General features: G+C 33.8%; 9 protein-coding genes, 2 long non-coding RNA genes, 1 other non-coding gene and 1 pseudogene across 24 annotated transcripts in view; 7 read left to right on the top strand and 6 right to left on the bottom strand.

Annotated features, from left to right (window-relative positions):
- The first annotated feature begins 5,655 nt into the window (after window positions 1–5,655).
- Window positions 5,656–14,031, top strand: LOC105165309 (sulfate transporter 3.1). The gene is made up of 12 exons (XM_011084281.3): window positions 5,656–6,133; window positions 6,240–6,447; window positions 6,709–6,880; window positions 8,510–8,575; window positions 9,498–9,611; window positions 10,658–10,774; window positions 12,087–12,213; window positions 12,505–12,791; window positions 12,914–13,104; window positions 13,224–13,309; window positions 13,395–13,471; window positions 13,592–14,031. Exons 1-12 carry the CDS (start codon window positions 5,782–5,784, stop codon window positions 13,784–13,786), a joined length of 1,992 nt encoding a protein of 663 aa, XP_011082583.2. The 5' UTR covers window positions 5,656–5,781; the 3' UTR covers window positions 13,787–14,031.
- Window positions 14,032–21,153: 7,122 nt separating this feature from the next.
- On the top strand, window positions 21,154–23,293 carry LOC105165310 (heat stress transcription factor A-7a). The gene is made up of 2 exons (XM_011084282.3): window positions 21,154–21,799; window positions 22,149–23,293. The coding sequence occupies exons 1-2, from the start codon at window positions 21,464–21,466 to the stop codon at window positions 22,917–22,919; spliced, it is 1,107 nt and encodes a 368-aa protein (XP_011082584.2). The 5' UTR covers window positions 21,154–21,463; the 3' UTR covers window positions 22,920–23,293.
- Window positions 23,294–24,744: 1,451 nt separating this feature from the next.
- Window positions 24,745–27,379, bottom strand: LOC148787632 (uncharacterized). Its single transcript, XR_016065808.1, has 2 exons — window positions 27,036–27,379; window positions 24,745–25,475 (listed from the first exon to the last, which is right to left on the bottom strand). It is a non-coding gene; the product is annotated as an uncharacterized LOC148787632 (long non-coding RNA).
- A 9,248-nt stretch (window positions 27,380–36,627) lies between these two features.
- Window positions 36,628–40,246, top strand: LOC105165311 (protein indeterminate-domain 12). 2 transcript variants are annotated; one of them, XM_011084284.3, is made up of 4 exons: window positions 36,628–37,104; window positions 37,259–37,477; window positions 37,582–37,978; window positions 39,296–40,246. In XM_011084284.3, the coding sequence occupies exons 2-4, from the start codon at window positions 37,300–37,302 to the stop codon at window positions 39,984–39,986; spliced, it is 1,266 nt and encodes a 421-aa protein (XP_011082586.1). In that variant the 5' UTR covers window positions 36,628–37,104; window positions 37,259–37,299; the 3' UTR covers window positions 39,987–40,246. The 2 variants fall into 2 exon arrangements, with proteins under 2 accessions (XP_011082586.1, XP_088737256.1); XM_088881130.1 differs by having other exon boundaries at window positions 36,629–37,477.
- Window positions 40,247–41,337: 1,091 nt separating this feature from the next.
- On the bottom strand, window positions 41,338–49,087 carry LOC105165313 (uncharacterized). Of its 6 annotated transcripts, none has more exons than XR_016065720.1 (5): window positions 48,951–49,087; window positions 45,077–45,191; window positions 43,353–44,966; window positions 42,503–42,965; window positions 41,339–42,096 (listed from the first exon to the last, which is right to left on the bottom strand). It is a non-coding gene; the product is annotated as an uncharacterized LOC105165313 (long non-coding RNA). The 6 variants fall into 6 exon arrangements; XR_016065719.1 differs by having other exon boundaries at window positions 41,340–42,096; window positions 42,503–43,950; window positions 44,896–44,972; XR_848081.3 differs by having other exon boundaries at window positions 41,341–42,096; window positions 42,503–43,950; window positions 44,896–44,966.
- A 3,563-nt stretch (window positions 49,088–52,650) lies between these two features.
- Window positions 52,651–73,549, top strand: LOC105165314 (protein SPIRRIG). 6 transcript variants are annotated; one of them, XM_020695038.2, is made up of 20 exons: window positions 52,651–53,408; window positions 55,353–55,422; window positions 55,570–55,655; window positions 55,743–55,878; window positions 55,979–56,035; window positions 56,732–56,908; window positions 58,328–58,519; window positions 58,639–58,704; window positions 60,048–60,162; window positions 60,433–61,607; window positions 62,426–63,107; window positions 63,190–63,292; window positions 63,401–64,512; window positions 64,634–66,278; window positions 66,433–66,604; window positions 66,725–69,495; window positions 70,350–70,655; window positions 70,764–71,070; window positions 71,170–71,316; window positions 71,766–73,549. In XM_020695038.2, the coding sequence occupies exons 1-20, from the start codon at window positions 53,248–53,250 to the stop codon at window positions 72,942–72,944; spliced, it is 10,659 nt and encodes a 3,552-aa protein (XP_020550697.1). In that variant the 5' UTR covers window positions 52,651–53,247; the 3' UTR covers window positions 72,945–73,549. The 6 variants fall into 6 exon arrangements, with proteins under 6 accessions (XP_020550697.1, XP_088737723.1, XP_011082587.2 ...); XM_088881597.1 differs by having other exon boundaries at window positions 66,433–69,495; window positions 70,929–71,070; XM_011084285.3 differs by having other exon boundaries at window positions 66,433–69,495.
- Window positions 73,550–73,738: 189 nt separating this feature from the next.
- Window positions 73,739–73,810, bottom strand: TRNAE-UUC (transfer RNA glutamic acid (anticodon UUC)). Its single transcript has one exon. It is a non-coding gene; the product is annotated as a tRNA-Glu (tRNA).
- A 4,440-nt stretch (window positions 73,811–78,250) lies between these two features.
- Window positions 78,251–87,045, bottom strand: LOC105165315 (protein transport protein SEC24 A). Its single transcript, XM_011084286.3, has 14 exons — window positions 86,801–87,045; window positions 84,812–85,936; window positions 84,570–84,708; window positions 84,279–84,469; window positions 83,515–83,622; window positions 83,225–83,428; window positions 82,796–83,027; window positions 81,790–81,939; window positions 81,459–81,615; window positions 80,980–81,107; window positions 80,509–80,831; window positions 80,239–80,427; window positions 79,197–79,437; window positions 78,251–78,834 (listed from the first exon to the last, which is right to left on the bottom strand). Exons 2-13 carry the CDS (start codon window positions 85,901–85,903, stop codon window positions 79,204–79,206), a joined length of 3,147 nt encoding a protein of 1,048 aa, XP_011082588.1. The 5' UTR covers window positions 85,904–85,936; window positions 86,801–87,045; the 3' UTR covers window positions 78,251–78,834; window positions 79,197–79,203.
- A 3,972-nt stretch (window positions 87,046–91,017) lies between these two features.
- On the bottom strand, window positions 91,018–92,605 carry LOC105165316 (uncharacterized). Of its 2 annotated transcripts, XM_011084289.3 has the most exons (4): window positions 92,442–92,601; window positions 92,161–92,318; window positions 92,000–92,077; window positions 91,018–91,363 (listed from the first exon to the last, which is right to left on the bottom strand). In XM_011084289.3, exons 1-4 carry the CDS (start codon window positions 92,515–92,517, stop codon window positions 91,223–91,225), a joined length of 453 nt encoding a protein of 150 aa, XP_011082591.1. In that variant the 5' UTR covers window positions 92,518–92,601; the 3' UTR covers window positions 91,018–91,222. The 2 variants fall into 2 exon arrangements, with proteins under 2 accessions (XP_011082591.1, XP_020550600.1); XM_020694941.2 differs by having other exon boundaries at window positions 92,161–92,605.
- Window positions 92,606–97,834: 5,229 nt separating this feature from the next.
- LOC148787631 (ammonium transporter 2 member 5 pseudogene) lies at window positions 97,835–98,284 on the top strand (annotated as a pseudogene).
- An 18,819-nt stretch (window positions 98,285–117,103) lies between these two features.
- Window positions 117,104–121,113, top strand: LOC105165317 (protein LONGIFOLIA 1). Its single transcript, XM_011084290.3, has 4 exons — window positions 117,104–117,463; window positions 117,548–119,026; window positions 119,122–119,314; window positions 120,381–121,113. The coding sequence occupies exons 1-4, from the start codon at window positions 117,314–117,316 to the stop codon at window positions 120,956–120,958; spliced, it is 2,400 nt and encodes a 799-aa protein (XP_011082592.2). The 5' UTR covers window positions 117,104–117,313; the 3' UTR covers window positions 120,959–121,113.
- Window positions 121,114–135,847: 14,734 nt separating this feature from the next.
- HTA11 (histone H2A 11) lies at window positions 135,848–137,760 on the bottom strand. Its single transcript, XM_011084291.3, has 3 exons — window positions 137,604–137,760; window positions 136,982–137,111; window positions 135,848–136,359 (listed from the first exon to the last, which is right to left on the bottom strand). Exons 2-3 carry the CDS (start codon window positions 137,096–137,098, stop codon window positions 136,063–136,065), a joined length of 414 nt encoding a protein of 137 aa, XP_011082593.1. The 5' UTR covers window positions 137,099–137,111; window positions 137,604–137,760; the 3' UTR covers window positions 135,848–136,062.
- Window positions 137,761–143,240: 5,480 nt separating this feature from the next.
- LOC105165319 (uncharacterized) overlaps window positions 143,241–143,444 on the top strand; it is a 2,588-nt gene continuing 2,384 nt past the window's right edge. The window contains exon 1 of the mRNA XM_011084292.3: window positions 143,241–143,444. This exon is cut by the window's right edge and continues 964 nt beyond it. The gene's annotated coding sequence lies outside the window, so the exon portion shown is untranslated.

Here is a 143,444-nt window from a genome sequence, read left to right as displayed (position 1 = left end):
TACTAAAAGATCTCACTCAGATTAGCACATATTAGACGGGAATTGAGCTGATAAGCCACTAATAACTGCTTTTCAAAAATCTCGATAGACCTGGCATGACTTGGTAAAACAATCATATCTTTTTCATATTTATCTGAATCATGAACATTTTTTCATCCAACTCAAAGGGATTTCCAACGGCGTAGGTCACTCTGCAACCACCCTCTGTACATGCCTATAAATATCAGTCTTGTGCAGTCTTTGGGAACATCAACTTAACTCTCAAACTCTCACTTATTCTCTCATTTCTCCCTCGATTTTTAGGCTATTTTGAGCTTATATTTTGCACTCCACACAAATATATACACTTTATCATTATTCTATACCATTATTCTCCCTTTAATTCAAGTTTTCTTTACTCTTTTTCAGTAAAATCATTACTAACTTAAGTATTGGAGTGCTAACCTTTATTTTTCAGGGTTAGTCCCCGTTGATCTTAATTTTTTTTTTTTAAAATCCTTCAAACTTATAGTATGGCCAAAAATTTGGTACATATCACCAAACAAAAACGAGTACAATGATCCTGATTGCAAATCAAAATTCTATCCCAATACAAATTTGTCGATTTAATTGCTTTAGATATCATTTTCCTGGAGGCTCCACACAAACTTTGGATGTCCACATATTTTAAAATAAAATTCAAATATTTCCTCAATATAACTTTTGTTTTCAAAATTATTTCTTAATTTACTATAATAATATAATATCACCACCTTCTAAGACACAAAGAAAGACTTCATTTTAATTAATTTAAACTCTTATCTAAAATTCGATTCCGTTTCAAATTTAAGCTCCTGTTTGAAACGCATGAAAGGAGCATATCACAATCAGCAGCCCATTGAACACGAGGGTTTTGTTTGCATGATCAATTATCGCCTTTGCCCACCTTTTGAAGGTCAACATAATTAAATCAGACAAGCATGCATGCCCAAGAGACATTATTAATTAACGAATAACAATAATTAATAGTCCAACTCCTTTTTTAATACATAATTTTCATGTTGATACTAAAATGTCTTACGTCGTTTCTCCAAAAGCATTTCTAACCATAACAGACCGCACCCCTCTTTTTTATATCAATCTTTTGATGATTAAAAAAATTAGGTTGAATTAAATTCTTGTGATTATTATCCAATTAAAGAAACCTAACCTCCACTTTTTCTAATTCAATTTAATGTCTGGCCAGTCTGTCGGCTTGTATAAATTCAGATATGCCCACATAATTTAAGTTCCCTTTTTATCAATTTCAGCACGCAAAACAATCCTAGGACTTCCGCTTGTTCCATCCATTAATTGATCTTGAGTAGTTGAAAGGTATGAGGTTTCGCAACCACGAGATCCTCAGTTTGAGTTTGAGTTTGAGTTTTTCTGGACGTGGATTGGTATTTATTTTTAATAATAATATTTTTTTTATTTATTTTGAATGTGTAAATTAATTTTAAAATATTAATGTATTGAATTAGTATTTAAATTTGAGTATACTAACGCAGCAACAACCGTATCAAGTAGAAAAAAAATCAATCCATTAAATGATGTCAATAAATGAGTATCTAGCGACTTCAATTAATAATTTATACCCATTAAAATGAAATAAACTAATTAATGATATTTCAGCTTAACTATTAATGTTGATATTTTTTAGTAAGTTTAAAATCAAGGATTCGTGTCATTTTACATGAGTAGGTATTTCTCTCACTTCATATGAGTTTATTGTAATTTCAATATCTATATTGTATAAAACAAAATGTCTTTTTTCTCTCATAAATGTGCATTATGACGCCGCAACACCAATTTTATTATTATGCTAATAATACTCCTCAATTTTTTTTTTTTTGCTTTCTTTTTTTACTTTTCTAAAAATATGATATATTGATTTATATATATTTTTTTGTATTCATAATTTTAAAAAGCAAAATATTATTTATTATATCTATACTATATAAAAAGAAAAGATATTTTTTTCTCTTATAAATTGCGGTTAGACCGCAATACCAATTTTATTGTTATGCTAATAATACTCCTAATTTTATTTTATTTTTTTTGCTTTCTTTCTTTCTTTTTTTTCTTTTTTAGAAACATGATATATTGATTTATATATTTTTTTATTCATAATTTTAAAATATAAAATATTATTTATTATAATCACGTAGAAACGGTGCCCCATGAACTGCTAGTATTATAATATAAAGTTATTAATCAAATTAATGTTACACTTCTCAATGTATTAATATTAATATTGACGTTCTCTCAAATGTCTACTTTAGAAGCCAAAGATCGACGAGTGGGGCCTCCGCCCCGCTGACATAGTCCGATCAACTCGTGAGCCAAATTCTTTATCTCTCAAAGCCACAATATCTCTACTAATTTGATAGGCATAAAAAGCAAGCCCATTTCATTGAGCCTAGTCATCATACAATAGGGTCGCCACATCATACAAGTGTTTGACATGCTAAAACATGTCATAGTAAAAAATCTCCAGATATCTCTAATGCATGCGAAAATAGCAAGGGTCCAACAAGTTTGACTCTGGTGCTAGACTTGGGCCAACGAATAAAAGAACTTGAAAGACGAAACTTGCAAAAAAATACGTTAGCACTCCGACGCTCAAGTTAGTATTGAATTTAAGAGATAATAAGCGTAAAAGGTAAAAACTATAGTTAGAAATCGAAGTATGATGAATGAACGTGAGAGAATATTGTATTCAGAGTGCAAAGAGAATGTAAAGTGAGAATTGATAGCAAGAGTACAGGTCTGGAAGATATCCCCTTCCTAAAGATCAAACATGTATTTATAGTGGGGGTATTTTCTATCGGTAGGAGTCTGCACGTGTGCCCTATTTTGGGGCGGGATGCATAGAAGTTGTTAGGATAAGTTACAATACATTTTTATTCTTTGTTAATCTAGTCAATGCAAGTCAGTTTCCACGTTGAGGGGATCCTTCACCAATGAGGACTCCTAATCCGTAGGGAATCATCCTTATCTAAGAGTCTGAAACTTAGAGGGAATCGTCCTTGACACGTGTCTTACATTTTGGCTGGGAGGTACATTTGGAGGTCTAGGTGTATGCCACGTGTGGCACGTGGGGACATTTAAACATAGGTCTTTTCGATAAGTCACCATTGGTTGGGCCACATTCTTGGGCTAGATTCTCGAATATTTTGGGTGATCACCCCCTCCATAGGCTGTTGGATTGTATATGCAGGGTTCTGCACCCTTTTGTTCATTGGATCAGACTTAACTTGGGCGATATGCATCAATCTCCAAGAGGTCCAGTTGGAATTGACTCTTTAGTCAGCAAATAACTACATCCTTATATATCCAGATTGGATTAGATGATTTAATACTTGATCAAACGCTCTTATCTTCATCTTGAGAACTCCAAATCCCATGATTCTTTTTTTTTTTTTTTGTTATATTTTGTTACAACACTAACACAGGCAACTATCTAAGAGCATCAGATTCCCTTCAACTAACCCATTGAGCTTGCTCTATGGATGCTCATAAATTTTTAGGTATAGTGCAATTTTTTGGTAGCTCAAACTGTCACATTCAATCTCTCATTTTCTAAATTATTTCAGTATACTTTTGACACTCCACATAATTTTCTTCACCTTCATACTATTAAACTATTATTCTCACTTTAATTCGAGTTTTTCATTTATTTCTTTAATTAGAACGTTATTAAGTTAAGTATCGAAGTGCTAACTTATATTTTGTAGGGTTAGTCCCCTTGATAATCTTAAACTTTTCGCGAAAGTACTTCGATCATTGTGGTGTAGTTGAAACTCAAAACGCATAAAATATAATTATGTATCACCATTTCTATTAAAAGAAAAAAGAAAAAAGAAAAAATGGGAGAAGCTAAATACGGAAATGTTTGGTCGAATTTCTGAATATGTGTTAGGTTTCCTCTTTCGAAGTATCAAGTGGTTGGCAGTGTTAGGTTTGGGATAATACCAATCAAAGATCCACTAATCTAATTACTCCATTTCAATCATTAACCTTAATTAATCAGCTATCATTGTGCCTATAATTACCAAGCTTAAAATAGTATGTGGAGCAAATTGATTATCCCTGCCCGCTCACGGACAAACCGACACGTGTGTAGTACAGTTGAAAGTGGAACTGTGCAAACCAGAAGCCCACCATGTTGATAGGCAGTCCCAATCCCATGTACAACAGAAATGGAACCGACCGCAATGTAGTATCCCTGTAATATCCGACCACCACCACCACCTTCTTGTAAAGTGGGGGGAGGGTTCTTTTTACCTTCTCTCTCTCTCTCTCTCTCTCTCTCTCTCTCTCTTTTTTTCTATCTTTTTTCTTTTTAATTTACAATCACATTTGATTGTATACATGATTGTTAGAAAATAATAAATACCCTTTGATTTTTACGTTCATTTAACAATAAGCCAATTAATTTTTCATGCAATTTTTTTAATGAACTAGACAAAATGTTCTTTTGAATAAATATTCCCTATGAATAGTTTATTTTACACCACACTCAATTTTTTTTTATATTTTTTCAAATGTTATTTTTTTAAAAGAAAAGAAAAGAAATTTTGAGTAAGGATAAAGTAGTAGTTTCACCTCACCCCTATAGGGATACATAATTATTTTCGATTTAAGGTGATATTTATAATTTTTTAAATAATAAGAAATATTCATAATTATATTAAATCTCATTGAAGTTAACTCTAGTTTACCCTTTTTGTTTAGTATATTAATTGGACTCTTAAAAGTGAATATTTCTTCAACTTTGATAAAAATAAAACATTGTCGTAAGATTTTTTTTTTAAATGGTGTTTTGGCTAATCTTATTTAAAATATAAATATATATATATTTTACAAATATTATGAAGTTAATAAAATATTAATAATTAAACGTGGCAAAAATTGATCTGAACTACAATTTTCATCAATTTAAATGTGTCGAATTTTTATTAAACTTAAATGGCACTATGCGCCAAATAGTACATATAAATTCCACAATGTGCCAAGATATGTGCCCCATGCTCTACGGTGGTCTTTTACTAAATGTATTTATACTTTTTTGTTACTGGGTCAGTATTATTCTATTTCGATTCATATCTAATAAATAATTATAGTTATTATATATATACCATATTTAGAACTTATGTGTAAAATATCGTTTAGGCTGTATTATACCCAAAATAATTAAGTTCAATCTGAGTGTTACTTATTAATTTTTGTGTTGTTTTTTTATAATAAGTTTGAAAAAATAAATCCTCTAAAAAGTTTACATCGAAATCAAATAATAAAGTTTCTTAAAATGAATTAATGCAATTCTGCATATTTTAAAATCTAATATAAAAATTAGTCTTAGGTCCGAATCCAAGAATTAGCTATTGTAATAATTATGAGTATGGATATTGTCGGCACATGGACAGGTCTATTTTCACCTCCAAATTCTTCTTATACTGAAACCTAAGAGATAATTCCCCGAAACTGGAAACAAAAGGAGGTAATAACCACAATATACATGTGTGTGTGTGTTGTGTGTTGGCCCCACAGGCACAGCGACAGGCGCACCCAAAAACTGGCTCATTGATCCCGCCACTCCACTATAAAACCCCCATTCTCTCACCAACTGATCTAACACATTCTTACATTACCCACATAACCTTGTTAATTACTCGCATTTCATCAACATATATACAACTAATTATATATATTTCCTAGCCCAGACATATATATATATATATATTGAACTGCCTGGAAATGGGCAACGCCGATTATACGTATCCATGGTCCAACGATTACAACTCGCACGCCGCCGCGAGCCACCGCGTGGCCATCCCTCCGCCGCAGCCGTTCGTGAAGTCGCTGAAGAACACGCTGAAGGAGACGTTCTTCCCGGACGACCCACTCCGGCAATTCAAGAACCAGTCGCCGAGGAAGAAGCTCGTACTCGGGTTGCAGTACCTTTTTCCCATCCTGGAGTGGGGCCCTCGTTACACGCTGCAGTTCTTTAAAGCCGACCTCATTGCCGGGATCACCATAGCCAGCTTGGCCATCCCACAGGGGATTAGTTATGCCAAGCTCGCAAACTTGCCGCCAATTCTTGGCCTTTGTGAGTACAAATACATATATATATATACTTAAATTTCCGATAATTAATATTTTATTAATTATTATTTATATATATAAATTCTTATTTTGTTTAATTGATTTATTAGATTCGAGCTTTGTTCCTCCGTTGGTTTACGCCTTGATGGGGAGCTCGAGAGATTTGGCAGTGGGGACGGTGGCCGTCGGATCGTTGCTGACGGGTTCCATGTTAGGCCAGGTGGTGAATGCGAACGACGACCCTAAACTCTATCTCCATCTGGCTTTCACGGCTACACTCTTTGCGGGGCTTTTCGAAGCTGCGTTGGGTATTTTCAGGTTCATTCTTACCTGGATTAAGTTTGATTAAATCAAATTAATCTAAAAATAAGCGTGATATACTTATAATGTAATTGATCATTTAATCTAAACTGTCCACCAATCACACGATAGATGCACCAATTTAAGTTTGCTAAATGAAAAAATAATTAACCATTTCATTTAAAAATAAAATAATAATAATATTTTTTAATAATAAGATATATATATATATATATATGATTCCTGAATTTAAATTTATTAAAAAAAATAAAAATGCAGGCTAGGGTTTATCGTGGATTTTCTGTCGCATGCAACGATAGTAGGGTTCATGGGGGGAGCAGCTACGGTGGTGTGCCTCCAACAGCTCAAAGGCATATTTGGACTTGACCATTTTACCCATGCAACTGATATTATTTCCGTCATGCGTTCTGTTTTCACTCAAATTCATCAGGTATTTATTAATTATTATTTCTCGCTCGTCCCCCTTAATTAATTTTCCCATGCAATATTTCCCATTAATGTAACTGCAGAACGAGAACAATTAAAGTCTAGAAAAAGACTATGAGTGGATAAAGATTATTTATTTATATATAAATACTCGGATTTAATTGATTAATCACATAGTTTGACAATTTTATCCTTTAATAAAATTAATATTGCTTCTATTTTTTAATTAATATCGAGAAACAGTATAATTCATATAATTTATATATTATAAGATAATTTTTTATGTATAAAAAAAATTATAAGATGAGTTTAGAGTAATAGAAAATGGGAATTGAAGTTGAGCCACTAAAACATGTCGTGGTTCCAAGAAAAGCTCTAGAAATAAGAAACTGGAATTAATTAGGAGTTAACGAAATGTTAATTTGGCAGCCAAATTTGGGAGGTCAGTGTCCTAATTATCTCATCCTTGCTACTATATATTATCAACCATTCAATTCTTAAATCTTAATTAACTACTTCCTAATTTCAATTAATTAACATAAAACACATGAGATGATACCAATGAAATATGACTTTTTGTTATGGTTAATTATCATTGTTAAAGTAAAAAATCATGGTGAATACTAATTAATCATGGTTGTTCAACGACTATTAACCGTTGTTTCTGTAAACGAGGCCAAAATATTTGCTATAGTAAATATTTCGGCCACAGACAAAAATCATAGCGAATGTTGATTAACCATGGTTAAAAATTTAAGTTTCCATACCAATCTTATTTACCCATGGTTGATAGTATTGATTTATTATAATTTTTAGGTTAAATTACAACGACCCTTCCTGATGTTTGACATAATTACAAATACCTCCTCATTGTTTGGAAAATTATAAATATCCCCTAATTGGATGGAGTTATGAAATTATCAACTTTGACCTTGTTGTATTTTTTTATTTTTTTAAAAAAAATTAAAAACTTAATTATAAAAAAATCAAATGGGATAGATGGAAAAATTTTAAAAAAATAATCAACTTAGTCAATAAAAATATATTTTTTAAAAAAATAAATAAAATTATAATTTTTAATACACAAGGATATTTTAGTTAGTTCATCATAAAAATAGATAAAAAAAACTAATGGATTGGGTCAATTATTAGATAACCGTCAAAATCAAGGGGTATTAGTAATTTTTCAAATAATGAAAATGTATTCGTAATTATAATATATCTCAGGGGATGTCGTTATAATTTTCCCTAATTTTTAAATTGTAGTGATTGATTTATAATGTATGAAATAATTAAATTTTTTCTAGTGCCATAGAACTTGGAAGCTCGTGCAAGTGGCCCTACTTTTACGTACTATTGCTCCAATATTTACAATTTGGCCCACACTGACTCCCAATTTGGACGTCATATCCTTGAAAACGATCGACGACTGTTAAAATTTAATTAAATACGTATTCACCAAGCATTAATTAAGGTTGATACTGCTCCTCTATAAGTATAAATTAATAGTACGTAGGTGGTCCAAAATCGTTACTTGGGGGGATTAAATTAACCCTTTGTCGCATTTTTGCCTACGGCTGTGGATATAACATTTTGTAATGGCGTTTACTTAGTGTATTGATGATATGCGCAGTGGAGATGGGAGAGTGCTGTGCTGGGATGTGTTTTCCTTTTCTACCTCCTGCTCGCCAGATACTTTGTAAGTCATCACAGTAAATTTTCATTCCAATGGAGTTTGATAGTACAGTTTAAGAAAAACAATTAATTACAGGTTAAGTGCAATTTATTATGTAATTGATTTGATTCGACAAAATCTGATTTGAATAAAAATTTTCACACTATAATATTACTTTACTATAAATATATTTTGAGTACTACTTATATATTACAAGGGGTTAAATGTCTTATGATATGATATGTGAAATGAGCAAATACTCTGTAAAAAACAAATAGCAAATTCTCCCTCTGTTTCAAAAAATGAAGGGTAATTTGCTTAATTTTTCAAGAGTGATTCGCTATTTTGTTTTTCACAGTGGTTCTTTTGCTCATTTATCATATCATTGGGGTAAATTGAATTTTTTTTCATATTTTAAGTTTTTTTGTTTCATTTTTCAAGAAGTATTTTCTTTTATAGATAAATTAAAAATTAAATTTAATTAAATCTGCTAGAACTACTTCAATATATATATATATATATATATGTGGACTGTTATATGTATATGTATGTGTTGGAAGGCGTACCATTGAGAGATATGAGCGCCTGTCCTCAATTTTACCACAGAAAGGCAACAGGCTACAAGTTAATTAAGCACGCTTTTCTGAGAATCCACGACTTCTGAAAGGCCCTACAAACAAAACTTAATTCATCAAAACCCATTTTTTTAACAATAGAGGTGCTAGATATTATTATATATACTAATGTATTAATTAATTAATAAAATTATTTATAATAATTAGTCCATTATAAATAATAAATCCCCACAAATTACTAATAAAATGTAAGACCATAAGTATATATATATATATATATATATTCCAATTGCAACATTTGAAATTCGTATTTGAGTTTAATTATTCGTAATTAAATAATTATATATTTATTTATTGTTATTGGTATACAGAGCAAAAAGAAGGCAAAGCTGTTCTGGATATCAGCAATGGCGCCATTGACATCAGTGATACTGGGAAGTCTTCTGGTTTACTTCACACATGCTGAAAAGCATGGTGTCCAAGTGGTCAGTCATATCCCCCTCTACCTACTCTTCTGTTTCTACCCTTTTTGTTTGTTTTCAAATGCACCACCATTAATAATGTACTAGGGAAGGTAAATACATTGCTATATATACCCTTTTGTTCACACTAGAAAATGATATTTCGGGACATTTATGATTGGTCTTATATGTCGGAAAATGTACAGATCCATGTTCCTTGGTCTGTATCCTAAGAGGTTTTCATGATAATGGGTAATCGATATTTTGGGGTATAGATCAGGCTAAGAATAAAAATGAATGGATCATTTTTCTGATTGAACATTTCTGCCCTTTTCCAACGGTGTCTTCATTTCTGAGGCTATTCCAGGTTAATAAATCCATTTCACTCTTGGATCATTAGATGTGTACTTTTCTTAGCAACTATTGTAATTGTTGGTCGTAAAAACCTACATCATAAAAAAAAATAAAAATAGATTGAATGTTTCTTGGAATTTTTCGAGTTGTAGCTAGACTTGATAAGAAATTTGGCTCATGTGAGTAGAATTACTTTTGGAATAATTAAGTCTACATCCTCCTGTATATTGTCTATTTACACCAAATCGTTAATATCTTTTGAAAAATTATACATACAACCATCAGAAACGTCAAAATTATTTACACAAATCATCCCTATTTTTTTAGAAAATTACAGATACACTCTTGAAAAATAACAGCATAATTACACAAACAATCCCTATTTTTTTTTTACTATTACGGTTAATTTCTATAAAACAACATAATTTATATAAATTACGGGTAAATGTAACTTATCCCATTATATGTTAACAAAAAATAACTTCTCTCCGGGACTCTCAAAACCCGGAACGTTGTGTAAATTAAGTGAAGTTGTAAAGTGGATTGAAAAAATTCAAAATTTTCAATCTTGAACTGACAAAGAAGAGAGAGGGAAAAGAAGGTAGGGATGGGTTGTGGATTTGGCGTTATGCTCCGACAGGTGGTTGTTGTTCTTACATGATGCTATTGTGGTTGGAACATTAACCGATGAGGCCTAAAAGTAAAAAGCTTTGCAGATCGGAGAGCTAAAGAAAGGGATAAATCCAGCATCAATAATGGATCTCAACTTTGATTCGCGCTATCTGACAGCAGCAATCAAAACTGGCATTGTCACCGGCATTATTGCTCTGGCTGTAAGTATTTTTCTGTCCTTTCTCCTCTTCCAAATTTCCAAATTTTCAAAGTTTATGGTCTCATCATATAGTTTCTTTTGGGACCAATCCCTTTCTCTCTCTCTCTATGTATATATATATTTGTATAATATCATAAATTTCAAACATTAATAATTATATTAATGAATAGATTAATTAATCATTAATATTATTTACAAGAGCCCCACACCATAATTAAATTCAAATACATGATTTTTATAGTAAATTACAACGAGCTTTCATGTAATTTGACATTATTATAGATACTCCTCATAGTTTAGAAAATTATCATTACCCCATGACTTTAATGTGCGTGCATCCAACAACTATCTCATTCTGTTAGTCTATATTGGATTTTCAACAATTTCTTGAGTGAACTGACTAATTATAATTTTACATATTTTTTATTTTTCTTAAAAGAGTTTAATGGACTAAAAGGATAAGGAGGAAATTTCACCTATCAGCTTTTTTTTTTACAGACTTTCAAATTATAAAGAAAGGTAAAGGCAAAGTGGACATTTTTAAATTTTTATTCAAAAATTACATAATTTTATTAAAAATATTTATAAGTATGATAAATTTCAAACAAATTCATTGTAATTTATTTTTGTCATTATTATTAAATTTTATTATTCCTGAACTAAACTAAAATCAATAAATATTTAACCAAAGAAGTTTAAGAGACTAGCCATATGATGATATTGATATTCTGTACAAATATTCACTTCAAATTAGAATAAAGACCCCTAAATGTTCTTTTTCAAAATTTTCTTAATTAGCAATATCCAAAATCCAAAGTATCTTATTTTCATCAACTAAGAACAGCAAAATCGTCCTCCCACGATGACACATTATTGTTCAATACAACACAAAAAAAATATAAACTTAATTGTGGTTAATTGTCATAGTTAAAAATAAAATAGTCATAGTAAATAGTCATTGACAATGACCATACAACGATTGTTGGTTGTGGTATCTGTGAGGGTGGCTAAAACATTTGTCATGGTAAATAACTTTTTCTTGATGAAAAATCTATATTTTTGCATGGATTTTATTTAACAGTGCTCATTGATATTAAAATTGTAGACAATAGTTATTTCTTTTAGTGATAATAGGTTGGTTTTGCTTCCAAGCTGCATAATCTTGTTTCTGACGAGGGCTTATTACACTTTCTCTTTCACTTAATATATAAACATTACGTGTATAAAAATTGTATTATTTATTTTATTTAAAAAAATTATAAGCATAAACGAACGCAATATCATTAGTGATTGATGTGTACATGTGTGGACAGGAAGGAATAGCTGTAGGCAGAAGCTTTGCGATGTTCAAGAATTACCACATTGATGGCAACAAAGAGATGATCGCTTTTGGAATGATGAACATTGCTGGTTCTTGCACTTCTTGTTACCTCACTGCAGGTGCCTACTACTTACATATTGCTCTTCAAAATTTCATTCCTTTACTAATGTGGATTGCGATTCGATTGAGGTCTCGTTCCGTGAAATATTATTCACTCTAATTTCGTATGTGTCTCATAATTTTGCCCTGAAAAGTCATCTTACTAGGGAGAAGAGTATTTGGGACTTATAAGCCGCTCAAACTTCTACCCTACAATCAATATTGTGGGATGGTTGCTTATATCACATATCCCGTGTATATTTATTTATTTGTGTAGAATATTACAATTGATGATTGTAATTTGTGATCAGGGCCATTTTCGCGATCAGCGGTGAACTTCAACGCAGGGTGCAAAACGGCAGTTTCTAACATAGTGATGGCATTTGCAGTGATGATAACGTTGTTGTTTCTAACTCCATTGTTTTATTACACGCCCCTCGTGGTGCTCTCCTCCATCATTATAGCTGCGATGCTCAGCCTCATAGACTATGAAGCAGCCATCCATCTCTGGCACGTCGACAAATTCGACTTTGTCGTCTGCATGAGTGCCTACATCGGCGTCGTCTTTGCCAACATCGAAGTTGGCCTAGTCTTGGCGGTGAGTACCTAATTAACCACAAATATAATTTCTCATTCAAGATTCTATACACGTGACGTGCACAAGGTAAATAAAAAAGAAAAAATACAACATGATTTGAAATTGAAAACTATCGTATGCAGATCGGATTATCTATTATGAGGGTACTACTCTTTGTTGCAAGGCCAAGGACACTGGTTCTTGGCAACATCCCTGACTCCAAGGTTTACAGAAGCGTTGATCAGTATCAGAACGCGAACAATGTTCCTGGACTTCTGATTCTTGAGATTGACGCTCCCATTTACTTTGCTAATTCAAACTACTTGAGAGAAAGGTAACCTCGAACAGTCAATTACATGCTAAAATGTAGGATCATAAATTCCTTTGTTCTCTTATCATTAATAATCGAAATACAGTTGTTGTCAATTTTCTTACCCTTATCATTCAATTCAGGATCTCAAGATGGATTGATGATGAGGAAGACAAGTTAAAAGCATCAGGAGACACGGGTCTGCAGTATGTTATACTTGACATGAGCGGTGAGTGATCAACGAACAACCGAAAAAGCATACAATTTTGATCAAAACTATTACATATGCTGATTAATCAATCAACTGCATGCAGCGGTTGGAAACATTGATACAAGTGGGATCAGCATGCTTGACGAGGTTAAGAAGATCGTTGACCGAAGAGGGTTTAAGGTTTGTTATTGTTCACTTCTATGATTCACTGTCTAAATTCAGAAACTAAACCATATATATATAGTCTTGATGGGCTTCACAAGGTTACTGATCATCCGTTTTTTCGTCTCCAACGAGCAGCTAGCGTTGGCCAATCCGGGTGCTGAGGTGATGAAGAAGCTAAACAAGTCGAAGTTCCTAGAAACACTCGGCCAAGAATGGCTCTTTTTGACAGTGGGAGAGGCTGTCGGAGCATGCAACTACATGCTTCATTCTTGCAAGCCAAAGAGCACGGCTGACGATCAATCAGAAAAGTATTCGAACAACATTGTTTGAGCTATATATATATTTAGGCAGTTACCATTAGAGTGTTTACGGCATTCGTGCATGTACTATATATTTATTACAGCGAGTCGATGGGGTCATGAGACTAAAAGCTCGGAGGTAACTATTAACATACCTAGCTCCAAAGTCCAAAATAATATAACTACGTAGAATTAATGTTTGGTACTTGCGTATTTTTGTGTATCCTCTGGCTTCAAAAGTCAACAAGAAAAATGGATTGCTTCATCATTTGAACATTCGGGTTTGTTATAGCAATTAGCTTTTGTTATTGCTCCACAACTTAGGAGTATTATTAGCATAATAATAAAATTGGTGTTGCGGCGTCATAATGCCCATTTATATGAGAAAAAAGATATTTTGTTTTATACAATATAGATATCGAAATTACAATAAACCTCATTTATTGAAGTTTGATGAGTCACACTCCATTTTGTTAGGATCAAGTGACTAAAAGATCTATTGCTATAGGGAGACCTCTTCAAGCTTATACATTTTGAATCCTTCATCTTTTACTGAATCTATCATTTCTAAGGCATCTTTAGTAGATTTATCTTTTGTTGTTTCCTCCAATACTTTATGTCATAATAAAGTGTGGCACATGCGCCTTGGACACTCTCTATGCAAGCAGTAAAACATGTCTCTTCTATTCCTTTATCATCTGAAGCTGATCATATTGCTTGTATTGTTTGTCCACTAGCTAAACAAACAAGACAACATTTTTCCCTTAAGTGACATCTCATGCCTCAACTATATTTGAACTCATTCATATTGATATTTGGAGACCTTACCAACAACATTATCTCTGGATTTTCCTATGTTCTTACTATCGTTGATGACTTTAGCAAGGCCACTTGGATCTACTTGATGAAACATCAATCCCAAGCTTGTAACTTTCTATCTAGTTTCTTTATTATGGTCTTCACTCAATTTAATGTCAAAGTTAAAAATGTTCCTTTAGACAATGGGCTCTCAACTTTTTAAGCCATCAAATGCAATCTATGTTTCATATACTTGGGATAATCCATCTTATGAGTGTCAAATCCACCAAAAATAATTATTACGAAGACTTTTATAGAAGTGTGAGTAGGGTCGAATTCACAGGGATTAGTTTTAAATTAATTCCTTCAAAATAAAAATAATTAGGGGGTTTTTGATTGTGAAGAAGAATAAAAATAAAAACTAAATTAAACGAAAGAGCTAATAAAATTAGAAGAGGTAAATAGAAGAGAAAAGTATTCCAGTTAAAGACAAAATCATGCTTAATTTCACGGTTGATCATAAATGCAAAGATAACAATTATTCATGATAGATAAATTGGTTATGGCCATTGGTACGACTTCACCTTTTCTTATCTTGTGGATAGTCAAGGAACGTCCATTGACTAAATTCCTAATCAGTAAACAACCTTGCGAACGTCCTTAATATTTAATTTACCGACAGCAGTAAGAACCAAAAATGCACAATTCTAACCAATAAATTCCTACGAGGATTTATTTAAGTTAGATTGTGCATTCCCCACAACATAATCGAAAACTTCTACATAATCAATTATGTATGTTACTACTAGTTATTGAACTAGAAAAACAATTACAAATTTACAAGTTTAATTGGCTAGGCAAATATTCTTGACAATGAATAACGGTACCTATCATTAATAAATTAGATTATTTATAATAAAAGCACATAAAACAACACATATACCAATATGAATAAAAGTAGAAGATATGCTCATGAAAGAGCGCATGAAAAGCAAAGTAAGAAAATATTATAAAAACGTAGAGAAATAGAGAGACGAGAATTCAAGATCTGAAATTCTCAAGAGTTCAAAAGAGACTCTTAAAGTGAATTACATCACATATATATACTAACTAGATTCTTAATTCTATTGGGATTAAAAGGTAGATTCGTATTTGAACTAAAAAACTAATGGAAATAAAATTATTATCCTAGTTAAACTCCTCATTCATCAAAAGGTAGTCCAAGCAGCTCTAAATTCTTGCCAGAAATCGAGTTTGAGTCTTGTCCAAATTTTCATTTTGATTCTTTTTTTCATTTTCCGTTCCATTTTTTCTTAGTAGACTAATGTTGCAAAATAATATTTAATTTGGAGTATTTTGGTAACAAAAGAGGTCAAAATATCACATGAAATAGGCACAAAATGCGATCTTATCACCATCAAAAGACCTAGACATATATACCCGAACAAAATAGTAAGGTGGAGAGAAAACATAGGCACCTTCTTGATGTCACTGGAGCTTTGATGTTCCAAGTTTCACTTCCAGATAATTTTGGAGTGACTCTATTCTTACAGCAACTTACCTAATAAATTGAATTACATCTCATTAACTCAACTAGAAAACTCCTTTTGAGCTTCTTCATGGTTACCAGCCTACATATGATCACCTTAGGGTGTTTGGATGTCTTCGCTATTCCACGGTTGTTGGTCCAAATAAATATTGTTTGATCTCCAAACAATGTATCTTAATTGGCCATGCTCCAAATCAAAAAGCCTATAAACTCTACGATTTACAGTGACATTCCACTCATATATCTAGGAATATAACTTTCCAAGAACAAAGTTTTCCCTATCAGTCCAGTATTCCTATATCTCCCACGTCTTCTTCATGTCCTCTACCCTCAATCCCTCTTACTACAGATTCCAAATCAAAACCCCTCATCCACCTGCAGTTCAACGTGAAATAACCACTTATGTATCTAAACCAAGTATGTTAAAGACATTGTGGACAATATAGGTTTGACATGAGTAAAGTCCATTACTACCCCTCTACCATAGGGTGTTAAGTTAGGCATTGACTGTGGGGCTTTACTCCTTAATCCGGATTCCATTATATGCTTGATAGTTAGTTTACTCTATCTCAATTTTACTCGTCTGACACTTCTCATTTTCTTCAGCAGTTGAGTCAATATTTGCAGCATCCGTGTGAGCTACATTGGTTTGTTGCTTTCCATGTCATCTGTTACTTGAAGGGTTATCCCTCTAAAGGACTTTTGTTTCCTTCCAGTAACACATTCCAGCTCATTGGCTTCTACAACGCTGATTGGGCAACTTGTACAATATTAGGAGATCAGTCACAAGGTATTGTGTATTTCTCGAATCCTCTCTTATCTCTTGGAAGACCAAGAAGCAGTCCAGTGTTTCCCATTCAACAGCGAAAGCCAAATGTCGGAGCATGGGTGCTCTAATTTGTGAATGAAAGTGGATCTCACACTTACTTTAAGATTTTGGGGTGGATGTTTAGTTGTTGATTCCATTATTTTGTGATAACAAGGCGACCCTTCACATTACGGCCAACCCCATGTTCCACGAACATACCAAACACTTGGAAATAGATTGTCATATTACATATGATGTCTTTGAGCATGGGTTCATTGATCCATCCCCAGATTCGTTGTGCGGATCAGCTCGTCGATATGTTCCCAAAGGTTCTTTCTGGCGCTGTGTTTGCTTCCACAGTTGGCAAGTTGGGCTTGGTGAGCTTCTTCCCTAATCCAACTTGGGTTGGGGGTGGGGGGTTAGAATGGTGATGGTTGTTGCAAAGTTAATACAAATCCAGCTGAAGCTGAAATTGTGCTTGTTGGTCTTACGTTTTTGCTTACACGCTTTTGTTCGTATAATTATTCATTTTATTCTTCCTTTCATAGATCGTCTTGGTACACGTCAGCTTATAGATTTTTACATTAGTAATGGAGTTAGACAAGAATAGTTGCTACTAAAAAAAGCTTGGTATTTGAGATCAATAACAGAATATATTTTATTAAAAATCCATGACTTCCTCTCTCCCATTGCAGTTTCTTTTTGCTAATTTCCACAATATTCTTTCAGAGTCAAACAGAGATTATAAAATTAAGATAGAGGGCCAAAGGAGATGGAGTATATTCTAACACATTCCACTAATAGACTATCCTTAGAATATATAAATATTATGTCACCACTTCTAGTACATTCCAGAACAAGGCGATCTATATTAAACAATTGTTTGTGTACAATTTGGCTTTTGTTTATAAATTAATTGATTGTAGTGCATGTCATAACAATATTATCCTATTCCACCAAAAGTGCATGAGACAATAGATTTTATACTCAAATCTGATGCCACTCTGTCCTAATAATTGTCTCCTCTTACAGGCCCCGTGAATTCTTTACATTAATTAATGTTTTTACTGTTGAGAAAGGACCAGAACTTTTATCGAAGGCTGGGCTGCCCCTGCTTTGTCCCCTTCTCGCACCTACTTCTATTTTTCATTATATTAATGTTTGTTCTTTTTCAATTTTTTTCAGTAAATTTGTCCCAAAAAAAAAAAAAAAAGACATACATAATTACATCAGATATGAATTATAGTAATATAGGAAAATATGAAAATTAATGAATATTCTTGCAATAGATAAGTAAATTCTTATCTAATATTTTTCAATAAATTGTTGTCGTAAAACTTTTAGAATTTTTTAATTAGTAAGGACCATACATATTGTTTTAAAGACTGTGGAACTATACAATTTAAGTATTCTAATGATGATAAAATTATATTTAATGATATGTCCTAAATAAATACGTTTCGATATGCATGTCTAACTCAGTTAATTTATTCAAAAGAGGCCTCTTTTCAGCCTCATACATACATCATAAATTATAGGAACATTCTTCTTTTCTCTCTTATAGTTTGAAAAATTATATTTAATACCCGTGAAATTTATTTTTACTTAATAATAAGTCTCTTTGTTATCAAAATTCGTTGAATTTGTTGGTATTAGAAAAAATCTGAACAAAATCGATATTTAAGGCTGCAAGGGACGGAGGTACTTTTGTCATCTGATTTTTTTTGTTAATAAATAAATTTAGTGACTTAAATGAGAAACTTATTTGTTAGACTGAAGCAAATCTTAAGTATACTAAATATAATTTTCAAATCACATGGGCTTGCATAATATTACATCAAAGTTCAAGAAAGGAGAGTGTAATTATCCTTAAATTATATATATATATATATATAATCAATTATTATGAAAAATAGATAAATTTGTTGGAACAACATAGTGCCTGGACCAAAAACCACTCGATTTTGAGGGTTCGATACACCTGAGGTAGGTTAGGTTTAATTCATGAAACTGATATTTAGTGTTGCAATCAAATGGTGTGGAGTTGATCATAAATAAAATACCATACTGTTTGCCGCTTTTTGAAAACGTTGATACAAAAAATCTGTGGAACATCTGGTGATCGTAGACACGTCTTTTCCGTGGTCCTGCCGGATTTAATTATTTCGATTTGCACCTTATTTTTCTTGTATTATTCATAAAGACAATGTACATACGTATGTCTGTTTCTTTGATGTATATCATGAAGATCATATTTGTCTGTTAATTGTAGTACGGGTGCATGTTGCATTCTACATACTAATTCTTGGAGGTTTTAGGATTGTTAGTTTTGTGCAATATTCACAAGATGTCTTCATCTATGTAGTAAAATTCTCGATTTTTTTTTGTTTTTGGTTACTTTCTATGCTTTCTTCGACTTGTATACACCACGTATTTGATGAAAATACATTATGTTTTTTCATAATTTTAAGACAGCTGGAGAATAAAAATATGAAAGGATGCAATGATAATAAGAGAAAGAGTATATTACAGCTACATTTTCTAAAATTTGACATAATTACAAACGCTTTCATGTTATTTAAAAAATTACAAATGAGTCCTTAAATTGAAAATAATTATATAGCATCTAAACAGTGGGTGGAAATTACTACTTTAAGAAAAATATATGAGAAGTGTAAGAAAGATTTGACGGTAGGTAAAGTATATAATCCATAGAGCATTTCAAAAAAATCTAAAAAAAATATTTAAAATTATAACTCATAATCTAAATGGATATTTTAGATAATTCATCACAAAAATTGACCAATGGAAGCTAACAAAATGGGCAGATTTTAAATTAAAATTAAAAATATTTATAATTATATCAAAAACAGTATTTTATAATTTAGCCTGAAAGTATACAGAGATGTTAGCAAATGGTATACAGATATTCTCTCCATATGGCTAGCAAGTGCAGATTCTATCTACAACTAACTGCTAACTAATTAACGACTCTATAAGAATGTGACATGAAACATGTCATAGACCACACAACCTCAAACAACTAATATTCACACATTCTTAATTATAGCCTCCAAGATTTTTCCATTGTGGAGATTCACTTCTCTAATTTCTCTCCTCTGTCAAACTTACTCCCTACATTATTACCTTTCACCTATGAAACTTTTTTATAATTTTATTTTATTTTTTTATAAATTAATGTTGAACTTTATATTTTATTTGATAAGAACATCTTATATATATATATGGTTTTTAAGTATATAATTTTTTATGTATGTAGTACATATATCTCTAAAGTAAAAATAAAACACGATATTAATTGATTTAGCAGTATACTCCTAGATTAGGTATAATTACAAAATACACACTCATTGTTTGAAAAAATTATCAATACCTACTAATATTTGATGAGATTATGTAATTCTTGTACAGATGCTTGGAAATGTCCGCTTTACCCTTACCATTTCTTTTATTAAAAAATTATAAAAGGAATCGATGAGGTGAAATTTCCTTCTTACACCTCCAGTCCATATTAAAAGGGTTTAGAAAATTCAAAAAAAAAAAGTAAAATTATATCATAATAAAGGAATTGACAAATTGTTCGAACGAACATTAAAATCAGGAGAGATATTGATAATTTTTTAAATAATAAAAGAATATTTATAATGATGCCACATCTTAAGAATGTTGAGTGTAATTTACCCATTAGCTTATAATAAAAGAGAATTAAAAATACAAAAGCCAGTGGTGATCATGGCTATAAATATCACGCTCAGCAGTAAGTGGGACAACAGCAATCCACCAATCAGAGCTCCTATATTTATTTCATGATAAAAAGAAACTATATTTAAAAATTATGAGGGTCATAATCATCACCCACATCAGCCTCTAGACGTTAATTAGCTTTTTGAATGAACAAAGTGTAATTATACCTAATTACCCATAATTACAATATTGAACATTTAAAATAATATGTATATATATATATAGCAAAGATAGATTATTATTATTATTTTAAATATAGAAGATTGCAAGTTGTTCTAGAACTTTACATATATAGAAGCTGCCACCCGCTCAAATCTCAATTCACAGCCGAAACAAGAAAGCGCAAATTGTAATGTAAGAATAAAATATTAATTGGAAGATTCCAACCTAATTATCCATAATTCTAGAACGTTCTGCGGTAAAAATCTTGCAGAAAATAAATAAATTACCATTTTCTAGCTATGTTTAGAATCTTTGATGTCTGCTTCCTAGTACAGCTTCATCGCCTTCCTCCCTTTGTATAAAAATCTGCTTTCCTAACTGAGCAAAACCTTACCTTAAAGCCCTCTCTCTCTCTCTCTCTCTCTCTCTCTCTCTCTCTCTCTCTCTCTCTCTCTCTCTCTCTCCTTTTTCTTCAAAAAAACAAAACTCTTTCAGACTACTACAGTTTCATGCACACGGCTACAATTCTTCCCTTGTCTGCTTTGCTCCAACTACTTGTCATTTTTGCACAATTTGGTCGTGTTAAGGCATACAAGTAGTTTCCAATTTTGGAAATCTTGCAAATAATGAACCCAATATTTCGAATTAAGGAAGAGTATCCTGGAGGGTCATCTTCGAGTGTATGGCAACTGTCAAGTGATCAGCGACGGCCGGAGGCGGCGGAATATTGGGTGGCGCCGCCGCCACGGCCAATGGAGGGGCTGCATGAGGTGGGGCCGCCGCCGTTCTTGATGAAGACTTTTGACATGGTGGATGACTTGACCACCGCTCAAATAGTTTCTTGGAGCAGAGGAGGTCATAGCTTCGTTGTCTGGGATCCCCATGCCCTCTCCACCAGCGTTCTCCCAAGATACTTCAAACACAACAATTTCTCAAGCTTTGTCCGTCAGCTGAACACTTATGTAAGTATCCACCCCCCACACCCCCCAGTCCTAAAACTGCTAAATCCTTAAATTCTCTGGTTTTCAGTTAAGATTGAGAATAATGTGTGTGTAATATCTGCGGGTTTCACTTTTGATGTTTGAGTATATATGCAACTTAACCTGGACTGTTAGTTCTTTTACACAAACTTTGTTCCTCCTCGTAAAGGTTTTGCTGAATGTGGAAAGATTCTTCTGAAGATTTACTGATCAGTTGTACAAGATGATGATGATGATGATGATGATGATGAGGCCCTTTTGAGTATGAATATTATGAAAAAATGCCCATGAACAAAGATCACTCAAAGGAGTGGAAATTTGGTTGCTGCAGGGATTCAGAAAGATTGACGCAGACAAATGGGAATTTACAAATGAGTCATTCATCAGAGGCCAAAAGCATCTCCTAAGGAACATTAGGAGAAGAAAGGCGCCCTCTCAGCCTCTTCCTCACCAGCAAGCCATTGCCGGTCCATGTCTCGAGCTAGGAAGATTCGGGCAAGACTCGGAAGTCGAACGCCTTAGGCGGGACAAGCAGGTGATGCTGATGGAGCTCGTGAAGCTCAGGCAGCAGCAACAGAGCACTAGAGCTTACATTCAGCAAATGGAGTTAAGGCTGCAAGGGACAGAGAAGAAACAGCAGCAGATGATGAGATTCTTGGCAAGAGCAATGCAGAATCCTGACCTAATCCACCAGTTAGTCCAGCAGAAGCAGAAGAACAAAGAGCTAGAAGAGGCTATGACCAAGAAGAGGAGGAGACCTATTGAGGCCGGGGAGTCTAGCCGAATCAAGGTCGAGCCCTTGGAGTTTGGCGGTCTTTATGGACCCCAAGTGTCTGAACTTGAGGCGCTTGCTCTAGAAATGCAGGGGTTTGGGCGGGCAAAACAGGAGCCGGAGGAAGAGTCTGAGGACGATGAAGTCGAACAACTAGAGAGTTATCATGATAAAGAACTCGACCAGGGGTTCTGGGAAGAGCTGCTGAATGAGGGATTTGATGAAAGAGAAGGGGTGTCCAAGAATGACGAAGAAGGTGAAGAGGAAGATGTGAATGTGTTGGCTGACAGGTTTGGGTTCTTGGGTTCAAGTCCTAAGAAATTAAGCTAGCTCTTTCTTACAGGGAATAATCGACAGTGGTATTATATTAGGACAGCCTAAGACCAGGCTCTTTGGGAGAAGATTTCGGGTATCATTCTCCATTTGCTATTCATGCTATGGACAATAAGTACTTTATCGTTTAGTGACCTCATTTGCTAGTTTATGATAGTTGGAATCTTGAATATTTGCTATAGTTCGGTGTTGGTTCAGGTAGGATTATGTGGATGATGTTATAATACTATGTTTCACTTGGGGATTGTCTGTCTTAGTATTATGGACTGTTGATTCTTATTGATAGGAGAGGTACTTTATTGAAGAATGGAGCTTTTATTCGGATTGGATATGTTCTACTCAAATTTTATCATATCATTTATTTTATTTGACATATTGTATAAAGATTGAGTTATCTAATTTTTTATAGAAAGATTTTGTATATATAATGTGTATATGTTAAATGAAATAAAAGATACATTTATGTTCATATAAGTCACGATCCGATAGACTTTGTTAAAGCTCCAAAGCTGCACCCATGGTCCAAATCACGCAAGAACCCGAGCTTCAATTCCAGGCCTTGCGTTCACTAAGCACAGTCACGATATATTGAGAAGATCCTAATTACAGCTATTCGATTCTTAAGTCAGTAGGTCAGTAATTCGATATGAAGCTAGGATAATTAGCTACAGCAGTTCTCACTTACTTACCGACGTCTAAACTGATGAATTATTTATAACTTGTGTTTATATATGTGGACCTATCACATCAAATAACATGTTTTGTTGATCGTCTTAAATTCATAATAGACCAAATGACCAAATGCAAGGATAACATCATGATCTAGCCGGATCAGGTCAATATTGATATTCCATATCTTTTTGAATTAAGTCGAATGATACTTTTATAATTTTATATGAGAATTCAATATTAAATATAATTTGAAATATAAAACTCAATCTGTTTTTTACCGTTGTGTTTGTATTATTAGATTTCTTTGTCCTACTCCTTGTCTATTTTCTCATTTTGTCGTGACAAATAGCAATTAGAGTTCCGGGGTCAAAATCATTCAACTAACATGTCCAGGAACAAAATTATTTAATTTTGGCCTCACATACCCTTTTATTTTCCGGTATGATTGATATTTTGAATGCCATCGTGTTAAAAGGAAATGTTTTTTTCTTTTAATAAAAAGTGGCATTTGTTGTTTTCTTGGTATTTAAGAAGATGGGGGGTGGAGGAGGACAGGAACAGAGGTGCAAACCTAGGAGGTTGGTCGGTTAGATTTTTTGGTTGGTTTTGGCTTTATTTTTGTGCTTTAATTGATTGAGAGAAAAGGGAGGGTGGGTGGGAGGGTCGTCATAAAATAAAATCAGGTCGGTCTAGGGATTTCCTCCACTAGTCAAACAACTGGTGAATATTTTGTTTTCAGAGATGATGGAATTGCGACAGATATTTTCCAACTTTTCATATATATACACTAAATGTTGTTGTATGTAGTTTTCGTGTACGTAATTCTTTTAAGTATAAATTAAGTCCAACAAAAAAATTCTATAATTATAAACGAAACAGTAGATTCCCGTATGCATAATCTAATTTGCATCTTTTATTAAATTCTAATTACAATTATAGTTTGCTTTGTGATGTTGGTCGCAAAAAACCTTTAATTATGTCAATTTAATTTAATATTTATTTAAGGTTTCTGATTCATTATAGGAATGATTTAGTTATAATTTTACAAGACTTGACAAGTATTTTGCCCGTTATGTTTTATATTTATGCTGCCCGGTTATTATTGAATTTATTATGATGATTATGTATTGGGATTTCATCCCTAACGTGATGAGCTTAAAAAAAATTACTATTACATACCAATGATACTGAATATAAATTACAAGCCAACAATACAAAAATTACACACAGTAATTTTACAGCAATATATATCAGGGGAGACAATCCATATAAGGCTCAGAGAGTCAGATCCGTTATTTTGGCTTTACTCATGGTCACACAGACCGACAGCCTAAAAGCATTCATAGTTGCTCAAGCTTGGCACTTAGCCCTTTGGCCACACGACATCCCTTTCACTAAAACCACAAAGATTTTCACACGAGCCATATAAATTTCGGATTGAGAAGTGGGGGAGGAAGAAGATAGATTTCCTTCTTGCACTCGGTTCTACACATCCAAAGAACCGACCACTTTAAATGGTGGTTCTGGTTGTAGAAGAGAGGCAGAAGAAGGCAGTGGTTGAAGTCCCAAGGAGAAACCATGGAAACCGAGGCATTGAAGAAGAGAAACAGAGAAGACAGCGACTTGAAGAGAGGAATAGAGAGAGTCAGATTTTGTGGGTTTAGGGATAGGTTTTATTTTTCAGCAGCTGAATCGGGTCAGGTCGGTTTGTAGGCCATGAGCTTGGGCTGGACTTGGGTCGTCCAAGTGAGTGAGCCTACCATTTGATTTTGGGCCACAAATTTTTCCAATATATTCCCCCTTAGACCAGTACCTAAAATAAAGAACCAGGCCCAAGGGGAAAACAAACGGATCTGGCATTTTCATCATTGCCATTTATACCTGCAAAACAGAGTCGTTAGTAACAGGATATCTTAAGCACAAGGCATAGCACACAGCTCATTAACTTTTGCACGCAACAATTAACACTAAGTTAATAATAACTAAGCTATAGTTTATTGCCACCGAGGCACATTCACAAAGACTCAACCAGCCACTTAGACACATTTCACGAAGACTAAGTTAGCCACTTAGGCACACACATACAGCCACTAAAGCTAATAACACAGCCACATAGGCTAGTTTACTCATACAGCCACTTAGGCACGCCCAGCCACACAGGCTCAACAAGCCACTTAAGCATAAATCACACAGTCACATAGGCTAAAACCACTAACAAGGCAAAGTCACAAAAGATATACAACCACATAGGTTCAAAATCACAAAGACCATCAGCCACTGAGGCTAAGTCACAAAGATATACAACCACACAGGCTCAAAAAATACTTAGCAGTACTAATTATACACTAAATATGAACTTGCATACAACATCCACAAAGGACCATCCTTAATGCACTAAGCATTAATATTACACACAGCAAGAATGCACATAGTGATCATATGCACAAAGCCAAAAAATATTCTTCAGCAATAATGCACTTATCGTAAAATTGCACATAGCATTCACGAAGAAAGAAAACCAAGGATTCCCAGGCCAAATACCCGCGATCTCAAGGATCCGACCTGGTGAGGATTAGCTGGGAATAAACCACAGTTCAAGTATTATCAAGGGAATAAATAATTTTGACAGAGTAATACCAACAGTTATGGTGTGCACAAAGCAGATTAATATCACAAAGCAAAAATAGTGGTAATAATACCACTAAGCAGAAAAAGATAATAAGAAATTAACAGTTTCAGATTTTGCTTTTCTTCAAAAAACAGTTTTCCAAAAATCCTTAAAAATTCGAAAGCTTTTCCCCGTAAAACATTAAATGAATTTTTGTTATGTATCAACTTTCAGCAAGAATACAATACTTATTCTCAGCAATAATAGCAAGAATACCAAGTATACAAAAAAAATGCAGATTGTTCACAACAGATCCGAAAAATCACACATATTTCGCAAACTTTTGTTTTTTTAAGGATAGTTTCCAAAAATATTTTGCACAAAGCGATATCAGAGATAATAGCAAATTTAAATTGAAAAATGTTTAAGAAAATGTGGCAATTTCAGTTGAATATTTCAGCAAAATATCAACAAAGAAAATAGCACCAAATTAGTCTCAACAGTTAAGCGATATTCTAACAAAAAGATAGCCAATAATAATAGCACGAAACAGAAAAATATCACAAAACCAAAAAATAGCACTAAGCAAGAAAAATGAGAGATATTATCGTAGGATCTTCGAGACAGAGCCCAAGATCTGATACCACTGTTGAGATTTCATCCCCAAAGTGATGAGCCCAAAAAAAATTACTATTATAGACCAATGATACTGAATATAAATTACAAGCCAACAATACAAAAATTAGACACGGTAATTTTTGCAGCAATATATATAAGGGGAGACATTTCGTATAAGGGTTAGAGAGCCAATCTGTTATTTTGACTTTACTCACGGTCACAAAGACCGGCAGCCTAAAAATACCCACGGTTGCTCAAGCTTGGCACTAAGCCCTTTGGCCACACAACACCCCTTTCACTAAAACCACAAAAGTTTTCACACGAGCCATATAAATTTCAGACTGAGAGTGGGGAGGAAGAAAACAAATTTATTTCCTGTACTCGGTTCTACACATCCAAAGAACCAACCACTTTAAATGGTGGTTCTAGTTGTAGCAGAGAGGCGGAAGAAGGCGGTGCGTTAAGTCCCAAGGAGAAACCATGAAAACCGAGGCATTGAAGAAGAAAAACAGAGAAGACGGTGACTTGAAGAGAGGAAGAAAGAGAGTAAGATTTTGTGGATTAGGGATAGGGTTTTATTTTTCAGCAGCTGGATTGGGTTGAGTTGTGGGCCATGGGCTTAGGCTGGACTTGGGCCGTCCAAGTGAGTGGGCCTACCATTTGGTCTTGGGCCACAAATTTTTCCAACATTATGAATTTTTAATAGATTATTTTTTTTTAAAACAGTTAAATTCTTTACAATTGTTTGAAGGGTCACTAGTACCTTTCCTAGATTGGCATTGAGAAAAGAAATTTTCATATGAGTTTTTCAAAATACTTCTTACATTCCCACGATTATTTGATAGTTTTGCCTACATGATGATTGGGTCCTAATCTCCTCATGATGATTGATGTGGGTGCTTGGGGCAGCCCAACTCACTGCCTAACCAAACAGCCTAGGCAGCCCAAGAAGGAGGATGGCAGTCCAGGACCTCCCACAACCTAGACCGTAAGTAAAGCCCAATGAGATGTTCGGCCCCAAAATGCCTATACACGTAGCAACCCACGCTCCAACATGACACTAAGTTGACCTAGGTGTCAACAGTCACCCCAAACCACATCAGCTCAAGGAAGCTCACATGAGCAAAGGATTCCCTAACAAAAAGGGCTCCTCGCAAGCGTGGGGTCTCCCAAAGTGAAGGAGACTAGCACATCCACCTACATATAAGATGAATTTATCCCTTATCCAACCAACTGTCACGAGTTTCTCTGAGTAGGTTAGACCCCTGAAAAGGGGGCACTCCCCCTATAATACAGGTTCAGTCCCTCTATGCGGGGGATGGCTCTCCAAGCAAACTTTCAAGTATTTTCAATTATACTACTACTTATTCTTGCACCCTTTATCAATCTTGTTCACCATATCTCAATTTTTATATTCATTTACCTTTTTGGCTTTATCTTATTACAATTTCAATACTTATTTGGGCATTGAAGTGCTAATATTTTTTTTACAGCACCTACGGTTTGGCCCAAGCTTTGAACGATAGTTCGTATCTACTGGACCAACTGCTATTTTTGCAAGCATCAATCGTGAACATGAGATGATATTCTATTTAGAACTATTGGAGTTTTATTTTGAAATTATAGTCAACCGTTAACACCTAAAGCAAAGAGGCGGCAATGGATAATATAGGACAACAATAAGCATCGTAACTCTCTATCTATACAGCTTTTAAATTTCTTAATTAAATTTTATTTAATTTATTTCATTACTATATGCATTATGATAGAATATTATACTGATATTTTATGTGAAATTATTTTAAAATATACTATAAACACAAATTGCACAATATCCACACCAATGTTTGCTAGTGATTTGAGTCGTTAAATCTGTGTAAAAAGGAAACTCTGCATAATAACATAAATTTAATGGAATTTTATAGGTATGCTTTAGGAAAATTCTTACCGAAATCAGATTTGATCTAACCAAACGAATTACAGACAAGTATAATATACTTGTTATGTAATCAATTATTTTTTTAATTACATACTAATTATACTCACCATTTAATTAATTCGAATTTTTTTAATTACATACTAATTATACTCACCATTTAATTAATTCGAATCCAATCATACTCGATTTAAACCAAAATATTCCGTGGCTATATACATCATTTTTCAGCAATACCTCAGACTCAATGAAGTAATTAAGAGTGAAGGTGCTGTATATCAGCTCGGACATTTGGGCCTCTGGACAGGCCTGATTACCCAACAAAGAAGCCGAAACAGGCTTTGTAAGCCCAGCCCAATCAGCTAATAATGTAATGGGCCTTCAGCAACGGAGAACCAATACAGAGGCTCGTGAACAAGGCCCGTATCATGGCCTCATCACAGAGGCCAATCCCACATAGACTGTGACCAATACTCCGAAATTCTATTTAGCCAATTACTCCAGTTATCATCCCATTGAATTTTCTATTGCAACATTATCTTTTTCATTTCATATGTATCTCATATTTATAAAATCTTACCTTATATAAAATAAAATATAATATGCAGCATAAATTACAATAAAAAATCCAATCCATTTCACCACGAGATAGACAACGTAAACGACATACCATCTTTACTCACGGTAAAGCATCTTCTATCTCATTTTAATGTTACATAATAAAGTCACGTCAATCCGTGTATGATATGCATTCCACATTTAAATTATTAATAATTTAATTATATATCTTAATTTTTACAAAAAAACACGTGTCGTTCATACATGAGTGCGACGATATCAAAGTGTGGTAAAAAATCTCAACTGTCATCCTATCCCACCCCAGCAATTGGAGAAGGAAGAGTTTAACATAGGAAATATGTTGCATATAACTGGGCTGATTTTTTCAAAAAAGAAAGTTGTTGAAAATTTTAATTTAACCTAGTATGGCTAATTACTATTGTTAAAAAAAGATTATGATAAATACAAATTAATCACAATTTCGTAACGGTCATCAACCATTGTTTTTGCAAGTGAGATCGAAACACTAGTCATAATTAAAATCATAACAAATATTTTGGCCACATCAAAAAACCGTTACAAATATTGATTAATTGTAAAAAAAATTTAAATTCTGGCATTAATTTTGTTTAATCTTAATTAATAATATTAATAGACTATAATTTTTAAATATTGATTATTTTATAGTGCAAGGGAAAATGATTTTCTTTTTGAGGTGTATATATGTAATAATTTGAGGTAGAGCAAAAAGTTAGGAGAAAAGATGAGGAATGTAAGATGCAGAGGTGGTAATGGTAATGCATGTAAAAAGTAATAATAGGATGGGTTGTGTTTGGATGCATATAGAAAAGGAAAGAAGCGATTGTGCATCAAAGAATCTGGCAATAGAAATGAGACCCGTGAACAAAAGCGTGCTTGCTCCCGCCCGCTTTTCCATATTCTTTCCCACTCATCATATCAATCTTCTATGCATGTATGTTCTGTCGACCATCAACTCATTTTAAATTTATTCAAATTATTGAAAAAGGATATATTCATTCCGTTTCTGGTCGTAGTGGTACTTATAAGTAATTAATTTATATACGTATTTGATCGTTATATTTATATATTTATGTAGCTTATTTATAATTGAATTTATTATAATATTTTATGAGTTTTAATTACGTTATTTCACTTTTATAACGGTCAAATTTTTACAACTATTTAGAGGGTCATTAGCTTTCTTCATTTGGTATATTGAAAGAATGAATTTTGTGTTGATAGTTTATGAGTTTATTTGACAATGTTATTATGGATCGGTTGTTAATCTCTTCGTAGTTGTACATATGGTATGAGACACTGTTGAGGGTTAATGAGTTTTATCCTAGAGTTATGATAAGTCGCTAAAACCTGCTCGTGCGGACGCAATGATGGCTTTAGGTCAGCGACAAGTGTCGTGGCTCTCCATCGTTACACTTTTTTTAATTTCAACCTTTATTTTATCACTTTATATATTGTGATAATTAAATTAAAATTTATAATATAAACGCAAATCACACAACATCCACAAGAATAAATGATTACAGCTATCTCCGAAACCTATACATCTATAGTTAATTTTGTCTACAGTTATTTTAATTTCTGTAGCTATCTTATGGCTACAGATTTCTATAGCTCTCTGATACCATTTGTCACGTTGGGGCTTGTGAGCCTGTTGGATGCGAGAATCGCCGCCAAACCCACTCGAGTGCATCTTGAAGTTTGTTATAAACAACTTACCAGAAAAAGATATCTAATGAATACACTTGAGTTTTTGGCAAATACCTATATATTGTTCATATTATTAGTTTATAATCCATATAGGATGAGATGTCACGTATAGTAATAAAGTATCTATAGCCACTATTATTGCAATAAAAGTGGAAATTTTGTAACAATTAATTTTCAATGCCATGATTACAAAAATTATGTAATAATTTTTCTACCAAAATTGCATGGCAGTGTCATCACTATAGAAATAGAAGTTTTGTATTTGTATTCAACTATAGCATTAGAAATTTCTTTATATTCATTGCAAATGAGATTTGGTAGTATGTTTTGTTTCTAAAATTACGATAATTCCGTAGTTCACTTTGTAAATAAGATATTTTATAATTTTATTTTTAAATTTATTTCTTATGCAAATCTTTGTAGCTGAGAAGTTGCGCTAGCAACGGAGATTGTCAACAGAGGTATAAACAATAAAAATTCAACCAATGTACACTTTGTTGCATTATTTGTAGTCATTTTGTTGCCTATAATATATATATTTTTTTGGGATTCTTTCAATACACGGTTTACTGTGAAATATCCATTATTTGTCCATTTCATTAGCTACAGAACTAATTTGATTACAATATTATTCATAGTATATGCCTTGTTTTTTTGTAGTGGTTACAAGATCGAAAATGTAATGTTTTGTCTTAAATCAAATTTGTAATTGTCCATGCAGATATGTATGATCAAACTAGTGATTAAGGTTAACGTCCCATGAATAAATTTAAAATCATGATTTAAATCCCACCAAATATATGAATTTTTATTTCATTTAATATGAATTTATATATTGTAATCCGTCGACGATTAATTTTTTATCAACTTAGTTTTTCAAATGAGGAGTTGTTCAAAATAGCAAGATTAGTTCATCGTCATTAAGATTGAGACTTTACCATCGAGATCGTGGGTTTGAGTTCTAGTGATAAAAGTATACCGATGTCAAATTTTGTAATATTTTCTTGTTTATTTCCTATAATTGTATTCTTCAATTTGAAATTTTACTTATATCTTTAATTAATCAACTTTTGATATATAAGAATGTAGCAAATAATGTTATAAACATAATTATTAGAAAAACAAAAATATTATCTTTTATGAGAAACATAATGTAGGAGTCTAATACAAAAATAATAAAAAAAATTATGTTTTTGTACTTCGATTATATGTGTGTGTGTATATATCATCAGTAGAACCCTCTACTTAGGATGTCCGTGTGGATGGCATGGCTGATCCTTGTCATGAATTACTAGTATACGTAAACCTATCATATATATATAAGCTTATCTCATATAAAGAAAAAGAAAAAAAAAAGGGACATGAATCCTAAATAAAAGCGTACGTGAAACATAGGATTCCAAGGGTCCAAATTAAGGCAATTTATCTTCATATATATATATACTATTATAAAAGAAAATTCTTTGATCGTACCAACTGTAGATTGTCCAAATTTACCGAAAAATTTCATTTATTCTTTTTGAAAGTATTTGGTCATATTAGTATTTTTAATATTTTTTAATAATTTTATAATTATTTTTCTCTTAACTATCCACTAACCACATTTCTCTCTCGCTTCTTCATATTTATTATAATTATAATTACTCTTTTAATAATTTTTTTCTCTTATCATCTCACACCAAGGTTTTTTCTATATGCTTGCAAGAACCACGTGCCACGATAATTAGTATATGAAAAAAAAAAAGATATATTTTAAGTCTTGTAAGATAGGTGGAGTGACATTTTTTGTCCTGTACGAATTAATTTTCTCAATTCGATTGGTCATGTAACTATAAAATTTTAATAATTTTAGTTCTTTTCTTTATTAGAATCCCAATTTAACCGGATTATTTCCAAGTCAAATAAAATTTTTCGACCATATTGGCCGAAAATGACTAAAATTGCCAAATTTTAAAATCACAAGATTAAATTGCGAAAATTAATTTGCATAGCACCAAAAATGATATCCTTCCTAATTTATAGAATTGAAATTGTATTTTATCGTATATAAAATAATATTTTATATGGTATACATGATCCATGCAGTACAAGCGGATTAGAGAGATTATATGGATTTGGAATATGAAAAAGTAGCTGTAAAAGTTATAAAGAAGAGACCTAAATTCCCCGTGCCCGTGGTGGGGTTCTGGCTTTACAACTTTAGAAATAAGTAGAGAATGTTTATGGAAGGAGATGATAGAAATACGTACACCACGTATATTTATATATACTAGTTATTATTGTACGTATTCCTCGTGAGCATATAAAAAAATATTATTATGTGAGATAAAGAGAAATTATTAAAATTGCGTGAGATCAGAAAATGTGGGATACGTTGAGAAATTAAGATAAATTGTAGGGATTTATTAAAAATATAAAAATTTGTGAATAAAAAAATAAGGAGAATGTGAGAGAAAAAATAAGTTGTAATTATAAATTTCTTAAAAATATAAAAGTTTATGAGGAAGAAAGAATATGGAGAATATGATGGAGAAACAAGGAGTAGTGGGTTAAGAGGAAAAAGTATATATAATTAAATTATTATTAAAAAATATTAAAATTATTATTTTGACTAATTTATTTTTAATTAAAAAATAAATTAAAAATAAATTAGAATATTAAAAAATTAGCATGATAAAAAGGATTTTTTTTATAATAGTATAGATTCATTGTTCAAATGATCAAGACACAGTCAGGGTTAATTTGCATAAATTATTAAACATTTTAAGGATTTGAGCATTATTACTCGAATCAGACCCGATCCGATGAGATCATTTATATTCTATATTATATAAAAATAAAAGGTCTTTCACACCATAAACGGTGGTGAATGACACCGACTGCATCATTTTTTTGTAAAATCAAAAATGCCCTCAATTGATAAAACAACTAATTTATTTAATTTTTTAAATTTAAATTAATTGATAAAATAGTTCTTTTTCTTTCTTTTTTTTATATTTAATATAATGTATTGATTTATATATTTTATTTTATATATTATTTTCAATATATTTTAAAATATATTGTATACAATTCATTAATTATATACACACAAAAATAACGTACGGCAACGATTAATCTTCGACCATCCAATTAATGTTTTTACGATCTATGAAATTCAATTATTCATGTCATATTCGTATCATGACTGGCATGAGTGTATCTTATTAGTTATATAAGTTTCCTATAACGTATTTATTATAATACTTACTATCCTCAAATCGACTTATTTGATTTATACAAAATATTGATAGGCTATAATTGGGAACTACATAATATGTTTTTTTTTATTTTACAACTCCTAATGTAGGACTTCGAAAATTGAAATTACAACCTAAGGATACATCCGAAGCTTGTATTTGTAGATAAGTTATTTTTGTAGAAAAAAATTGGGATTGTAATTTTTTACGATTTTAATACTTTTGTCGTTAGAGTTTGTAAATGCTGCAGGAAAAAAGTATGTGTCGTTACATGCTTTTTTTTAATTTGGGATTTTTATTCTAACTGATCAATTTAATGAATTAAAATTGTAAAAATTAAAAAACTACAAGATCTATTTACTACTCAATAAAGATAAAAAATTAAACTATCAAATACAAAAAAATTATATTTACCTCTATTAATCAATAAGAATTATCAGTAATAAATTACACTATTATATGGTGCACCTATAACAAATCCCAAAATCAAGAATTACGACTCATTTTTTAGTAAACATACGGAACCTTATATTTAATTCCAAAAACGACTATATTTGTTTTTATTTTTGAAGTATTTTGTCATGTTTTTATGGAGATGGAGAAAAACAAAGGTAAATAACTATGCGTTAGAAATAGTGTGTATGTTTAAATTTATTTTTAAAAATAATATAAAATAGGTGTTGTACGTATGTTTAATTTTATATCTTAAGAGATAAAATATAGTATTTATTATCAAATTAAATTTTTTTGTATATATTTATAATTATATATATATATATATATTCTATAGCTCGTAAGTGGATCCAATTATTTTTTATACTATTAAGTGTTTTGCCTTTGTATTTGGGAATGAGCAAAATAATCGAAAAACATCAAGATAAAATATTTTATAATGAACTCAAATATTAAACATGTTTCCACTCAAAAAAATAAAAACAAACATAGTAGTTGAGCTTATAAAAACAAAAAGAATGCAAGCAACTCCTTTATTATATCGCAAATGAGCAAATTATCCCCTTATAAAAAAAAATAGTGATTCACCTCCCTGTATTTTTTAAAATACAAAAATTTACCCCTTATGATTTTTAAAATGAAACAATTTACCTTCTGTATAAGAAGGTAAATTGTTTCATTTTAAATAATACAAGGGAGTAAATTATTATATTTTTTTCATAAAAAGTAATGTACTTATTTTCAATATTAAAGGGGTAAATTGCTATTCACCATTATAAAAACAAAGTTAAATTTGAAACCCAATGGTTGACAAATATTAGATAAAGGCAAAATGTCATCGAAATGAAGAAACATTTGCTCTCTGCCTTGGCCGAATCTTTTTATCTCCACCCGACAAGACTGATGAGGAAAGCAGAATTATTACAACTTTGGGGGGGTAAGATTGAAATTTTTCATAAATTGAAATCTTAAACAGGGGAGCTTTTTGTCTCTGATTGATAGGCAACTGTTTGATGATATATATATATAGTCAATCTGATAATTCAATAATCATAGCCGTGGGGCTGCACAAAAGTGAGCATTAATTAGAGCATGATGATGATCATACTTTGCTATTACCCTTTACGCTTTCTTACCTCCATTATATGTTTATACAGAAACTTATTGCATGTGATTCTCACATGTATGTATAAAAAAAGAGTATAACATGAGATCAAAATATAAATAGTGATTAAAAATTATTAAAAATATAAAAAATTATGAGAACAAGAAATATGCATAAATAGAGTGAGAGAGAAACGTGGATTAGTTAATTGAAAAACAAATTTATAATTATGATATTATTAAAAGATATCAAAATTGCTATTCTAATTCTTTTTTTTAAGAAATTAATAAAATAAAAAATAAATTTAATACGATAAAATATTTTTTTTTATAATAGTATTGATATATAAACATATATGTATGTAGCTTTTTAAGCTTCTAAAGTTTCTTGTTAATAATTCCTCTTTTCAATAATACATTATACCATTCAAATCAAGGCCCTTTCTAGCATTTGGGTGTTTTATAACAGGAACAAAAGAAAAGACAGAAAGTTCCAACGTCAGTAACATCAAAGTTTTTCTTCTTTTTTATTTTTTCCCAAGAAACAATTACTGAGAATTATGTAATGAATCATTACCACTATTGAGTTAACAGTACTCTTCCTGATCTTTCCTTAAGTTGCTTTCTCTCTCTCTCTCTACTTTGCAGAGTTTTCATTACTTTCTTTTTTTCTGGTTCTTGGTGTCATTTTCTTATCTGGGATTTTAAATTTTTTGTTTCTAATTTCATATAGTTGGGTTGGGTTAAGGAGGGGCCACCCTCGTCTGGCACTGTAATCATCACGTTCTGTGCACTACTTCTACGTAGCTACTATAATTTCCAAACCCTCCTTTATTCCTCTATATATATGTAGATGGATAGATACTGATAGCTACAAAAGGAGAGGGAGAGGAGGGAGAAAACATCTACTGCGATTCTTGCTTCCATGCTTCTGATTGCATGAGAGAAATTGTGAAACTGATGTCTGAATTGCGTTGCAGAGATGTTCAGAGCTGAAGCAATCCATTGTTAGATTAAGACAGTGACTTTGAAAATCACCCATCATCATTACCATCTCCTCACGAGATTTCTTCCTGTCGCAGTGAGGCTAGCTCTACTTTCTTGATTAGCATAATTCTTGGAGAAAGACGAGAATTTTGAAAAAGAAAGACAAGTTTCCACCCGTTTAAATGATTTATTGTTTTTTGTCTGAGCTTCACTGCCACCTGTTGTAGAAAGGGGTGGCCTGCTTCGTTGTATGAACAGGTGGGATTTAGCTTATTTTCGGGTGGGTTTTCTTCCACCTGTTGGTTTCAGTTGAAGGGCTTTAAATAGGGTTTGTTACCGACAGGGTTTTTAAAAAGCCAGCTCGCTCCTTCTCAAGAATCAAAAAATTTGTTTGTTGTTTTGTTCTCTGTAGACTGGGATTGCTAGCTCTTCTGCTCCTCAGAAGATCAAGTCATGTTTCCTGCAGTTATGTCTAATTCAAACCCTGTCTCCGAGGAAGCCAGCATCTCTTCTGCAGGCCCTAGGGTTCAAGATTTTGGTAGCTTGAATCAACTCCTACACAAATCCACTTCCTCAAATCATCATCAGCCACTGAAAACCAAGAAGAAAAGAAACCTTCCTGGAAATCCAGGTATTATTAATTCTTGACTTCATCAACTCCTTCTGAGAAATTATAAATTAAATCTAACCTATACATCTTTGATTCCATGTTTATATATACGCACGCACGTACAGACCCTGATGCTGAAGTGATTGCTTTATCTCCAAAGACCCTTTTGGCTACAAACAGATTTATATGTGAGATCTGCAACAAAGGATTTCAGAGAGATCAAAACCTTCAACTTCACAGAAGAGGGCACAACCTTCCATGGAAACTGAAGCAGAGAAACAGCAAAGAAAACAAGAAGAGAGCGTATGTCTGCCCGGAGCCCACATGCGTTCATCACCATCCATCAAGGGCTTTGGGTGATTTAACAGGGATCAAGAAGCACTACTGCAGAAAACATGGTGAGAAGAAATGGAAATGTGAGAAATGCTCAAAGATCTATGCAGTTCAATCAGACTGGAAAGCTCACTCTAAAACCTGTGGAACCAGGGAATACAGATGTGACTGTGGAACTCTTTTCTCAAGGTAATCAATCTCTCTTTCTCTTATATCATTCTTTCTTTTTAATTCATTTCTTGCTTCTTCTCTCTCTCTCTCTCAGTTTTCTCTTTGTTTATTCTTCTCTATTTCATGCACTCTTACGATATATATATATATATATATATTACATATCAGTCGTTGTTTTCTCTTCTGCTTCCTTTGTTCTTACATCATATATACAACATAATTCACACAAGTATTTGTTTAATGATCTCTATTCGAAAGATCTGAACATCCAATATTCATTAATTCAAAAACAATAAGCAAGATTAATTCTTGGATATAAACCACACAGACAACCGTATATTTCAAAAACTATTTAATTTGTCCTAAAAACGCCGATGATGTCCTAGTATCTCAATTACTATTTCCTACATATATATGCACATGGGGTTGAAGGGATTTGCAGTATGTATATGTATTACTACTTAAAAAGATAAATTGTTTTATTTTTTAAAATATAAAAGAATAAACTGTTATTTTATTTTTTATAAAAAGACTATTTGTTTATTTATTATAACACAAGTAGTTAGATTATAGTTTACCCATATTAATTAAGCAACATTTTTAAGTTTGAACTGAAAATCAACTTATAATACATAATTACACTTGTTTCTTTTTCCTCTTTCTTTATAGTACTTGGTTATGGGAATAAAAGGAGTCCCGAAAACAATGATGGATATGTCTACCGTACGTCGCCTAAAAGAAAGAAATGGAAAATTTTTCGTGGAAGTTAATTATTGTTGTCTGACAGCACAGTACTTCAATTCTGAACTTATAATCATCATCAAAACTGATAAATCTGCACAGTAGTCATTGCTATATGTGTTGGGTTGTTTTCTTTATCTCTTCACCCAAAAGTATACAACAGTAAGTATAAGATTTTGGGAGTTGCACATGCACACTAACACTCTTTTGTGTGTGTTTTTGTGTGTATAGTGGGGAGCTCCACTCCATCTTCTAAAAGCTCTCGTCATTGGGAAACTTTTTAAGCAGTTGTGTGTCTGTCTGTGTTTCTCTGCTCATTTTTACATGCAAAAACATTATTCTAATTTCTTGTTTTCTCGGGCAAGCAAATTTGAGATGCTATTGATCGTTTAATCTTAATCATACATAACTCGTATGATAAATGTATTGTACTTATTATATAATTGATTTAAATTTGCTCAAACACAATTTGGTTAAAATTTGTCATGAAATAATATATATTGTTGAGGTGTATGACATTCAAGCAAGATTATTGCTTTGGAAATGGTACAAATTAATTAATGTGTTTATATATATGGTGTGTTAAATGTACAGGAAGGACAGCTTCATCACCCACAGGGCATTTTGTGATGCACTAGCTGAAGAAAGTGCCAGGCTCTCTGCAGCCACACACTCAATCTTCGCCAATAACATTGCCAACCCCCACTCCTTCCACTTCAACCCGCAATACCCTCTCCCTCCTCCTCCACCACCGCCGCCATCTTTCCTTCCCTTCTCCTCCCACAATCGCCACTTTCCGAACCCCTGGGACCCACCACCACCCCAAAGCCCTAACCCTACTTCCCATCCACAAGACCAAGTACACATCAAGAACGAGGCCCTCCACATCCCCCTCTCCTCGTCATCACCACCACTCTACCAAGAAAGGAGCCTCATGACTTCGCCAGCACTGGGCACCCTCCAAGTCAGCAGCGGCGCCCAGCTGCCGCCCCTCTCCGCCACGGCGCTCCTCCAAAAGGCCGCTGCGGTGGGCCACGTGAGCTCCACCATGGCCCAGTTGGACATGCAGATGACGGCGGCGGCCGGGTGGCAGAAGAATGACCGGTTCACCAGGGATTTCCTGGGGCTGGCGGGAGAACAATGCGGCGGCAATGGGAATGTGAGGGAGCTGCTGCATTTTACTCCGTATGATGATGATGATGATGACCAATCGTTGCTGAAGCATCAAGGTTTTGGATATGCTGAGACATGCACGCAGACCGCGTGGGGCAATTGCAATTGCTGAACGGACAACGGCAACGGGACTGTTGAATTAGAGGAGGCATGCGGGAGTCTGAAGTCGTGATTTTCTTTATTTGTATGAGTTTGCAAGACCATTTTACTATTAACGCTTTTTGTCCTTCTTTGGCACGCTTATTATTTAGGTTTGGCTAATTATGAGACTGAATTTCTTTATTATTTTTTTCTTTTCCAAATAATTATCCTCGACTTAATTCATTCGTGAAACTATGGCTTAAATGTAATTTCCTACCTGTGCTTTTTGCATTTCACTGTTTTATCTTTTTTATATTGCAAATAAATCTTGCAACTTGTAATGTTTTTGCAATTTTGATCCTTCAATCACTTGAATTTGTAAATATTATCGAAAGAAAGCATATATACAACACGTTCTTTTTTTTTATATTTTAAATTTGGAGCTTTTATTCCCATTAATATTCAATTTCTACCAACATAAACCAATTTGTTATTGCAATCTCAATCTCAATCCGTTAAACTGACTAATGAAAGGGCAAAAATGCAAACAACCCCCTTGTGATATTGCAAATGAGCAAATTACCCCCTTATGAAAAAAATAAATAACAATTTACCTTCCTGTATATTTTAAAATACAACAATTTATCCCCCTATGATTTTTCAAAATAAAGCAATTTACCTCCCTGTATAAGGGGATAAATTGTTTTATTTTAAAAAATACAGAAAAGTAAATTGCTATATTTTTTCATAGGAGGGTAATGTACCTATTTTCAATATCACAGGGGAATAAATTACTATTCACCCCCAATGAAAGAACAAAAGCTCCAAAATAAAATCTTCCCCATTTAGACCTCTCCGTTTTTGGTTTGATGGTCTGGTATTGATATAACGTAAAATTGTACTTGCAGTGCATATATACGCGCGAGAAATTAGATTAATTGGAATATATTGGTATGTAAACTTAAATGCGATGAGAATGGGGGAAGTTGGTTGGTTGATAGCATAATGTCGGTGGCGGGGCAGTGTTGTAAATTAACAAGTACGGAATATACCCTTCATTCAGTACTACTTCTGACCTATCACAAGAACAAGATTCTTTGCAGATAATTAAAACCATACTTGTACACTTCAATATTGCTGCTTGTTCTGAATCTGACTCATAACATCAATACTTTCGCTTTTGGAATCTCCATCTCACTCAGATATCAACAATTGGTCTTCAATATATGAGATTCGCAAAATTGGTCCCCTAACTCCGAACTGCTAATTTTAGTTTTTTATGTTTTAAACTTTTAGCAATTTTAGTCCTTTCTATCAAAATGACTGGAAATTAACAAATCCAAAATTACCTACCCCTTGCCACGCAAGACGCCACGTATAAGTTAAGACCAATTTGCAGTCAAAACCCTACGCCCCAATTTATCTGACTAATTTTTGGGTAATTTTGGCTAGAAAGACCAAAATTGTCACTAGATTAAAACGTATGGGACTAAAATTGCCAATTCAATAGTTACAGAACTAATTTTGCCGTCCCTTGTACTTAAAGGAATAATTTTGCAATTTTGCCTAATGTTTATTATTCCCCACAAGTATATTTCTCAAGCTATTCTAAATTCTTTCGTCATCCAAGATAGTACAGCAAATAAATCCTCAAATCGGAACAAAAATCTAATAGTAAAACACAAGACGGAACCATCAAGGTATGTCGTCCCGGCTGTCGTGCTGCTCAGTTTTCAAAAACCTAAACCTTTGAAGCATTTTCCCCTTGGTTCCTTTATTTCTGGTTCTGGACTACTAAGAAAACTGAAAGGAACCAGTGCATTCAAAGCAGTATAGCCTTTTCTAAAGAGGGAGTAGAGTAGAGGGTGTAAAAACCTGCTGTAAGCGTGGGTGTAAAAGTGACTTAAGTTGATGCTGTATGTGTTTTTGTGCAAGGGTTAGTGGTGGTCCGGGAATTGGTGGTACAAAGTTTGAACCCCAAAAAGAAAATAAAAGATGGTGGAAAAATGTCAACGCTGGTAATTATCAAAAAGATGCCTGGGTTGAGGATTACCATTCTGCTGATCAGCCTTCTTTTCCGCTAGACTCTTTCTCAAATTTTGTGGACGTCCCCATGGCTCGGCCCCTTGGAACGTCCATGTCTACACAAAATTAAATTTGGTAATGCATAGTGCAAGATGTATCTACATATATGCTCGGTTTAAAGTGGATTAGATAATTATAGCTTTGACAATGCAATGATCATAGTAATCAGTACTAGTCTAAAGAAATTATCGGAATCATGTTTGGAGCAAGAACAGAGTAAAGAGCTTTAAAATGGTATATTCTGCATGCCACAGTTGAGAAAAGACGAGGAATTAAGTTAAATTCGGAGCATGAACAAGCCCACTAGCTTTACTGAGGTATATTCAGCTTTCAACCATTAAGAAAAGATGGGAATTAAGATGGACCAAAGAATCAAAATTAAAGAAAAACTAGGCTGCCACGGTATATCCATGCTTTTGAAAAGTAGCATGAGTAAGTTGCAGATTAAGGTACGATACATACCATTTGCACAGTAGAAAAGACGCCTTCTTTCTATGTTGCTCTGGGCACAACCAGACAAACCAAAAGCTTCTATTCTATTCTTAATCTTCCTTTCTTTCTCTCTAAAACACTTGCATATGTCATATCTCATCAGGGAATCTCATCTCCACAGGCGTACCCTTTATTCCCTTTCTTCTTTCTTCCAAAAGCCATGATTATCAAACCTTCATTTCCTATGCTTTTCTCTTTTCCCCTTCTGCTGCACATCCCCATGCAAGTTAGAGTTCCCTTCTTTCCACAAAACCCTTGAGTGTCACGGCGGCAATGAATAAAGAGGTCTATGGTGAATTTCAACAAGATGTTATCATCAATTTTGGCTCCACTACTCCAAGAAAAGAACTGCTTCAAGACACGGGTATATTCCCATAGCTTTTCATAATTCTCAAAATGCCAAATGACTAAAGCAGATTCTCGAATCAATAAGCTGATAATGATATATAAGAATTACAAAGCAATCGTCTAGGAAGAATATAGTCAATAAAAAATAAAGATGAAAAGAAGTCATTGTGTGCAATGCAGCAGCTTGACGCAATCAATGGAAAACAAGAAATTTATCAAGAGGACACGTTATGAGCTAAAAAAACATAAAACACCATGCTGAAAGATTGGAGCAACATTAATGAATGATACAAGTTCAAAATACTAAATGAACATGAAAATCAGTTTTTCTAAAAGGTTATAACATGGATTACTTAAAGAGTTGATCAGCTGTGTCATATCATTAATATCCAAACTATTTGATTTAAAATGCAAATACAAACACAGACAACAAAAACTTCAGAATACAGTACAACTGTTTATCAACACTTACATGAACACATTATTGACCTAATAATTGATAAACTTTCAGCTCTCTCATCTGTATATCTGCATCAAATAATAAGCTTTAAAGTCTTCCTGATGTTATCTTTGAATTCATAATAATAGCTCTATATAATCAATTTTTACATCTCCATTGAAAGTCTCAGACGCAATAAAAGGTTTCAGAGGTGTCTTGATGATCACAAGAAAGTGTAACGCTGGAACCTTTAAGCTTATATGTGGAAATTCTTACAGAGCTAAGGCATGTCAATTACTTGTATATCGTGCAATTAGCTGATTCAAATATAAAGTATTTCACTGCATACACTTCGGCTGTGCTGAAATTGAAGTAGCACATTAGTCAAGATCACTTAAAAACATAAATAGGACTTGTTTCTAGGTTGCAGCAAAGAACAGGCTATATATATTTATGATGAACCAAGAAAAAGCCTCCATCTCAAATTTGCACCGATTCGTAAAATGACACTAGTAAGAGTATGAACCATCATTGTCAGCAAATTATCAGTATCAATTCATCTCCAATGCCACTGATATTTGTCCCATCAAGATTAAACTCCTCAGACCTGAACAAGGACATCATTGGATGCCTGTAGCAAGGGGAAACCGAATTAATCTGTTCCTCTGATATCATAAAACATAAAAATTCAGACTATGTACATGTTTTTTAAAAGTAAAAATTAATTTTAATTCGATGTATAAGGACGCCAACGCAAGGATCTTCATGTATGAAACTGAGAATTATATAAAAGATGAATCTGAAGTTTGATGGGACCTAAACGAACCTGCATCAGCATAAAGCACAGAAAGGAGAAGTAGAAAAGAAGCAAAAAGAACAAGTATCCAGGATGAGGTGTGAGTATATGTCATCTAATTCCCAGTAAAGTACACATATATAGGTTACAAGTTGACAAGGATAAATCATGAAGAACATTCATTTGTTAAAACATTATACAAAATTGCCCCCTGGAAACATGGGTGAAAAACAAAAGGATTACGTTTTTAATTAAAAAACAAAAACCTCCATTTCTCCATTGTGGTATTTCAGCTTCCATTATTACAAAATGGGAGAGGACCACCCAGAAAAATCACCTCATTGCCTTTAGCATAAAGGGGTTGAGCGACAAACCGACTATCTTAAAATCAATGGCGGAAACTGTTCAGGATTTGAGCCAAACAATTATTTTTGTATCCTTGACAACAGCATATTTTCCGCAATATAGTACACTGTGCATGTGAGCATTCTAAGTTCATAGATAGTATTTAGTAACAATAAAGCATGAGACCCTATAGACATCAAACACAGCGTTTGCCAACCCTTTACAATTCATGCAAGCACATTAACTGTGTACAACTGTAGGATCCAAATATCCTTAACTCAATCCCCAGGTTAGTGTGGAAAGCTTAGGTTAAGTGTGAGAGAAAGATGGAATATAGGAGAAGAAGAACAAACGTCAGAAACTTCATCAGCCATCCTAAAGGGGACAGGGGTTTGCAGGGGCAATGATTGCACAAACAAAAGAACGATAAGATACCTGGCACACAAATGCCTCTTTCCCACAAGACGAGCATCCATGGCAAGGTTATCAAACAGGCAGTAAAATTTCTGGGACTCCAGAAAAGAATTCAAAAAATTAATAAATTAAGAGTGAAGTAGATATTTTAATTTTCATCGAAAACAATAACCATCATAAAATAAAATCAATATGTACCAACCTTTTGCCCACACTCATTTGATCATCCCCTCAAACTTCCTCGTAAGGACTTTTCTACCCACAGGGGTGAGAGTGCGTGAACATGATAAGCCTCGATATTTCCTCCTAAAGATGTACTGGAAAATGTAGAGGTAATAATTGATAATGGAGATGGTAAAGTTCTAATCTTCGTAAATTGATAGAATTTGGATACGATACGCTGCCACTTCTATATAGAGAAAGATGGCCTATCCTAACAACCATCTTATACATACAGAAAGTGAGAGTTGAGCAAGCAAACAAAACTGTTCTGGGCCAAAAAGTTAGGCTAATGAATACAGAATAGAAGAAAACAAAAGAGCAATCTCCTTCAGTTCTGTCAACATTCCAGCAGCTGAAGCATTTAACTGATTTATTGTCTCATTTTTATATATTATTACCAACGGATATCCTGTCTGTGACAAAAGACCTGATTATTGCTCCTATTGTTATTAATCCGTATCATCACCAGCATGCAGGAGTCATCCAGTAACAGAACTTCCCAGAGGAAAGAATAGTTGAGGGTATACAGGTCTTTCTCCATTTTGAGTTAGTTAGTCTAACAGTAACTTTTACCTGAGAAGCATTAAGGTCTGATACCAAACTGATAATTCAGCTCTATACTTTTCTTCTAAATTTCAATAAGGCATACATTTTATATTCAGGCATAACTAAGACATGTGTCTCCATGTGGAGGAAAACATCCACATTGCTAGTTGTTGAAAGAAATGAGGAAAGAAAGGAGAGCAGGACCATATAACAAAGTAAAGCAAGTCGAGGGAAGAAGATATTTCTTTTCTTTTTCTTCCATTGTTTGATCTTTGTGGAAAAGATGATGGAAACGGAAAAATTAGGAAGAGAGCAAGAACAAAGTGCAACGATGAGATGCTTCGAGAGAACGTGTCAGAAACGCCAATGATATAGCATTTGGATCTTCTTCCAAGTCAAAATAATTTTTTTGTAATAGTTTTCTCGACTTCACCTTCCTCTCCACTGATGAAAAAGCTGCAGCACTTTTGCCTACTAGTTACCCCAACTGACACAACCATGGATAAATGAAACAAGTTCATGAAGAGACTGAAGCACGCATGGTTCCAGTTCATGCTGACTCTCCGATAGTTAGGATCCAAATCCTGGCTATGGTAATCTCATGTGCATGAACTGTGTTCCGAGTAAAAACCCATTATATTCTAAGGCAAAAATATTTACCTATAAAGTGAATCATAATAGGAAAAATGACTATCAAACTGAAAGAAATAAAAAGAATTTAAATTATTACATGCATCCATTATAGATTAACATTGTTATTTTCCCAAAAAGTGAAGTATAATCTAAAGAAAAATTAATATCAAACTGAAAGAAGTCAAAAGAGTTTAAATGTGACCTGCATTCTCATCACTATTTGCAACTTGCACTGCTTACTTCTTTATCCAAAGTAGTTTAAGGTATACACGCATTCGGTACTGTTCTGATGAGAGGAACTGGATTCATTTTTCTTATTACAACCTTCTGATTATAACAAAAAGGAACAGAGGTTCAAACAATTAAGTTCTACTTCGCAGGTGAAAACACATTCTTTCCTTCAAGAACTGGATATCAGACTATCAGTTCTTTCCTTCAGCTTCTATATTAGGATAGTGCCCAATCAATTGACAACCAATTACATAGTAGTTAATGCTTCAAGCTAATATGCCAACCTGCATCAGTATTCACTACCTCTGACAAGAACAAGGCAGCTCCCAAACAATAACACAGATGCTGAGAAAAATTCTTCTTTTGTACCATGCTATAGCGGGTGTTGGAAAATTGGTTCCATTTTTTCCGAAATAACACAATTGGTACAATATAAACGGCCCTGTTTATAAAGTTAGTACTTCTGTAAACTTTTGGACGAAAAATCCATGTGCAGAGCATGCAGCCATTAAGGTTGAGTCTTTGGTGCTAAAAATGTAGCTAGTTGCCAATTTTTTAGGCAAAATTTAGCCCCATACCTTAATACAGCCATTTCCCCTCCATTTTAGCCATTTTACAACTTTTCATTTTCTGCAATTTATTAGAGAAAGGAAAATCCATGTCTTCATCAGCATCACTTGCTTTTATAGGAAGACTGCTCATTTGAGAACTCAAGACAACTAAACCTTCTACCTAAATTTTTTATTGTCCATTCACAACAATGGAACCTTCTATCTGGATTTTCTTTGATCCACAAAGTTCTTAGACGAACAGCCTTCCCACAAAAGCAATTGAGTTTTGAATTTGTTGAAGAAGACATGAAGTTTTCTTTCTCCAATCAATTGCAGAAAAAGAAAAGGTTGCAAAATGGTGAAAAGTAGTGGGAAATGACTACAATTGAGCTATGTGGCTCAATTTTTTCTCCAAAATTAGCAGCCAACTACATTTTAGCGCCTAAAGGCACAGCCTTAACAGTTTTTTTGTCCAAAAGTTGACAAGAGCACTAATGTTACAGACGGGGCTATTTATATGGTACCAATGGTGCTACTTCCGAAAAGGAATAGTACCAGTTTTGCAATTACTATATAGTACGTACATAAAAATGAAATTTTCTCCGCAGATGTTGTACTCCCCAAAAGCAGGCGCACTATCCTCAAATCAGGGCATTCTAAAACCGATTGTCGTGATACCTCAATTCACCCCCCACATATTACTCTTAAGTATGCCTCAATTTTTTCCCCACTAGATTTATCCACATCTCATGGTTAATTCATCTTAAGCAGAACAAACTAACTGAATCACGCAACCAACATTCAGCAGGGAAGTAGAACCATCAACCTCAAAACTAATTAACCCAAAATCAGTTTACCAACTCAGATAATGATGTCCAATTCTAATCACAATTGAACTTCATAATTTAAAAAATAGCATCATCAATTGAGTGACAATTGATGTCCGATTCTGATGCTGCCAGAAAAGTTGGAGAAGATGAAACTTAAAAAAGACTTTGTCCCGAAAGTTACCGCTTAACCTGCTATACGTGCCAAGAAGGGATAGCTCTGGAAATTAATTGATATCATGCACCTAGTCAATGGGTTAGCTTATACACTAACTAAAGTAGATTAAGTTTCGAATAAGTATAAAGGGTCTCCTAGTGATTTCTTTACTTTGTATTCATTCCTATGACACTAGGTACGTACGCTAATAGATAGAGAACAATGTAATTTTAGTCCTATAATTTATGAGGTGGTAATTTTGGTTCTACACAAATTAATTTTTGCAATTTAGTCTTATAATTTTAAAAATTTTCAATTTTCATCATTATCCGGTCAGTTCGGCAGAAATATTGCATGGACTTGCACATGATCTAATTAAATTACAATCTTTTAGTCCTGTAAGTTGTGAGACGTTGGCATTTTTAATCCTATGACTTAAGAGAGTTGGCATTTTTGGTCCTTCATGAATTTATTTAACTCACTAAAATTGCAAGTAAATTGTAATTTTCAATCAAATTGACCAAAAAATGATTAAAATTGTCAAAATTATAAATTATAGAACTAAATTTGCAAAAATCAATTTATAAAGGACTAAAAATGCCACATCCCCTGAGTTACCGGACTAAAATTACAATTTCCACCTACTAGACATGAACAAAAACAGAAGCAAAACTTGGAGTGACCAGAGCAACTACTAGTGAAGGTCGCGATTCGATCCATTCCATCTGGAAAGTGATTTATTTGCAATCACGTAAGCATCCTAACTGCTAAGCGTCTTCCAAATGGAAGATATTATGAAAACATAAACACTCTGCAATTAAACAAATATATCTACATTTACAGTAAAAATGCAGGTGGGTGGGTGAATTAGTGCGACGCGGGAGCAATGAGATGAAATAATTACGTTACCCATCGAATTCTTCGACAGGCTATACCCGAATTTGCAGAGACTCTCCCTTTTCCCTGTTCTCCCGCTGAACATGGTGAAGATGACACATTTTTTCTGCGATTGGGCTACGGCGACATACTATAGTGGTGGTTATTTGTCACTGTTTGGAATGTATATATATACAGTATATATCATACATATATAATTATGTATATATAAATAAAAAATATATTTATATATTAATATAATTTAGATTCTTTATTTTAGATCACTAAGACCAATGGCTATTAAAACAAAGGTCCAACAGGTAAACACCTAAAAATATTAACACCGTTAAGGGAAACAAATCACGGGAAAGAGTGTACATTATTTTAGAAAATACATAATTTTTTTTGCTTATTTCATTAATGTAGGGGGGGGGGGTTGTTTAGCTATTTTTACATAATATGGGGCATTTTATGTAATTATCTCATTTATTTTTTTAATAGAGCAAAACCATAAATACTTTTAATAGGACAAGAAAATATTATTTAGAAAATAAATTAGAGAGAATAGTAAAGGTAGATTAATTGCTAGAAATTAAATCCATTGGCTTTAGGGAGAGAGTTTGAATTGAAGTGGGAGAAGAAAATGAAGGCAAAAACACGCTTCCTCCTCTCAAATTACCTATGTTTTATATCTTATTTCCAACACCAAATGAACTCCATTTTCTATACATTCAAAAGGGTAGATACTCTACATCCAATACACAATAACAAGAGTGTGTAGGAAGGGTTTGTGATTGACTAGCATCTGATCCAAATGTCATTGGATATCCAATGTGTGAATATGTTAGAGGAGCAACGCTTGAAGCTCTGCAAATTTGAGACAATCGATGTTGGTTGAATAATGCTCGGAAGCGTTCCCATACTATCTATATCAATTGGAGTGCGTAAAGGTACAATTTGATTATTTCTTTGGGCTGATTATATTTTGCCATTTGAATCATGATTATTTTGACACTTTGATATTTAAGCTTTTTGTGTGTCAATTTACTATCTCAATTTTACAAAACTTTGCATTTTGCCATTTATAACTACTTTTCAATCAAATTTTCTATTGAAAAAATATAACATACAGTGTACATGTGATGTTTAAGGGTTATATGATATGATGTTTTTCACATATGCACAATATGTGATGTATTTTCGGTAGATTAATCAATAAAAAGACGATCGGATATGACAAAGTGCAGATTTAACAAAATTGAGATGGTAGGTTGACAAAATATAAAAACTGGCTCATGATCCATTATTTGAAAATGCATATGCATAATTTGATTATTTGTTAAATTTTAAATACCGTTGCACCTCCCTACCCATATATTTCAAACCCAACACAGAATCAATATAATATCACAATTAATTCAAAATAACATATGAAATAATTGAATTCCTAATATCAATAACTTGATAAGTAAATCAACCAACTCATATATTATTGTCTTGTTGACCTTTACTAGTAACAAACAGTCATTCTCCTTTCGTGCGTTTTATTTTTATTTATATTTTATTAGTTTTTTAATAAATGTCAGAACCTGATTAATCCAATCAAGTATCTTCTAGCCGGTAACTAACTCAAATTATTTGAAATTAGGTTCAAGTAACTCAAATATATTAAAAGAAAGGGTAAATTATATTTTACCATTCGAATTATATCCGTTTTTACATTTGGCAACGAAACTTTTTTTTTGTGTGTCAACTTACCATCTCAACTTTACAAAATTTGTACTTTACCATATGTGACAATCTTTTTGTTGATTTTTCTACTAAAAAAACACCATGTGTTGTGCATATGTGAAAAGTGTCACATTACATAACCTTCAAATATCACATGCGCATTGCATGTGATGTTTTTCTACAAAAAACTTGGTTAAAAAATAATTATAAAGGCAATGTGCAAAACTTTGTAATACTGAGATGGTAAATTAATATAAAAAAAGTTTAAAAGTCAAAATAAAAACAACTATAATTCGAATAACAAAATATAATAAGAGAAAGGGGGTGGATGCGTGGAACTACGGGTGATCAATTTTTTTTTAAATTGTCCAAATTGTATCGAATCAAATCATTTTTATAATTAATTTTTTAAATCGTAATTTAAATTCAGAATTAAACCACACTGTACTTCTTCGTTTGATTTTGGTTTAGATCTAAAAAACACCCAAAATAACACCGAACCGTTAGTCTACTTTTAAGTTGTGGAGAGTGTTGGTGGTCTATAATGAGGAATGTTAGTCTTTTTTGCTTGATTAATATAGATACTCGTTTCATTTCTTGATTTTTGTTAGTTTCGATATTTTATTTTTGTTATACGTGTTGAAACTAGCAAACTACTGGACACAATATTTTAATTTTAGTTTTAAAAGTGCAATTTTTAAAAAAATATTTTATAAAATCATCAATGACAGTTGAATTTGAAGATCAACTAAAAAGAAGATCAAAATTGTGCTGAAACAGTAACAATTAATGACTAAAACTACAATCTCAAATTATTTGAGAACAAAAAATACATAAGTGATTATATTTGAGACAAAATCATAATTTATCCCTAACTTAGATATATTTTTGAAAAGGAAAAACACAAGTATACTTTTTATTTATTTTTTATTAATTTAAGAGGATAAATATTAGATTCTATTAATTTAAAGGGGCGAATTGCAATTTATTAATGAATTGACGGATAAATTATATTTATTCATTTATTTTTTTATGTAAAAAAAAAATCAACGAACAAGATAAGAGAGAAAGTAAAAGCTACAGGAGTTTGCGATTTTGTGTTGAACTCAGGACATGATTGGTATGTATAAAAGAAATTAAGTGGAAATGAAAAGACTTGAATAGAAGGTAATAGATTAATTACAAGGTAATAGAATTGGCATTTTTAGTTGATTCCATTAATATAATTGATAATTAAAAAATAATAATTAGTAATGAAATAAAAATATTTTTATGATTAATTTTCTCTTTAATAAATTTTTAAAAGACTATTTATTCATATTTTATTGAAAATGTAGAATTCAATTTTACAACAATATTGTCCTCAAAATTGTTTAGAGAAGATTATAAGCAATTTATAAAACATCCCATAGTAAATAATTTATTGACTCGTTAAACAAATAGAAAATTTTTTTTCTGCAAAAAAAAAAATAATTTGGACAATCAAATGAACTAATGTATTTAATCAGTGTTGTCATTATTTATTCAGTACTTATTTAAAAAAATTTAAATAATATAAATAATTAAATATCAAAATAATCACTTTTTCTTACCACATATACATAATTATTTCTCAATACTCGATACAAAATGTACTTAAGTTTAATAATAATTAAAATTAAATATTAAACTGATACAAAAAGAAGAAAAAAAGAGAGAGAATTTTGATTTCCAACGTGTTGGGAATAACTAATACTATGTTTGGGGAGAAAATAATTAATCAGTTATCTAATAATATATCAATCAAAGCTGTAGTAATAAATTTGAGAATACTAATTTTATTTCCACTTCATTCTTACATACCAATCACATCTGTATTGGTATTGACTAACCAGGCGCCACGTGGAGCCCATTCAGCGCTGACGTGGCGTGCGCTAGTTTGTAAGAAAACAAGAAAATTAGCCGTAGAAGAAATAAAAAGAAAAGAGATCATATTAATAAACTAATATGTTTTAGACTTTAGAGAGAGAGAAATGTATATAGATATAGAGCGAGAAACAAGGCGCGCAAAGGTTGTCCGAAAACAAGAGAGAGAATGCGCTGCAAATGCAAATCCTTCTTCCCTCAGGTCTAAGCTTTGTCTTCCTAGTCCCATTTTCTTGGGCTAATTCCAAAGGCACAACCTCATCGGTATATTTTATATCAGGCATATTCGGGTCACATTTTGATTTTCACCCCAATATCAATTCGGCCGATGCTGATCAGGATATTTTTCTGGAATTTGCAAAATTAGGTTGATACATGCACATACGTAAATTCACACGTATAGGGATATTGGGGGCTCTTAATCCCTATTTCAATCCTGTTTGTCGCGTTTGATGTTTTTTTCTTATCATTTTCTGTTTATTTACGTGAATAAGTTTGGGAAATGAGCTGCAAGATCCTTCTGCGAAGGGTTCTGGAAGGGTCAGGATTTTGGATCTCATCTCTGGTTATGGGAACGGTGTAGTTTTGCTGTCGGATGAGAGGGCCTTAGTGTTTTAGACGTTGTTGTGATTTCTTGCATTTACTTCGGATTTCTGCAAATATATGTACGGAAAGATCGCGTTTGAAGAAAACGATGAAATGGGTAACATTGTTTAAAGTCTTTAAGGACAAAGTTGGTCTTTCTCAAATTCCATCGTCGGCCTCAACGTCTCCATCGCTGCCGTTCGAAGAAAGCAGCAGCAATTCCAACAATGCGTCGCCACCCCGCCAAGACTTTTCGTTATTGCTTTCAAGGTTTGTTTCTCTTATCTCTCTCTTTTCTGTGGAAAATTTCGACTCGGACGGTTCACTTGGTTTTGCTGTACCTTTTGGCTCACGCTTTCATTTTGATACCACTTGGTGGAGAAATTGATCAGTCAGCAACTTGCTGAAGTGTTCTCTAGTGAATTCTGTTTGCTGGAAGAGTTGCCTTGGCTAGCTTTAGTTAGATGATGATAGGTGCAGACTCATAACTATACTAGGGATTTTTTCCTCGCTTGCATATTTATTTTAGCTGCAGTTTCTGGGCAGGGGTTTTTAATATGTACTTGGGGTATGTATGTTATGGATGAAATGGTTCAGAGACTTGACGAGCATCAGATTCACGTGGATGAAAACTATGCAATTCTGAGATTTTGTGACACCTATACTTGCAAAATGGTTAAAAAGGTCTGCGTGCCATGAACCAGAGGCGGATGTGTTAAATACAGATTCTTTTTGGTATAAAATTTGTTAACAACTTCTTCCCATATCTCTTTGTCTTGTCCACTGGTAGCTTTTGGATCCTTTTTCTATTTCCAACTAAGAAAGGAGGTGGTGATTCTGAATGCCATACTAGGCCCTTTACCTACAATAACCTCAAATGTTTAGCCTATATATTGGTATCTTGCAGCTGCAGAATTAAATTGGACAAGTCACTTATCTAACAGCTGAGTTCTACGCCATACGATGCGATGATGAAATTTTGTGATACTTTCAGTAAACAATGCTTTTCCTTCACAAAGGTCTAGAAATGGACATTTAATAAATACTTAATTCTTAGGCAAACATGACTAGATGGAATTAACAGGTTTTTCGATCTCACTTTGTTGCTGCTAATAGCCCTTAGAAAAGTTTCAGTCCCTGCTTGATAACAGCTCGAGGTGAGCTTTAACTGTTTTTCTTGGGGAGGATATGTGCCGACATAGATAGGTGTTAAACTTCCATCCTGGTGGTCCATTTTACTTGAATGAGGTAATCTCTAGCACATCAGAAAAGGGAACTAGGTAGAACTTATCATGACTCTTGATCCTATTCTTACTCAGCCTGACCAACTTGAGCCATTTGCAGCCCCTAATAATCATGATACTCTTGTTCAAGAGTTCGTCATAATTTCCTTGCTGCATCTTACAGTTTTAACACCTGTGTTCTGGCTTAAAATCTATTTTACTCCACATACTTGAGGATAATGTGTGACCTTCTCTTCTGTTTTGTAAATTTGATGTATGCAATAAAAAGTACTACATAGCGGGTATACCCTTAGGGGGCTCTAGCCTCATCCTTGGGCAGTGTCATTTGGCAGTCAATAGCTGTATTGTTCAACTTCTAAATAATATGTTATTGTGGAACCTCTGACATTTTTGGTTTCAAGATCGTGGTTTTGTAGATGATAATTGGTGTAACCATCCACCGAGTCCGTGTGATCGATGACACGAGAAAACCTGAAATGGAATATCGGTGATTGCTGAACCAAATTATACCAGATTAAGAGTGGCACTTCATTTATAAAATCAGTTTGTTTAGGATCAAATTCTTAGAAATGCTGGGAAGTTCAGCAAATTGAGCTTCAAATGCTATAACTTTTATGTTTCTTCTCACCTCTTGGGGCTTTCGATAAATGAATGGAGGTTGCGAATAAAAGGCAAAAGGTGAATGGAGGTCTGGCAATTTAGAATTGTGAATAACTGCTAGGAGAAGATAGAAAAAAGATCTAGGCAATGAGAAAAAGCTGACTGCTCTATGAAAATATTAGCTGATGCTGTAGGGCTTCTCTCACATGTATTTATGCTATTGTGGGATTTATACCTTTGGTTCTTTTGATGCTTAACATATTAGTTTGTGCAATATTTATTTGAAGTCTCAGCACCTTATTTGAATTCTCTTAAAGTTTGCCTTTGGGGCATGATCCTTAATTATCCTTTTTTCTTGTCAAATAAGCAGGGAGAAGACTGAGTTGGAATTGGATTTCAAGAGGTGTTGGGAGGAGTTCGGTTCATCTAGTACTGAGAAGGTATCGTGAGAGGTCTTACACAATTGTAGAGTTATGTCCACTGTTTTTATTACTAATTCTGCTTCTGCCACTTCTTCCATAAGTATGAAAAAATATCAATTTATCCACACACACCCATATATATATATATATAATTTGTGTCTGCAGGAGAAAGAAAAGGCCTTGCATTGGACAGTGGAATATTTTTGTAGATTAGGAAAGCAGCACTCAGATGTTGCTCAATTAATTACCATGTGAGAAAAACTTTCTTTTCTTTTCTTCACTTCATTTTACTTTATATATATAATTTCAGTATGATATTAGAGCTGCAACAAATCCAGGTTAGTGGAGGCGCACATATTTTCTTTTGTGGTGGGAAGGGCATTTGTAACCGATATAGACAAGCTGAAGCTTAGCAGTAAAACAAGATCTTTGGAAGCTGAAAAAGTTCTGACATTTTTCTCAGAGACCACTAAGGTGTTACTTGAATTTTTTTACATGAACCTTGTTCCCTATTTCAATTTAAGTGCACGAAATTGTCTATTTTCTTGAGAATTTATGTTTGTAATTTCTGCAGGATGGAATAAGACCTGGTGCAAATCTATTACAGGCAGTGGAAATCCTTGTTTCTGGGGTTTGTCAATTGATCCATCAAGAGAAAGTGCAACACCACCCGATATGCTTTTGGCATACAGTGTGGTGGTCTACTTCAATAATAAACATTTGGCTTTATTTATACATGTTCTATTTCGAATGAGACCTCAGTTTCCAGATTGTTTTATGTTCAACTTAATGTGATCTCACTCATATTTGCTTGTTTCCTTGTCTAACAAGAACTTGTTCAACACCCAAGGAAAACTCGAAAGCGTACATAACATCCCAATGTTTGCACCTTATGCAACCTTGTCATCTCTTTTATATCTTTCTCATGGACGGAGAATTGAGAAAAAAAGTCGTTGCATCATATTGGAATTTGTACTGGTCATGGGGTTGCTCTTTTTTGCTGAAAAAAGCAATGTGAAGGTGGTAGCATTCACCATATTGGAAGCTGGTCCATTCATTTGAAATTTTGTAGCATAGTTTACCTTCGTGTTGCTCACTGAGCCAAGAGTCTATCATTCTGGATGCTAATATTGGATACATAATGATAATTTCTTGTCACAAATTTTACATTGAAGTGATCTGTTTATATTTCCTTTTGCTTATAAAGAAATATTACAACCTTGAACTCTTGAGACTATGTGTGCGTGAGTGTTTCTTTTTCTTTGTATTCTTTTAATTTGCTGTATTCATTCTGTTTGTAACTTATGCAAGATGTTTATTTTTTCAGCTGGTTGACAAACAATCGTTCCTCGATTCTGGGATCTTGTGCTGTCTCATTCATGTTCTAAATGCTCTTCTTGCTCCTGATGGGGGCAGTCAGAGACAACAGCTGATCAATAACGAGGAGCAGCTATCATCCAATGAAAACCATGATGTTGAGACCAGACCTGTCCGCCGGCATGAGGTGGTGACTCTTGTTAATTTTTTTTTTTTGTTGATGTTGTTTCCTATTCTTAAAAAACTTATGTAGATATACTTCCTACTTGAAGTGCTATTTTAGTCTATTTTAATTATATAGTATAAGGTGGCTGGTTTCGTATAATACTTTCCTGAATAAACTTGCTTGATTGTCCGTAATTCATGTCATTATTTGTATCTTGCAGTTTCTGTTTTATCTCTTTCACATGCTCTGTGTGAGCACAAATTTCCGATCATTTGGTCAGTGATTGCATCATCAGTCAAAAACTTTATCATGTATGTCCAAAAAGTAGGCTTCCCAAGGTTAAATTCTTAGGTTTTCCGGAGCTGTAAAGGAGTTATACTATTGTTGTGGTACAATTGTCTTACAACACCTTTGAGCTATTTCTTGTGTTAAATGATCACCATTTAAAAGCTTATGTTGGTTAGAGAGGAGAATCATTTAAAATATTAACACCCCCCTCTCATGTGAAACATTTTTTTAATAAATGGGTATCCATTAGATTGGAACCTGGGACCACTTGTTTCGTTTGGCTCTAATACCAAATGACAACATCATCTAAAACCAAGTCGGAGCCAAACATGATTAGTTAAAAAAAGTAAGAGGTTATGAGGTTGTTCTTAGCAATTGAACTAAAGTAGAACGGCACAAATGTAATCTGTAGCAAGTAAAAGCATATTTATCCTCTACCAATACACAGATCAGTTATGCTGTACCGCTTATATGTAGATAATTAACATCTGGAAGTTGATGTAGCAACTTGTAAAACAAGACTAACCACCTCTTCGTCTCTGTGAACCATCTACCCAATTCGAGGCCAATCTCAACCCAATTATGGAACAAAAAATTGCAGATCTTATAGATACCATTAATATTCTTTTTGCTAGGTTTTAAAAGTAAACTCAGTAATAACCTTTTTCATCTTTTTAGGCCTTTTTCTTTCTAATAAGTTGCATTTGGTGTTTGTTTCACTGCCAATGATGGGCAGTGGAGTTTTGTGACTTCATCTTTTTCTATAAGTTGAATGCATAATGACCTGAATGTGTCATTAGTGCCTTTTATACTTTTTCCTCTTCATAATCTACCACATCTTTAAACAAAGTTTGTATTATCCAGCATTAAGTGCATGTTATGGTCGAATTGAAAGCATTTGTAATTCTTGGCCTTAGTATACTTTCTGATGCGTGGTATCAGAGAGTAAAAAGGAACTGCAGAATTAGTTTCTCAGAATGGTTGCTGAATGAAAAATTGTGCTACAAGATACATAACTAGATGCATCTCCTCGTGGTTATTATTCAGATTTGGAATAGCAGAAGTATTTTCCTGGTTCTTAAATTACTGATGACGGCTTTATCTACAACTTTTAGAGTGCTTACTTCCTTGCTCATTTTCTGAATTTATCAGGTTGAGGGCAGTGTTGTACATATTATGAAAGCATTGGCCGGTCATCCATCAGCTGCTCAAAGTTTGGTGGATGATAATTCACTACAGTTACTGTTTCAAATGGTTGCCAATGGTTCTTCAGTGGTTTTCTCGCAATACAAGGAGGGTCTTGTTCCTTTACACGCCATTCAGCTTCACAGACATGCTATGCAGGTGAAAGTGTCTTCGTTGCTAGTGAAATAGCAATGAGTTGTTTATACAGTTACAAACCATATCATGACTCTGTTATGTTTCCCTGATCTGGCTGAACTTTCTTGTTACTGTTGTTCCAGATCCTTCGTCTTCTTTTGGTTAATGATAATGGCAGCACAGCAAAGTATATACGAAAGCATCAGCTGGTATATAAATACATATCTACGTGTATATTTTGTGGCTTTGCTGTTAATCATATGACATGTGATCTGTCAGATTGCCCTATCCCATGTTATCCCTATGTGAAATTACTTTCTTCTATTTAACCAGGCAGCAAACATAATGAAGCATGCTTAAATCCTCTGCTTCTGTACTGAACACACAAATTTCCAAGAAAATCTTTCCTTATTCTTTAGTTTGGGAATTAATTATTGCCATGAAAGAATGATTCAATCTAACTTGTGCCGGAGCTAATTGCCATTTAAATGAGCTAGTGAATCAAAGTTTTGAGGCATTTTCTTTATCAGTATATGACATACTTAGGTGCCTTATCTGGCTTGTAATAAATCCTTGTGGTGGTAGGCTATCAGGACATTTGACTTTTGAAAATTATCGGCTCGTGCCTTTTCTTTTGAAAAATGAGGAGAAATGACAACAAAAAGCAATGTACTTGTCTACAAGGATTATGGCACAGGACCTGCACTCCATGTTTCAAAAATGAGTTTATTTGTTTCTTTAGTTCTTGGATAATTTGTGCTGTGCCAGTTGAAGTTTTTAAGGATTCACATCAATCTATTTACCTTTTCCAGCATAAGGTATGCTCATGTGTGAAAAGAAGGCCAACTCTGTTTCTTCCATGAGATACCTGATTTATCTAATGCAAAAATGTCCTTGCTATGCTGTTAACAGCTATTATCATTTCCAGATTTGCTCCTTGTTCCCAAGCAGCCTGACATGCCCCATCTTAAAGAAACCTTTATGATTCATGTTACCTGCAATCATCAAATAGAGGTTGACTAACGCCCCTCCATCTTTTTATGCATAAATACCACTGTCAATTCAGAAGCAATTCACAAATAAGATAATAAGAGATGTATTTCTCACTGTATCTGGTTCCAACATTACCTGTTTGCTATAAAATTTGATCTTTCAACATGGGACTCAATGTCCCAGCCTGACACGTTTTTGCCATGATATTTTAGAATATCTACAGTTCAAAATAAAGCCTGATCCATCTGTTACATACTTTTTGCATGTTTGTTCTTTTCAATAATCAAATTTATTGGAACAAAGGGAAACAACCTGGTATATCAAGATGTATGTAGTAAGTTATCAGATGAAGATGCACACACATTAGAATCATATACTAAAGTAATTAATAAAAACTGAATGTAATCCTATAAAAGCAGGAGGAATTGGTACTCAAGTAAAATGAGAGAAGAATAATGTTTCTTCCCTTTTGCTTCCATTTGATGGTTTTTGCGATTTCCTTATAACTAGATAATCTATCTTTTGATTTGACAGCTGTTATTATGTTTATCTGAGACAGATAAGAGTACTTCTAATGGCTGTCAAGGATTTCAATCCTGATTGTGGGGATCCTGCCTATACTGTGGGCATTGTTGACTTGCTTCTTGAAAGTGTTGAATTATCTTATAGACCAGGTAAAATGGCCTAATTCCATTGAGTTCGCTGGTCAGTTTTGGTTAGATCATGTTTCTTTTATTAATGTAAATGCTCTATGTTTTTAATTCTATTAAAGCTCATAGGTCAGAGCTAGCTTCGTTTTTAACTGTCAAAACCTGACATTGTTCCTCACTGTAGATTAACTTGTGTGTGAGATGAATTTAGCTCTAGTATATCTCCCACATTTTTAGGATACTTCTTAAGACAAATATGCCCAGATTCTGATTTTGTTCAATTTCTTCCTGTAGATGCTGGTGGTATAAGACTCAGGGAGGATATTCATAATGCTCACGGGTACCAGTTCTTGGTCCAGTTTGCTTTGACTCTGTCGAAGAGTCAAGGTGGTCAGACTTTTTATTCCAAGTCACTTTTAGAAAATGATTCTACTAAAGACAGTTCCCATGCAGTTGAAGAGGCAGAGAAAAAGAGCTTAGGAGAGTATGGAGGAATCTATTCACCACTCAGTCTGTTCCCTGCGCTTAGTAGACTTCTTGATGTCATTATTTCTTTCGCCCAAACAGGTCCCTCATGTGCTCCTGCATCATCTGGCCTAAAATCTTCAAAAAGTTCTCACCCAAAGTCAAATGCACATGGCAGAAGTCGTAGCTCATTTTCCGACCGAATGGCTGAAGAAATTTTGGAGAAGGACAACGAAAAAGTCAAAGATTTAGAAGCTGTTCAAATGTTAATGGATATTCTAATCAAAGCAGAAAGTACAGAGTTGCAGGCAGAAGTACTGAATAGATTGTTGAAGATATTCTCTAGTCATCCTGAAAACTATAAGTTATGTCAGCAGCTGAGGACTGTACCTCTCTTAATCCTTAATATGGCTGGTTTCCCTTCATCTCTGCAAGAGATAATCTTGAAAATTCTTGAATATGCGGTGTCTGTTGTGAATATCATCCCTGAACAAGAGTTGCTTTCACTTTGTTGCTTACTACCACAATCAATAACCTCTGGATTAAAGCATACGATTCTTTCCTTTTTCTTAAAGCTCTTATCATTTGACCAAGAGTACAAGAAAATCCTCAGAGAAGTCGGTGTGCTGGAGCTTCTGTTGGAAGATCTGAAGCAGCACACATTTTTGCATGAGCCTGAGCAACTTACTAGTGATCATGGTCAGTTAGAGATAAAAACTAGCTCAAGCAGTTTCAAGAGGCACTTTCTCTGTAAGGATTCAATCCTTTCATCTCCGACACTCTTAGAACCTGCTTGTGGGAAATTCCTTATTTTTGAAGTAGAGGATACAGCTGCAGTTGCTTGGGATTGTTTGCTCTCCTTATTAAAGAAATCAGATGCAAATCAGGCAGCATTTCGTTCTTTTAATGGTGTGATCATCTTACTTCCTTTTTTGGCGTCGGATGTGCATCGCCCGGGCGTCCTTCGGGTGTTGTCTTGCTTGATTATTGAGGATGTCAAACAGGTAAAAGCTTCTTTCTTTAGTTTTATGCTTTACATGTATGACCCCACGTTTGTTCTTTACACAAAGGTGTCTCCTCACGTTTATTCTTTACTTAAAGGTGTCTCCTCCATGGTAGAAATTTAGTGAATGTTTGTCTTCTTTGAATTTGAAGTCTCCTAAGTAACTTGTAGTTTGAAAATAACTAGAAATGTGCTCAGACTTTAATTCGCATGATCATAAATTGTAGCTTGAGGATAACTACATGGATCCTCAGACTTTAGTCATCATGATTGGTGGTGTTGTTATAAAGAGTTATTGTGTTGCTTTCTGCGTAATGACATTAAAGGTATGTCCTTGTTATCCCAGTGTCTGTAAGGGCTCATCAGTCTTGTTATGATTTTTGACGTATGTTCAACATTTATACACAACTACAATAAACTTTTTAGCTAGCTTCCAAGGCAAATTGATATGGATGTATGCAGAGATGGAACAAGAATTATGGTGCCGTCTTGTAGAATTTATCTAGATTGATATCGAAACTATTTATCACATTTCAAAAGTGATGCCCTTGCTCTGCCCTTGAAATTTAGGCAAGCATTTAAGTATTGATTGGTCATCTACATTTTTTGTTGAGTAGTTAGGGATTATTGCACTTCTGGAGTTTGGTTGGTGTTAAGACCTTCATTTCTAAATTGTAGTCTTCATGTTTCTGTTCTGTGATATGAGAACAGAGTTATATCTTGTTGTATGATTTGTGCTTTTCAAGGATCAGATGCACTGTATTCTTGAATCTGTTGATGTAGAGGTGTTCAATGTATCCTCTTTTCTGTTTATATCAGGCTCATCCGGAAGAATTGGGCGCTTTGGTTGAAGTGTTAAAAAATGGGATGGTTACAAGTGCTTTGGGATCTCAATACATACTTCAACATGATGCAGAATGTGACACCTTTGGAGCTGTATGGCGCATATTAAGAGTTAATGACTCGGCTCAGAGAGTTTTTGGTGAAGCAACTGGGTTTTCTCTTTTACTAACTATGCTTCAGTCTTTTCAGAGTGATGATGGAGATCCGAAAAAGCAACCTTCTATAACTGTATGCATCAATGTGTTTACATATATGTTGCGCGTGATGACAGCAGGGGTTTTTGATAATGCTGTCAATCGGTCAAAGTTGCAGACAATCCTATCTTCACATACTTTTTATGATCTTCTCTCTGAGTCAAGGTTAATTTGTGTGGAATATGAATGCCAAGTCATACAATTGTTGCTGGAACTAGCTCTAGAGGTAGTGACTCCACCATTTACAATGTCAGAACATGAAAATGAATCAGCTGGTTTTCTTTTGATTACATTGTCGGGTTCTTTCGTAACTTACAAGAAACGGGTATATAATGCTGCTGCGGTCAGAGTGCTCTTACGTAGTTTACTGTTGTTTACTCCAAACGTGCAATTAGAATTGCTGAACTTTATCGAAAAGCTTGCTTGTGCTAATTCCTTAAATAAGGAAAACCTCACATCTATAGGTGCGAATTTACAAATTCTTGTTTGTAGTAGCTTTTCTGATTTTAGTAGCATCCTTAGTAATTTTCATGCCTTTGCTGCTAGGCTGTGTGGAACTTCTTTTGGAGATTATACATCCCCTTATGTCGAGCTCATCATCATTAGTTTCTCATGCCTTGAAGATTGTGGAAGTTCTTGGTGCCTATAGGTAACACAACTTTCAGTCTGGACCGGAGCATCCAATGCACGTCTGGAACTCTCTTAGACTGCTTATACTTTAAATTAATTGACCTGACACACATTTCTTGATTGACAGATTATCAGTATCAGAACTTCGAAGTCTTGTCAGGTATATTATGCACATGAGGCTAGCGAACTCTGCTCGTTGTGTTGTTCAAATGATGGAAAGGTTGATTGTTTCAGAGGATACGGGCTCAGGAGATGTTTCTCTTGCACCTTTTGTCGAGTTGGACATGAGCAAGTTAGGACATGCTTCCATTCAAGTGCCATTAGGGCAAAGGTCATGGCCTCCTGCTGCTGGTTATTCTTTTGTTTGTTGGTTTCAGTACCAAAATCTTTTAAAACCACAGGCAAGAGAGACTGAAGCTCCTAAAGCTGGATCTCCAAAGAGGCATAGCCTGATAAGTGGACAACTAGGATCTCAGGTCCTTCGGATATTCTCTGTTGGGAGTGTGGATAATGAAAGTACCTTTTATACGGAGCTTTGTCTGCATGATGACGGGGTTCTTACACTTGCAACAAGCAATTCTTCTTCCTTGACATTTGCTGGATTAGAAATGGAGGAAGGTAGGTGGCATCACCTTGCAGTTGTGCATAGCAAACCAAATGCTTTGGCTGGGCTCTTTCAAGCAAGTTTTGCTTATGTATACCTTAACGGAAAGCTAAGGCACACCGGGAAACTTGGATACTCTCCCTCTCCTGCAGGGAAGTCTGTGCAGGTAACAATTGGGACGCCAGTTGCTTGTGCAAGGGTTAGTGATTTGTCATGGAAGCTCAGATCTTGCTTTCTTTTTGAAGAGGTGCTCCCACCAGGTTCTATTTGTTTTATGTACATTCTTGGAAGAGGTTATAGAGGGCTTTTCCAGGACACAAATCTATTGCAATTTGTTTCTAATCAGGCATGTGGTGGGGGCAGCATGGCTATTTTGGATTCTTTAGACATCGACTTGCCTTCGCCCTCTAACACGCAAAAGCCTGACACTGCTGGTAAGCAAGGGATCTTTAAGGTGGATGGAAGTGGATTTGTATGGGATTCCTATAAATTAGGAAATCTCTCACTACAATTGTGGGGTAAGAAACTGATACTTGCATTAGATGGAACGAGCACGGACACAATCCGAGCATCTGGAACTGTATCCATGCTCAATCTAGTTGATCCACTATCAGCTACTGCTTCTTCTATTTGGGGTGAGAGAATTATCGACTGAATTGTTTCAATCATCTGTCTGGCCAAATCTCTTTGTTATCTTTTTTGTTTAATTAATTCTTATATTTATTTATGCATTTATTTTTTCTGGAGTTCTTCCAGGTATACCACGATTTGGTCGTCTTCTTGGAGATATCTACATCTGTAAGCAGTGTGTGATCAGTGATATGATCCGCCCCATGGGTGGCATGGCTGTTGTCCTTGCTCTTATTGAAGCTGCTGAAACGAGGGACATGCTCCACATGTCCTTGACATTGCTTGCATGTGCACTCCACCAGAATCCACAGAACGTGAGAGACATGCAGAAGTACAGAGGATACCACTTGCTAGCTCTTTTCCTTCACCGCAGAATGTCCTTGTTTGACATGCAATCACTTGAGATTTTTTTCCAAATAGCTGCTTGTGAGGCTACTTTCTCTGAACCAAGAAAAATTGGAAGCATGAAGAGCACTCTGTCACCTACCACCATTAATGAGGCCAGCTTTGACGATCTCAATTTATCAAAGTTACCTGATGAATTTTCATCAGTTGGGTCTCAAGGGGATATTGATGATTTTTCTGCAACAAAAGATTCATTTAGTCATATTTCAGAGCTGGAAACTGCTGATATGCCAACAGAGACATCTAATTGCATCGTTTTGTCAAACGCTCATATGGTGGAGCATGTGTTGTTGGATTGGACCCTCTGGGTGACAGCTCCTGTCCCAGTTCAAATTTCTTTACTTGGATTTCTTGAGCATCTGGTCTCCATGCATTGGTATCGCAATCATAACCTTACAATTCTCCGTAAAATTAACCTTGTTCAGCATTTACTCGTAACTCTGCAGAGGGGTGATGTTGAAGTGCCAGTGTTGGAAAAAGTAGTCATGTTATTAGGTGTCATTTTGGAGGATGGATTCCTTCCTTCTGAATTGGAGCTTCTTGTGCGGTTTGTGATTATGACATTTGATCCTCCTCAACCAACATCACGTAATCATTTTACAAGAGAATTGATGGGGAAACATGTTATTGTGAGAAACATGTTACTTGAGATGCTAATTGATCTGCAGGTGACCATTCCATCAGAGGAGTTACTTGAGCAGTGGCTTAAAATTGTTTCATCAAAATTAATTACTTATTTTCTTGATGAAGCACTACATCCTACCAGTATGAGATGGATCATGACTCTTGTAGGTGTGTGCCTTTCCTTTTCTCCTACATTTGCACTAAAATTTCGATCAAGCGGAGGTTATCAAGGTTTGGTAAGGGTACTTCCTAGTTTCTACGATTCTCCTGATATATATTACATTTTGTTCTGTCTGATATTTGGGAAGCCTGTATATCCAAGATTACCAGAAGTTCGCATGCTTGATTTTCATGCGCTTATGCCAAGTGATGGTCGCTGCGGAGAGTTAAAATTTGTTGAACTGTTGGACTCGGTTATTGCAATGGCGAAATCCACTTTTGATAGGTTATGCACACACTTAATGATTGCACATCAAACTGGCAATATTTCTCAGGTTGGTGCAAGCATTATGGCTGACCTTGTAGATGGACATGTAGACATGGGAGAGCTTCAAGGTGAAGCTTTGATGCACAAAACCTATGCTGCTCGCTTGATGGGTGGGGAGGCATCAGCCCCAGCAGCCGCTACTTCAGTTCTCAGATTCATGGTTGATCTTGCAAAAACGTGTCCTCCTTTTTCTGCTGTATGCAGACGGGCTGAGTTTCTTGAAAGCTGTATTGACCTCTATTTTTCCTGTGTCAGGTCTCGTGCATATTTGAATTCTGGACTTTTATCTGATTCTCCTTTGAATATGAACTCTTTATATTTGGTATATGCTACACATAGATCAAGCACATTGTTCGGGACATGGATTGTCTACTTTGGTTAACTGGACATGTTTCTCTTTGTTATTCAGGGCTGCTCATGCTGTGAGGATGACGAAAGAACTAACTGTGAAAACGGAGGAAAAGATTTTGAATGATGCTGATGATACCAGTAGCTCGCAGAATACTTTCTCTAGCTTCCCTCAAGAACATGAGCAGTCAGCAAAGTCCTCCGTCAGTGTAGGGAGCTTTGTGCAGGGGCATGTAAGTGCTAGTTCTGAAGATAATCCAATTATTACAGATAACATGGCCAGTGAGAAACCAGAGATTGGTAATTGCGTAAACCAGCAGGAATTGGACCAACTAATGAAGGAAAATGTGCAGGCTGTGGCGAGTGTTGACAGCGAAGCAGTTGACCAGGTGTCCACTGCCACTTCTGGAAGTAATGATTTCAATTTCCGGGATACAAGAAGTACATTAGATTATTTTCAGAAGAGTGCTTCCCATAGTTCATTGTCTTTCACTATGTCTGAATCTCCTGTATTGACCGAGAGATCTAGTTCCAGGATTCAGCGCACTCCATCTTCATCTCCAGTTTTAGCATTGACATCTTGGCTTGGGGGTCCCACTCGCAGTGATTCAAAAGCACAGTCCTCTTCAACACCATCTGTGGACTCCTTTGTGTCTGTTCAAGACATTGATTCCCCTTCAGAGTTTAAGCCTGCAACTCAATCTCAGTATGCATCAAACACATTGTTCACAATCAGTCCGAGTTTGATTCTTGAAGTAGATGGTTCTGGCTACGGAGGAGGTCCATGTTCTGCTGGTGCTACTGCAGTTCTAGATTTTCTGGCTGAAGTTCTTTCTGATTTTGTGACGGAGCAGATAAAAGCTGCATCAGTTCTTGAGACTGTTTTGGAAAGTGTACCTATGCATGCTGATGCTGAATCTGTTCTGGTTTTTCAAGGATTATGCCTTACTAGATTGATGAACTTCGTTGAAAGGCGTCTCTTACGTGATGATGAGGAAAATGAGAAGAGGTTAGAAAAGAGCCGATGGTCCTTAAACTTAGATGCACTGTCCTGGATGATAGTGGATCGCGTGTATATGGGAGCTTTTCCTCAGCCTGCTGGTGTATTGAAGACTTTGGAATTCTTATTATCGATGTTGCAGTTGGCAAATAAAGATGGTAGGATTGAAGAAACAATTCCTGCAGGCAAAGGACTTCTTTCTCTTGGGAGAGGAAACAGACAACTTGATACTTATATACATGCACTTTTTAAGAATACGAATCGTATCATATTATTCTGTTTCCTCCCATCATTTTTGTCCACAATAGGGGAAGATGATCTTCTTACACGCTTGTGCTTGCAGAATGAACCAAAGAAGAAATTGTCTCTTCACTCTTCACAAGAGGATGGTGGGGTTGAGATTCTCACAGTTTTACAGTTACTGGTTGCCAACAGGCGAATAATCTTTTGTCCCAGTAATCGTGATACTGATCTAAATTGCTGTCTTTGTGTAAATTTGATATCTCTACTCTATGACCATAGGAAACATGTGCAAAATGCAGCAATTGATATTCTCAAATATCTTTTGGTACATCGTAGGGCTGCAGTTGAAGAGTTTTTGGTCTCTAAAGTAAACCAAGGGCCATCAGTGGATGTTCTACATGGTGGTTTTGATAAGCTTTTGACTGGAAACTTATCGGGATTTTTTGAATGGCTTCATAGTTCTGAGTCAATAGTCAATAAAGTGTTGGAAAAGGGTGCTGCAGTTATGTGGGCACAATATATTGCAGGGTCAACAAAGTTTCCTGGAGTGAGGATAAAGGGTATGGATAGTCGTCGAAAGAGAGAAATGGGGAGAAGATCAAGGGACACCTCAAAATTAGAACAAAGACATTGGGAGCAAGTGAATGAACGGAGAGGTGCACTTGAATTGGTCCGTGATGCTATGGCTACTGAATTACGTGTTATCCGTCAGGATAAGTATGGATGGGTGGTTCATGCTGAAAGTGAGTGGCAAACTCATCTCCAACAGCTTACACACGAGCGGGGAATATTTCCAATTAATAAATCCTCCATGAACGAGGAGGAGCTTGAGTGGCAGCTTTGCCCCATTGAAGGTCCATACAGGATGCGTAAAAAGCTGGAGCGGTGTAGAACAAAGATAGACACCATCCAAAATATTCTGAATGGGAAGTTCGAGATAGGGGAAAGAGAATTTGGGAACACTGATAATGAGCACCATGCCTTTGATGCTGAATCAGATTCGTTTCTCAATCTTTCAACTCACAAACCAAAGAACGAAACTTTTCATGCTGAACTGTATAATGAACCATCTTTCAAAGAATCAGAAGATGCTCGGGATGTAGCTTCTCCTGGGGTAGGATGGAATGATGATCGCGAGAGTAGTATAAATGAAGCAAGTATGCATTCGGCTGCTGAATTTGGTGAGAGGTCAAGTGATGCATCCGCTCAAAGAGCAGATACTAGTAGAGGCAAACCTGATTTAGGATCTTCAAAGTTATCTTCTTCAGTAAAAAATGATGAAGTGAGGGTGGCTGAGGACAAATCAGATAAAGAGCTAAATGATAATGGCGAGTATCTGATCAGACCTTATCTGGAACCTCTTGAAAGGATTAAGTGCAGGTACAATTGTGAAAGAGTAGTGGGACTGGACAAACATGATGGTATATTTCTGATTGGGGAGTTGTCACTGTATATCATTGAGAATTTTTACATTGATGAATCTGGGTGCATATGCGAAAAAGAGAGTGAAGATGAACTCTCCATCATTGATCAGGCTTTGGGTGTAAAGAAAGATTTTTCTTGTAATATGGACTCCGATTCCAAGTCAATTTCATCATGGGGTGCTACAGTAAAGGCATACTCAGGGGGTAGGGCATGGGCATATAATGGGGGTGCCTGGGGTAAGGAAAAAGTCTGCACTGCTGGTAATGCGCCTCATCCTTGGCGTAATTGGAAGCTTGATAGTGTCCATGAGCTTCTGAAGCGTGATTATCAGCTCCGCCCTGTTGCTATTGAGATTTTTAGCATGGATGGGTGCAATGACCTACTGGTTTTCCACAAAAAAGAGAGAGAAGAAGTTTTCAAGAATCTGGTGGCCATGAATCTACCCAGAAACAGCATGTCAGTCACTACACTCCTCTTTTGCTTTCCTGATGTTATTATTAGTTTGACAAGGTGGTCCATATAGTTGATGTCAATAAACTGGTCTTTTCTTGCTCTGCCAGTAAGTTATTTAAATCAAACTCGAACTGGTGGAATTTTGTCATTAAGATATCAATACCTGGCTTTGGCTGTAACTTCTTAGTTAACCAGAGGTACAAGGAAAGATGAAAGCATTATGATGAATGGTGGCAGGCATGTGAATGTTTTACTCGCTTCATATGAAGATGCTACAATCTGCAATTGGATTGGTTTGCTCTTTTGTTAGAATTCTGCAGATTATGTTTGCCAAAAATTGGTGGCTTTATGGATTATCACACATATACTGTAGTTGCTTTATTTTTGTTGCTGAATACTCTCCCTCATCCATGATGAAATGGTCCTTCTTTGGGTTTCACAAACAATATTCTCATTGTTGTCAAGTATTCACTACTTTCCAATAGTGTCCTTGCTTAGAATACATGCTGTGTCTGGGAGGAATGTCGAGAATCTGCTTTATTGAAATTGGGTTAAGTTGCATACTGTTCTGCTTTTCATTTTCACCCAGAATGCTCCCTTAAAAATGCAACATCAAATTTGGACAAAAGGTAAAATAGAATAGAAAAAGTGAGACTTCTTATGACATCAATGTATTAACTACTATACTTTCCTAGTTTATGGAGATGCCATTCTTGTGTTCTTGGCTTCCCTTTGATTCTGATGTAACTACAGAGTGCTGCTTCATTCAGTACTTATGATGCATCTTTTTTCATTGGTGCATGGTGTTTTCCTGAAACCAGTATTTTGACGTCACATTTATTTTGTATGTTTTACAGTCTAGATGCAACAATAACGGGGTCAACAAAACAAGAAAGCAATGAAGGCCGTCTCTTTAAAGTTGCAGCAAACTCCTTTTCCAAAAGGTGGCAAAATGGAGAAATTAGCAATTTTCAGTATATCATGCACCTCAATACTCTGGCAGGTCGTGGGTACAGTGATCTGACGCAGTATCCCGTGTTTCCTTGGGTCCTGGCAGATTACGAGAGTGAGAATCTGGACCTATTAGATCCAAAAACATTCCGTAATTTTGAGAAGCCAATGGGTTGTCAAACATCAGACCGGGAGGAGGAGTTCAGGAAGAGGTTGACTCCTGTTATGGCACTTTTATCAACTTGTAAATTTGTTTGTTTTGAGTTTGTACTTCCCTTCTCCATCTTAAATATTATACTGATTTGCACCCCCCCAAACAGATACGAGAGCTGGGATGATCCAGAAATCCCCAAATTTCATTATGGTTCTCATTATTCTAGTGCTGGGATTGTTCTCTTTTATCTATTACGCCTGCCTCCATTTAGTGTCGAGAATCAAAAGCTGCAAGGTGGACAATTTGACCATGCTGATCGTCTTTTCAACAGTGTTCGAGAAACCTGGTGGAGCGCTGCTGGGAAAGGGAATACATCAGATGTGAAGGAACTAATTCCAGAATTCTTTTATATGCCGGAATTCCTGGAAAACAAGTTCAATCTTGACTTCGGTGAGAAACAATCGGGAGAGAAGGTCTGACAAAGTTTTTTTAGTGCTGGAGCTGGACCTCCTTTTTCCTTCCATTTTGGTTTTCAGATAGTGAGTGTGTGATCGATCCTGATCTTTTGCCAGGTTGGTGATGTTTTCTTGCCTCCATGGGCCAAGGGCAGTGCTAGAGAGTTCATCAGGAAGCACAGGGAAGCTTTGGAGTCAGATTATGTTTCAGAGCATCTGCATCATTGGATAGACCTCATCTTTGGATATAAACAGAGAGGAAAGGTTTGTGTCCAATTTCTGTACCATTGTATTTGAAATCAGATATTTCGCACAGGGTTTAATATACTTATCAATCCTTTGTTTTTTCAAAAGTCTCTTTAGTAACTTACTGATTGCATTCCTTTTGACCAACTGTCCTTCCTGTGGATTACACACAATGTATTCTGTATTTATTGTAATTATGAAGAGAGGCGAAGATAATAATCCTGAATTCAAGTAGATGAATAAATTTTCTTACCTTTGAGACTTCGAATTCTATACTCTGAAACTTTTCCCTTATAGACTATTTGCTGAATCAATATTGGAAGCCGGGAATTCGGTTATTTTGTTTTTACAAGTAAATATATTAGCGGTTTCTTGCTAAATGTACCATCATTATCTTCCTCATGGCTATTAACTTGGTTGCTTCCTGTTTTTCAAACTCTGATTACAGTATTTTACATATTTTTCAGGCAGCTGAGGAGGCTGTTAATGTATTTTACTACTATACCTATGAAGGCAGTGTTGACATTGACTCTGTTGCAGATCCTATTATGAAAGCATCTGTTTTAGCACAAATTAATCATTTTGGACAAACACCAAAACAACTGTTCATGAAGCCTCATGCTAAAAGACGAACTGATAGAAAGGTTCCTCCTCATCCACTCAAGCATGCTATGCTTCTTGTACCTCATGAGATTCGCAAGAGCTCATCTTCTATATCTCAAATTGTAACTGTCACTGACAAGGTTCTTATTGCTGGCACAAATATCTTGCTAAAACCAAGAACATTTACCAAATGTGTCGCGTGGGGTTTTCCTGACCGGAGCTTACGTTTTATGAGTTACAATCATGATAGGCTTCTTTCTACTCATGAAGATCTTCATCATGGCAACCAAATCCAATGTGTCAGTGCGAGTCATGATGGCCAACTTTTGGTTACTGGGGCAGATGACGGCTTACTTTGTGCTTGGAGAATTGGACAAAGTGGACCCTTTGCTCTTCGACACTTGCAGTTGGAGAAGGCTCTTTGTGGCCATACTGGTAAAATCACGTGTCTGCGCGTTAGCCAGCCCTATATGATGATTGTGAGTGGATCTGATGACTGTACAGTAATAATATGGGATCTTAGCTCTTTGGTCTTCATTAGGCAGCTTCCCGAGTTCCCTTCACCAGTTTCAGCAATATATGTGAATGAATTGAACGGTGAAATCGTGACTGCAGCTGGTGTTCTGCTTGCTATTTGGAGCATTAACGGTGACTGCCTAGCTGTGAACAACGCAACACAGCTTCCTTCTGATTTCATTCTCTCACTCACGGGTTCTACCTTCTCAGACTGGCTGGAAACAAACTGGTATGTATCGGGTCACCAAAGTGGTGATATCAAAGTGTGGAAAATGGTTCACTCTTCCAGTGAGGAGTCTGCCCAAATCAAAGAAACCGTGAATCCAACAGGAGGTCTAGGACTTGGAGGGAAAGTTCCCGAGTACAGATTGATCCTACATAAGGTATTGAAGTTCCACAAATTTCCTGTTACTGCCCTAAGGCTCTCAAATGACCTAAAACAGTTGTTAAGTGGGGATTCGGATGGCCACCTGGTTTCATGGACATTAAGAGACGAGAGCTTGAGAGCTTCCATGAAGCATAGATGAGTGAAGGAGGTTGTACAGTTTGTTTGATACTTGGTTATCCCAGCTATTCGTTCTCTGTGGAAGACTCTCCCAATGACTTTACATGCAGTCTTTTGAGGGCAAAGTAACTATACGATGGAACTGCACTGCTGTGCTGGTGAGGACAAGAACAAAAGAGCGCTAACATGGGAATGCAGCAACTTTCTTGTGCCAGACTCTTGAAGCAAGATCTCCCCCTTTGCAAGCGCCTCGCAGCTTCAGAACTAGAACTGGGGGCGTAGATGCCGTCAAATTTGGTGGTTGTGAGAAGAGATATTGGCTTCTTTGGAAGATGTATGTTGTATATAGTAACGGTTCATGACATTGTACAGTGAAGTTGTATAGAAAATGGAAAGTTAACCGGCTAACTTGAAAGTATAGGAGAAAGATGAGAGGTTGGCTTTAGTTTACTCGACAAAGTAGATGCGTAGCTGATCCATCTTTGTTGTGAAATTGTAGAGAGATACTTACATTTTGATGTATATTTTACATGTATCTGAAATTCTAATGTTATCATGGCAAAAAATGATCAAGCTGTTCTGTACAGTAACTTTACGATATGACAGATTTATCCCCTTTATTCGTCTTTTTACTGTGTATATTTTCCAGGTTTATACTCCATTTTATTAGGGTTGGGTAATTTGTCCCCAATTTCCTTTCGGGAGATGGAGGCGACTCCATGAATTCAGTTGAACAGTTGGATTAGAGGATCCGATTTCCCAGCTTCCGTAGTCCATTGACTGTGAATAAGCAAAAATTACTATAAAAAAGTGAAATTCCGTTGCCGGGAATCGAACCCGGGTCTCCTGGGTGAAAGCCAGACATCCTAACCGCTGGACGACAACGGAGCTACGTTTTGAAACAATATTTTTATTACACATGTATTGTATTTCTGCTCCTGCAGTACTCTCTCTTAATTTATTTCCCAACTGCAACTGCAGATCATATTGCCAACTCTTGTCCCTTTGTTTCTGCATCATCTGTTCTTATTTGTACAAACAACACGCAGTTTTCTTTTATTTACTTGTACATTAATCTCCTTCAATTTTTCCCTGTCAAGTTTGAGTTATCTGTATCCTATTTATAGTTAATTTCCAGACTTATGTAAACAGTTGTTCACAAAAATAACTACAGTTGCACTGAATTTTTTGTATAATGTTTACTTTATGAGGAAAGAAATGAAATTGCTTTCCAAACCATATAGTTGACCACATAGTCAAGTTTACAAGTGAAGCTGCCAGCATTATCTATGTCAGATTGGTTTTCAATATTAATTTGACAGAGACAAATGAAAAAGAAAAATTGTGTAATCTAAAAACTTAACAGGCCTAGTAAAATGCCTATTTGATCTCCCATTCCACTCCTTTGGTTCACTGAATCCTTTCAAGATAGCTGATGGGCCTTTTGTGATGTTGGGCTCCTCTTGGGCTAGCTCAAGTTATGATCTTTGGCGGAACGGAGTGTAGTCAGAAGGTGGGTAAAGATATGTAATTCCTGCTTGTGAATTGTTGACATCTCTTTAACTCCGTGGATTTTGAAGTAATCCACTCTCCTAAAAATGAGAGAAAAAAACGTGGACTTTAATTTGCAAAATGGACTTTGGGTCCTGCAACATTAAGGTGAGATAGCTCAGTTATTTATAACATCTTGCTTCTAGAGGATTCCATCTTCTCTCAAGTGATTCTTGCCTCTTTCTCTCTCTCTCTCTCTTTTTTTTTTTAAAAAAAATTCTAAATGCTGGTTTGATCTCCTTAGCCCATTGCCTCACTCTGTCCTTTCAATTAAGCTTTTCTCTTTTATTTTATTAATTTGTGACTTGTCTGCTTCAACTTTACTTCTTGTCTTTTTATTTTAATTTATTTTATTCTGTATTAATTAATTTTAAACAAACATGAGATTAGAGACACGGCTTTAATGATTTGAATGTTGTGTTGTTTGGTACATGTCTGAGAAAACCCTATTCATGAGGACCACTTCTTTACCTCAAACAAACCAGCACCTAATTAACACCTATTTCTAATCAATCCCAATCATCACCCTCTACAACTATCGTCTCTATGTACGTGCATAATTTTTATATTTAAAATAAAATTATTTTTACTATATAATTAATGTATAGTTCAAAAATAATAACCAATCACAAACCTGACATATTTTGAATTTTTCTATTAATTGTATTTCCTATACTAATTCTTTGCTTCTCCAATATTATATAGTTTCAGTTAAATCCTGTAACTAAAAAAAATCACTCATTGAGGAAAATTGGCTGTAATTTGCTAATTTTGCAGAAAGACACCAAATGACTACACAACCCAAATAAATTGGGGATTCTGTCCAAAATACTTATAAAATGTAGCCAAAAAATAAAAATATAATTTATACACATCCTCATAATAAAAACATTTATTTAAGGACAAAGGTGCGTAGTTGATGAGTTCATCATCAATCATCCAACTATCAATAGTTATATACCCTCCGGACACCAACAAAATAATACACGAATTATGACAAAAACCCACAATTAATACATTCACCTTTATGGGTTCAGATTAGTTAAAAACCACAAATTAATCATGAAAAAGACTATTAATTAAGGAAAGTAGTGTAAGTTATATTACCAGTAATCATGGTAAGTTCAAGGACACGATTATTACGAGAAAAACCCATAATTAAAAATGCTTTGATACAACGATATAGTGCTGACGCTGCATGCACCCATTGGCTGCATCACTTAACCTTACCAAAGGAATCAAAAGCAAGTTGAAAATAGAAACTTTTTGTTGTTTAGTCGAATCAAACCATATACAGAGTAAGAATTGTTATATTGGTTATATAATTGATCACTTTATTATAATTGTATATTATATTCATTAGGACAAATATATTATATTTATCATATAATTGGTTCAAATTCGATTTGAATTAAAATTTCAGGTTAAAAACATCAGATCACGTCAGCATCACAATTATTTTTCAGTGTTGTCTTGTTTGGCTTTCTTGCATGGGTTTTAATTTGGCTTTATGGATTAGAGTCCACTATCAGACCACATTCACAGTCATGTCTTTGGCAAGTTTTGCTTTTCCTGACAACAATTGGATGTGGGAAGGTGCAAGAATCCGACAATTGTCATTCCATGTTTGAAACCAAAATTTTGTCCTCATTCAATTCAGGGAACATACTCTTTTGGAAAGTAGTGATGGTATCTTTGTAGCATTGTTATGTACAATTCCATCTCTCAAGTTGTTGAATTATCAAATCTCGTCTTTTCTTTTTACCTGTCGAGTAACTGCATCACCTACTGTTTTTTGTGTGCATATAGTAAGATATATATAATATAATTTTTTTTAAAATAAAAAATCAATATAAAATAAAAAACGAATCAAGTGATTAATATAAATAAAAATAAAAAATAAATATCATTAGATAATAAAAGATGACTTGGAGCATATCAAATAAATAAAAAATTATATTAGTATAAATATTTAAGAGTATAATTGATATTTTAAAATTTAATGTTGCAGAATCATAAATAGTCAGTTATGAGTGAAAAATGGTTTTCCTTTTTAATCGTAAAGATTTGTAAACAAATTTCTTTTTAAGTTTACTGTGTGTATCAAATTTTTTATATTGTTCAAATTATAGATGAAAAACAATAATATCAACTGAAAAAGTCAGTGAGCTTTTTACCCCGGATCCAACTACATTTATACTATGTTGTTGGGAATACTTTTACTATTTAAATTTAGAGCCAGTCTGTACATAATATATAAAGGGGTGTGTGAATTTCGTCGAGTCCCCTGAGGTTTGTATCATTGCAAATATTTTTTTTCTAAGAAATTATCATTATCCTCTTGATAATAACATGTTCAACAATTAATCCATTTCGTTAATTAAAATCTGTTAAGATTTCATTCAAATTTTATATTGAATTGCCCAAAATGTCTTTTGCACCGTAAATTATAATTTTATATATTTGTTAATAATAACTTTTGACGCACATTAATTTCTTTTTTATATTTTTTAATAATAACCTCCACCAATGTCAATTTTTTTCTTACATTATGTCAAATTTCTACAAGAGAAATTTAAATTTCAGCAGAGATAAAATTGATATTTCCACTTACCAATTAGGGGTTAGATAATTATGTAGAATATCAGGGAAATATAAGTAATTTTTTAAAAAATAAGAAGAGATTTGTCCGGGCGGTGGTGTCGCGGGCGTGAAAAATACCTGTCTCGCTCTATGGACACGGCCGCCTCATAAACTATTCCGCCCGAGCTACTTTTATTAATGTTTTCGCTCCTAACACGACACAGTAAGACATTTACATCCACTGAATTGAAATTCCGTACGAGGAAAAGGGAACCTGCTGCTTTTCACCATCTATATATATTCATCCATTCTCCTCTCAAGTTTTCACTAAATTAGCTGTAGAGGGAGTGGGAGTTCCATGCAGTTTATGGGATTCTCTACACACCTCTTTCCTTCAGCCACACCACCACCACCACCTTCCACAACCACCGTGGAAAGACACAACTATATGTGTGTGTGTGTTAGGATGGATGAATCGTGCACCACTAGTAGTTGAAGCTGCCAGCATGATCTTAACTTGCCTATGCCAAATAAGGGAAGATCAGATCATGTGGCAGTTTCACCTATTGATGGGATCACGAGATATATTCTTCTGATGATCATGGGTTCAAATGCCGAAAGATTGGTGCTTCTCAAGCCATATCATTTTTAAACGATGGGATTCTCTGTTACATCACACGATATTTTTTGAATTAACGAGCAACGAGTGAGTTCAACGAACGCTTTCATTCTTTCAGCAAGTATAATCATTTTCAACAATTTTCATTTTCTGTGTATTATACCGTATAGTGATTCAGACAACCAGGAGAAAAATCAAAATTGGATTAGTTTTCTTACCTGGTGTGGAAGAATCAGAATAAGGGAGAATCTTTGTCACACATGAGAGTGGAAATGTACAGATACTGGTGTTGGAATTGTCGGTGACAATTTCTTAGGCTGTCTGGACATGTTTGGTGCTTTTGAGATCCCTTCTGATCCTTCAAAACTAACCCATTTTTCTTTGTATTCTTGTCTGTAAATATGTGACGGATTCTATAGGTAGCCAAAGTGTACGAGTTCGTTGCTGAGTTAAGATTTTTGGTCCACCTCCAACCATTTCATTCGAGTAATCTGGTAATTAACTTAATACCAAACCAGCTAAAAAGTAACAACAGTTTGGCTTTTTCTTCATTTCTATATGTAGTAACATGAATATTGAAATAAATTTATCTTTCAATAGTGTAATCAGTAATTCTATAGCGTAAAAAAGAAAAAAGAAATCAAAATGTCGGAAACACTCAGGGTTCGATAAATTGAGTCAAAAATTTCCGACCAGTCTAGACCTACGTACACAACCCTAAAATTCATCTAAGTTTCAAGTCTCCAGAAAAGAAATCGAGTTCAAAATACATTAACTAATAAGTATCAATTGCCATCTATAACCCGAAAACCAAAAAGAAACTCATCATATATTAAAATTTCTCCAATCCTTATTTGAAGTTGATCTGCATATCCCCAAATTACAGGCATAAATGAGTAAAGCGGGTTGATCAGGAAGTACCTCCTTGAGTCCCCTTCCACTTGCGATCCAGGAGCGACCAAAATGCATTAATAGCATAAGAATACTGTATTACCGGGCGATCTCAATTAGAAGACACTCGAAGAATCAATGCTCGTCATTAGACCTATGTCTTTGCCTCCAAGAAAGTGTTATGTATGTTGTAGTCTTGGCAATCTGGGTTTGACTGGCAGCATGCATTTGATCCAAAGTATTCTTGCAATGATCAGGAGTTCTTTGCCTGCAAGTAGGATGGAGTCATCAGGGTAATAGAACGGCAAAACCAAGAACGCTTCCCAAAAAAATGCACTTGTCTGATCAATTTGACTAGACCCGACTTCAAAATCAATTTGAAAATTCATCCAAAGAGTATTGTATGGTAGCAGTAAAATGGAAGGGAAAAAATGTTAAGACTGTCAATCATTCGATCAACCAGCTTATAGAAAAATCAGTGGCGGCAATCTATCTTGCATTCACCAAGGACAGAGAGACAAGAGGGGGAGAGAGAGAAGATATTCCTTCTCCAGTCCTCCATCAGATGAAAGTGGAGCAGAAAGCTTTCAGGTGTAGAGAACATGACAGTACTCAGACCAACAAGATCACCTGTATATTATGTATTTTGCTGAATTTGCCGGTGTAGTTGCAAAATCCAGTCAGCATAGCTATTGGCTCCACCATTCTGGTCGTCCACTAGATTTCCAAGTAGGAAGAAGCCTTCTCTTGGTTGGTCAGCTTGCCTCACAAGATGACAGAGTTGATAATATGACGGGTCACTCTCCCTAAACTTATCAAGTATCTTCATTAGTTTTCTTGACATTTCATTGTCTCGCGGAGAAAGACTAACCTGGATTCAGCAAGGGCAGATAAATCAATTACAGAACATGCCAAAGAAAGAACGGTTGCAGCAGATAGTAGATACCTCAAGGAATAAATATATATATATATATATATATACATATATATGGAATTATGGATACATAGATGGAAACCAGTTCATGGATTAAAATTTGCCATAAAAACCATGCAGCTGATGAATGTTTAACATGTTTCCTGATTAGATTTGAGAGCACCATCACATGTTCTACCATGAAAGATAATCAAAGGAACCAAGCCCTTGATTCAAGTTCAGGATCATAATGTGAATTCAATTCCAGATAACATGTTCTGTTAAATTTTCATTTGCAATAGGTTTATAAGCATTTGTGCTTCTTCTACCTCAACACAAAACCTGGTTTATCCATAAATTTCAGCAAGGCCAAAAACTGAAACCAAAGATCACGACCAGCAAGTCTCTATAAAAAAGCTTGGTTTATATTTAGATGGGCTCTTGTGTAAACCAAAACTACAGAGAGTATACTGCTCTCCCAGAATTGAGAAAAAATCACAATGCTTCCAGTATTCCATTCAACGCATGCTGAAAATAACATACAGATTTGAACGAAATGATTTGTGCCACACCAAGTATAATATTAGAACAAGTTCCCAGGGAAATTTTGCGTCTTCCAAATGTATGCATGTTTATACACCTACATTGAACACTTTGAGCCATTTAGACGACACTATTAATTAACAGATAACAGAGTTGCAATCAGACTGAAAGGTAAATGCAAGAGAAATATAAAAATGGTAAGTGAAAGAAGCCCACCTTTGAGTAGTCTCCAGTAAAATCTTCGCCTACCAAATTTCTAACTACATCAGGTGAAATGGATCTGCCAAACCATATAATAAACCGGAAACCATCATCAAAGATATAAAGACCTCTGGTATCTAAGCAATCTGCAGTAAGTGGTAGCCTCTTTCTGATGATGTTAGATTCATCGGTTTGAGGAGATAGCTGCGAATTGACAACAAATTTGCTTCAGAACCAAATCACAAGCATCATCAAAGAAGAAATGTGAAGTTGCAAGACACTTACGTTTACAACAGAGTAATCCACGCGAACCAGGTTAGGATAGAGAAGTTTCAGCAGCTTTTTGACAGGTAAAGCCATCATGGTATAGCCAGCCGCACAGCGTTCATCAATCTGGGCATCAGCATATCCACCACGGAGGGGTAGTGATTTACATAGTGCCAATCCATACAAGGGTAAGAATTTCAGTGATTCAGGGTAAATCATCTTTCCGCTCAAGCGATGCTGAACAGCATAAAGATTTCTGTATTCTCTGAGGGTTTTGACAATCCTAAGTTGAACAGCATTTCGAGTATCTTCCAACTTGTGGGACAAAGATTTTTCAATTGCTGCAGATCAATTGGGTTCAAATTATATCCACATTAGTCTACTGAAAAATCAGTAAAATACCCAGAACTGCTATCTTCCAATTCTTTTTTTGCCCAAGTGAGAGAGGAGTGGTTACTGACAGGGAGAGAGAGAGTGCAACTTCTTTACCTAGCCTGGAAAGCAAAGAGATAATTGCCCCAGTGTCTGCCAGGCGATACATTTCTCCTAGATCTGCAACAACCGGAGCCGCTGCAGTGTGCACCCTGATTCGTCTTTCTCCAGAAGATGATGTATATCTTAAGAATGGTTAAGGGACTTCTTTTTCCTATCCTCTTCAATTTTAAGTTCATTAGGGCTCAAAAGTGAGTAAAAGGTATAACACAGCAGTAGAACGACCGGCCAAATTTTCCAGATGACCTAAAGGGTATAAAAGCTGGGGTGGAACCTTAACAAATTACAAGAAACCCTCAACTAGATAAAGGGTGAAACAGCCATAAATCATTTTCAATCCCCCACCCCCCACCCCAAAAGAAAAGAGAAGATGCGCTGATGCCATCACCATGAATCAACAGTGCTTCCAAAAGACTCACATTGGTTTACATGCATAAATACACAAGATCAAGTCTAACTAAAAAAGACAAGGATACAACAAGGCAACTTGGAAATACACCGTCTGCATAGTTAACAGCGTCTCTTCAAGAGACAACTGTGCTGCATAAGCTTTATCACAGTCAACAGCAGGAAGTGCTAGTAGGTCCGTGGATCTTAGCATAAAGTTACCATGATAATTTGTGAACCGCACTCCTACAGGCCAAAAAAACAGATAAGGTTTCATTATCGTAGATTTATCCAGAGATATTTGTCCACAGAGAATTAACAAATATCTTACTATCATGTGCTTTTGTGTTAAAATGAAATAGCATCTTCTACATAAATCATGAATTCTCATCCTTCACAACCTGCAGTCTAAGAACTTACCTTTGGAACATCGTATTCGCATGACTGCTTCCCAAGCAGTCTCTCTAGTAAGATCTCTGGTTAACTCATGTCTCAACTTATCTTTATGAATACTTGCCTGAAAACTTGGATAATAATATACTTGACCACCAGTATATTTTGCAAGTGTTCCTACAAAGATTTACAAGTATCATAATCATCGCATAGCAAGTGAAGACCACGCCCAGTCATGTATAATATTGTGTTTCACCAACTCAAAAATATGGAGACCTTCACCACAAGAGTCAAAACTGCATACATGTCAACCAATCTGTTATCGTTTCGAAGCTCCTTTCCTATTTATCTTAGGATAAACAATAAGTCAGGAGACCTGTATTAAAGAAATCCACGTAAGACAACTTTCACTGTTTTCACAGCAACCTTTTCTGCGTTAGTGGCAAATCAAGAGAAAGATAAATATTCACATTTTATGAATAGCAATTTGACTTTGGGCTTTACTATGTTTTTGTTCAATCCTCATTGCCTTAGGGGCATCAAGACTCACGAGAACAAAAAGTTTGCTTTTTAAGGCATCAATGCTGCTATTGCGTGTGGTTTCAGTTTCTGCTCTACACTTATTTTCTTGAATTCCATAGAAATTTTCTTATGCCCACTTCCACATCATATCCTTTCACACAATCCATTTTACATTACAATTTAAATAATTTGCATTTGTAGTTTTCCTTTTGCCTCTAGTTCCTTTTCCCTCTAGAATCTGTAGGTCTTAACGTGCTTAGTGACTCGTCCATTGAACAGAAAAAAAGATAGAAAGACATCTTAAGGACTACAAATTGTATCAGATTACAACCCCAGAAATGGAATAGTTAATCAACTATTTTCCACAACAGACAAGTATATATAGAGATCTAAATATTATGGGAGACTGTGATTATCAAATCAATTAACCAAGAAATAGTTCATATTGTTCACACTTTCAGTTCTGATTGCTCCCTAATCAAACAAAAATCCGAAGAAACTAGAATATTACCTAAGGATGCTATATCTGTGTACTTGTCACTGAAAGCATATATATTCACAGCTATCTGATACTTGGTTAAGTCAGCAGCCATCTGTTTATAGAATGGATCTTCTGGTGCTCGTGATGCAGGTTCCTTATCAGTCCCATAAACTCGAATATCATCTCCACGCAGCCTCAAGCGGCCAACACCAAGCGATGGCAGGGTATTCTGGAATATCAACAGTTTCCCGCCAAGTTGCCTCTGAAATTATAGAAACAAAAGCAAATAAGTGACAAGCTAAATGAAAAACAGCTTTGCTGTGGTACAAGCAACCAACTGGAGCCGAAAGGTATCTGGACATCATAGCCATGTAGGACCAAGATAATAAAGAAAAAATCATAACAAGAAAGTGAAAGAGTTTTTAATCACACTAGTGCAAATCGATGAACCAAACACACCATGACCGTAAATGCAGCTTTAAGAGCTGAGCCAAGTGCCGATTCCACATTCGTGTTGTCTTGAAACATTGAGGGCAAACTATCAAGGAATGCATCCACCACATTTCTAGATTCTGACAGGTTGACCAAAAGATCATCTGGCAATGGAATGAATACATCATCCAAATCTGACACGACCATCATCTGAGGCTGCATCAGAGATGACTGAGGCAATAGAAAGAAATCTATTTATGAACTTGAAGTTAAGCAGATTATAAATACTTAAAATAATGCCTCCATCTCGTACTTGCCTTCATATTATAGAAATGTATTGTGCTATCATACGTTATGAAACCAATCTGTGTCCGAGGATAACCAGGCAAGCTGTCCAAACAAGACTTGATAGTTTGTGCCATAACCTGAAAAATATCATGTGGTTTAGCATTTGGACAGGAAATAAAAAAAGATAGAAGCTGATAAGTAACTTGGCGATAGTTTCTAGAATTCCCATCTAGTTTTTGGAGAGAAATGGGAACTGGAAACACAGATTTGATATTTTCCTGCAGTACCATACTAGGAATAAAGATGAAATATAAACTCCACAAGTGTGTATGTACATATTTTCTCAAGTACCTTCCCACCAAGCTATTTTAGAAGGAATTCAATAACTTAATAAAAGTCCTCCGATTGTTGTAAACACAAAAAGTAGGATTTACAAATAAACAGACCTTAATATTTAAAAACAAACTCTCATCATAAACAATAAATAACTGCTTCTGGTTACTAACATATTACCATGTCATTAAATATTAGATATTTTAAGAAAATCAAAATAGAAGTACTTTTTTACACTCGCTATATGATGGCCATATGATTATGCTTACTTAAGAGTAACAAACCCTATAATACATAACATGTTATGCATATTAACAGGTAACTTTTGTAACAGTCAAAGTACTATTGTCTGCTACAAACAGTGAGTTTTGAGTGAACAGTGTTTTAGTCCATGCATCAGAACAATAAACACTTTAATCACCTTGCCAAATGCATAGTTACTTATGAAAATATATATTACCTCAATCATGCCGCTTTTAACAGCAGATATTGATACGTCGATGAGAAAAAAGTATAGTGGTGGCATTGGAGGGCGGACCATGTATTCAGCTGGAGCAATGAATTCAATAGTACCTTGCGTGAGCTCAGGACGTTGATCCAAATCAACTCTTCTTCCACTGGCATCCACATGTGCAAAATAGTCACCCGGCACTGGACATGAGAAGTTTAAGATATAAATTAGCCCATGAATCTTTGCAGAAACCCGAACAAATTGGTCTAAGGATTTTGTCTATCGGCGAAAAGAAATTACCATCATTGAGTATTGAACATATATTGCATTTCCACTTTCTTCCATTGTCTGTAAAGGAGACAAATGGATTCACATAAGTGCGACACCTTTTACAACGAATGATGCCTGTGGTGACAAAATTAACTATCGGAACTTCCTCCTGAACGAAAAAGAAGTGCCATTTAGGGGTGACTTGAGTTGCAGTCTTACTGAAAAATCTACATAGCTAGTAAACATAGCATTTAAATGCAATGGAGACTAACCCCAGCCGGAGGTTCTGCCAGAGGACAAACAATAGCCCCAAGAGGCAAATGCCACCTCGATGCCAAGGACATAGAACTTGGTATCCCACTCGTTGTCAGTCTTAAAGATCTAGAACTACAGTTCATAGGGTACATCTCTGCCAAAGACTTTGGTTCCACATCACCATCCAACGGCCTTGGTAAGGCTGCATTATCAATACCTGCATTAAATGATCCTGGTACAGATCCAAGAGACAGTGAACTAAAATCTTCTGCCAAGCCTGGTGAAGTTGCAGTAGGTGGCGCAACGACATGATGCTGCATTTGGTTTCCTGAATAGAGGCTTGGTGGATTCACACTTCTTTGTTGAGCAAGAAAAGGAGTTGGAGGTGCCCCTGGAGCGTAGCCTCGTTGTTGCAAGGTAAAGGAGGCAGGCTGCATCGGTTGAGCTTGAGCCACAGTGTTCGGTTGTGCATTAACATACCCTGGAATGGTTGCCTGAGAAATACCCGGGGTAGTGACATAAGATGGCCTGACTGGCGGCGAAGAAGGTTGGACATTTGGCCTGGAGGATGAGAGCAGTTGATGAGCAGGTGGAGGAATATTTCCATTGACTTGTCCAGTTTTCATGCTTGGAGGAGGAGATCCCATGGGTATTGAAGGTGGTTGCGGCTGTGAAAGAAGAGAGATGGGAGGAGATGCGACAGTGCCTGCAGCAGGTCTGGTTGTCGGAGATAACACCGGCTGACCTGTGCGCTGGGGCACTGCATGGCCTACTGAGGGCAATGATGGGGTTGGGAATCGCTGGAACCCTGCAGCTGGTGGGCCATGTGATGATGATGATGATGATGATGGAGGTGGCCCAACCAGTTCATTAGACCTACCTGATGGGGGAGGTCTGAAGGCAGGTACCTCTGAGCCAACCACAGGCCCAGAAGAAAAGGGAGGTGCTCGAAACTGAGAGGAAGCAGGAGGTACAGGACGAAAGGACGATGACTCTGATCCAGCCACAGGACCAGATGATAAAAAAGGAGGTGTACTTTGCATAGCAGCAAAGGGTGTAGCAGCTGGTCTTACCGGATAACTTGGAGGATTTGGATTTTCAGTCCCCATGAAGAATTTCACTTGCGATTTGTGCTTGATCTCCTAGCAAAGTTTAAGCTTCTGTAAGCCAACAAACACATTCACAAAACAGCAGACAGAAAGCATGACACAAATCCCAATATCTTGCTCAAAGTATGAAGAAATAAGCTCAACGTGCCAAGAAAAGTTTGAATGACCATACAACTCAAGTGTAAAAAAAAATTGAACACAATATATACAGGATGAACATAGATGCCTTGATATTCTCATTTTTCTGGTTTACAACTGCAATCAGAAAACAGAGTGAAACCACTTATTTTATGTATCAGCCTGCAGAATATCACTTTCACACCAATGGTAATTACAATAGCTGTATCTTAGAAGGGGCAGAGCACCGTAAATTTGTCTGTTCCAAACACGAAGTACACAATGTACATTCCTGTTAAATGATTTCAATTAACATCTAAACAAACTATGTCCAGACAGTTCTATTAAAGCTCCACTTTTTTCTTCCCTCCATAAACCTATACTTCCCCAAGAAGCAACGTCATAAATCAAAATCAGTACACAGACAAAAAAGTGAACTTCCACGACTAGAATCCTGCAATAACAACATTTAAAAAAAAATCAAGAACTACTAAAATATAAAATTTTGATTTTGAGTGAACAAACTAACTCAAACACTAAAGTTGCGCCCAAAAGAAAAAAGAAGAAAGAAGAAAGAAAAGGGAAGTTAACAATCACAGAACATTGGATAGCACCAAATATACTCCTTATAAACAATCGAAATGGCATTGCCATCGTGAATTTGCATAGACCTAATCTCGACAAATTAACGAAAACCCGTAATTTTCCATCAAAAACAAGAATCAAGAATCTTGGAATCCACCAGCACATTCAATCACAAATCGAGAAAGTCCAAACTACCTGATCGGAGATCTCGCCGGACGGAGAACGGAATAGAAGAATCAAGAGCCGAAGATCGGCGGGGGATAGTGACGGAAACGAACGTTGAGCCGAATTACCTCTCCTCTCTAAATGACGGACAGTAAATAAATAAAACAACAGAAAGATCTTTGAAAAAAACAACAGACGTTGTCCGGTGTCCGGATCAAGAAGGATTCCATATTACCTTCTTCAACTGTGAATTGCGGCATAAATTTAAGAAGAGTAAATTAAGACAAACTTAGATATAATTACAAATATTATTTGTTAAAATTATTAATATTCCTAATCTTAACATACATTGAACAACCAGTTCATTTTGTTAGCAACGGTTAAGTTTTTATTTATTCTTTTTTTTTTAGAGATAATTACACTAATTTATTTTAAAATTTGGTATAATTTTACATAAATTTTAAATAAAATTACATAAATCCCCTTGTATTTTAAAAATTTCGCAACAAAATCCTTCTGATTTGAAAATAGACAAAACACTCCCCTTTATAAATTCAGCTCACTCTCCATTTTTTTTAACTGAGGTATAACGACATTAAATTTTTTCATCGTCTAACCGTTATACCCTTTCGTTGATTGGCTTATATTATATATAAATAATTCGAAATTATAAAAATAAATTATTATTAAATATATAATTTTTTGTTTAAAAAAAAAACCCTACTCCCACCCTCCACGCCATCCCCCGCCGCCTACCCCATGCTGCCATCCCGCTACTGCCGTCCCAACAAAAAGAAAGAGGGTTGTCGCCCAAACACCGTCGCCCCAAATCTAATAATATAAGACAGAAGAAAGAGGGCGGCCGCTGCATTTCTTTTTTTTTCTTTTCTTAACTATATAATATGGCAATCGTCCCTAGAGAACCCCGTAATTTCAGTTGATCGGCCACCTCATTGGCACCATAAATAACAGTAATAGCAACAGTCTCATGAAGTGCTTTATTAGTAACACGGCAGTGTACAAATTGTGGACCCAACTCAATCACATCAACATCAATAAAATTATCATCCCATGTAATCCAAATACGATTACCAATCGGCACATGATCCACAAACCATTTTCATTGGGGCAATAAAAAGGACCGAATGCGAGAAATATCATTCATGCGAACACGTGTTTCAAGAAGACCAAGAAATTGTAATATGAACTCAACAACGAGATCTGTCACTGCTAGTTGATGGTCCCTCTTGTTCAGACCACGCACATTCTACACTGTTTCGTTCAACATGGATCATTGCTCATGGGGCTGCATGACGAGGAGAACCATTTGTATCATCAAGTAAGTGTAAGATATCAAACGTATTATTGATAACTAGTGCCCTTACCCCTATCGTCACAACTCGAACCCGCATGCTCAGTAGGAGACTCACGAACCACCGTTTGCTCTTCCACCACTTGATTTGGTGAGGGCCTATCCACCACTCGGTCAGTAAGTGGTGGTCGAGATGGACCCGTCTTAGGTACATAAACGGATACCGGTGGCTTGACAGGTTTGGTCAGTTTGCTCAATGCACAATCCTTGGTAGAGTGGCCTAAAGTCATACAACTGGTGCATTTGCGGGGGAGCCATTCATACTCCACATCAATCTTATAGGGCGATTCCCATTCTTCCTCATCAGGCGTCATAATGAGTATATGCTTTGACAATTTCAAACTAATGTCCAAATTATAATTATTATAATTGTTTAAGATTTATATTCATGTACATCTCTAAATTTAAAAAATAAAATTTAGTATATTATTTTTATAATGTAACTTTTTATTTTTTTGGTATTTTTATATTTGATATAAATACATTTTTAAAAATTTTGAAATAAAAAAATAATGTACATAAATATGGATAAAAGAATATATTTTTATTTTTTGATATTTTTAAAAAATTTAAAATAAAAAATAATAATGTATAATTTTCATAATGCAATAAATTTAAAAATAATTTATTTTATTATTTTTTAGTTATATAATATTTAAATTAGTTAATAATGTATAATTTTATAATTCATTAATATCCACATTTGTTACTATATTTAAATTTTGTATTTTGATTTTAATTTAATTTTTTAATTTAAATTATTAAATATTAAAAATTTTATATAATGTTTTCATATTTTTAAATAAACATAATTAAAAGAAATTTTTTTAAATTTTTTAGAGAGATGAAAATAAAAAAAATATTCAAAACAAGTTTAAAATGCCCAAAAATCATTATATAGTAAGAATAGGGGCATTTTAGTCATAATGGCAACAAAAAATCAAGTGAAGACGTCAAAACAGTCTTCAAATTGCACCACTCGAGCATGCAATGCAACCTCCGTCAATTCCTAATTGCGTAACTCTATTTTTATTTTTATTTTTTTTGCAGAGATTAACAAAATATGAGGAGGTCTTTTGCCTATTTTCAAATCAGAGGGGTAAAAAGGAATTTAGCCTAGATTCTATGTGATTTGAAAAATTATATCTAATACCCTTGAAATATGTTTTTATCTAATAAATAAGTCCATCCGTTAGTAAAAGATTCACTGAATTTGCTGATATTAACAAAAATAAATAAAAAAATAAAACTTGATGTTTACCATTAATTGACTTATTACTGATATATTCTATGTCAAATATTTTTTTTTTTACTAAACTATCATTATAACTGTGAAAATATACGTCCTTACATGCATTAATATCTGAAGATGTATGGAATAATTTGGTCATAAAAAAAATTATTTGACCTGTAAGTCAATCGAATGTAAATATAAAATTTTATCTTGTTGTTTTGTTATTATTAGCAAATTCACTGAATTTTTACTAACCAATGAACTTATTTGTATAGACAAAAGCAAACTTCATGGGTACTAAATGTAATTTTTCAAATCTTAGGGAGTCTATGAGTAATTATATCAAACTTCATGAAATGGGAGTGTAATTATTCTTTTTTTATGATGAATTAATTTAAATGTCTTTATGGACCATGAATTATTTAGGGTTAATTATACTTAAATCTCCAATAAAAATACGAAATTATACTTTATTTTCTAAAAAAAATCACAATTACGCTTACACTCCTTTTGAATTTACCATTTACAACTAACCCCTTCTATTAGGATATTGGAAGAAAAATATTAATATTAGTAATAAAATACATAAATTTGTAATTTTATCCCCCATCCAACATTTCGTTGTAATGTGTTTTATGTTTATAAGGGAGTAAATATAATTATATAGAAATTAAAAGAGTATAATTTTAAACATTACTTCCAAATAATAGTCATTTGATATAAATATTATAGGGAGAATATTAAATGAGGGATAAAAATAAAAATTATATATATATATTGTTGTTGGAGTCAATATTTTCTATCTAAATCCTAACGGAAGGCGATCAGGTATAAATGGAGAATTTTTAGAGGGGTGTAAGTGTAGTTTTAATTTTTTTTAAAAAAATAGTATAATTTTATATTTTTAGAAGGGGTCTAAGTATAATTAATCATCTTATTTTTATGAACTAGAAAGTCAAGAAAAAAAATTCACATAATCATTGTTTTTTTATAAATTTTCAATATTTTTTTAGAAAAGAAAATATTACAAGTGCAAATTGGACATTTTCAGGCTTCTATCCAAAAGTTATATAATTTTATGGCTAAATTGCATATTTCCCCCATATTTTCCAAAAATGGTTGAAAACCCATGTCTTTTTTTTTAAAAAAAAAAAGCAAAAAACCTCCCATGTTTTGTAAAATCTTGTGAGAAACCCCTCCTCCGTTAAAAAAACTAATGGAAGGTTTATACCACGTCCGGTGAGTGTAATTATCCTAAAAATCATGATAAATTAATACTATTAATCATGGTTAAATAAAATCAAAGCAAAATCTTAAATTTTTACTACGACTAATCAATATTCGCCATGATTTTTAGCCATAACCAAAACTTTTGCATGGTTTTTTACTATTGCTAATGTTTTGGCTACACTTGCAAAAACAAAGGCCAAGGGCAGTCGCGAAGCCGTGGTTGATTTGTATTTTTCATTATTTTCTTCTTTTTGACTATAATAACTAATCGTAGCGGAAAATTATACTTTTTGTGGTGGATGTAAATTCTTAATCATTTTCAATGTAATAATGTACAAATTTAAATTCATCCTTCCTTAAATATTTGATAAACATCTATCATTAAAGAATAAATTTCGGAGACGAACTATATTCTAAATAGATCAAATCTAATGTGTATTTTTTGTATCCTATTATTGTTCAATTTACTCTACTGAGTACATATATTACATAGTTTTTGTCAATCCTCATTTCAAGTTTTTTCCTAAGGTTATTTTGACTAGCAACCCATCTAAATTTCTACAAGTCCTTGTAATAACAAACTCGTAATACATCGAGGAAAAAACAGCCGACAATATTAACAGGACGAAGCCATCATCATCCTCACGAATTCCTCGTAGCTCACTACCCCATCTCCATCTAAATCAGCTTCTCTGATCATTTGTTCAGCTTCTTCGTCACTCAATCTTTCTCCCAGATTCATCATCACATTTCTCAACTGCACGTTCATCCCAAAAAATTAAAACCAAGAAAGAAAACGGATTAAATACAATTTCCCGCCTGTATTAATAAAAAAGTAAAGGAAAAAAAGTGCTCGAAAAGAGATAAACTGTATTATTTTTAGTATCACAGAGAATAAATTGTACTTTATTTGTACTTTTTTTTTTAATTAACATAGGGGTTAAAATTGTTGCTAACCCGAAAAACAATACTTTAAATAAACTTGATTTGAAGAAGAAACACACACTATATTGATTAAGACAACATGTTTATGACATCTCGATATTATTAAATAAAAAACATTAATAATAGGAATAGTATTTTCCACCCGGCCCCTTTTTTCTATTTATACAAAGTATTCTTATCTTTTGCGTGATTACAAAAATATTCCTTGTAGCTAAAAAACAGGGATAGTTTATGTAATAATGTTGACATTTTTGGGATTGATGTGTAATTATTTAAAAAATAGAGATAACTTATGTAAATAATATCGACGTCTCTATTAAAGTATAAAAAAAATAAAAAAATATTTGTACAAATATATCATAAGTCAAAGGATGAAAACATAATTATCCTTAAATAATGTTGTAATAAAAAGTCAAAAAAGAGGTACATGTTGAGATAGGTTGTTCACCTCAATGGCCGATATGAACCCGTCTTGGTCCCGATCGAATACTTTGAAAGCTTCTTTCAGCTCCTCCGCCACATTTTCCTACACATCAAATCAATCCATTTAAACATGAAAATTCGAAAAATTTGAATGAAAAAATATTCATTCATTCATTTATTTATTACCTTCATCTTTCTTGCCATAATACTTAAAAACTCTTCAAAATCCACAGTACCATCTCCATCAGCATCAACCTCGTGCATCATTTCTCGAATTTCTTCCTTGGTCGGATGTTCGTTCAAAGACTGAATCACCGACGCCAATTCCTCCACCGTAATCACACCTTCATAAAATATATACAGAAACGGGCTGACTGACAAGACACATACTGAACTCTGTGTTTTATGAAAACGTAAAACGAAAATTTGGACAGCCCAGAAATGAAACCAAACAGTAGAGTCCTTACCGTCGGAGTCTTTATCAATGACGCAAAAGGCCTCCCGGAACTCAGCAATCTGCTCTTGTGTCAAAGCATCAGCCATTTGTTTTGGAGGTAGTAATGTTGTCAGTTTGTCCGAGTAAAGGGAGAGAGAAGTGTGTGGAATTTTAATGATGAAGTGTTTGGTTTGGGGGTTAAGACAAAGAATTATAAAAGGGGGAGTGGAAAGTCAAATGGGCCGAGGGAAGAAGAATATGTTCAACAGTCAAGACTGAAGCTTCTCAGGAATATTGGGTCCAAAATCAACGTTTGAATTGAATGGGAAATGACATTATTTTTATTATCTTTTTTCTTTTTTGCCCCTTTTTGTTAGATAAATGGTAAAATAGAGTGACCACATAGAAACTCGTGGCCACAAATTGTGTATGTTCTATGTGTGTCTATCAGAGTTTTTATAGCTGACTTAATGTCGTCAAAAATCAAAATCCAAACACGTGAAATCAATTCGCATGAACGTGTCGGGATGAAAAATGAATCAAATTATTAAAATCGATCGATAAGACTCGTTTAAACTCGATTTGTTTAACAAATCAAATATGAACAAAGTTTCTGTTCGATAAATTTTCGAATTCGATTCAATTAGTGCCAAAATAATAAAATAGAGTTAAAAATATCAAATTATTCGAGCTCGACTCTTATCTTATTCAATTAAAACTCATCAAGATGGATTGAATTAATAATAAAATGCAATTCAAATACAATTTTTAAAGTTGGATAATGATTCAAACCAGTAATAAGGTGATAGTCTCTATTCAAATTATTTACAATCTCAAGTAATTATATTTAACTCCACCAAATAATTAATAATGATTGAGATGACATTATCAAAATATAATTGGTATAAGGGGCGGGGGATATATCCTTTTCGAAAAGTCATATTGACAATGACTTGTGTAGTTGCGTTCCCAATAAAGTATTTAAGTATGATATGAATTATAGTGTTTTTCTGGGTCTTGCAATTAAGGGAAGTTGGAAAATGTTGAGTTGGTCAAAGTTAAGCATATATTTAATAAATTATAAAATAGTGATTAATTTAGAAAAAAAAATACTATAGGGATGTTCGAAATAATTATTTATTTTTATTATAAGAATAATTTGTGAAGAAAATATTGTAAGTTGAGTAGTAGTAGAAATGTAGAGTTTGTTTAAAAAAAGTTAAAGAATTAAAGAAAAAAGTTAAAGTTGAAATGTGTGAAAAAATAATATAATATATATAGTTTTGCCAATACGCAGCAGAAATTATGAAGAGTTATTTATAATTTTTTACTTAAATTAATTTAATTTAAACAGTTTTAAAGCATGCGTTGAAAAATAACAACACTTTTTTCCACTTATTTTATAGGGTTAATTACACTCATACATTTTCTAAAAATGCTAAATTACACTTTTTTTTCTAAAAAGTTTTGAAATTACACAAACACCCGTTTCGAAAATTTTCGATTTACACCTGACTCATTCTCGTTAAGGTTTGGATAAAAAGGCTGAAATAAACAAAAAAAAAATACATAATTTTTTTATTTTGCATTTCATTTAACATTCTCATGTATATTTTAGTACTTATAAAGGGATAAATGTAATATATATATATATATATATAGTATGGTTAACATATTACAGTTTTTTATTTCATAACTACAAACATAAAAATATTAAATGAGGGGTAAAATTAAAAATTTATGCAATTTTTAGGAATAATTACACTCTCCACCCCTGAATTTGGTGCATTACACGTAGGTCCTGAGGTTTGAGAAATTACATTTAGCACCCATGAAGTTTGTTTCGACTAGGAGTGGCAAATTAGTCGAGCCGAATCGCGAAGCTCGGTGTTCAGCTATACTCGAGCTCAATGTCTTTTGTTCATACTTTTTCTATTTATTTAATTTTTTATTCTATATTTTTATTTTTAAAATTTTTATATGTTTAATTGCATATTCAATACTTTATCAATTTTATGCTCAAAATTAATCATATATTATAATTATTAATAAATTCATACATTTTATTTTAGATAATAATATGGTACTTTTATTTATACATTTGATCTTTATACAAAAACATGCTTAATCAACAATTTAATAAATTCTAATATTTTTTAAAAATAATTATTTAATATGACACATATAAATTTTATGTTATATTTTAATATCTATCTGTAATCTCTTATGTTTTTTTAAATTGACAAGTCCTAACAATTAACTTCTGGATTTTTATATCTATGTATGAATTTTATATTTATATCAAGATACATAGTATGCATTACGCAATATATTTTATTACTTATAAATTTGTGTCAAAGTTTGGTGATTCTTATTATTATTTTTATTGTTGGTGTTGAACAATTTTAATTATTTTTATTGTTATTTTACTTTATATATAATGACATCAATCACTATTTTGTACTTTGGTTTAATAAATTTGTCTCTTAATTTTTTTTTTTTTGTAAATAATAAGATCAACAACTTTTAAAAAATAACTTATGTTTATTTTTTTTAATATTAATAACTATTCAAAATTATGTGCAAGTATTTCAATAATTTGATGTATATATATTTTCTATACTTTTATGTTTTCGTGATTTTATAAATTTGGTAAGACTTGTTTGTTTTTGTAAATGGTAGTTGATTACCAATAAATTAACTTAAATTGTTAAATAGATGTGTTTTTTAAATTTACGATAATTAAAGCAGTGTGCGCTCGAACTCGAGTTCAACCAGTTGAACAGAAGGCTTCCTGAGCTCGTGAGGTCAAGCTCGACTCATTTACATCTCTATTTTTGTCTAATAAATAAATTTTCATGTTGGTTAAAATTCACTGAATTCGCTGATATTTATAAAAAATATTGAATCTTTTTATACATGTAAGGAGATATATTTTCATCGTTACAAGGGTAGTTTAGTCTGAAAAATATTGTTTGACCTGTAATAAGTCAGTAATAAGTCAATCGTGGGTAAATATAAATTTTTTTTAGGTTTTTTCTATTAATATCAGTAAATTCGGTAAATTTTGACTAGTATGGATACTTATTGTTAGTTGGAAGCAAATTTTAAGGGTACTAAATGTAATTTTTAGACCATAAGGGATCTATGTGTAAATATACCAAACCTCAAGGGAGGGGATTATAATTATCCCCCTTTGTTTTTTACTAACATTAGCATTTTTCATTCGAATCCTAACAAAAAATAATCACGTGTAAACAGTGAATTTCGGAGGGATTGTAAGTGTAATTTCAAAGTTTCATTGAAAAGAAAAGTGTAATTTTATATTTTAGAAAGAGATAGTCATATTTTTAATAATAAATTAATAAAAACTTATTTTAATCGAGATAGCGATTTGATTATATAAGTAGGGTCAATAGTATTAGATCTACATTTTTGGAAAATTGTAGAGGATGCGGAGTATATATATATTAATGAGCACGCGTTCTGGAGAAATCAAATAAGGAATCAGAATTATTCCCCACCAATACAACCTTTTAATATCAAACCAAACAAGATTTGACTGTCTTTTTTTCTTTTCTCTCTCGAGCTTTTGTTTTCAAGGATTTTTTGTGTATGGTGCTTCTTTCCGTAACATGTTCCATATGCGATTAATACTTAATAGAGTAGTGGGACTTATATTTTACTCATGTATAGTAATTTTTTAGATTAGATTTTCTATTGTAATTTTTGTTGTATCATCTATTTTATTTTATGTATATATATAAGTTACTTATATAAAATTTTCTCTTAAATAAAATTGAAGACATAATTTTTATACACATAGTATTATATATATACAGAATAAAAGATGCCATTGGAGTTACAATAGGAAATCCAATTGGATAGTTTTCGACGTCTCCGAACTTAATTTATAGGGTTAATTATATTTACATCCATTTTAAAAATATAAAATTACACTTATATCCTTTTGAAAATTCTCTGTTTACACCTAATCCCCTTTCATTAGGGTTTAGGTGAAAAATGCTGACTTCAACAAAAAAACAATTACATGAATTTTTAATTTTAGTCCCCATTTAATATTCCTTATGTAATAATTTGTATTTATAACGGAAAAAACATAATGAATGTTAACATCATTCCATATATATAGTACATTTATCTTCTTACAAGTACAAAAATACATATGGTAATGTTAAATAAGGAGCAAAATCGAAAATTTATATTGCAATCAGAGGCATACTTCCTGGCAAGAGTAAGGGCTCCGTTTCATTCCCGCTCGTATTAAAAAACAAACACAGAAGACTGTCCTTTTCGAGCCTGCCAAAACAGTGACTTAGCTGCAGAGTTGCCGCCTTCTCTGTATCCACATAGCTGGAAACAAATATTATTTTGTCAAATACCATTTCTCGGATACTATTCAACATATTTAACTATGTCATGAAGTGTTATATGGATGGAACCAAGAAACCCCAAGAAGAACATCGGTTTCTCATCCAAATACATGTTAGAGCAACATCGGTTTCTCTAAAAAATCGCACTATAAATTTAAATACTACCAAGAGTCTAGCATATTTAAATACTGCCACAAAGGAGAAAAATATATTTTCTTGTGCGTATGTGTTTGCTTGACAAAGATATCGATGATATGAAAAAAGGGTTGTCAAACTTCGTCAAAGCAGTATGAGAAAATGAATTCAAGTTGTGGGAATAACTTGTATTTCTTATCCAAGAATTCCTAGTGAATATATTCAAAGCATTGTGCAAGAAATGAGAGCGCAATGGCATTAAAGATGATCCAAGATAGTAACTTTGATTCATACTAGCATATGATTAACAGGCACAAGGAATACCTGCATAGACCTAGAGTATGATTCTTTGGCATTTGTGATCCATCCTCTACTGAGCTTTATCCTTGTTTTCCCGATGTGGAACAAGTGCACTGAATGTGACGAATAATTCCGTCCATTCATTTGAGAGATAACCTACATGTACCGTACAAATTACTAGCATCACAAAAATACTATTTTCAAGATGGATATCCATGCATTATAGCTATTTTTATTTTCATTTCCTGTTTAACTCTAATGACGGCAGAAAAACTACTGTGGATGGGCTGGATAGGATTCAACGGCGGTGCGCCGTTTTCAGCTGTTTGAACTCCTTGTTGGCCATCCTGAACACGCATATATGCGCGGCCGTAAGCTTGATCACATGGCTCAATCTTGACATTATCTTCTTAAAGAAACCGACCGTGTCTGGAGTCACACAGGGCATCATCACGGGCTTAGTCTGTATCACCCCAGCGGCAAGAAATTTCACTTAAACTCATCAATCATAGAAATCAGCAATTGTACAATTCCACTTCACGTATACAACATCTGTATTTTTACAGGAGTGGTGCAAGGATGGGCGGCAATGATAATGGGCCTGCTTTCAGGGAGCATTCCATGGTACACAATGATGATCCTCCAAAAGAAACTGGCGATCCTGAAAAAGGTTGACGGCACACTAGGTGTTCTTCACACGCACACGGTGGCCGGAATCTTGGGCAGCATCCTCACCGTGCTGCTGGCAGAGCCAAAGCTAGCCCGCCTCTTCTACCTGGTGGACGATTGGCAGCACTACATCAGCTTCTTTTACGGCTTGAAGAGCGGCCATGCGAGGGATGGGGTGCGACAGCTAGGCGTTCAGCTACTCGGTGTCATGTTTGTGGTCTGTTGGAACATCTTGATCACAAGTTTGATTTGTTTCTTGATAAAACTGGTGGTGCCATTGAGGCTCCGCGATGTAATCATTGAGAAGGGCGATGAGTCTGTGCATGGAGAGGAGGCGTATGCACTGTATGGAGATGGGGAGAAGCGTGATAACTAGAAGCAAGTTAATTAATAATTATTGATTTGCTATAGGGATAATTGGTACAAGTTTAGAGTACAGATACTATCATGCTGCATGAGATTTAATTAAGATAGGGTCTTTATATTTTCAGGTTAGAATTAAAAAATAAAATTCGATTGAATTTTTTATTTCCAATCTTCTGCATCTTTTACTCCAATTAATATATATATACAAGTTACGTATATAAAAATAATATTATGTATTATATTTACTAAAATATTTTATACACAATAATGTGTTATATGTTAAATTGAATAAAAGCTACGACAAAATTTAGAATAGAAAATTCAAGTCAACATAAAATATTTGAATTTGTAATGTTATGTGATAGGTGAATTAATTATTTTAAACAATTGAGTTAGAAGTTTGGGCTTCGTCGCGATGGAGAGGTAACAATGTTGTTAAAGCGGCCTACAAAGCATTAATTGCTTTTCTAGTCTATCACATTTGGATGGAATGAAATTATCGTCGGTTTGAGAACGTGCATTGCGATGCACATACTCTTTCTGTTATTATTATAAATGATGTGCAACAACGAATTATTAGTGCTGATTTACCATTCTCTGTTAGCTCATGTGGTCTTTATCGCTTATGGTAGATTCCTTGGCCTGTTGAGGGTGAAGCTAGACAATGATTCATAATTGTACTGTACTGTGTTGTGTACTTCTTGTAGTTTAATAAAATTTATATTTACCGAAAAAAAACCCATAAATATAAGAGATCTAGCTTTCGCTTTTGGAGCTCCATATACGGATATATTGGAATATATTGATATCAATTAACGCACAGTTCAAAATTTGAATAAAAACTTTAATTCAAATCGAATTTAAATAAATTTAAATTGATTACATAATAAATATATTATATTTTAATATGATTTGTGTATAAATCAAAAGTATCCCCATAGATCCCATCAGATGTGTTTACTAACCTATGTTGGATTAATGAGCATTAGATACAATTGTGATTAATGTATGCATTAAATAGGAAATAATCTTTTAACGGGTTGTTTACTGTGCGGTTTAACATTAACGGACAATGTTGTAGGAAAATTCATGAATAGGGATGTGGATTAATGATGTCATTATCAATTTTTAACCCCTAATAAAACAAAAGATGATTGTCAAGTCATGAAGCATTGGCTGTGACTATTTATTTTACTGCTTCACTTAGTTTCTCCACTATAATGCTTTGAAGGAATTGTAATACCGAAATCAACTCGAAAGCAAACACCACCAAAATTTTGAGGGATTTTTGAATTCAAAGCTGAAGCAACACAGCTCGGACATTAATTATATGATAAATATAATATATTTATTTTATAATCAATATACAGATTAATAAATCGTGGTCAATATTTAAGTTTTTATATTCATTTATTATGACAATCTTTAAGGAAAAAAAATAAAATAATTTTTTCCTTTTTCTTCCAAGGTTACCAAATACCCAGATGGGCCACTACCAAGTATGGATTACGAATGGGCTACAGCCCATAAAATTACTAATATTATTTCTTTAGTCCAAAAAAAAAAATAGAAAGAAAAGGGTAAAATGTTGGGGAGCTGAATTGGAGGAGCATTGAAATATATATTGGAGCAATTAAAATATTATTACCGGTTTGAGGATTAACGTTAATTAACAGCATACGTAGCATCAGTGAGTAAACAATTGTGAACTCTGCTGCAAATGTGTGTGACAACAACATGGGTCTGTAAATGTAATGATCATATAATCTAATAATTAAACTGAGTTTAAGACCACAGAAACAAGAATTTAAAACCCATTTTGTCCCGACAGATGGGCTGAATTAAACAAACTCCACCTAACCCCAAAACTTGTACGTTTTGCCGTAAGACTCACCCACTGCAGCATTAACCAAACACTTCATCAGTTTTATCGAAATCTGACACCTTTTTATTGCAACTTGCCGTTATATTACTATTACTATTATTATTAGTATTTTCTCTTCTTTTCTTTCCTCAAAATTCACATTTATTTGATATATTCACAAGTATATATATATATATATATATATATACACGACCCGAAAAAATTGCAAACAACCCCCTGTGATATCACAGATTGCTCATTTATGAAAAAAAAATAGTGATTTATTGCCTTATATTTTTTAAAATAGAACAATTACGGGGAGATAAATTGCTTCATTTTAAAAAGCATAGGAGGTAAATTGTTATATTTTTTTCATAATGGGGTAATGTGCTTATTTTCAATATTACATGAGGATAAATTGTTATTCACCCTGTTAAGAAATGAACAAGAAGAAATGATAAACATCATATCTGGAAAATGGCATTGTATTTCTGCATTAAGCCAAAAAAAATGTACAGTTGCTGGGCTTAAATAAAAGATGATGAACAGAATCCCTAACTGACTGAACTAACTAACAGAATTGTACACGTCATCAACAGGTGATTTTACATGTGAAGATATAATACAAAATTGTAAAACAAAATTATGTAGCGACCTCCTATGTTTCGCGATCTTTTTAGTTAGGCGAGCATCTAAGAGGCTGATCTTCGATCTGCTCAATCAGATCGCTTCATATGACCTCAGCCAGCATCCCATTTATGATCAGCCTTAGCATTTCTAACAGCAACCTCCTCAGTCAGGTCGCTGCATGCGACCCCAACATTTCCGACCTCAACCCGAACCCCATCTATTTTTCGATCTGCCTTAGTATTCCCAACACATCCTATATGACTCAGTTGTTCTCGAATAAGCTACCAAATACGATTATGACAAACACATTCAATATATTCTAATTAAAAAACTGATTCCACACATTAATAATGAAATTAATGAATACGTTAAAACAACATAAATCAAGAAACAAACTATTATTACAAAAACAAAACAACGATTGTATTCGTAAAACTCAAACTCAGGAATTATGAATCTTATAAATCAAAGTATGAAAGAAGGTGTAGGTGTTGAGTGAATGAAGGGGGATGCATGAATGAATGAATGAGAATTCTGCCGCTGCTTTTGGCAGCATAAATTACGACTCCCAAGCATAGTGGAAGCAGTAGTGCTGTATAATGTATATGCATAGATACAGTGAACCACACTCCCCACTTCAAAAGTCGCATTTTCATGTGGCATATATATCCTATTCCTATTCTTACCTTGTTAAGCGTACTGACAGTAGCCATTAGTACTATTGCTCAAACCTAAGAGGACCGTTAAACCACCGCCTCACTTGTACTATATCATCACACCTTTCCCACCCCATCTCTATCTACTACTACACATTCTCCCAACACTAATCATAGTGTTCAAATTAATTTTTTTAATACTTTGTTGTGGTTTGCAAAAAAAGAAAAAAATAAAAAATAAAACTGAATGGGTATGTGTTGAATATAATGTGTATATTTGGGTTTATTTTTAGAAATAATTTAAAATAAATATTGTATGTTTAATTTTGTGTTTCGGAAGACAAAAATTACTGTTTATTATTAAATTATGTTTCTTATATATATATATATATGTGTGTGTGTGTCTGTGCGTGTATATAATTTTTGTATGTTTAATGTTGTGTTTGGTAGATAAAAACTACTATTTATTATCAAATCATATCTCTTATATATATTTATAATATGTGTGTGTAAATATATGTATGTATTTATATCAAAGAGAGAAAAACACCAAAGTATGATATTTCTAGATGAGGATAAATATTAATATATATTTTGGCCTATCTCAAACACAAGTTGAAAATGAAAGCAAAGAAAACGAATGCCAAAACATATTTTCCCCTCCCTTAATTCCTCACTACTTTCACATAAATATGGGTTTGCTTGGACTCCCCACAACAATTTCTCTAACATCAATCTAGTTTCTGTTTTTCTTCCCCTATTTAGGAAGAAATAATTTTTTATTTAAAAATATGAGATATAATATATTGGTAGATAAATGAAGTCACAATATACTATGATTTAAGATATGAAATTGTAATAGAATAAAAAGGTAAAATATTACTTTTGCTCTCATTAGATAGGGTCCTTTTCATTTGCAGTCTCACGCTTTATGTGTTCAACACCTTTAGTCCAAAAATCCTTTTTTTTTTAACAGAAATAGTCCTGTTCCTTTTAACAACTAACGAAAACGGCACGTGACTGTCAGCTGGCAGCTAGAGAAAAAAATAGATGCAAAATATCACTTTTGGTCCCACTAGATAGGGCCCTTCTCACTTGCAGTCCCACGTTTTACGTGTTCAATACCTTTAGTCCAAATATCTCATCTTTTCTTATTAGGTGTTGCAGCTGGATGAATAAATACATAAACTAACTTATAACTAGATATGCAGATATGCTTTCTATGTTTATAGTCTTGGATAGTGCTACAAGATAGAATGTTGTATCAATTAGTTCTTATAATCTAGCCAACATAGATTAGCTGGTAAAGAATCAGTTCTTATAATCTTGCATGCTAGCTCTTGTTTGCGTGATGTGTCCTATATTTTGTTATATTTGCGATAATAAAGTTCTATTGACGTAACTTGATTTTATTTTCTTTTTGTGAAAAAGGACTATACTGAATTCAGCCATAATAAATCCAGAAACACTACTTTTTCATTATAATTATCTCTTACTAAATTTACTACTATTAGTAGTCTAGAATTAATGATGATTTGCTCTCCAAAATCCTTACTAGTATAGAAACCATTCTAATACATCGATAACGAACTTTATTTCCAATTGGAGATATATAGCCACTGCTATAGTGAACAACCACTGGTTATTTAAGGTGCTGGAGCAGACAATGATACTACAACTGCTGGTGTGCAATTTTAGTTTTCGTTTTTATTGCTTTCAGGATTTATGCTTACACATTTAAACACAACACAAACTATAATTACTTACAAAAAGGCATATTTATTAGTCCTTTTACACATAATCCACCATTACTAAAAGGTCATCTAATAATATATAAGAACATTCTTTTACACATAATTCACTATTACAATAGCATTCAATATTTGAAGTATTTTGAGATGTTTGTGACATCTTTTGGCCTATTGCTCTCAAGATTAAGTGATGAAAAAAAGATGAAAATGTTGTGTGGTGTTTGTGGGTTATTTACATATATAAATAGTAAAAAATATTTTTTTGGCGCCTTTTTTTCCTCCAAAAACTGAACACAAGCCTGGTCTTTATTTTTTTCGCCAGCTGCCAATTGACTAACGGCACGTGACAACTCACATGTCATTTCCTTTAGTTGTTAACAGAACAAGACTATTTCTATTAAAAAAAAATAGAATTTCTGGACTAAAGGTGTTGAATACGTAAAGTGTGGGACTACAAGTGAGAAGGGCCCTATCTAGTGGGACCAAAAGTGATATTTTGCCTTTGTTTTTTTCGCTAGTTGTCAGTTGACCAACGATACTTGACAAGTTAGTTGTTAACGGAATAGGACCATTTCTGTTAAAAAAATAGAGTTTTGAGACTAAAGGTGTTGAACACGTAAAACGTGAGACTGCAAGTGAGAAGGGCCCTATCTAGTAGAACCAAAAGTGATATTTTGCTAAATAAAAAATTATAAAAAATTTTAGAGGTTTTGAGTATCGATCACATTTGCATAGTAGTCCTTTTGATCTTACGATGGTTTTCTCTTTCAACTTACTTTTTTCCTTTTTCATTTACGGGGTAGGGGTATCTATACTATGAAAAGCATTAATTGTTATGTCTAGGGTGAAAATACAATACTACCCTCCAATGCATGGTTATTAACTATTCTATTACTGGGTATTTCGATAATTAATTTTACGATCGAATCTATATAATATAGTTTTTCTTCAATTTTACTTGCTTGTGAAAAATCCGTTTTGCTCTTGTGAGTGTTTTCCTTCCTCCATCATTAATTATTTACTAAAGAATTTATAAACTTTTGAAGTTGCAGTCGCCATTCATAGTCAATGTAGAATTTTTTCATTCAAATTAAATCTGGTCGAGTTCAATCAGATACAATAAGTAGTATATATTTATTAATTGATTGGTCAATTTATTTAAATTGTTGGAACGATCTACCAATAGTGACCCCAAAATGTAAAATTCTAATAAATTACTACAGAGATCGTGGGTTCAGAAAACTCTTATACAAACCAATGTTATAGGAAAATTAATGAATAATTACAGACCTAAAAGAAGCAATAGAAAGGAAATTAGAATAGATAAAAGTATTTAGCTCAAGGGCCAGATCCGGTAGAGGAAAGCCCAAAACTACCAAGGCGGCAATCTCTCACGATTGCTAAATCCAAACAAACCATGCACCAAGGCTAACTCCACAGAGGACCACTCAGATTTCTACTAAGCAATTTGTTCACGAAGAACATTTAATCGGAAGAGAGAAAAAGATAGAAGTTTTCTAGTTGTTAGCATTAATAGAAAACCACCAGAGATATATATAGGGGGAAGATACTGCTTTCCGAGAGAGAAAAGAACAGCGGAGGAAGAAAACCGAGGAGAGAGAGAGTAAGAGAGAGAAGAAGTGAAAGAGACGAGGAGACAAAGAAAATAAGGTTAGGATTTTCACCTACAGAAGAATGAGGTTTAAATAAAAGAGGAGTCGGGTCGGGTGAGTGGACCGAGTGGTTGAAGTGGGTTGAGCCCCCAAAAAATGGGCCAAGTTGGTGAAGTGAGCTGAGCCATCAGAGTAAGAGGGAGTGGTGGATTTGGGCTGGATCACAATGGAACATGGGCCATATTTTTAAATTCTCCACCTTAGACCATGGACCCTAAAGTAGGACCAAGTCCAGATCCGGATCTGGTTTCGTCATCGTCATTCGCCAGGGAGGACCAAGATAGTTCCTGCAAAATAAATAGAGACACTTTTATATATGGGTTAGAAAGTGCAAGGAATTCTAAAGAAATTTTATTATACTAAGTTCAAGAAAGTTTTAAGTTTCTCTATTGGTAAACACTTAGTTCCTATATTTGTTGTATTAGATTCAGAATCAATCTTTTCTAACTTAATGATTTTCTTTCTAACTATGTCTCTAATAAAATGATACCTAACATCAATGTGTTTAGTTTTATCATGAAAAATAAGATTTTTACAGAGTTGAATTCTAAATTGACTGCTAGAAAATACTGTGATTTTTCTTTTAGAAAACTAATTTCTCTTAATAGTCATTCTAATCGAATTGTTTCTTTAAAAGCTTCAATAGTTGCTATATATTCAACTTCAGTTGTAGACAAGGCAACATTGTTCTGGACTTGTGATTTCTAACTTATGCAAGCACCACACAAAGTAAACACATATGTTGTAGTTGATTTTCTACTATCTTTATCATTTGCATAATTGAAATCCACATATCCAATTAGTTTAGCACCATAAACACATTTAAAAGGTTGTATGCCTGTATACGTAGAACTATTTAAATACCTAGTAATCATTTAAGAGCATCCCAATGAGGTAGCCCAACATTAGACATATATCTACTAAAGGCAACTAACAGCAACGTAGAACAAAGGAGGGTTTTGAATCAGACATAGAAAACTTTTTCAACACTGTTTCAATATAAGATTTTTTATTCAGAAAAATTGATAAATTACTTCTGTTTCTATCCATAGATATTCCTAATATTTTCGTGGCATCACCCAATCTTTCATTTCAAATTTTCTGCTCAAGTTATTTTGCAATTCTTTAATCAATTTTAAACTAAGGCTAGCAATTAACATGTCATTGACACATAGTAAAAAGAAACACAGGAACAGAATGATCATATTTAAAAGATACAAACAATGATCATAGGCACTTCTTTTAAAATTTAAAGAATGCATGAACAAGTCAAATTTTTTGTTCCATTGCCTAGGCGATTGTCTTAGTCCATACAATGATTTTTTCAGCAAACAAACATAATCAGGTTTTTGCTTATCAATAAAACCACTAGGTTGTCTCATATAAATATGTTCATCTAAGTCACCATGCAAAAAAACAGTTTTAATATCCATCTGTTTCAATTCCCTTCAGAAATTAACCAACAAGGGGAAGAAATTAAGGAAGAAAATCAACAAGAAACTAATATTTTTTTATGAGAATATAGAAAATTATGACCCTAAAAATTGCTTACAAAGTTATCAGCTAGCTAGAGACGGGAAAAAAAGAGAACAAAGGCTCCTCTAGATTTAAAGAGTTTTAGCTGATCTCTCTTTGCTAAATACTGAAAATTCTGAACCTAGTTCTTATGAAGAAGTTTTAAATATGCTAATTCAAAACATTGGATGGAAGCTATCAATGAAGAAAGGAAATTCTCGCATGCTAATAAAACTCGGGCTATTGTTCCAAAACCTAGTAATTGTTCTGTTGTTGATTGCAAATGGATTTTTAAAATAAAACAAGAAAATCATTCAAATTATTTTAAAGCAAAATTAGTTACAAAAAGTTTTACACAACCTAGACCAGTATTATAGAAAAATTAAGGAATAATTATAGATTAGGTTCCTCCACCTTAGTAAAAGTTATTATATAAAAGCTTGTAAAATGCCTAAAGGAGATAAAAATAAAGAAGATGCAAATGTAATTACTGAAGAAAATTTAGAGAAGTTTATATGGTTTGTGATGTTAATTTGCAACTGTTATTATTGGACCGCAATTAATCCCGCAAGGAAATTGGCAGGTTACGCAAATTGAAAAATAAGTATATTGCTTTTTATCCTAATATTTTATGTTATTTTAACTTGTGAAATTTAATTTTAAAAATCAAATGGATGTAATTTGTTGAGATTCCTCAAACCTGAAATTTGTGAAAAATGATTGTAGATTGTTGAAGGTCTCATCCGATTTTTGGAGCCAAAAAATCAAAATTGAGTGATGATTGAGTTTTTTCTTCACACTTATTGGGAAACTTGGGAGAGATATCTTGATTTTGTGGAAATGAATTTGGGGATTTAGGGTTCTTGAAAAAAAAACCCTCACATTGATTCCTTTGCCAGGGACTATTTTTTCTCTTTTGTTAAATCGTTTTGAATAAACTCGTTCTTTTATTGTCATTATTATTATTATTATACTTTATAAGTAAAATCACTTTTTTCTTTTTTCTTGACACTCTTCAATAGACAATAGATTCTCTTCATCATTTTGAACATTTTCCTACAATAACTGACATGTGGTAACATATCATGCTGACTCACCTTTTTAGAATTGATGCGTACCTGACATATACATAATTTCTGCAAAAACTCAACGTTAAGTTTTCTGTAATTTGACCATTATCAAGACAGACTCTTTTCGATACATTTATGCTTTAAAAACTATTTCAAAATCATTGAAAAATAATAAATGTATTTAACCCTAATTATTATACGCCAGACCCTCTTCTTGTGGTAATTTATACCTTGAGATTAGCTAAAACCTTAATCAAGACAGCAGAATAGAGCGATCAGTAGGTATGAAACAGGAATGTTTTTACACTTGTTTAATGTAATCTTTTTCTCCCTACCTTAATTACTTTCGGCCCATTGTTTATATTTAGGTTGCTTAGCCTATAATACATACAAATTTACTACATAAAAAACTATACTCTTTATTCTGAAAACTTTGCTGTATATGCCTAAAAGTGCTCTACCCTTTTACAGATTCCTCCTTTCTTACCTATTACTAAAAGTTAATTAACCTCAAACCCTCTGATTTCATCCCACAATCAACCTCTGTTCACGTGAAACCACTTATTTTCATGATTACTTTTCAAAAAATAATACCATAGTTAGTAAAACCTGCTTATAGTTTTTGGTTTAAATCAACTTAAATTAAACAGTTTAAAAAATAAAAATTGCAAATCAAGAAACTCTTTCCAATTTATTTTTATTGAAAGAGTGCAGATTCGAGTAGGAGGTCAAGGCCGCCCACCTTACGGTCTGGATCGGGTGTTTTGGGACCTGAGAAAAAAGAAACTCGTTAGATTCGCTTGATTGCCCAACAAAGACCCTTAAAATATTTAAGTCAGTAAGAGAGATCAAAAAGGAAGCTTATAAAACTAGTGTGAATGTAATAACTGATGTATCAATAAATGAGATGATTGAATATATTTACAAGGCAAAATGTTTGTAGTCGTATGGGTATGGATTTACGTATTATCATTCTGGGCTCTTAAGTACATATTCATTAAACGACTGTGGTTTCAAGTCTCGATTCAGATATGATCAGAAGGACGCGGATCTTTGGTCTTGCAGGATCTTTTGCCTTTTTAGAGGGAGAATTAAAGTTTTTTGGAGATGAAATTATGTATATGTATATGTATGTGTATGTGTGTCATTAAAAATGGTAATATAGGATTCACGTGATGAGAGAAAGCAAGATCTAACATAAAAGGGATAAAGGTATGATTATGAAGTGTAAGCTCCAATGCCTTTTTTGGCTTCTCATTTCTCAATTTCCTTAAACTAAACATATCATCATGTGCACAACCAAAGAAAAAAAGAAAAGTTTAGTCTTCTGCTCTTTTTCCAATTAAATAATTAATTTTTCTTCTTTTCTCAAAATTTCTGACTCCTGTCGGACCCCACACACACTTATCCCACCAATAATTTTCCCTCGATTTCAATTAGGGTTAGTTATATAATTTCTTCTAAAATTTAATATAATTATAACTATTATCTTATTATTTAAAAGATTATTAATATTTTTTTTATTTTAACAACTGCCCATCAATTAATTTAATCTGTTGATCTCCATTAAATTTTTATCTATTTTTTATAGTGAATTGACAAAAATCTCCTTGTGAAATATGTATTATAACGTACTCTTTTTTTTTTTTAATTTTCTGAAAAAATTATGGACTAAGTGGACATTTTTCATAATTTTTGAATTTTTTTTAGAAAATTACAATAAGGGCAAAGTTCGATTTCAGCCCTCGTCCTAGAGGATTACATAATTTCAAACATCAGAAAGGTATTGTTAATTTCTCAAACAACAAAAGTTATTCGTAATTACACCAAATTTCAGGAAAACTTATTGTAATTTACCTTTTCAATTAAGTTAGATTTAGACTTGATGTGGAGGTAATCTTATAAAGTTCGTTCCTAGATCTATTTCCAATATATCGATGATTCTCAAATAATCTATGCATCTGTTATTAATTTAGAGTCTCTTACGACCTGATCCAGATGCACCAGAAACTTTAATATGTATGGGCCCATCGTAACCTTTCGATCATTTTATTGTATATGATTCACATTGAATCGTATCATAGTCATCCTCAATGCAGCAGGTACAACTTTTGTTATTCTAACATCTTGCGACCTTTATACACTTATTTCTTACTACCTACCCCACTTAAGTATGGGCGAGCTATAATCGTACCCTTCTTAATATGGTTTTGACAATAATCTATTTGTACAGACTTTACCATTGAGAGATTCAAGGTGTACTCTTACTCGTTATGGATAACATTCTCATATATTCACTAAAAAATACCTTATTCTTACAAACCAATCCAGTAATTTCAATCCTCACCATACGATGTACTTTTTTTGAAGAGAAAGCGATGAATTTTTATTTTTTTTTTAAATTAATCGATTACAATTGTCAATATGAAATATCTATATATACCAGCTACTGAGAATTATAAATAATTATATCCTAATTATTAATATCAGATAATTATATCCAATCAATAACTATTATTAAAATAATGACATCTATTATTAAAATAAATTAATATTTTATATATTGATAAAGTTTGAACCCATAATTTTAAAATCGTAAAATATCAATTTCGTGAACTAATTTAGACCCCTCGACTCATCATACAATGTACTAAACATACATTACAAATCACCCCGACTACCACTTGACGCAAAAGACAACTAATCACCTGCGCTGTTAATTGCTTCCAATTTGAGTCAAATTAGAGGTGGAATATGATTATTCTTGATCAGGATATAGTGATCATATGGCGGACAGCAAATTATTCCGATTTGATTGGACAAACTGATTCCCATGTCTCGGTAGAATAAAATTCGGTCAAATCCGGACTTATCTCTCCCCGCAGCCCAACCAATGGAGCTTGTAATTATCTAAATTGGGTTTCGACAATTCGGATTTGGAGTAGCTTATAATCAAATCTGAAATGAGCGCCAAGAATTGAGAATTGGAGTAAGTAATACCTAATAATGTTATCCCCATTCTCTGCTTTTAACGAGTGTCGGCGAAATTAAATACGCGAAATCAATTTTTTTATACGCAGTGTAAAGTAACAAGTGGAGTAGGTTGCTTTACAGCTTAACTTGGTTGAGGAAAATTTGGGGTTGTACTTTAGGCTTAAACAATCACACCCCCACACCCCCACACACCCACACACCATGTAATTGTAACCTCAATTTGCGTGACTAATGTTTTAATTAATTAAAATGATCTTTTGGAGTTTAGTTGATTTATTAAAACAAATTGGTGGTGTTTGGCCAATGTTGCTCCACTGGTAAAATTGAAGCCCATACGATCAAGAGGATGTGAATTTTTCACAAATGTGAATATTATTAGTTTATTTTCTATAATTGTTTATTGATTTTCTATTGTAGTAATTATCGAATGTTATCGGGGAAAAAATGATTGTGTCGGGAGTTTTTTTTTGTAATAACCACCCTTCAACGCTCAAATAAATAAAATTTTGCAAATATTAAAAAATAAATATTATAGTAGAAAGAGAATAATCGTACTCTCTTTTTTTTTCTTTTGGCAATATGGTAAATAGGGGTAAAATGCAATTTACCTCTGTGACATGGGAAACGAGCAAAAGAATTTCTGTAAAACAGTTTTCTGAAAAATAAAATAAAAAAATTCCCTATTTAAATCGTTGATAGATGGGTAATTTTTTAATTTTTTTTCACAGAATTTTTTTTTTAAATCAACTCTCGTACCATGTGGAGGTAAATTATATTTAACCCAATAAATAGACGTAAATCACGAATTTATTGATGAAAGATAAGTGGATCGGAATCACATTTTTTGGGGACATTTAAACAAATTTATATATGATAGAATGATTCTTTTTTGGGTGATTAAATTGATAGCAATTGTCTCATTTAAATAAGAGGGTGGATATAATTTTAGACAGCATTAATGTAGATGAATTAATAACATGAAAAGTAGTACATTATATGTACAGTCGAAATAACTTTGTTACCAAATAATTTTGACACACAGATAATGCAGAGTGTCAGAGGAAGTAGCAGCGTTGAATTAGGTGGTCCAAGTAGAGAGAGAGAGAGAGAGAGAGAGAGAGAGATTTGATGATTGATTCACAATTCCCAAATCCATTTCAACCCAATCACCTAATTTATGCAGTAAAATAAGAAATAGGGGTTGCAGAAAGGATTCCTCTCACCATGTGGGATGTGGTGGGTGCAAAATGTGCTATCACTTATTCAATATTAGGGTAAATTATTATAATTTTTTTTTAATTTATCATAATTATAAATATATATATTCATTTGAAAATTACAATAATCATTTTAAAATTATAAGCTGTCATAAGGGGTACTTGTTAGATTATTTTTTTAATATTATGGAGTATTTTATAATTTTCAAATAATAAGGGTGTATTTGTAATTATGATAAATTTAAGAGGAGTCTGTTATGATTTACCCTAAATATTAGGATAAATATAATCATTTCTTTCTCGAATTTGACGTACTTACAAATAAGTTCTCGTAGGTGAAAAAATTATAAATATTTCTTAATTTTTTAACATTCATTTAACAACAACCCATTCAAAAAGTATCCATTAAATTTTGGTCCAATTTTTACAGTTAATTGACCAAAATATCCTTTTAGTTTATAAATTATAATTTTATATATTTTTTTCAAAAATTTTACGAGCTAATATGCTATGCGGGTTATTTATGTTACCTGCAATATTTTTTAATATATTTCCAAATTTTTTTTAAAAAAAATATATAAAATAGTAAAGCAGTAATTTTTACCTCACTATTTAAAAGTTAAATAATTATTTTTTATTTAAAAAGTACATTTATAATTTTTCAAACAACGAAAAAATATTTATATATATATAAACTTAAAAAAAATAACTATAATTTACTCTTAATATTAAATAGAATTTTTTAATAACAATTTAAGGTTTTACACCAAAGAATGGTGTAACAAAATGTAGACACCACACTCTCCCTTCTCACTATATTGATTAAATCTGCTTAATCGAAATCTGCATGTTTGGGAATATTTTAATTTATATCCACAGACCATGCTTTTATTTAAAGTTACGTATATGTATTTCGATGTAATTGGTGATTGTTTTTCTTGGACAAACAATCCATAATTATCCAATTTAATTACGGATAAATGTGACCGTTGTAGGTAGAGAAGCACATTAAATGTTTTGCTTCTAAGATCATCAAAATGTGCGTAGTCACTCAAGTAAGTTTTCATTTTAGGGTAAAATGTTAATTACCCCCATGTGTTGGACGAAATGTGCAAATATTTTTTTTATGGAAAATAATAAATATTTATTTATCTGTATTTTTGTAAATAGAACAAAATATCCATCTATACCCAACCCCCTCTGTGTCTGGGGATGATTTTTATAATTTATATTAGTTTAGTTACTTTATGGAACTATTGATGTATTGTGAGATTTTAAATATTTTTGTATATATATATTTTAACAAAATATACGCTTTAAGCAGATTAGTATGGGCAGTGGAGTAGTAATTCCGTGGATCTTGAATGGTTTGAATTACGAACAGACTTTATTTTCATATATGCCTTGTATTAAAAATGGATCTGTCCTCCACGAACGAATCTAATGTTTGTGAACAGACTGACCACTTCTTTGATCTAGTGATTCTTTTCTTGCCGAAAGAAGACAACCGATATCTTTTTCAATGTCCACACTCTAAAACCCTGTAATTATTTAGTAGTTCTCCACTAGATAACTAAGAGGGTGTTTGGCTAAATTTTTTTTAAACATCTTATAAGGTGTTTTAGGAGCTTAATAAGATGTTGGATCTTATTTTAAAATAAGTTCTAAAAGTATTTGGATAAAATAAGATGTTAAAAGCTTAAAAGACGTGTAAACATCTTATAAGATGTTAGGATATTTGGCATAATAAGGTCTTTAATTGGTAAAATAACTAAAATGAACATGATACCATTAGAATCAAGTAAGTTGCTATTTATTGACATATTTTTTTTAAATATTTTTAAAATACTTTTATAAATAGTACACATTAGTTTAATTTCAAATAATAAATTATTACCTAAATTTTTGAAAAAAAATAATATATATGTACATTAATACTAGTCGAATATACATTAATATAGATATATAATCGATATTTTTTATTAATTCAATGATTATTTCTAGTAGTATTATTTATAATATTTTGAGTTTATATTTTTCAGTAAATATAATATTAATACCAATCTTATTTTTATTAACTATAATAATTTTATTATCAAATAATAAAGTTTTTTTTAAAATATAATATTGAATTTCAAATTCTCTTTTTAACTCTATTATTTTATCAATTAACAATAAGTTTGATTCTATCATATTACTATCTTCAAATGTGGATAAACATTCAATAATTTTAATATATTATATAATGTATTAATAAAAAAAAAAAGACATTCATAAATAATCAATTTTTCAGAATCCCACTTTAATTATGTAACTTGCATGTAAAGAAATAATTATACTGTCTTTCAGTTTGGTTACAATTACACATAAATGTATTATAATCTAAAAAATTATATTTAGTACCTCTCACGTTGTTTCTGTTTATCAAATAAAACTCCCGATTAGTCAAAATTATTTGAATTTATTGATATTAGAAAAAAAAAAAGAACGAAAATCTATATTTGTCCCCAATTGACTTATTACTGGCATATTTCATGTCCAATAAATATTTTTTGATCAAATTATCCTTATACATTTTCATACGACAATGCATGTGAAGAGGCATGCTTTTACTCTTATAATGGTACTTTTGTCAGAGAAGATTTATTTGACTTACAATAAGAAAATAAAAGGTCAATTGAGGGTAAATATGATTTTTCATTTGATTTTTTTTCAATATCAGTAAATTCGATAATTTTTAATTAATTGATGAATCTATTTATCAAATAAAATCATAAAAATTTTTATGTGTAATAACATCAAATATCATATGAAAAAAAAATAAAAAATAATATTATAGATGGGGGGGGTGGGGGGGTTGAATTAGAAGCATGCATGGGGTTAAATTGAGTAAGGTACAAAATCCATGGAATGGAAATGGAGATGGAGACAGCAATTCAAAGGGAGAGTGGTGAGTGTCAGAGAAATGCGGTCTTTAAGAAGAGAAGAGAAGCGAAGCTGGCTGGCATACATTACTGTTTCTTTCACCCATAAACCAAAACTCTGTGATCTTGCCAGCAACAGTTTTTCAGTTGAATCCCACACCATTTAACATTGTCGTTCCACTCATTTTTGGACCCCCCCCCCCCCAACCCCCAAATCAACACTCTCCTAAAATCACAACAATACATCACACAATATCAAAATTGGATCTTTCAATTGGATTCTACTCATGGTACAAAAATTAAAATTAAATAGATAAATGAATTTTTAGGATTTCTTTTAAAGTTTGGTGTAATTAAACGTGTATTTTTTCTGATTGAAAAATTACACATAATACTCATGATGTTTGTTTGATTGTCTCTTTATAACAATTAGATCTGATTGTTAGTAACATTAACATAATTTGCTGATATTACCAAAAATATTGAATGAAAATCTATATTCTTTTCCCGATTGACTTAAAGACTTGTTGTAAATCAAACATATCTTTTCTGACTAAATTTGTAATAGTGGGGGTGTATCTTCTCACATGCATTAGATTGTGAAGATGTACAAGAATAGTTTAGTTAAAGAATATTTATTTTGACTTGCAATAAGTCAATAACAATTCAAGTGGGGGTAAATATATTGTTCACTCAATCTTTTTTACCGATATCAGCAAATTTTTTGAATTTTAACTGACTAATGGATCTATTTATTATATGAAAACAAATATCAAAGTATTAGATGTAATTGCTTTCAAACCATAGAGATCTAAGTATAACAATACCAAATTTCAGGAAATAACAGTGTAATTATCCCATAATTTTATATAAAATTATATTATATCTAATTAGAAATTACTATACCAAAATACTAAATAAACCCTAAAACCAATACCTCGAAATTTTGAAAACCCAAAAGCTAAATTCTTGATAAAGTAGTTAAAATGTTGATGATGGTTGATGGTTGATGGTGGATGAGGTCAACCAAATATTCATTCCTTAGGCTTAGGGTCCATGTGCTGCTCATTTAGGCTTTCAATTAGGAATCACAATCTTTTCACTAAATATAAATTCAGATCCATGCTGTGCAATTAAGTTAAATGAATGGCATTCATATTGGGACTAAAAACTAGTAGCTAATATACTAGTTGTCATCCTACGTCACTACAAGAAAATACGATATTATTGACAAATATCAAGTGATAATTTTAAAGTTATAATTAAAAGTATATATTAAATAATAATAAATTTTATTTTCTTATTATATAATTATTAGGAACAAAAATTATGTATAAATCATGTGTCATTGATTTCATTTAGTGATAAATTTATGCATATTTAATGTCACTAAATCATGTTAATAATAATTGTTACAAAATAATAGTAATTATTAAGATTATGATTATTGAAGCACTTAATTAGTACAAGTTTAGTTAGGGACAATTACGCTCATTTCGTATGAGGTTTAGTGTAATTATATGTAAATTTCCTATGGTTTGATAAATTATATTTAGTATCCCCAAAGTTTGCTTATATCTAATAAGTAGGTCCCTCTATTAATCAAAATTCACTTAACTTGCTAATACTGAATTAAAATTGATGTTTACTCTGAATTGACTTATTACTGATAGGTCAAATAAAATTTCCAGACTATACTACAGTTATAACGGTGAAAATATTCCTTCTCACATTCATTAACATTTGAGGATGTATAGGAGTAATTTTGTTCATAAAGATTTATTTGACATATAATAAATTAGTATTAAGTCAATAAAAGATAATCATAAATTTTTATCCCAGTTTTTTTTTGTTAATATAAACAAATTCGGTGACTTTTGACTAATAGAATGACTTATTTGTTAGACAAAAGTAAATTTTAAGGGTACTAAATATAATTTTTCAAACTATAAAAGATCTATGTGTAATTACACTAAATTTTAGGAAATGAGAGTGTAATTTTTTTTTTAATTAATTAATTTTTATAGTTTAATGTAATTGATTATGATTATGAGGAAAAAGAGTGCTGCAGAGAAATAAAGGGAGATGTCACATCATATTACTTTAGATGAAAAAATAGTACTGCAAAATTATTCAGAAATAAATCTTGGTAAGAAAATAAAATTTGTGAAAGGGATGAGCAAAAGCACGTTTTCTATTTAAGTTCCCGTTACCCAATGTAATGACGATTTCTGTTCTTTTTGTTCATGTAGGATTTTCCTTTATTCCTTGGGAGTTTTAGCAACATGAGAAGCTAACACGTAGAGAGCGTACCCCACGGACGGTGAGGCGGAGGTACAGCCAATTCTGAAACGCATAGCGAGAAATAAAAGTGCTTAAAATTTATGTACGCTCTCTCTTTTAAGGTACCCAAAAACGTCATTTCCTCAACAGTTGAAAGCCCGTTTGGCACTGTTAGCAAGACAAAAGTAACCAGTCCGTGAGTTTAGCCAAGCCCTACTTTCACTTTTACTCCTTCCACCCTTTAAAATAGGGAGAGAAAGCGGGAGTTAGCCGAGAAATCACAAAAGCAGCAAAAGGAGAGAGAGAGAGAGAGAGAGAGAGAGAGCCTTCAGAGCTCAGAGAGTGAGTGAAAGAGGAACTGAACAAAAATGTGACGTTAACTTCAGTGAATAGTGTGTGTGTATTTGTGTGTGTGAGAGAGAGAGAGAACGAGCTACTGGAAAGTGACGCGAGCAACCGGGAATGACGACAGGGTTAGTGAAAGAGCAGAATCTGGAGAAACAGATTGAGAAACAAATGGGTTGTATGGCTGGTTTTCTGCAAATCTTTGATCGCCATCAGATTTTGACCGGAAAACGCCTCTATTCAGCCAAGCGCCTCCCGCCTTCACCAGTATGTTTTCCATACGTTTTATTTTCTCTTCTATCATCTACAATGTTTTATTGCATTCATATTTTTTGTTTGTAAATTTTTTAGGTTGCTGATACAGCTTCGGAATCGGGAAAATCAGCTCCAGCGTCACCGGAGATTTCGAGGGATTCGGGAAAGCCATTACCGCCGCACAGAGTGGCGTCGCCGAGCCCACAAAGGTCAAAGCAGACTCCGGAGGCAGAGGTGCGGTCACCGGTGGTGGCGGAGGTGCCGCCTAAGTCGCCTCTTCCTCTCCCGATATTCGAATTGAAAGAAGGCACCAGGTCCTCGTGGAAGTTCTGCAAGGAAGCCCCAAGACTGTCACTGGACAGCAGAGCTACTACTGATGCAAAGGGAAGTCTCCACCCGAAAGAGATCCGAACAACTACCTCCATTCTATCTGTGGCGAATCGTAGCGAGAGTATTGCTAGTGATACGACTGATGGAGGTCAACACCACCGGTCTCCCAGTGTCATTGCCAGGCTTATGGGCCTAGAGCCATTGCCAGATTCATCTTGTTCTGAGCCCGAAAAGAAGCCGGAGCTCCGGAGATCCGCATCTGAATCGAGGGTCTCCAAAGAGCTCTTTCAATCTCGATTTACCGCAGACGGCAGCAATTTCTACCCAAAGCAGCAAACTCAATCGCATTATGCCCTTCCAAACAATGCGAAGAAAGATAATGCACCAGTGAACGCACATTATGCAGATCCAAGGAACCATTCAGTCAAAAATGCTATTAAAGCTGAACCACCTGAAGGATTGAACAGAGGCTGCCATTCTACATCGCCATGGAGAGCTCCGCAGCACCGCAGAAGCTTCTTCGATTCTGGGGACATCTTCCCAGAGCCAAAACAGACCGTATCAATCTATGGAGAGATTGAGAAGAGATTGAAAATGAGAGGAATAGACGAGCCATCAAAAGATTTAGAGACCTTGAAACAAATCCTCGAAGCTCTGCAACTCAAAGGACTCCTGCACTCTAAACAACCGTCGCAGCAGAATCAAATCCGCCACCGGAACATTGTTTATGACGAGTCACCAATCGTCCTAATGAAACCTTCGAGGTCATCACCTTCACTTAGCCGCAGGATGGGAACTGATTATTCGCCATCCAATAGCAGAAATCAATTCCGTGGCGTTCGCCGGAATTACAGCATCGCTGGTGAAACCTCCCCGTCGGTGAGTCCCCGGAGGGAACGAAACGCACGGAGCCCTGCCCGAACCGGTCGAAGTCCAAGCACGACTACCCGGAGCAGCGAAGGCAATGCGAGCACGAGGCGGTCAAACTCACTGGTCAAACCTAAGCCATTGAGTATTGAAACTCAGAGCAGAGCCAACGAGTTGGCGGAGAATCGCAGAGCCTCTCCAGTTCATTCACCGAAACTCAACACGAGACAAACCGGGCCGGATCCAACGGCCAGCAATCGATCACCTAGGAGCAAGAAAGGGACGCCCGAGATTCATAAGATCACGACAGTTGTCGTCGCAGAGGATGAATCTTCATCCATTTCCGGAAGCAGTATCACTACATCCACGGATACAGAGGTAATACGTCATTAACATCTTAATCAACTCGTTAAACCAACATCAATCCCTAATTAACTAGTTTAATTAAAATGCAAAAATTGGGAATCACACAGAGGTCGAAAGCTGAGGAATACAAGGAGGGAAGGAGTTTACTGGAGAGGTGCGATAAGCTGCTTCACAGCATAGCCGAGATGGCTGCAACCGACATGCAACCCAGCCCCGTGTCTGTTCTTGACTCCTCCTTCTACAAGGACGACTCGTTGACTCCTTCTCCCGTTACTACCAAACGTACTATTGATTTCAAAGGTACAATCACTAAAATATATATATTTATTTTCATTTGACTTGAGTTTAATTAGCTTATCACATGTCACATCATTATCAAATAGTCAAATTTATTATAATGCCACAATTTAGAGGCTTGATGGATGTTATGGGTGTTGTACGCTAGAGATACCTCTAGTTTAGGGATTTAGGGTGTAGTTTGATGTAAAAAAAAATTTCAAATCAAATTCGTTGTTACAAAATTAATTATAAAATAAATTTCTCTAAATATATTGCACTTTTTATATAATTTGATTTAGAATTTCCACTAGTTTGACTTTTGGGTAAGCTATAGATTTCGTAGTTCCTTGAGCTACTATTTCTGCAACTAACTGACTGAAGTAATTAAAATCTGGGCGATTAATTATAGGAGGAGATTGATTGGAGGAGAAGTGATGGAAAAGGGTTTTAGATATAGGTATAGGGCAGGGTGTGGGGGTTGGGGAATGTGGCATGTGACGAGGGTGTAGGTAAGTCACGTGGAGTGGGACCATGCCCCAAGATTGGGAATCGTCCTTTGCCATCGGCATCGATCAGACGACTGCATTTTGTCCAATATGTATGGTGGAGCTGATGATGCTGCAACTATGATTGACTTGAGACAGTTGGAATTCATTACTCTTTGGTGTGATAAAATGGGATTGTTTTTATAAACTCGAATCATGAAATTTTCAGTCCATATAATCCAAAAATCTTTGAACATTGTTCGTCCAAGAATTTTGGTGCTGCCTACTCCAATCTTGGTGTTGGGAGCATATTATGTATTTCGGGTATAGAAGCCTGGTTAATAACTAGACTGGATGTTGGTTTATTGTTGAGAGTGTGTACTTATTTTTGTCCTTAAACTCAAAGAAGAACCATATGACATGAAGGAGAGGGGTGTTTGGTTCGGATTTTATTAAGGCATTTCCATGATATGAAAATGATAGTGGAATAGGGTTTCAGGGAAATGTTTCTTGTTTCAGCAGTTTGGTTATTACGTCTTGAAATAAATATTATTAATGTTCATAGTTCTAAGAGAGGCTCTGATCTGAATCCTTGGAAACAGATCAATCTGGTGAACTGGAAGAAGAACCATGGAGCCCCGTGATTTCGCCTATCCGGTCGAAATGCATGGAAACATCGGATGACTACGATTATGTATACATCTCGGACGTCCTGAGAGCATCCCATTATCTCTCTGAGGATTCTGATGTGTTTCTATTACTAGAGAAGCAGCAATATCTCAAGGGGAATGATACTTCCAAAGTCTCTAGGCTCCAAAGGAAGCTGATTTTCGACACGATCAATGAAATTCTCGACAGGAACAGGTGGTTGCCTCCTTGGAAGGTTGTTGACATCACAAAGCCATCCCTTGATAAGGTCTGGTTGGAGTTTCAGAGGATTCGAGAACGTGACAGTGCTGAGGATTTGTTTGAGACCGTTTGTGGTGTCCTGAGAAAAGACCTAGCGGGAGATGCGATTACAGGCTGGGGAGATTGTCCGGTGGAGATGTCGGAGGTGGTTTTGGACATCGAACGACTCATATTCAAGGATTTGATCTGTGAGGCCATCGGGGATCTTGCTGCATTGGCGTTTAGTGGCACATTATCATCCGTGATGCCTAGGAGGAAGTTGATTTTCTGAAATTCTGCTGTGAAATAAAGAAGAAAGAAGAGGGGGTTTTGTGTTCAACTTTTGGAGTAGTATAATTTCTTGGAGAACTAGTAATATTGATGTGTAATGATGTGTTTTCTTTGTTTCTCTTTCTTAGTTGTTAATTAATGCTGATTAATGCGAAACATCTCTAACGGTCACTTTTTAACTTCTGCAAGCTGTAAAAGAAAAGAACAAAAATGAAGATCCGAGGAGCTCTTTTTACTATGAGAGGTGTTGGTCTTGGGTGCATGTGCGATGTTGCTGGTGTACACCATGTGTTACCATGTGACGAAATTAGATATATACTTGTGTTGTGAGATTAAGGGTGCGTCTGATTAAACATGGCAACGGAATGAATTTGAGGTGGATGTGTTTGAACCCGAGCAACAAAGTGGACCCCCACTTTCTAGTCCCACTTTATCAAATTTATATTATATATGCCCAAAGCTCACACCAAAAGTATATGCAATAATTATGCAAAACATGAAAAAGGGCATTTAGCCTTAAATATTTGTATAAAATATGATGTTTATAAAAATAAACTGATCCAAAGAGAGGAGATTGGAGACATTCCTCGACTTGGACTATGGTTAAAATCCCAATAAAACATTTGGTCCAGAAGGCCCACACTCCACCGTGACATCTAGTTGACAGTGTCTACAGCCATCTCGGACCAGTCAGTTCAAGGCGGACCTGTAAGCATGGATGGACTCTCTGGCTGCCAACATTTTTCAAGAGTAGATTTTGAAGTATCTGTCTATCGAGGGCTAGATCCAAACATTGCATTCAGTCAGGTTGGCCGAGTATGCTGTTTTCTCCTCATACGTTAGTAAAAATACAACTTACATTTTGAATGTATAAAGAGAAATTGAAAATATGGACGATGTGGGAGTCACTTATGATGGTTTATCTTATGGTGTTTGGAATATGCACATATGTATGTATAATCTTGTGGGTTGACTGTGTCTGTTGTGACATTGGGATGATGTGTGCATATTTATATACATATATATATATATATAAACAGGATTTATTTTAAGTATGATATTTAGGGGAGATATAGCCGTTGTTTGATAGAGGGTGCTATACAAGCACTTAGGTTGTTCTCTGGGGAATTGTAAGCTCTATCCGAGCAGGCACCTAAGTCCTCCTCTGTGGAAGCATCTAAGCCATGTTTCTGGCGGACACCTTATTTTTCCTTCGCCAAGGTCCTTAAGTCATTTTCCAAGGCCCCCCCCCCCCTGAATTAAGCCCTCTGAGGAGGAGGCACGATAATTTTTGCTCCATGCAAGACCTATTCATAATATATATGTCTTTATTATTTAATATTTTCTTGCAGAAAAATAATACCCTACATCGGAGTAGGCACAAAAGACATCCATTAAACCCTCCTCCATCGAGGCACCTTCATAAAAAGTCTTGCTTTGTACAGGCACAATGTTAGCTCTTCTTTTTCTAAACATATTTATGCTACTAACATTCTTTGCAGGAATTCGATAAAAGAAAAAGAAAAAGAATAAAGCTCCTCCTTCGAGCCTCACCTCTAAAGACATCTACTCTAATCATTGTCGAAATCTCCACTCATTAGAGGGGCGGGGGGAGGCTAATCATGTTCATAAAAATAAGGTAATCCAAAGAGACAAAAAAAAAAAGGAAAGGAGACCGGAGACATCTCCTGTCTTGGATCATGGTTAAATCCCGACAAAAAATATTTGTTCTAAAAGGTCCACACACGTGGCAACCCACACTCCATCATGGCATCCAGTTGGCTAGGTGTCAGCAGCAACCTCGGACAAGTCAGCTCAAGGTGTCCCTCGAAAGCATTGAAGGATTCCCTGATGGTTATGACTCCTCACAAGCCAGGGGTCTCCCAAGACAAAGAGAATTCATACTAAAGCACTCATAACTATGGAGAAGAATGATTTATCCCTTATCCCAACCATTCCAACCAAGTTTTACAAATTTTTGGGAGTGGGATACACCCCCAGCCAATGGAGGCACTCCCCCTATAAATACAAATTCAGTCCTCTATACAGGGGACACCCCTCTCACGCACTTCTCACTTTTCTAAACAATCTCTTAAGCGCTATCTAAGTATAATCATCAAATTTATTCACCATATCTCGATTTTTAATTAAATTTACTTATTTTATTGGCTTTATTTAATTTCGAATCCAATACTAATATGGAAATTGGAGTATTTTGAATTCAATATTAATATGGGCGTCAGAGTGGTATCGCCCTTTTTACTGATCCCCTTTTCAGGTTTTGCACTCGCTTCTGTCCAAACTTTAAAGAATAGTCCATATCTAGGACTCATGCAGTTTTTGCATGCATTTAAATGATATGACTGTTTAAACGTTAAATATTGGATGAAAAGAACAAGATTTTTTTGGTATGAATTTAACGACATTGTATTTAGTTTATTATTTATCTTATCACATAAATTCCTCATATATATATATATGTATATTTTGTTACGATCAAATAAGTTCTTATACTATTATTTTCTCATTCATAATAACTTCTATTTTTTGGTTCAAATTGATGAAATAATATTGATATTTTAAACCTATTTTAAATTAATTTTTCGTTTCATCGTCCCATCTTTCTTTTCTCCTTTATTTTACCCTTCAATTGTCTGTATTATAATTCATTTAATGTAAGTTTTTATTCTGTTTTATTTTTTTCCTAATAAATAGTATCATTTTAGGTTTAGGTATTTAACATAGTTTTTGATTAAAAAAAATTATATAATACAAACAATATCTTTAACTAATTTTATGTTTTGTATTTTTTATATAGTGGATATATATAAATTTGTTTAAGAATTTAGATTTAATATAATAATCTTTTAGTAACTAGTAATATATATAAGTCTATATATTAAAAAAAATGGGGTAGATCTTGGGTTTGCGTTTTTTGGCGTGAATCTGAACCTCACTAGAATATCACAACTATGTTTGGTTTTATTTTTAATTTATTTTAGTGTGTTCTGTGGAGATAGAGAGAGAAAAATAAAAATAAATAAGTATGTGTTAGAAATAGTGTATATGTTTGGATTTATTTTTTGAGATAATATAAAATAAGTATAGTATGTTTGATGTTATTTAGTGGGAGACAAAAACTATTGTTCATTGTCAAATCATGTCTCTTTTATATATATTTATACATATGTACGGGTATGTATATAATTTTTTTAGTTGTAGTACCTATAATTAGTGTAGACTTATTTGGATAAAAAACAAATGAGACACTGTATCAAAACATCTCAAAACACCACCAAAACTTCCAAAACAAATTAAGGCAAATATTTGGAGTTACCAGACTTATAGTGAGTGTTTATTTGAATCAGAACCTAATTTGAGCCAAAAATTTATGAAAATGCAAGACCCAGAAATCATAAAAATAACTATAATATCCGCATATTTTTTAAGGTTTAATTGGCCTGGAATTTTACAGCATTATTAGATCCACAACACCCAATCTTTAACACATATGATCTAACTTATCAAAAATAAAACACCACTATAACGACTTGGCTGACTTTAGTCTTAAAATTGTAGACGGCCCACACAATTATCCTTTGGTTTGTGTCTATAATAAACACGAATTGAAATCCATCTTATTGAAAGATTTGGTTACGTTATTCATATGAATTTGTACTCACATGCTAATTATTATAGACGATGATATTATAATATGTAGATGCAAAGACTCACAAGCCTTGTATATGTGTACAACATACATACACACTTCACTCACGTCCATCTATCTGCATGCATGATTAGAGCTGTGGAAGGATAAAAACGGACCTACACTAAGTGTGAAAATGGGGCTACCATGTGAGGGAACAAAAGCAGTCATTGTAGAGTGGGGGAGGCCATAAGCACCTTTTCAGATATTAATGGAATACTATGATTCAACTCCCATCTTACACCAATAATGGTGTCGGTTTAATGTATCAAATTTAACCTACTTAAAACACCCATGTTAATTCAGTAAGAGGGGATGATGTTTTTGTTTCTGTTTGATCGGGGTCGAGGTACTCCACGATCTGAAGCTAATTTGTCAATAATCCGATGATGATTTGGCATTGATTTGGAGTATGGGTCTTTGTTACTTCTCGAATTGAAATCAATAATGGTTGACCTGAAAACACAAAATGTTAGATTTTCTATGGTGGTCCTAATTAAGACTCTCTGATATGTAAGTAAGTATTGATCAGGTTGAGGTTATAGTGGTCAATGAGTGGATGTGATAGTAATACATGCCTTGTGCAATGGCTCTACTGATATTTATAGAGACTTATGTGCTAAAGCCATGTGTCGTTTAAATAGTCATCAAATGGGTAGGAGATTTAGAATTGATAATTCGGGTCAGGCAGGTCGGGTGCGACCCAACTCGACCCGCTCAAGAAGATGCGCTCATTCTAGAGGGCATATACGTTTTTTTGGACTTATTTATTGTATTTCTGCAATCACTATTCCTGGTGGGGACTCGGGATGCTAGATGCATATGGATTTTCTTGCAATTCCTATTGCATCTTATATATCATTTCATATATATACACATCATACGTAGAAAACTTTTATCATTAATCTTATTTAAGAAAAAAATTATGCACATAAATCATAATATATATATATATATATAAAGTGAAATATAAGTGTGCAATAGAAAATTGGATGTGATGTGGATGTGGGGTCTTGGTTTTGTCATTGCATGAGTTTATATCTTTAATAATGATTTCATTGCTTTAATAATTGATGCCAAATAAGGCGGGGGTTGGGAGGTGGTGTTGCACACTATCCTTTTCATGTGGGCTCCCTTCATTTCATTTCCCATTATGGGCTCTGCGTCCCCTCTCATTTTGACAATGGCCCATCTCATCCCCAAGCATCTCACTCTTTCGGATAAAATAATAATCTTTATTAACACACACATACATTGGATTTTTTTGTTTCATTATTTTGACATAGAATTTTGACTTCTTTTTTTATCTGTCACAGTTTTCGTTCAATTTTATATCCCATCATCTTTATTGATGTTTAATTATTTAATATAAATTCTCAACACATGTGCGTATATTAGATGCATATCAATAATATATTACGACATATTGCTCTTAATCATATATAATTTTTTTGTTAATTATTTTTAGGTCATTTTTACTTCGAGTTATTAATTGAGATATCCTATTAATTATTTTTTTAAATTTTCGTTTACTTTATTTTGAATTGGGCCAGAATTAGTAGTTAAAACTCGCTACTTTAGTCGACTATGGCTGGATTGCAATTCAAAATTATCTATATATACCACTTAAATCTCATCCCACAAATAAAGGAAGCCTGGAACTATAATTTAGTTGAAACTACCTTTTAATTAATATGTGAAGTAAATTACAACTAAATCTCCTGATGTTTGTGATAATTATAAGGCAAAATTTCACTTTTGGTCCCACTAAATAGGGCCATTCTCACTTTTGGTCCCGCGCTTTAGGTGCCCAACACTTATAGTCCCAAAACCCTAATTTTTGAACACTTTTAGTCCCACAGCGTTAAAAACTGACGGAAACGGCACGTGACACGCACGTGCCGTTAGTCAGCTGGTATGATCCATGTTGGTCAACGGCAAAATATCACTTTTGGTCCCACTAGATAGCGTTATTCTCACTTTTGGTTCCACGCTTTACGTGTTCAACACTTGTAGTCCCAAAACCCTAATGGAGAGTGGGACTGAGACATTCCAGCACAACAACGGCAAGTTCTCGGCGGTTCCTTGCAGTGAAAGCTTAATCTTCATCAAAAGCAACTCAACATCTGAAGCAGAGTGAGTGAGAGTGAGAAGAATGCAAATGCAGAGAGACAGAGAGGCCTAAGAGCCGCCATGAATAAGGCTGGGAAGGAAAAAGAAATTGAGTGTGAGAGGGTTCTTTGTTTGAGCTGTGTTCATTGAGTCATCCTCTAGACCAAATCCTGCAACTTCTCAGTCAAATATCACTGGTATGGTAAAATGTAGAGAGACAGAGAGGCCTAAGAGCCGCCATGAATGAGGTTGGGAAGGAAAAAGAAACTGAGTGTGAGAGGGTTCTTTGTTTGAGCTCAAGCTCGACGAGCTCACCGAGGTTGAGCTCGAAATATAAGAGTAATCATTCAAGACGGTGTATCGTTGAATCAGGCCATGTGATTTTAAATCATACCGTCTGATATGATCTAATAGACACAATCTTGTATATATTTAAATTTCATATGAATCAGGTGCCCAAATTTTAAGATATCTTAATTATTGATTAAACTTTTTAATCTCATTATATATCTAATAAAAATAATAATTAGAATTGTTCAACCATCATCATCATCATTATTATTATTTTTGTTATTATTATTATTATTATTATTATTATGATTTTTAGATTAATTCATAAGAATTACTAAATTTTGACATAAATTTATAAATAATAAAGAATCATAAGTGAATTACTTGTCAATTTAAAAAATATTAACGTAATATAAATATATATTAAAATATAACATAAAGTTCTATATATCATATTAAATAATAATTTTAATTATAAAAAATATTATAATTTGCTAAGTTGTTGATTAGATTTATTTTTGTATAAAGATTAAATATATAAATAAAAGTATCATAATTTATTATTATACAAAATAAAATAGATGATATTAATTAATAATTATAATATACGATCAATTTAGATTATAAAACTGATCAAATATCAGATATAAAATTAAATATATAAAAAAATTAAAAACAATATATAAAAAAAAAAAATTCACCAGCTCGCGAGCGGTGAACAAGTAAACATGAGCTCGAGCTCAAAGTCGAGTCGGCTCGACTCATCTGCCACCCCTATGACTAATGGCACGTGACTTGTCACATGCCGTTTCTGTCAGTTTTTAACAGAGTGGGTCTAAAGGTGTTAAATAATTTATATTGCACCTTAATATAAAATACTATTTTATTGATATATATAAAATCAAAAAAAATATTTTAATTGAAATTGAAAATATAAACAGAATTATATTGTTGATGTCTTGATCATATTAAATTATTTATTTAATTTAGACCTAACTTATTTAAATAAAGTATTGAATAAAGTATATTTGGCATTCACAATATATATGTATATATCTATACATAAATATGAATAGAAAAAGACACAAATGTTCAATCAATTTGGTCAACCCTTATAACCAATTTCTGACACATCAAAAATACATATACATATATTCAACATTCTCACACCTATATACCTATATTTGGAAACAACTAATCCAAATATATTATCAGTTTTTTCACAAAAACCAATAAAGCATTTCTACCTATTTCCAAATGTTGAAAATTGAAAATGAAAATGAAAACACAACCAAACGGGCCTTAGAATTTTGGGACTATAAGTGTTGAACACGTAAAGCGTGGGACCAAAAGTGAGAATAACGCTATCTAGTGGGACCAAAAGTGATATTTTGCCGTTGACCAACATGGACCATACCAGCTGACTAACGGCACGTGCGTGTCACGTGCCGTTTCCGTCAGTTTTTAACGGTGTGGGACTAAAAGTGTTCAAAAATTAGGATTTTGGGACTATAAGTGTTGAGCACCTAAAGCGCGGGACCAAAAGTGAGAATGACCCTATTTAGTGGGACCAAAAGTGAAATTTTGCCTAATTATAATTACTCCCTAAATTGAGCGATCGTCTAACAAATATTCTCTAGCGTGACAACCTATTGTATATTATTTTAGAATTTCAAATTTGTTTACACATGAGCCTAATTGAACTATATATATTTATCTTATGTTCTTTGGGCATGGTGGAGGTTTTGTTCTTTATTTTACCTTTAGGTATAAATGGGATATATACTCTCACATATACTTTGAGAATTGTATCAATATAATAATTAAGAAGAATATCGGTTTGTTAATCATACATCGTTCATAATATATATATAGAGAGAGAGAGAAATAATTAAATATTTAGATTTTATTTTCTGTTGTTGCCTCTTTAATTAAAATATACTTGGAATTATCTCATATATTAACTAATGTAATTGTAAGTTATTTGAAAATACCTTTATATTATTTGTGTATTTATATTGATAAGTGACCTTTATTAATTTTGCTTTATTTTTGTAATGGGTCCTTAAATTGATTTTTTTTTTTTTAATATCATCAATCGGTATCTTTCATTTATTTCAGCTCGTCAAGTCATTTTTCACCTTAAAACTAATTTTGAAGTTACATGAACTTTTTATAGGTTTATCTAAAAAAATATTAATGACATAATTCTCCATTGCATAGTAAGTACTCAAACAAACCCAATATTCAACCCACTAGAAATGAAATAGATTATGGCTTTGGCTAACTAACAATTCCAAAACTTGAATGCCCAAACGGAAAATAAAATTAAAAAAAATTAAATTTAAAAAAATTAAATTTAAAAAAAAAAAATAGCCCCAAGAATCTCTGTAAAAAGAGGAGGCATGAGGGTCCCTATCATAACTAGAGAGGTATGTGGGCAATGGATAGTGGTCTGGCAATAGCACATGCAGCTGCTGTGTACTTTTGGTTTTAATTGATTGCTAAGTACACACTTCTCTCCGGGGAGTATTGATGAATGAAGATTTGTGAGGTGGAAGTCCAGAAGTGTGTAAAAAGAAAGCCTCTACTTTCTGTGATACACTTGAGAAGATGTCAATGTCTTAAAGCTAAATTTGGGGCCTTGTGCAGAAGCTAAATCTTGACCAAATTGTGGGTGTGTGGGTGTGTGTGTGTGTGTTATTAAATGGTAGTGAATTTTTGATCTTGAAGGTTACATACAAATGGAAATATCCATTGCCTATCTGGAGGAAAATTTAACATGGAGTAGGTCATAAATGGGCTTTGAGGGGGTGGGTAAATTTTTTAACCTTTTGGATGGAAAAAGGGTTTAGATGAGTACGGAATCTTGGTTATTATGTGAAAATAATTCAACTTTGCCTTTACCTAATCACTTTTGTTTTGTTTTTTTTTTTTTTTAGTAGATTATGGAATATTTTCAGTTCATTTCTAATAAACAATTTTCTTTCTTGATTATATTCGAACTTGTTTTCTTACATCTATGTGCTCTATGAATCCACATTTATCATTTAGGGTAATTATGATTGGCTTTACGATTCCTCAAAGTTGAAGGAGAATTTCTTGGGAAGTATGTGGAAATGAAAATTTATGTAAAATAATTAGCTTGAAAAGATGATTATTAATGTTCCTTGAAAGCAGAGTTTAAGGTAGGGGTGCAATGAGCAGAGCCGGCTTGACCTCGAGTTTGATTCCTTTTGCTCGTAATTCGCAAACTCATATCTTTTTTTATTATTTATTTTTTATTTATAAATATTATTTAAGTACATATTCAATATTATATCGAGTTTATATTCAAAATTCACAATATATTAGAATTATAAATGTGATTGAAAATCGTGATATAGTGAAAAAATTTGGTTAAAAGTATAAGAACACATGATAATACGCTCAGATAGAGTTTCAGAGATAATTTAGAAAGTGGAGAGGATTTTAAAGAGTAAAAAGAACGTGAGAAAGGTGTTCTGCGCCTAGAGGGACCAAGCACATATTTAAAGGGGAACGCCACTGTTTGTTGAGGATCTATTCCCTCCCGAGATTCTTGAGAAGTTGGTTGTGATGGTTGGAATAAGAAGTAGGTCATCCTTATATGCAGTTATGAGTGCTTTAGTAGGAGTCTTTTTTGTCTAAGGAGACCCCTCCTTTGCAAGGAGCCGCTAGGGAATCCCTCCTTGCTAGGGCTGATGTGGTCCAAGGTGGTTGTTGACACTTGGGTTGATGAGATGTCATCTCAGAGAGTAGGCTACCACGTGCGGGACTTTTTGGACCGAATATTTTGTCGGGCTTTAATCATACTTCGAGTTAGGCGATGTCTCCAGCCTCAAGTCCGGGGATGTTGCAAACCTCTTTTATTCTTCCTGAGCTTCTTAGGTTGTCTGGGCCTGTCTAAGTAAACTGTGGGCTGAGACATCCTTGGCTTCCTAGTGGCATTATGGGCGTGGGATGTCCTATGCTTCCTGGAAGGTATTATGGGCCTTTTGTTTCTTTCTTTTCTTTGGTTGCTGGGATTTCTTTGGCAAGCTAATTTTTATCTACATCAATAGCCCACCTACTATAATAAGTGAAGATTTCGACTTAGGAACCTCTTCGAAGGAAGAATGAGGTATCCGTCGGAAGTAGAGCTTAGATTCCTCCATGGAGGAGGGCTTAGGTGTTTGCACCGGACAGAGTTTACAAGTCCCCCAAAGAAGAACCTAAGTGTCTGCCTGAAGAAAGGTTGGGTTGACTCCATAGAGGAAAGTCTCTGTGCCTTTGTGGAAGATGGGGTATGAGATGGTGCCTGCCTAGGGACAAATCATTAATATAAGAAGTTTGAGATGTCTCCCTCATGAAATCCCTACAAGAAGACACATGTTAATACGTTGAAAGTGATAAAGTAGACCTACAAGCTTATTTAGTTAAAATATTAAAGATATTCCCTGAGGGAAGCTTGTATGTGAAGATTTATTCATTGAGGGGGATGCTTGCCTAAGAGCAAAACTTATTCCGTGAAGGATGCCTGCCTGGGGGTAAGGTTTATTTTCTGAGGAAGATACTGAGGCGTGGAGACTCAATCAGTGTGTTTGGGAGGTCCTAGGATTATCGTACTACTAGCGGGGGCCAAGGGTGTCCCTAGCATGACTTGCAGGGGTAGGGCCCTACCAGCTGTTTCCATGGTCTTCTGCTTGTTCAACGTGTTGCTAGGTGTTTCCATTATTACTCACTTTTTTAATTCTGTTTTCCAACAAACGACGCCAATTGATGCGTGCTAAAAACGCACGAGTCCATGGATATAGGCTATTGTTCGAAGTTTGGGCCGAAGCGTATATGGATCCTGGAAAGGCGACCTGCAAAAAAGGCGTTAGCACTACAACGCCCACATTAGTATTGAATTTTAGATTGAATAAAGTAAAAAAGTAAATAAATGTGACTGAAAATCGTGATATAGTAAATAAATTTGAAAGTGTAAGAACATGTAATAATATGCTCAGATAGAGGTTAAGAGATAGTTTAGATAATGAGAAGAGAGTTTAAAGAGTAAAAGAGGAGTGAAAAAGGTGTCTCCCGCCTGGAGGGACCAAACATGTATTTATAGAAGAGTGCCCCTGTGTGCTGTGGGTCTATCCCCCTTTTGAGACTCTTGCGGAAGCTGGTAAGGATGGTCAGGATAAAAAATAGACCACTCTTATCCATAGCTAGGAGTCCTAGCTGCAAGGGAGTCCCTTTCCTTGCTAGGGCTGATGTGGTCCAAGGTGGCTGCTGCCATATAGGTTGATGAGATGCCACGTGGGAGAGTGGGCTGCCACGTGTGTAGGGATTTTGAGCTAAATGTTTTGTCAGGCTTAAACCAGGCTCCGAGTCAGGAGATGTCCTAGGCCTCCTTTTCTCTTCCTAAGCTTCTTGGGTTGTCTGGGCCTGTCTAATTAAACTATAGACTATGACATCCTTGATCTCCTAGTGGTGTTATGGGCATAGAATTTCCTAGGCTTCTTGAAAGGTACCATGGGCCTTTGTTTGTTTCTTCTTTTTGGACCGCTTGGACTTCTTTGGAAAAGCTAATTTTTATCCATATCAATTTTATAAATAAATATTTAATATAATTCATATGAATTTTATCGTTATAATTTCTATATCTACTAAATAAAATGCATTTATTTCGAAGTTCACCATACATTAGAATTGTTAGTCAATATATCATATTTTAATTTTTGATGTTATTAAAATATTGTATTTTGTTTTATATTATCTAAAATAAATAAATATGCATATATATATAAATACATGTATGTATATAAACAAAAATGGGTGTGTGGCAATGTTGTCAAACATATTATTGCGATGCATATCTTTTAGACGTGAACACGCCTAGCTATGGATATCTGTTTTAGACGGAGAGTCTAGACATATTTGTATGAATCTTTAGACGTGGGCACGCTTTTGCAAAACTCAATATGAACACCAAATAACCACAATACTTAAGTGAAATGGAATAAAGAAGAGGTGAAAGGATAGAGAAATCATAGGTTGCCTCCCATATAGCGTATTTCGTTAATGTCTTTGGCGAGACTCAAGGTGGTATGCTTAGACGATGGTGGGCTCCATGAGTTGGATCTTCTCTATAGCTGGTGCTTGAAAATCCTCATAAAATGGTTTGAGCCGATAATCGTTCACTTTGAACACCTTGTGTGTGGTTAGACTTTTGATTTCAACTGCACCATGAAGAAAAGTATTAGTGACAATAAAAAGTCCAACCCATCGGGAATGTAGCTTACCGGGGAAGAGTTTGAGTTAAGAGTGCAAGAATAACACTTTTTGCCCAACAGTGAATTCCTTTCGGGAAATGAGATGATCATCGAATGTTTTGACCTTTTCCTTGTAAATCTTTGAATTCTCATAGGCATCATTTTGTATCTCCTTAAGTTCCTGCAATTGCAACTCTCTTTGTCCTCCTCCTTCATCTATTACCAAGTTGAATTGCTTGATAGTCCATTATGCCTTATGCTCAGTAAGCTCATAGTGCATCATCCAAGCTTGTACTCCAATCTTTTCGGTTGGGGTTCACCATCTTCTCTAGTATGGACTTGATCTAAAGGTTAGAAATCTCAACTTGACCATTTGTTCGGGGATGGTAGGCGGCTGAAACTTGATGAATGACATTATACTTCTTCAACAGTGTATCGACTATTTCGGTCGATGGGTATTCTTCCACGGGATAAGGGGGTGAAGGTTTTGCAATTTTCTTCAGACGAAATTGCCAAATTATCTCTGCCATTCCATTATGCCTTGGTGCGAAAATATTCTTATGGCTATCCATCCATGGAAAATCTGCATCGTTGGATACTTGCTCAGGGATTTCATGGGGATTTTTCAGTAAGGGCTATTAATGTTAGACATGTATTCATCAAGTTTGCACTTGAGGAGGACTGTACGAAACTTTGGATTAAATTGATTTGGTTTGTGGAAGGCTTCCCTATGGACACCAATGTTTGCCTACTAGAACTTTTGATCTAGCTCTTTGATCGGGATGCCTTATTTAGTATTGCCTGTTTGTCGGGGACACCTCGGACACCTCTTTCGACGGATGTCTCTACGGACACTTTTGATTCGTCCTAGTGTAGTACGCGTATGTGTTGAAATTGATCTGCTTGCGCCGCCGCAAACAAAGATTAATCTGGGATTTGGGACAGAGGTGATTATCCGACCGATGATTTACGAGCAACTTCCAAAATAATGTGGGACTTGTAAGCAATTGGGACATGCTGAGGATGAGTGTTGTGAGAAGCACAAGACAAAGGCCCCGGTTTGGCCGGTGGACAGGGATAGTCAACGGACGCCTATTCCTAATTATGAGGATCTTCGTGTGAAGTTGAATGCGCAGCAAGTGCAAAGACTTGAAAGATCGACGTAAAGGCAAATATGTTGCTTTTGAGAATAGTGAAGCTCGTTTGCACCCTGGGGTTAGTACTAGGGGTTTTAAAGGGGCCAAGGACAATATACAAACAAATTACAAATTTACAAATCGAAATATACGCAAAATATTAAAGCAGTAAAAATCTACACACAAGGCTCAGTGAGCCAGATCCGTATTTTGGCTTTACTCACGTTCATAAAGACCGGCAACCTAAAATACACCCACGGTTGCTCAAGCTTGGCACTAAGCCCTTTGACACACAATACCCCGAACCTTATAACTTTAGGACAAAGAAAGGAGGAAGAAAACAAATTTCTTTCTTGCACACTTCGTTCTCCACATCCTAAGAACCGACCACTTTAAATGGTGGTTCCAGTTGCAGGAGAAAGGCGGTGCTTGAAGTCCCAAAGCCATGGAAAATTAATGAGAAGAAGGGGGGAGAAAACAGAGAAACGGCACAGTGAAGAAGAAGAGGGAGAGAGAGAGAAAGATAGAGAGACCGATTGAATGAACTGGTAGAATTAGGGTTTTATTTTTCAGCAGTTGGGTTGGGTCCGGTCCGATCGGGTCGGGTTGTGTCGTCGGTCATGGACTTGGGCCGTCCAAGTGGGTGGGCCTACCATTTGGTACTGGGCCACATATTTTTTCCAGCACACCTCCTTTTCTCCTCAGCCCACCTCTCCGCCTCCATTTGCCGTCGTTTCTCGAGGTTAGCGAAGGAGAGCATAACTGCAAGCACGCGGCCACAAACCCACCACCTATAACACCAATTGTGATGTTGTCAATAGATTTTGGACACCTCGAAGACATAGCCGGAGGAAAGTGGCGAAGTGCGGCGGTTACAAGGACCTGGGACGGGGATGGTGGCAGTAGGGTCTAGGCATAGTGAAGTCCATTGGAAAATATAACAGGAGGAAAATGCCATTTTTCTTCTTACAGATTTGCTGCATTCTTGCAGCTTAGGCACCAGGGTAATTGGCCATAGTAAACATGGCATAAGGATGTGATAGTAATTTGCCCCTCATTTTATCAATCATAATAAAAGTTTAATTATTTCTTATCAAGTCACTTTTTCAAGAATAAATAAGCTACAAATAATTCTTAGCTAATCATCTTCTACTTTTCATCCCAATTTATTCTCACTTATTTCCACCAATAAAGTGAACGCGCATTCCTTAATTGAAGAGGCAATTGAGCCGGCATATGCAGCTCTTTTGCAAGCCCAATCAAATTAAGTTGGGCAAGACGACCCCACCCATTAGATCCAAGATCAAAGTGAGTGAGTTGGAATACTACATGCATGGATACTACCAACTTACGCTCGTAATGAAACGTATAGAATCAAGAAATGAGAGAGGTTAGAAAGCGACAGAAATATTAGCACTCGCGAGACAGATGTATAATGAGACTCAATGTCAAAGAAAAATACATCTAATAAAGCTACTGGCTCAACTAATTGATCTAAACTACACCACTTCCATTCTAATCTAACCTAATAAAAGCAGAATACAAACATAGACATTGTTCATCAGATAAATAGACACTAAGAGTCAATACAGTTGTTTCATTCCTTGGTGGTTTTGTTGATGAGAGATTTGTGAATGTGTGGAATCACACCACCACCAGCTATGGTTCCTTTGATGAGGGTGTCGAGCTCCTCATCCCCACGAATGGCCAGCTGCAAGTGCCTTGGTGTTATCCTCTTAACTTTCAGATCTTTGCTGGCATTTCCTGCCAACTCAAGCACTTCTGCAGTCAAATATTCAAGAATTGCAGCAGAGTAAACTGCTGCTGTGGCTCCAACTCTTCCATTAGCATTGGTTCTTGACTTCAGGTGACGATGAATTCTACCCACCGGAAACTGAGCCGCCATAGTGCTTGTGTAAGTTACAAGTTGTGAACTTGAAGTAAATAAAAGACTAATGTTGAAGACAGTATTTATGAAATTGAGTGTGATGAGGGCAACGAAAGAGAAACAAAGTTTCCCAATTCAATCTATTGCAGAAAGATACAATTCTACATCAGTTCCATTGTTCTTTCCACAAGAATACAATAAGTAATATCAAGAAACTGAACTCTCAACAGCTTCAAATATTCTCCTTTATTACATGGCAATCCATCAAATATGATACAATCATATGTTACCATTATGGCACCATAACCAGTGACACACAATTATTCCCAACTCTGACAAGTGAAAATAAATCTCGATTCAAACTAAAACTAATTCACTTGCAAAACGTTAACAATCAACTCAAGTTTAGCAGCACCAGTGCTTAGCTAGATGCAAGATACGGCAACAATTTAAAAGCTACTTCTCAGCAAGGCAGTCAGTACAATGACTTAAACAATTACCTCATCTCATCCACAAATTAATTAACCAGCAGTATATCATCAATCAATAAGTTATTGCCAGTTAGAACTTGTTAGCCGAAGGAATTAACATATTTAGAAATAATCAATATAAGGTGGTATTTATGTACCTGGAGACCAGCACGAGCTGAGCGAGAAACCGGCCTTTTCTTGTCCTTGTCTTTGTTAGCTGCTGCAGCTGCCATAGTCTTGCCCGCAACAAGGCCTTTGCCACCTTTTCCGGCCATTTTCTCGCCTTAGCTACCAGATCGAGTAAAAATAAATTAGCTAATATTGAATCAATGAGTAGACATAGATAAAGTTGAAATGCATGACTAAGTTCACAAATTATTCTACTTGTTGCGCAGCTTATATGATCTCCTTAAACCAGGAAAGCTTTAAATAACTTTAGATTTTTGCACTAGGTACCGCAACATCTTCCTTCATTTCCACCTTTTTCCACTCGTTCTTCACATTAACTACTACTTCAAAGGGGCAGATTATCAGGAAGCTTTTTCCGTCTGATTTCCTGTCAAATTCTACCCTAGATCTGACTATTTTAGACGATAGAATCACCAACACAGAAAAGAAGAAACAACTTAAGACACGGAACGGAACAAACAAAAAGAAAAACTCATCAAGCTAGAATCCTTCAAACGACAGCCGGTGCACCAAAAATTAAATCCTATTGAAGAAAAAATTGAACAATGAAGATGCGGAAATCACACATATCAAAAACAATCAAGCACGTACCTCAGAACCTTGACAGCGCAGGAGGATTGGAGGTGGAGAGTGAGCGCGCCTGTGAGGGATTTGGTAACAGTAATAACTAATAAGAGAGGAAAATGCACTTCAGTGCGGTTTTTGAATTTGGAGAGCAATTTTGGCGGTTGGTTTTGGGTGGGAAAAGCGTTTTCGCAGTTGAAAATGTTTTGGTCTATCTTGGTGTTTTACCAAAATACCCTTTCTTTCTTTTGAATTTACTAGATACTTGGAGTTGTTGATTTTAGTTTAAAAGGGTGTTTGCGTCAACCTTTATCCATTTTTCTCATTTTTATTTCATATTATTTTTACTTTTAAATTACACAAATTAAATTTATTTATGCCAATAATTTTAAACAACTTTCTATAAACTTTTGCAATTCATCCATAAAATTGTAAATATTGCGTTATTTTTTCAAAAATTTCAACTTCAAATTTATTTTATTTTTATTTTCAAACGCTTACAGATATAAATAAAAATTATAATTTTTTTACAACTTATTCTCACCATAAACATAAGTTATTGCAACTATCTCTTAATCTCTGCTATTTTATTTTTTCTAATAAGATCCATATCTATGCTATTAAAGAGTAGTATAAAGGATTTTTTGTTTTCTTTTTAAGAAAATGATAGGGAAAATTATTACATTTTTTTAGATAAATTAATATTAGAGGAAATAGCTTTCAAGTTTCAGCTCAAAACTCACGGAGTATCTTTTCTTTTTTTCATTTTTTAGTTTTCACATCCCCAGTCCAGAAAGTCGGAGCATAACTGGAAAGAGTGATAGTTTCTGGATGGGCCTTAGAAATGGTAATGGGCTCGAGCAATAATTTGGGCCAATGGAGAAAGAGACTGTACCATTTTATTTGGATTTACCGGTGAATCTGATGGGCTTCTCACCTCGGTTTTTTTTTTTTTGTTTCAAGAAAAAGTCAAATTCTAATTCCAACTTTTAAGAAAATGGATAAATTACAATAAGTTACTATGAGATTTGAATAATTATAAATATCTAATTTTTATTTGAAAATTTATTAATACTTTTAAATTTTAATGGCAGTAAAATAACCAGTCCAATCCATTAGTTTCCATTAAGTTTTTATCTATTTTTTATAGTGAGTTTATATCCTTGTAGACTATGAATAATTATTTTACTTATTTTTTAAAATTTCTAAATTCTTTTGGACCAAGTGGGTAATTTTGACAATTTTTCAATCTACTATCTGATATTTTTTCTATAATTTTTCAACTTAAAAAAAAGTATATTAACAGCAAAATTAACAATTACAAACCTCCATCCAAAAATTATATAATTTTATCAAATATCAATAACGTACTTAAAATTTTTTAAATAATAAAAGATATTCATCATTATATCAAATTTCATAGTTGTAAGTACCAAAATAATAATAATAATAATAATGGAACCCTAGAGAGGATTCCTTTGGGGGAAGTAGAGAATGACAATGGAAAAAGCAAATGCACCAAAATAAGGGAGACTTTCACTCTCGTGTCTCATAAGTCACACCCACCACAGTCCTTTTTGGAACTCATACATTTCTCAATCCCAATTGAGTTGCATGTTTTCTAAAATCAAAGGAAATATCTTTTCTTAAAAGAAATATATTAAGAAACTCACTTGAAATTTCAGTAATTCTACTTTTAGAGAATAAAGATTAAAAAAACTAATAATAATAATTACACTCCTCTTTTCTGGGATTTGATTTAATTATATATAAGCCTCCTCTAGTTTAAAATATTACATCTAGCACCTTTGAGGTTTGATTCCGTCTAATAAATAAGTTCATTTGTTAGTCAAAATTCACTAAATTTGTTGATACTAATAAAAAAACTGAATGAAAAATGATATTTGTCATCGATTCACTTATTACTGTCAAAATAATTATTTTCGGTCTAAATTACCCTTATAACGGTGAAGATGTATGAGGGCAATTTAGCCATAAAAAGATTTATATGACCTGCAATAAGTCAATCAGGGGTAATATAGATTTTTTTTCTAATTTTTTTTTATTAATAGCAGCAAACTCGATAAATTTTAACTAACGGATGGACTCGTTTGATAAACGAAAGCAAATTTTAGAGATGTTAAATATAATTTTTCAAACCACAGAAAGTCTATGTGTAATTATATCAAACTTTAAGAAAGGAAAGTGTGATTATCCCAAAAAAAAAAGGCTCAATAGGCCACATGCTCATCTACGAGTTTACAAACTCTTTTCAATATTTAGAAATGTTTCAAAACTTATAAGATATTATAAAATATTTAATAATTTAATTATATGATAATACTTTATGTTTTATAAAATTCAATAAGGAAATTATCTAGTTTATGAGTTTATAAGTATTTTCAAATAAATTCAGACAAATATCCTCAAAATCAAGATTAGCTATAATTATACAATCACCTCTATTTTTGTTATAATCACAGAAATCATTCCGATAGCAAAAACATAAGAATAATTTGTGTAATGATGTTGATATTTTTAAAAATGTATATGTAATTTTTCAAAGAAAAAAAATACGAATGATTTGTACAAATAATACACATGTTCCCAGTAGATGTACGTATAATTATTAAAAAAACATATAAAGAATTTATATAAATTGATTATAGAGTAGAGGGTGAAATATAAATATAACTATCCCTACAGTTATTTTTATAGGTGTAATGAAAAGGGAAAAAACGTAGGAAGTGGAAAACATGTGAATCCTGCTTTTTGACTGTTGTGAAGCATTACTAGAAAAGCTTGTAGAAGGTGGTCAAGAATTCCACTATTGTTTCCTTGAATTCTGTGGATGATGGATTGGGACTGCCATTTCCATTTGGTGTCTGCAGATCAGATGACGTCAATATGGAAAATTTTTAATTTAAATTGCGTTGGATCGTATCAGAACTAATTATTTAATAACTATTATACATTTATCATATAATTAATATATAATTTAATAAAAATAACCTATATCTCATTTATCATATAATTTATTTGATTTAATCAAATTTAATTTGAATAAAAATTTTCCGTAATTACATATCTCAAATCCACCCCCTTGAATTTATGGTAGCATTGTAGGGCAAGAAAACAACAGCGTCTTTCACAGTCTAAAGATAGGTTGTCTTCTGATTGTGTTGACAATTAATTCTTTATAATATTATAAATGAATAAATTATTTTTTTATGAAAAAAATAATAATAATTTATTCTCTGTATTTTTTAAAATACAACAATTTTTCTCTTTATAAATCGCTTTATTTTGCTCATTTGCAATATCACATTGGGGTAAATTGCATTAAACCCTGTTTTTTATATATATTAGTATGTGATTGGTATACATTTTTATTTTTAGATTATTACTTAAGTTAATTATTTGTACATATTAATCGAATATTGATGTTACACTAAAATATGTTCGTTTTTCCTTTGTATTAATATTACACAAATTACTATGGATAATGGTAACTTAAATTGTTAAGTGTTATATGTGGTGAGTTTGAATTTCATTGAAAAATAAAAAAAAAATTAATAATTTTATGTGTAGAATTGTTATGAATATATTATGTTGAGTTGACGTTAGGTGATTTATAAATGTTTGATCCAATAGAGACTAAACACAGTCTCTTATTGGACAATGTGTTGTGAGTTTTAATTTTTAATTATGTTATATAAGGACAGATGATTTCTCCTGACCTGATAAAAAGAAAATGTAATTTTCTCTCACAAACGATGGATTTGCAATATCATTGCACTAAATTCAAAAAATATCATTTATACTTTTAAATATTTATAGCACTATAATTACTTATTTATTTTAAATAATTTATATCATTTTTTAATGGTTTAAATGCATTTCTGGTGTTGTAATTCAGGTTATTTTGGCATTATTATAATTTAACTTTTTATGATAGTATTTCAGTCTTGTACTTTTTTTTTTTAATTCTCCTGGTCTCAATCCTTTCTCGTTTGAGTTCACCATTCTCGTTGAATAAATGCACGTACCTCTCACGTGACATTTTAAAATTAAGATTTTTATTCATATTGATCCATCTCTACCAGCATTTTTGTTCTTCAACTTTTTAGAGTAACATTTTGGTCCTACATCTTTTTAATTTTCGTTATTTGAACATTTTCTCCATAAAGTTCACCCTTCTAGCCGATGGAGGTGAACTCTACAAACAAAAGGACTGAAAATCGTGAAAATTAAAAAAAATATAAAATAGAAATGCTACACTAAAAACTTAAAAAACAAAAACGTCAGACAATCTAAATTATGGAACTAAAAATACATTAAATATTTTTAAAACTGCCAATATATTATAAAAAGAGACTTCTTGTTGATAACCTAGTAAGAGGAGCCCACAGAGGGACAATGGGCCTACAACAGAATCTGAAGCCAACACCGGCCGTTTGGAAGGCCCCATGTGTTTAAGTTAATACTCATGAAAAGACACTACAGAATAACTTAAAAATTGTGCTTGGAAATATCAGTAACAGGCTATAATATTATTTATATTGCTTTCAATTAGGAGCTGAAGTGTATTTCATTTGAATTTAATTTGATTTTTAATCAAATTAAATTTATATTATTTGAATGGTGGAAAAATGAGTCTAATTCACCTAATTTCATATTTTTATATGTAATTTATAATTTTTTAATTTATTATTGAAAATGGAAATTTCATATACTATATGTCCAATTAGAATTAACTTTTAATAATTAATGTTTGGATTAAATTTTTTGAGTAACTTAAGGAATATTTACAATAGTTTGTGTCTTTATAGTGGGAATAAAGGATTGTTTGGCTAAGTTTGTTTAAAAAAATTTGTAAGGATATACATTTTGTAAGATTTTTTAGAGATATTAAATCTTATTTTAAAAATAAATTCATAAAGTGGCTGAATAAAATCAGATTATAGAGCTCATAAAATGTTAATATTGATAGATTTTTAATTAATTCGAAGAAATTTGTTAAGACCTTATACATATGTTGACGGCTGTGTACCTTTTTATTTTAAAGAGCTTATAAACTTCTAACATTTTATTTTTAAAACTTATAAAATCTTTTTCTAAAAAAATTATCGAGTATTTTGTAACATCTTATAAGCTTGCAGTCATCTTAATATATTTCAAAGAGTTTGCAAGCTCACCCCGGAAAAAATATGGCAAATATATCACACTTGTAATGTGATTGATTATTTTTTAAATTGTACATCAATCATACAATAAATGTACTGTACTTATTATATAATTTTTTTCAAATTTAATTAAATTTAATCTAAATTAAAGATTTTCTAATAAGTTGATAATATTTATTTTAATCGTACACCTGCTAAAATTGCTTCTCAATCATAACTCTATAGGCTAACCAAATGTAACAGACAGCAACTGGAGGCTAATTTTGGAAACTCAGCGGGAAGCCCTCAACGCGTCAGCGAAGATAGACGTGGCGTCGTGAGGCTGCAATCGCGACCTTAACCTCCCTAATCACCCAACACGTACCCCCGTACGGTACTGGATTGGTTTTGCCACGTAGGATTCCAGTGGGACAAGAGCCAGTCCTAGTCAGCATCCGCCCCCCACCCCCCCAAAAGCCCTTTAAGAACTCCCCCAACTCCTCTCCGCTTTAGCCTTTCCAGTCCACAACTCTCACACCGAAACAGCTCCTCATTTCTCCTTCTTTTCCCACACACTCAGCGTGTTTGTGCGTGTGATTTTTCTTCCTAGCTGTTTGATTCATATTCAGGCATGAGATTTTCCGGAAATGGAGATTCCGGCCTCTGATGATCGGATTTCGGAGAAGTGACGTAATGTCGATAG

This window comes from Sesamum indicum, linkage group LG6 (genome assembly GCF_026168435.1).
Source record: "Sesamum indicum cultivar Baizhima isolate 11 linkage group LG6, ASM2616843v1, whole genome shotgun sequence".
NCBI classification, from domain to species: Eukaryota; Viridiplantae; Streptophyta; class Magnoliopsida; order Lamiales; family Pedaliaceae; genus Sesamum; species Sesamum indicum.
The sequence above is the reverse complement of the archived record's forward strand: the minus strand, read 5'-3'. Positions and strand labels throughout refer to the sequence as shown.

Coding starts and splice junctions, on each gene's coding strand:
- LOC105165317 (XM_011084290.3), top strand. CDS start 117,314: ATGACGACAGGGTTAGTGAAAGAGCAGAATCTGGAGAAACAGATTGAG. Junction 117,464..117,547: donor AGCGCCTCCCGCCTTCACCA/GTATGTTTTCCA, acceptor TAAATTTTTTAG/GTTGCTGATACAGCTTCGGA. Junction 119,027..119,121: donor CTACATCCACGGATACAGAG/GTAATACGTCAT, acceptor GGAATCACACAG/AGGTCGAAAGCTGAGGAATA.
- LOC105165314 (XM_011084285.3), top strand. CDS start 53,248: ATGAAATGGGTAACATTGTTTAAAGTCTTTAAGGACAAAGTTGGTCTT. Junction 66,279..66,432: donor CTCTATTTTTCCTGTGTCAG/GTCTCGTGCATA, acceptor TTTGTTATTCAG/GGCTGCTCATGCTGTGAGGA. Junction 70,656..70,763: donor GAGGAGGAGTTCAGGAAGAG/GTTGACTCCTGT, acceptor CCCCCCAAACAG/ATACGAGAGCTGGGATGATC.
- LOC105165311 (XM_011084284.3), top strand. CDS start 37,300: ATGTTTCCTGCAGTTATGTCTAATTCAAACCCTGTCTCCGAGGAAGCC. Junction 37,478..37,581: donor AAACCTTCCTGGAAATCCAG/GTATTATTAATT, acceptor ACGCACGTACAG/ACCCTGATGCTGAAGTGATT. Junction 37,979..39,295: donor TGTGGAACTCTTTTCTCAAG/GTAATCAATCTC, acceptor TTAAATGTACAG/GAAGGACAGCTTCATCACCC.
- LOC105165316 (XM_020694941.2), bottom strand. CDS start 92,517: ATGGCTGATGCTTTGACACAAGAGCAGATTGCTGAGTTCCGGGAGGCC. Junction 92,078..92,160: donor TTATGGCAAGAAAGATGAAG/GTAATAAATAAA, acceptor TTTGATGTGTAG/GAAAATGTGGCGGAGGAGCT. Junction 91,364..91,999: donor GGTTCATATCGGCCATTGAG/GTGAACAACCTA, acceptor ATGAACGTGCAG/TTGAGAAATGTGATGATGAA.
- LOC105165309 (XM_011084281.3), top strand. CDS start 5,782: ATGGGCAACGCCGATTATACGTATCCATGGTCCAACGATTACAACTCG. Junction 6,881..8,509: donor TTTTCACTCAAATTCATCAG/GTATTTATTAAT, acceptor TGATATGCGCAG/TGGAGATGGGAGAGTGCTGT. Junction 12,792..12,913: donor AAGTTGGCCTAGTCTTGGCG/GTGAGTACCTAA, acceptor TATCGTATGCAG/ATCGGATTATCTATTATGAG.
- HTA11 (XM_011084291.3), bottom strand. CDS start 137,098: ATGGCCGGAAAAGGTGGCAAAGGCCTTGTTGCGGGCAAGACTATGGCA. Junction 136,360..136,981: donor CAGCTCGTGCTGGTCTCCAG/GTACATAAATAC, acceptor ATGGCGGCTCAG/TTTCCGGTGGGTAGAATTCA.
- LOC105165310 (XM_011084282.3), top strand. CDS start 21,464: ATGAACCCAATATTTCGAATTAAGGAAGAGTATCCTGGAGGGTCATCT. Junction 21,800..22,148: donor TCCGTCAGCTGAACACTTAT/GTAAGTATCCAC, acceptor TGGTTGCTGCAG/GGATTCAGAAAGATTGACGC.
- LOC105165315 (XM_011084286.3), bottom strand. CDS start 85,903: ATGGGGACTGAAAATCCAAATCCTCCAAGTTATCCGGTAAGACCAGCT. Junction 83,429..83,514: donor TACATTTCTATAATATGAAG/GCAAGTACGAGA, acceptor CTATTGCCTCAG/TCATCTCTGATGCAGCCTCA. Junction 80,428..80,508: donor TGGATTACTCTGTTGTAAAC/GTAAGTGTCTTG, acceptor GTCAATTCGCAG/CTATCTCCTCAAACCGATGA.